This window comes from Stenella coeruleoalba (genome assembly GCF_951394435.1).
Source record: "Stenella coeruleoalba genome assembly, chromosome: 9".
Classification (NCBI taxonomy): domain Eukaryota; kingdom Metazoa; phylum Chordata; class Mammalia; order Artiodactyla; family Delphinidae; genus Stenella; species Stenella coeruleoalba.
Genome location: NC_137155.1, coordinates 102,666,151 through 102,810,329, shown reverse-complemented (window position 1 = coordinate 102,810,329; position 144,179 = coordinate 102,666,151). Strand labels below are relative to the sequence as shown.

The following is a 144,179-nucleotide window of genomic DNA, read 5'->3' as shown; positions in this document are numbered from 1 at the left end:
AAATCAGACTCTTTTTGTCTTTTGATTGCTGTCTTGAGCCCCAACTCCGATGTGTTCCGTTATCAGCGGCCAGCAGCCTGCCGTTCCAGCCCCCGTCTGGGTGGGGATCGGTGGCGAGTCCCCCGCAGCGGCGGCGGGCAAGGTTATATAGGAAGAGAAAGAGCGAGAGGCAGAGAGCGAGGGCGCCAGCAGGCAGCCGGAGCGAGCGAGGGAGGGAGAGCGCACGGGCACACACACTCGCACACCCGCACCCTCGCGCACTCAGACCTGCTCGGGCCAGCCTTGAGGTCCCCGGGCTCCATGGACGAGATGCTACTGCTGGCGAGATGTCTGCTGGTGGTGCTGGTCTCCTCACTGCTGATGTGCTCGGGGCTTGCGTGCGGACCCGGCCGGGGATTTGGGAAGAGGCGGAACCCAAAAAAACTGACCCCTTTAGCCTACAAGCAGTTCATCCCCAACGTGGCTGAGAAGACCCTAGGGGCCAGTGGAAGATATGAAGGGAAGATCACCAGAAACTCGGAGCGATTTAAGGAACTCACCCCCAATTACAACCCTGACATCATATTTAAGGATGAAGAAAACACTGGAGCGGACCGGCTGATGACTCAGGTAGAAACCCAGCACGGGGCGTGGAATGTGTTGCTTCCAAGGGGTTATGTGTAACCATGCCGTTCAGTCTGTTTGCTCTTCAGGCAGGTAGAAAGCCGATTTTGTCCTCTCCTTCCCCACCCACCTGCCGGCCTACCACCCCTTCCTCTTCCTGGAGGGGAATGGAGGCGAAGGGTCCAGCCGGAGAAGTTTAGGCTGGGGGGTGGGCATAAGGACGCTAGGAGATGTGGTCCTTGCATGGCCCTGATTTGATCTGTCCTGCTGGGATGGCCTTCCCATCCTGCCTCAGCTCTGGCTTGTAACTTGGGGAGACCTTCACTTTGGGGGCATCTGTCCTTTCCAAGTTGGGAGTGGGAATGGAGGGAGGGGGCAAGCATCCCCCCCATAAACATAGAGTGGCGTCCAGATCACTGTACAAGTGTAGCCTCGGCGCTTACACGTTTCCCTTCTCCTCTGTGTTTTTCTTTCCCACCACTGCTACCCCCCCCCCGCCGCCCCCCACCAAAGACCCTCAACTGGAAAAGCCAGGAGGCCGGGCTGACAAAAGGTCGGGGCTCCAGAGGCGGCTGGGCTAGTCCCTGACCGTATCACATAGCTCCACTGCGATTCCATCGCTGGCACTTGTGCCCATCAGAGTGTGAATGTATCGATATTTCTTTAAGGATGCCCTCTTATTCTCCCGAGCCCGCGGTACTTGAGGGGAGGGACTTAGAACTTACTGGCATTGCATCACGCTAGTTTTCAACCTGCTTGCATAGGAAATTAGGAGCGACTAGATATTAGCGGGAGGGGGGGCTGGAAAGAAGAACCAAAGCAAAGCACGCATTCCTCTCTCCCTCTCCGCCTCCGTTTGAGACTTCTGGCTGCCAATCTGCCCGTCAATGGCAGACTTTCTGCAACTCCAGGCACGTATAACTGAAGCTAGAAATGGCTTTCCTGGCAAATATAGGTCAACATCTTTTTTATTGCCCTATTAAAATATTCAAGTCCTACCTTTAGGGCCAGGAGCGCACCGCAGCTGACGGAGCGGCGCTGGCGGGGCGCAAGTGCAGGGGAGGCTGGGGGTGGGAGGGACCGAGGAGACACCTCCCGGCCGCTCCGCTCCCCAGCCCGATGCCCGGCCTTGCTGCGGAGCCGAGGAAGGCCAGGGGCATGCGGGGTAGCGGGCTCCAGCTGACGGACGGAGGCGGAGAGGGAGGGGAGGAGAGGGTCCTCGTCCCCGGCTCGCTCGCATCTGCTCCCGACCACCTTAAATCTGGACCGCGAGTGTGGACGCGCGCGCCTGTGCCCGAGAGCAGCGCGAGCCGCAATTAACTCTGCGCAGGCCGCGGGGTGCCCTGCGCGTGCGGCCGGCTGCGGGCGCTTCTCCAGCTCGTCTGGGGCTCCGACCCCCTGGTCACCCTCGGTCCCGGCGGGAGGGCAGGGGCCTTCCCGGGATCCCTCGGCACCGGGAAAAGGGGCGCGAGGCCAGAGAAAGCGGCGGGGGCGGGGACGCCGCAGGTCCCCGAGCCGGAGGGCTCAGCGGCCGCCGCGGTCCGCGCCGGGCCGACGCGGGAGGGAGCGGGTCCCGGCCCGCGCCCTGCCCGGGGCCCCGGGCCTCGCCGCCCCGCCTACAAGTGCGAGCGCGCGGAGCCGCGCACCCGGGCAGACGCATCTCGGCTCCACTTACTCCCGGGTTATCGATCTCGCGGCTCGGGTTTCAGTGCGCGCGGGGCTGGGCTGCGGCCGCCCGCCGGCCCCTCCACGCGCCCGAGCGCGGGCTCGGCCAGGGCTCCCGGCGGCGCTCCGACGGCCCGGCTGCCGAGGCGGCGCGGGCGGGCCCGGAGGGCCCGGGCGGGAGGGAGAAGCCGGTTCCAGGGCGGAGGCGCCTCGCGGGCCTGGGCGCCCGGCCCGAGCCCCCCGCCGGGTCCCTCGCCCCGCCGCCCCCGGCCGCCCCGCCGGGACCTACAGCCGCGCGGCCCGGCGCCCGGCCGCTCTGGCCGCAGCGTGCGCTGGCAGCATTTGAACTTCTGACCTTCTGTCAACTTCCCTCAGACGAACGAAACGAAAACAAATACTTTTTTCCCTGGGCAGTGGCTATTCCCGTTCCCAGCACAAAAGGAGGGGGGAGGGGCAGCCGACGTCGGAGTGGGGTGGGGAGAGCCAAGCCAGGCGTGTACCACGGGCCCCAAAAACGTGCCCTAAAAACCTGGAGGCTGGGGAGGGGGGGTGGCCTGAAAGGCGGCCCCTGCTTTACCCCTTCCCCGTCCTTCCTGCGTCCCCGGTCCTAAGAGTTAAAGTGGGGAAGGCGGGGGACCTGGGAGGTGAGGGCAGGGCCGGGGGAAGGGGAAGCGGCAACGCCTCCCGGGCTCCTGGGGCACCTGCTCCCCCCCCCGGCCCCCCACTTAAGATAACCACCTAGACTCTGCTCTCGGGTGCGTGTCCCTCCTCCCCCGTCTCTGCGTGTCTCTGTCTCCCTAATGTGACTGTCGCCCAAGTCCCTCAACCATGGCAAGATCGTCCCCAGTGGAACTTTCAGAGCAGTTCAGGAACGCATGAGCCCCTGGTTAATATTAACTCCGAGAGGGGGAAGCGCAGACAGACACGCTCTCCCCGCAGGCCGCGGTGCCGAGGGGCTCCGAGGGGGCAGGAGGCCGCGAGGGGCCGGCCTGCGGGCTGCGCGGGGGACCGGCCCGAGGCGCCACGTTGGGCAGATTTCCGGGTGCGTGGCGGCCCCGGGGAGCGGCGCTCAGGTGTGGGTTTGAAGGGAGGGGCCTGGTTTTCCGGAGGGGGGAGGAGGAGCGGCGAGAGGTGTGTGCGGGGACCCGAGGGGACCCTTCTGAAGTCGGGACACCCCCTCCCCCGCGCTGGGGAAGCCCGTGGGCGTCGGCGGTGACAGTCCCTGCTCGGCTCCCGGGCGCGGAGCGGCTGCGCAGACTGGGGAGGTGGCGCGGGAGCTCGGGCGTGGGGAACAACTTGGCCTCCGCCGACACAAAGCCGGGCCCGTCGGCCCCTCTGGGCTTCACGGTGGCTGCACAGAGGCGGGGTTGATTCGCGGCACACGACCCAGTGAATTGATAACCGGCCCGGGCTTCCCGGGTCTGCCCGCGACGATCCCGCCCGGCCGGGGCGCAGAGACTCTTGCAGCCGCGGGCCGAGGCCGCGTTGCGCCTGGCGGAGCCCGGGCCTGCCTCGGCCCTGGGTTCCTCGCCTGGGGTCTCCATCTCTTGTCCGAGTGGCGCAGCTCAGAACGCTGGGGGATGGTACACGTGCTCCCCTTCCTGCCCTCCCCCTCGCCAGCGGCCCCGGGGGAAGCCACTGAAAGCTTCATCTGCCCCCCGAAAGCAGGGAGCTGGGCTGCGATGGGGGCTCGGGAAGCGAGTGTCTGCGTGTGCGCGTCGGTGGTGTGCGCCTGCGCAGCCGGTTCCACATCCCGGCTCTAAACTGACCCTGGTTTACTGATTGATTTTCATGTAAAACGCATTCAATCCTCAAGATGACCTCACTCAAACTCTGTCCTTCTGACTTTTTTTTTTTTTAAGAAAACTGTTGGCGGGCCTAGAAACCTGCAAGCGCTGACCTGTTACCAGGACCGCCCCCTAGCCTTCTGCCCTCCCTCACTCCACCACGCGCGCGCGCGCGCGCACACACACACACACACACACACACACACTTGCTGTATGTCTAACTCTACAACCATATACTGGTTTTTACTGCTGCCAACTACACAGGTCTTTTCCTGTCGCGCAATCGGTCGCATCCCCTGAAAACGCGGCAGCGGCCTTGCCCAGCCCTCCGCCTCCCCCGCGCTCTGTAAGAAAGAGTTCCCCCAGGCTATAATAGGGTCCTTGCTGGGGCCGGCTGGTCATCTCGGTAACCGGGGTCCCCGCCCGGATATCAGCCCTACCCTCTGCAGAAGTCAACTTGGAATTGTCCCCTATCCCTCCTGAGTCTGCCTCTCTGGGGGACGCCCCCATCATGACTTTGTCACCACCTCCCCTTTTTCCAACCCCGCACCAGCCGCAGTATGAACGCCCAGCGAGTCACTGTGAACACAAACACGCACGTGATTCGACTCTTTCCTGCATCCTTGTCTGAATGGGACCCGAGAATTATATGGGAACTCCCACAGCTTTACCCTGGCTTGAGTCCCGCCTATTCACCGCTTCTTTGCTCCTACTGGCAGCTTCCTTGTGGGAGGTGGGGGGAACCCCAAGGGCGGTTTCCAGAAGAAGCCTCCCTAAGGCAAGAGCTCAGAGGCCCCAGGCCTTTCTGGCTCCCCTCCCCCTCCCCTCCCCTCCCCTCCCCTCCCCTCCTCCACCTCTTAAGTTGGCTCTTCAAACTTGCAGGACACCATTCTGCGCCGGCCAAGAAAACAAGAGGGGGGGAGGGGACAGGTTAAGGAAAACAAGGGACACAATCAGACCACAGAAAAGCCGGGAGAAAAGAGTTCCACGGGGAAAAGGAATGTGGCTGTCCAGATAAAGAATGTTTGTCATCCGGCCCTGGTCTTATTGAAAATTATAACTCACCTGGTTGCCTTTCACTTCTGGTTCCCCCACCCCTTCAGCTGCTATCAGGGTCCCACCACCCTCTCTACCTTTGGCTTAATTCTCACCTCAGATAGGCGCAGGGCAGAGATAAGGCAAGGCTTTTAACTCCGTAAGAAGTATACCGTGTATTTTTCTTTCTGCGGCTAAGTTGCACCCGGGGCCTCTCTCCCGCGTCCTGAGAGGGAGTTTGTCCCGGGAGTTGGGTGGAGCCTTGCACAGGTGCGGAGCGATGGGGCCACAGAAGAGGGCAGGGGCGTGGAGGGCATCGTGGAGGAGGACGCGGGCCATTGCCTAGGGTGCTCCTGGAGGCTGCTGCAGCCACTGTCCAAAACCACGCAGTTTACTTATTTCGAAGACAGACATTTCATCTGCCTCTCAGGCCGTGACGGGGGCTCTGCTATTTCAGGTGTGGAGAAAGGCGCTCAAGTCGCCTCCGAGAGGACGTGCCTCCTCCTACGATGCCACCCCCTCCTCCCTAGCCGAGCTCCCCCTCTCCGGAACAGGCCGGCCGGTTCCAGGCCTGGCCTTGTCTCCCTACCTCTGCGCACAGCCCGCATCCTGGGGGGCTGGGCAGAGCAGCCCAGGGGTAGGGTTGGGGCAGGCCCGGACGCTCACGGGCGCTGGGTGCCCCCTTCTCTCCACAGCGGTGCAAGGACAAGTTGAACGCCTTAGCCATCTCCGTGATGAACCAGTGGCCAGGAGTGAAGCTGCGGGTGACAGAGGGCTGGGATGAGGACGGCCACCACTCAGAGGAGTCGCTGCACTACGAGGGCCGTGCAGTGGACATCACCACCTCGGACCGCGACCGCAGCAAGTACGGCATGCTGGCACGCCTGGCTGTGGAGGCCGGCTTCGACTGGGTCTACTACGAGTCCAAAGCGCACATCCACTGCTCGGTGAAAGCAGGTGAGGGGGCGGGCCCACCCCACCCATGCCGACAGCACCCCCCAGCAGCTCCAGATCTGCGCCCCAAAGCCCGGCTCACGGGAAGGAGGAAAGTGGGGAGGAGGGGGGCAGACAGGGAGGGGACTGGGTGATGACTGGTGTTTCTGCGGCGGGAATAGACTCCGTGAGGCCTGTCCCGGTCCCCAGCCGGGAGCTGTCCCTACCTCTGAGGCCACAGAGGCCCACGTTCTCTGAGCCCAGATGCAGAGGGCATCTGGCTTCTTGAGCCTTCCCCCACCCCTGTTTCCGGAGTCCCCGCTGCAGGTGGCAGAGACAGGGAGGAAAGATGGTGGAGCGGGGGGGGGGGGGGGGGGGGGGGACTGTCCTGGTGAGAGACTGCAGCCCTGCCCAGTCGGCCAGCTCTGGCCCAGAGCCTCTGTCTCAATAGCGCTTAAGAATGAACTACTCACCACTGGCCACCGGCCCGTACCCGGCACAGGAGATTCTGCCCGGGGTGGAAGCCTGTGGATTCTGAACTAACTTAACTCACTCGGCCTTTGGGAAGAGGCCTGATGGGAGGTAATAAAGCCGGTAGTTACCACTTCCAACATCTGGAGGCCGCAAGCCCAGAAGCATCCGTCCTTACTAGGAAACAGCTGGGCTGCCCTGAGCCACAGGCAGGGCCAGGAAAGCCAAGCCTGCAGCTGGAGCCCCCGCCCTGCTCCGTGAGGCTGACTTCCCTGGGCCTGCAACGCCACACGCTGTTGCTGGCGAGGAACAGCTCCGGAAGGAAGGCGCGCGCGCGCACAGGCCCCAGCTCCACTGAAGCAGGTCTCTCCAACTCTCGGCAGAAGCCGGCGCGTTCAGCAAGACAGTTCACAGTGAATTTCGGAGGAACTGCGCCTCCCCCCGCCCCCAGTTTCGCCTGTTTGTCACCTAAACTGTATTTTAATAGCGTATGTTAGTAGAAAAACACTTTCAAGGTGTCGAGGCACACTTTGGAGGTAAGGAAAAGAGTGGCCTCCTGTAACAACAGAAAGAAAAGGTGTGGAAGCCTGGGGAGAAGGTCTGGGCTTAGAGCCCGGGAAAGGGTCTCAGACGCCAGCAGGGCGGGGAGGCGCGCCCCGACTTCGCGGGGCTCCTAAATGGCGGCGCGGCGCGGCGCGCCGCCGGCTCCGGGCCACCCCTGTCCGCGGGGTCCCCCTGGCGGGGGTCCCTCGAGGTCTCCTCGCAAAAGAGCAGCGGTCGTCCGGCCCGGGACCCCGCCGGGGGAGCCGGGCCCGGCGCGCAGAGCCGCTCATTGGCATTCCGCGCACACGGGCCGGGCGCGGGGCGGTGCGTGTCAAGCAGGGTCGTGCGACTCGACGCCTCGGGCTCGCCTGCGTCCCGGGCGCATTCCGGGCGGCTATGTCGGGCCTCCAAAGGCCGGCCCCGCACTTCATGCCGGAGAAAACGATGAGAAGATTAAAAGCCCTCAGTAATTCCAGCAGGAAGATTCTTTCTCGCGATCTCTATTTGCAAAAAGCAGGATCCCGGAGATTGGAATGCAAAGAAGACGGGGGCGTCCCCGCCCCTCCTCCACGGCCCCCTGCGCGCCGCCCGACTCCGATTATTGTCCTCGGGACAGTGAGCCTCAGAGAGCGACAGAGGCCGGAGAAAGCGGGTAGTCAAGGGGCCTTGAGAACCCGGCGCTTCCAGAGCTCGGAGCAGGCCCCGCCATTTAAAATTCAAATACACATCTCGAGTGCTTGGAAGAGAGGCCTGGCTGTGCAAATAGTGCTTGTGAGGCCCGGGCTTCTGGAGAGCCCGCGTGTGAATCGCCGGGGGTGCGGCGGGGGGGTTGCACCTGAGCAAATAGGGAGGGGGCGGCCCAGAGCTGGAGAGAGAGGGAGCCGGGAAGGGGTGGGGGGATGGAAGGAGCCCCTCTTCCGAGAGCGCCTCCCATTTGTTGCAGAAATTACAATGACAATGGCGAGCCCTTTATTGGATTTTAATTAGAAGATCCGCACAAGCCCCGATTTTCACACCTCGGCCAATTCTCTGGAATGTTTGTCCAGTTGCTACAACTACTACAGCTATTTTTCAGCCCCGCCCTCGCCCCCAACCGGCCGACACCAACCAGCCGACACCAAGGCTCCCCGCTGGGCGCTGGGGGCGGGCGGGTGGGGCGCGGGGAGCGGCCGAGGGTCCCCGCCGTGCAGCCCGGGTGCGGAGCGCACGAGGGGGCGCCGCGCCCCGCGCCGGAGGCGGGAGCAAAGGAGGGTGCGCCCCGGCGCCCGGGTGAGCTCAAGGAGGCTTCCTGAGGAATCCAAGTGGAGAACAAATACCCTCTGAATTCGTGGCGAGGTTGGGTGTGTGCTGAGCCAGCGGGGGAGGGGGAGGGGCGGGGGAGGGGGGAGGCGAAAGGGAAGGAGTGTAACCGGCCTCCCGCCGGAGACGCCAATCGACCTTTGTCACCGCCAGTCCAATCCTAAGAGAGTCGTTAAGGAATGCGTCTGCGTCTGAATTTGGTCACCGAGGCGGCGGGGATGGGGAGAGGGAGGTCCGCGCGGGACCAGCCCGGCACCTCTCCCCGGAGCCACGCGCTTCCTCGGTCTGGGCGCGCGGGACACCAAGCGTGCGCCCCCCTTCCCAGTCGCGTCTTCCTCTCGGGACTCACCGCCCTGTCTCCTCTTCTCTCCCTTCTCTCCCCCCGCAGAGAACTCGGTGGCGGCCAAATCGGGCGGCTGCTTCCCGGGCTCGGCCACGGTGCACCTGGAGCAGGGCGGCACCAAGCTGGTGAAGGACCTGCGCCCCGGAGACCGCGTGCTGGCTGCCGACGACGAGGGCCGGCTGCTCTACAGCGACTTCCTCACCTTCCTGGACCGCGACCACGGCGCCAAGAAGGTCTTCTACGCGATCGAGACCCGGGAGCCTCGCGAGCGTCTGCTGCTCACCGCCGCGCACCTGCTCTTTGTCGCGCCGCACAACGGCTCGGCCGGCCGGGAGCCCGAGGCGCTGTCGGGCGCCGGGCGGCCGCCTGGGGGCGCGCCGGAGCGCCGGGCGCTCTTCGCCAGCAGCGTGCGCCCTGGCCAGCACGTGTACGTGGTGGCCGAGCGCGGCGGGGATCGGCGGCTCCTGCCGGCCGCCGTGCACAGCGTGACGCTGCGCGAGGAGAGCACGGGCGCGTACGCGCCGCTGACGGCGCAGGGCACCATCCTCATCAACCGGGTGCTGGCGTCGTGCTACGCGGTCATAGAGGAGCACAACTGGGCGCACCGGGCCTTCGCGCCCTACCGCCTGGCGCACGCGCTCCTGGCCGCGCTGGCGCCCTCGCGCACGGACCGCGGCGGGGGCGGGGGCGGCGGCCGCGTGCCCCCGGCCGCGCCAGGTGCGCCGGCTGTGCCAGGTGCGACCGACGCGCCAGGCGCCTCGGGCATCCACTGGTACTCGCAGCTGCTCTACCAAATAGGCACCTGGCTGTTGGACAGCGAGGCCTTGCACCCGCTCGGCATGGCGGTCAAGTCCAGCTGAAGGCCAGGGGGCCGGGGAGGGCACCGGGAGGGGGCGGGGCGGGGCGGGCGGGGGGAGGGGCGAGATACCGCAAATGACACACGGAAAAAGCGCACGAAATGAGACTTTAATTATAATAATAATTAATAATAATAAAAAAGTAGGACAGTCCAAAGTAGACTATAAGGAATCAAAGACCCCGAGAAATTCTGTTGTTGTGTTTAGTTTATATATATATATTTTTGAATTTTTTGATTCCTGTTTAATTTTGGTTATTTTTTCACCTCTCCTGGCTATTTATTTGTTTGGTATGAATAGATGTTTTAAAATAATATGAACCGGACCTTCAAGAGCCTTAAATAGTTTGTTTCTTGGATAATTTATTATCATGTGAACTGTACTCACAGGGGGAAAGATTATTTTGTGAAGCCAAGCGACCCGCTCAGAGTCTATTTTTCTACATGTCCCTCGTCCTGACTTTCAGAAAGCAAAATTCTGTCCTCTCCATTCCTCGTTTGCAACGCTCCTGCTTTTCAGCAAGTGTAAACTAAAACATGCTTCATGGGGGTCCACAAATTATATTTTTATACACAGAATTGTAAATTAGATTTTTGAGAGATCAATACTTAACTGAATTACATTTCATTTTTGAAATAGTGTAAAATATGAAAATATATTATTTTAATTTAACTAGTTTCCAATGTAACAGCCATCTCCTGTTTTGTCTTCTGGGTTGAATATTTGCTTTGTCATCACCATTTTGGCCACATTCTTGGAAGTCAAGACTGTTACACACTCACACACACACATACACTTTTTTTTTTCTTGGACAAACTGGAAGAACTCTGTTATTTTTAACTTCAAAGAATTTATTAGAAAATAATATTTTTTAAAAGCGCACATAGTGATGATCCCACAAGGATGGAGCCTGTAGTTTGTACAGAGAAAAACAAAGGATGTTTTTGCATTAATAAATTGAGAAATAACTGCTGTAAATTTACTAAAATGTATTTTTGAATATTTTGTAATAGTTTTATAGAAATAAAATGTGCCACGCACAGCCTGGTTAGTATATAATAACTAAGAATTCCTGTTGCAGCCCTTTTTCTTTCCTTTTTTTGGCTTCTTTGTTTGGGAAACCTAGTGCTGACAGGAGTTCCCAGTATTATATTTAGATGTGTTGCTTATACTGTGAATTCAGATCCACTTACGTAGGTAACCGAATCGACTTGTTTGTTTTCGTCACTGGAGAAACCTCAGCTCTGTTTGTATTTATTGTGTGAAAGTCTCTCTACTCAAAGGATGGCGGTGCCGTGCTGGGTGCCCTTCTGCCCTCACCTCCCCCAGCTTAACCAGCACAGCCTCGGTGGCTGCCTGGAGGAGATGGCCTGGGGCAGTCACCCAGAACTTCCTCCCCAGGCCCCGCGTCACTGGTGGCCGACTTTGTTCCCTCCACTTGGTTGACCCAGGTTGGGGTGCACTGTCCCCCTGGCCTTGCAGGGAGGAGGTCCTAACTGCTTTCTGAAGTCCTGGGGTGCCCTTTTCAGAAGGGTCCCCAAGGAGAGGGCCAGGTGTTGACGGTCTGCAGGAGGATGTGTTCCCTGCCTGCTCTGTGCGGCCCGGCCTTCCCTCCTCTCCCGTCACACCCACTAGAGCCTCAGGGTGCCGGGGTCCTCGGGCCACGCTGCCGTCTCCAAGTTGTCTGTCTTGAGTGGTTGTCAGGTGAGGACGTTTGTCCCTAGGTCGTGGTCCTCCTTCTGCGGGCGCCCTGGGGCCAGTGCCCTGTGTTGGCAGGGCCGGGGAGACAGTCCTCCGTGCCTGTTGCTGTGTCATAGGCTCGGCCGCCCCGGGCGCTCACTCTGAGGGCTTTGGTTTAGTGAAGGCTGCTGTCCCGCTCTGCGCTCTGGGCCCACATGCCTCTGAGGCTGAGCTTTGGGAAGGTGGGCCGTGTGGCCTCAGGGCCTCCCAGAAGATTAAACAAGGCGGGCCTGGGTTTAGGGGAACCGAATGGAACTCGACGGCCTCGGGCCAGTCTCGGTCCCACCTGCTCAGGGTCTGGAGAAGCTGCTTCTGAGGCTAGGGCTCAGGTCCCTGGGGGGGGCTTCTGTGCTGAGGTCTGGTGAGATGTGGCCCTCCAGGAGGCCGGGGGCCCCGATGGGTGGCGCTGGGGCCAGAGCTCACCCTCCGGGCAGGAGTGGTCCCTGGTCCCCCTTGGTCTCCTAGGTGGTCCGCAGGGTTACGATCCCTGGTAAGGTTGGTGGTTTCTGTTCTGATGACTGTTCAGGTCTGAGTGTTAAGTCAAACCAGGAGCACGCAGCACACCAGCAGCTCTGGCCAGACTGAGCCCCCGGACTAGTTAGCGGTCAGAGAGGAAGGTCAGGTGTTGGCCTGCCGAAGGTCCCTGGCAGCGCCCCCTCCTGGCCGGGCGAGGTTGTGGCACCCTCGCCTGTTTCCCCGCCTCCCTCCCCACCTTTTAAGACCCTTCGCAGCTTTATAGTGAGAATTCTCTTTTTCACGTCCGCCGCATAGAGAAAGGAAGTGCAGGGCATCGGGCAGGTGCAGCACTGCTGCCGGACGAGGGCCCACTTCTCCATCTTCAGGGTTGACAGGACCAAGCGTTTGTGCCAAGCGTGTGTGTGGTGTTGCCGCCGGCCTCCCTCGTGACTAATTGCATATCTATTCCTGTCAAACACGCGTACCAGAATGTACTTGAAACTGTTATCTTTGTGCTCTGTTGTTTGAATAATTAAAGAAGTTACAGAGACTTTGTGCCGTGTCTGTTCTGTGGCAAAATTCCCGTCCCATCCTGTCATCGGCAACTCCCGTTTTCTTCCACCAGGTTGTCCCAAATATGTGAAAGAAGGAATGTCACTGAGAGTGCACACTTCGGATCCATCAGGGGTGGTGACGGGCTCTTGCGTGTGGGACAAAGCACGAGGCCCGTCCATCTGGGGAAGCTGCCGGCACGCGGTGGCGTGTGTGTGGGGGAGGGAGGCAGCCCCATCCTCTCCTGGTGGAGACCCTTTGCTGTCAGCATCACATCCACATGGGAAATACTGGGCTGACATGCAAAGAATGCCGGCTGGTTGCAAGATTTGGCAAGAAAGCAACCAAGTGCCTGCCTGGGAGCCAGCTCCAGGGCTGGGGGGCGGGGGGGAAGCATCTGGGTGCCCCAGTGACGCAGAAAAGTGGCCGGTCTATCCTTGTGAAAGAACCGTCCACTCAAGGGGGCTGAGACGTCCCGGGAAGCGACCTTCATAGTTTCTTATCGGCCAACCATGGCCCCAGGGACAAATCTGGACAGCAGCCCGTTTTTATACAGCCCACAAGCTGAGATCGGGTTTTACGTTTTAAATGGTTGAAAATAAAACAGCTAAAGAAGAATATTCCATATGTGAAAATTCTATAAAATCTGTAACTCAGCTTCCATCAGCAAGTTCCTCTTGGAATCTTACTCCCCCCACCCCACCCCCAGGCTGGCTCATTCCTCTGCCTGCTGTCCCGGGGGGGGGGGGGGGGGGGCCTTCAGGCTCCCACGGCTCCTGAGAAGCTGCATCAGGGACCACGCAGCCCACAGAGTCTGAAGTATGTACTAGCCGGGTCTTTACAGAGAACGTTCGCCAACCCCCACCTGGGATCTCATGGAAACCCAGCCCGCTGTGGTGGGGCCGGAACGTAGTGGGGTGAGGCCAGCACAGCTCACTCTCTATTGGAATTCAAAGGTGGCTCCCATCGCTACTTGCCGGGGTAACAGATCCAGCAAGACCTGGTGGTGTGACAGGTGAACCCTATGCTAGCCTGGAGGTAAACAGGAGACACCCACCTGTAAAGACCCACAAGCGAGCGGGGCCAGAAGCCATGCAGGCTTCACCCCAACCTGGTGCAAATCGCCCCCAGGGGGAAATAGGAAGCCCGTGTTTGGAGGGAACCTTCTTGGCTTTTCTTGGCCGAGCCTGATTTTCTCAAAGGAAGAAGAAACTGACAGTAATTCTCGGTTCTATAAACAAGCTCTGGGCCCACCAAGAAGACAGGGAAACTGCATGAGGCTGGCGTTTTCAATGGGTGTCTTTGGTTTTCAGGATGAGGGCAGCTATGCTTCCAGAAGGGGGAAACTGGTTGAAATAAGAAGCTCAAGAAATCTGAAATGATCAATTCGAAGAAATATTATGCTGAAAACCCAAGGATTTCCCCCGTACAACTGAACCGGTTCCTGGGTGGAAACTTCCACGTCCCAGGTGAGGGCCTGGGTGTTTGCTTCCAGGGGAAGGTGATGCCCTTTCAGCTGGACGCCAAGCCTCATCCCAGTCGGGAAATTCCCTTTCTCCAGACCCCCCCCCCCACCCCAGAAAGGCTCAAGGCTTCCCTTTCTGAGCCTCACAACCAAAAGGCAGCAAAACAAACCCGGTGTCTTTGGAAGGAGCTTTGGGCCCCGGGTCCCTGTGTCTGTCACCCTGCGGGTCCAAGTCATCAGAATCCCAGCCGAAACCCTCCAGCCAGACCCAACAGGCAGGCCACACATGGGCCAAGAAAGCAGGAGCCTGGGCAGAGACGTGGGCGTGGAAGGGGGGCTGTTTCAGAAAGAGCCCCAAAGCGTTGGCATCAGCACGGGACCGCCAGGTGGAGCTGGACCTGAGCGCTCCCCCTGCTGCTGGTGGTGTTACTCCGTGGCCTACGTGGGAGGGCACAGCCAACCTTCCCGAGCCCGGGGCTCTGCGGGTCAGTGCCCCACCGCTGCCAGCATCGGGCGGCCGCCGCCCCTTCCGCGGACGCGCTCCGGCTGGCCCGGCCGGCCCCGTCTCTTGCCTTCCCGGGACGGCGCCTGCCCTCCCGAGCCTGCAGCCGCTCCGCTTGTCGCTGGGACTTCCGGGCAGCCTCCTTCCCTTCGACGCTGCCCCGGGCAGCAGAAGCGCCAAGTGCAGGAGGTGGCTGGGAGCAGAGGGCTGGGCTGCGGACTTGCTGGCTCAGGGTGGCACCATGCCTCTGGTTCCGCCTGCTCGCCGAGAAAGTTTCCCGGGATCCAGCATCACGGAGAGGCAGCCGGGCTGGCAGGAGAAACTCCCCTGAGTGGAGTCAGAGCGCCCTCTGCTGGTCACGGTGGGAAAGTCGGGCCTCGCGCCCAGACAGGGGCCGTCAGCGCGGGCTGATCAACACAAAATATCAAAAGTACCTTCAAAAAGAGGCAATGGCGGCAGGGCAAACCCCCAGAGAGGGGTGACGTGTGGGGTCAGAGCCGACAGCACCGCCCTGTCCTGCATCCCCTCCCCACCAGTTGAAGCCCAGCCATCAAAGCTGCCCCTGCACCAGGCTGGATCAGTGCTCTAAAGCATCGCTCCTTTATTCCGGCCAGTAGTCAAAGAAGGAAGAAGTGAACGATGACTGTGCTGGGAAAACTGAAGCCTAGAAACGTGCGCTGAGTAGGGCGGCAGGGCACCCTCGAGACTTCCTCTCCCTTACCTGGGGCTCAGGGTCCCCGGGCTGGGAGGCCCCGCATCCGGGCCCAGCTGCAGCCCTTTCCGAGCTGAGGGGTGTGGCCAGGGGTTCGACTTGGCGACTCCTCCTCCCGAGGGTCGGGGTGGCAGCGTCCGGAGGTTCCTGGACCTGTGGACCGTCACTTGGCTTCCGTGGCCTGGAAACAACTTCCCACATCTTGGGGTGAGTGGATGGCCTGGGAGAGGCTCTTAGGAAGGACAGGGCCACACACGTGGACAGTATCATGGTGGCCTCTCCTTTACCAAGAGGGAACCGATGGGCTCCCCACTCCCCAGCCCTCTGACTGGGGGGGTTAACTCCGCCAGGCCTCCATTCCACCCCAGGGCAGATGAGACAGGGCACCCTGAGGTTCCTTTAAGCTCAGAAATACCCCTGATCTAAGGCTGGATCGCTCCTCTGCCCCGTACTCAGGCCTCACCTGGATTCAGATGAGACTCTGATGGAGTCTGTCTACACACACGGAAAAAGATGACCTTAGAGTCTTTGAAAATTCTAGATGAAGGCATCTGAGTCTCTGTGAACCGATGTTTGGGGTCGGCTACAGTGGAGCGCTGATGCCGACACCAGCTGTGTCCTGAGCAACAAAGCACGGTGGGGCGGGGGGGGCGTGGCTCTTCCCTCGAGAGGCCTTCACGGGGGACCCGTCCCTGTGCTGGACGCCATCCTCAGTGGGAAAGAACCCAGCATCTGCCCCGCCCCGGTGCCCTCTGCAGCAACACCTGGGGACCAGAGACACTGTAGGAGAAATGCCCCCTCCCTAAAAGCCAGGGCTGGCTGTGGCGGGAGCAGAGTTGTGCGTAGGGCGACTGGGGACGGGGAGAAGAGATCCCTCTCTGTCCTCATCCACTGTAGACCAGAAAGCACTTTCCTCCCAGCCCCTCCCAGACAGAGCCCAGGCCGCCCAGATGCAGACCCCAGCGCAGCCGCTGCTGTGGGGAAAGCGCCCCTTTCAGCTCTCTTCCTCTTTTTCAAGGAAGAAGTTGAAGAAAAAAGTAAAAACCTAATAGACCAACGTTGATCGAACGTCCAGAACCCCTTCCCTGTTGGAGCTCCTCTGCGATACGACCGGCCCGTCCATGGAGAGGAGCCGCATCTGCCCCAACTCTGGCCACGCGGCACCACAGCCATGCTGCCTGCCGCGCACGCTGCCTTCTCCGTCCCCCCCTCCCCGTTTATTCGCATCCAGGGGTCCACGACCTCGGGAGGCCTGCGGGAGAGGCTTTCAAGTGACTGCCCTGAACCCCAGGGCCGAGCCAAGAACCAGACAGAGCGTGCGGAGGGCACCCCCTGCAGACGGCACCAAGCTTGGGGTCCCATTGCAGCCCCAGACCCCCCACCTGCCCTCCTGGCCACCAGCCCACCCACGGAGGGCAGAGGAAGGGGAGCACCGGGGGTGAGAAGGAAAAGGGGAAACTGAGGCAGCCCGGGGGGTCTCAGCCGCCAGCCACCAGCCCCCATGGTCCAAGGTGCATCTGAGGAGCCTGACCACCCTCAGCAGAGAAGCCCCGACACCCCTGGTCGGCAAGGAGGCTGAGCCGGGAAGGGGCGGCCCGGGGGGACTCAGCCCAGCCACGCCCATCACAGTGGACCGTCACTTGGCTTCCGTGGCCTGGAAGCAACCTGTGAGGAGCTTCGTGGATGCGTATCGATTCGTTGCATTCTCTGTGTTTCCCTAGTTCCATGGAAGGAGCGCACTTTTGTCGTGGGGAGAGTGAAGTGATTTTTAAATGCCAGGAGCTCAGATCCCACCCGTGCGGTCAGGCCACCCTCTGCCCTGCAGCCCCTCGCTCCCCGGCCGCGTGGCACTCGGGGGCGGGGCAGGACGGTCTGTTTCATCCCTTCCCGGTTCCTTGACTTAAAGCGACCCCGGTGGCCCTCACGCGGGCCTCTATCTCGGGGTCCCCGGATGCCAGCGCCCTCCCCGCCGCTCCGAGCTATTTATAGGCAGTGCTCCGCGTCGGTCCTGAACACGAGGTGTTCAGTCCAAAAAGAACCTTTTTAGGTCAAGGAAATGAGTTTAAAAATACTTTGCCTGCGAGTGAGCCAGCTGGAGGGCGCAGCCTTCCCATCCTCAGGCTCCTCCAGGAGGACCCTCTGAGCGCACCGGGCGCCCTCCTGCCGTCCTGCCAGCTGTGACCTCCAGTCCCCAGGGAAGACGCCCCAGGGCAGACAGAACCCCCCCCCCCACCAAGTCCAACTCCAGGAGCGGCCGGGCCCCCGCTGCTTCCCCTTCCCACCCCGGAAGGTGCAGACAGGCAGGTGAGCACATGAGCTTCTGGATTAAGCGCTTGAGGGTGTGGCTGGGTGTGCAAGTGTACGTGAGTGTGCGGCGTGCGTGTACGCAAGTATACCGCGGGAGTTGTGAGGGTGCGCGCACACGCGTGTGCGTGAGCGGCGGAGTCGGGGAGGAGCGCGCAGGCGCCGGGCCGCAGAGCGAGGACCAGACTGGCTGAGTGTGAACGCGCCTTCTGAGTCCAAGGGCGCCCGGATGGTGAGCGCGAGCTAAAGGCGCCTGTCTTCCTGCCGAGAGAGGCGGCTCGGGCTAGAAATGCTAGGCCCCTGGGGAGGAAAGCCTTTCTGTCACTTCTTCAGTAGCGACTCCTCCTCTGAGGATGGGTCTTGAGAGGAACGGAACAGGCAGGTGACGGGGTCCTGGGACAGGCCACGCGGGGACCACGGGGCCGCCGGAGGGGCAGGCGAGGACGGAGCTGAGGGGCCGTAGAGGAGAGAGGAGGGGGGCCCCGGGGAAGCTGTGAGCTCCCTCTCCCCAGCCCCGCCCTCCCCTCCGCTCCCGAGCCCTCCGTTAATACGATTTCATACCCTCAACCAGGACAGGGGCGATTTCCCAAACTTGCGGCAGCAACATGCCAAGCCGTGTGGCCCTGGCCAAACCGGGCTGTAGTCGACGTCACCGTTCACAGCACACGGGGGCTGTTGTGCACTGGACAACACGTGTGTGTGTATCTGGGGTGCGTGTACGCTGTGTACTGTAAGCAACATAACGCACATCACACGGGCCCAGCACTTACACGCGTTCGGTAAGTGGCAGCCGTTACACCTTCTGTCCAATCGAAGCTGCCTAACTTACCAGTGGGCGGTACCAATGGAAGTTTTCACGCACCACGGTCCTTCCTCAATGGCCGTTTTCTGCAACATCAAGGCGCTGCAGCCGTCTGACGATGCCCTCGAGATGAACAACAAGACGTGTGCGACTGCATCTGGAGTGCCTCCTGGCTGATGGCGTCGGGCACACCCCGTCTCAGAGATGCCGAGGGTGAAAAAAAGTATCTTACAGTCAGCGTACCACGGTGCAGTGTAGACTTCTTCTCTAGAGAACTTTATATTTGTTGCGCAAAGAATAAGGGCCACAATGCCATATTTTATAAAAATCAATACGGATATTTACATACATATATTAAAAAATGTTTTTTCCCGAAGCCTGGGGCTTACAAGATGACGGGATCGTCACCATGAAATCCAGGAGGGGGATGTGGAAGGTGAGGACCAGAGGTCATTGATGTCCACGTGTGACCTGAGGGCCTTTCATCCTCCGAGATTCCCCACCAGGATTCCCAGGAAGCAGCCGCTTCCTACTGAAGGGCTGACAGCTTTGCTTGGTCTCTGGGCCTCATGCCACGTTGGTTTCTGGGCCCCAACCAGGGGAAGACGTCTTGCAGCTGAGGGTGGCAGGGACCCAGCTCAGGCTCCGTGCCTCCTGCCCAGGCCGTGCTCTCCCGTGGCCACGCGCCCCCCTCCAGGCCGTGTCCCAGGTGGTCACCGCGCCCCGCCAACTCCTGCACAGGTCATAACACCTGAATTCCAAGGAGCGCCTGCAGCCGGTCGCTCCCATTTGAAACGTTTACAGTTTCTCTTCAAACAGAAGGGTTTCCTCACTGCACACTCAGCCCCCGTCAGCAGACTGAACGAGAGAGGCTTTCCCAGTGTGCCGGGCAGCCAGGGATGGCGGGCCCCGCGGACGGGAGCACTGAATCTGCGGTCCTCGCGGCCCCCGTGGGAGCAGGTGCGGGGCAGGATCAGGGCCCAGATGGTCCTCCTCCAAGAGGAGCTCATGTGGTACCATCTGGGGACAAGTTCTACTCGTTCACTTATGAACTGAGCACCTTTTGAGTGACAAGCACAATTCTGGGCCCTCTGGATACAGCAGGGAAAGAAAAAAAAAACAGGAAATATTTCCTCCCTTTCTAGAATTTACTTACTTATAGAGTGAAGGGAGGCACGTGATCAACAAAACATACAAAATGTAGTAAGTTATTAGGTTATATTACCCAACAGGATAGGAGCTCTGCTTCCAACCAGGACAGAACGACCACAACCCAACTTGTTCTGCCCCTGTACCAGGCGTGAAATGGAGTGAAATGTACGCAGCATCTCTGCCAGGTGCTGGACCACAGGCACACAGGGCTGTCATCACACATCGCCGGCTTCTGCCTGGAGGAACCTTCCAGACCTCAGTGCAGGGCCGTGGACCCCGAGTGCAGCACACCAGTTCGGCTGAGCCGAGCAGACTGGAATTTGTGGTGCAGGGTCCTGGGGAGGACGAAGCAGAGGAGGAACTCCAGACACTTGCAGGGGGTCCCCGTGAGTCCTGGCTTTCTACTAAGCGGCACGTGTTCCGGGCATGACACCGTGGGGCTTGGCAGGAATCAGCCACGAACCGTGAGCTACGCAGACTGCAGAGGACTCAGTGCTGACAGAGGAGGTGCTCTGACCAGACATAGCGGAAACATCACTGAACATCCTGGGCAATCAATCTGCAACTCCAGCCCCAGGAGCCCTGAGCACGGGCCCCCCCAAGATGGACCAAACCAAGCTGAAACGACATCTCAAAGGCTCGTGCCAACCCTCCATGAGATTGGCTGCCTTCCAGAACAAAAATGAACATTCTTTAAATCAGGACAACAAATTCCAGATTCCCAAAATGATGTGTCCGAAACGTCCAATATACAATCCAAAATTACTGGACATTCTAAGAAGGAAGAGACCAGGGTGAAAACTCCCAGGAGAATTAAGTAGTATAAGGAGAGAGAAAATAATGGTAGCAAGGGAACGGGGAGATTATTTAGAGAGTGGTCGCTTTGACAGAGAGCAAAGGCCTCGGAGAGCATGCACGGAGAAGGCCAGGAAAACATCCAGGGGCAGACCATCCTAGGGCGAGGACACAGCCAGTGGAATCCCGCTTGGCTTATCAAGAAAGGGCAGGGCAGCGAGTGTCGCTTGGGCCGACTGAGCGGAAGGGTGTGAGATGAGCTAGTATGATGGGGGTCAGGGGACCCAAGGCCCGGAAGGCTGTTGTGGGGATTTTGATTTTAGCCCCAGTAAGACGAGAAATCACCGGAGCATTCCCAACAGAGGAGTGATGTCACCTGACTTACATCTTAAGTAAGATGCTTCCAGCTGATGTCTGGTAACAGACAGTAGAAGGTTAAGAGTGGATGCAGGGAAATCAGTCTCGAGACCCGGCCGGCCTTCCAGGTGACAGGTTGGTGGCTCTGACTGGGGTGGCAGCTGTGGAGCCAGAAGTGGTGAGATTCCAGAAACACTTGGAGGACAGGGCTTGCTGAGTGTGGGTGGTGCGTTAGGGAGGAAGGGGAGGCAAGGATGGCTCCAAAGTTTGGGGCCTGAGCATCCTTAAGAAAGGAGCTGCTGGGCTTCCCTGGTGGCGCAGTGGTTGAGAGCCCACCTGCCGATGCAGGGGACACGGGTTCGTGCCCCAGTCCGGGAAGATCCCACATGCCGTGGAGCGGCTGGGCCCGTGAGCCATGGCCGCTGGGCCTGCGCGTCTGGAGCCTGTGCTCCGCAACGGGAGAGGCCACAGCAGTGAGAGGCCCGTGTACCGCAAAAAAAAAAAAAAGAAAGAAAGGAGCTGCCATTTCCCGAGATGGGGAGAGAAGGGAAGAGATCAAGAGCTCAGCTGGATCAGGTGTGAGCTGCGTACTGAACATCTCAGGAGGAATGAAGGTTCGAGTCTGGGATTCAGGAGAAAGTCCACAGGAGGATGGGAAAGTCCATGGGACTCAGCGGCCTGCTGCTGCTCTAAAGGTACTGAATTGCCTGAGGTCATGTAGGGAGTGTGTGTGGACTGAGAAAGGGGGAGGTCCAAGGGCTCCGACCTTTAGCCGACAGCAAGTGAGGAGGACCCCACCTGGAGACCAAGAAGCAGGTTCCAGTGAGGCAGGATGAAAACGAAGAGAAGGCGGTGTCCTGGACACCAGGGGAAGTCAACTGCTTTACACACGCCGATGGACTGAGGAGTCCTGAGGCTTGATCCTTGAATTTGGTGACATGGGCACCAGGAACATTCTTAGCAAGAGAAGTTTTGGGGGAACGTTGGGTTCGAAAGCCAGACTGGTGTGGATTCAAGAGAGAATTTTTAAAAGAGAATATGGAGGCAGCAAGAAAAGATAACTCTTTCAGTGAGTTTTACCAAAAGGGGGAAAGAAGTACGCACTGGTCACCAAAAGCGGTTATGCGGTCAAGGGAGGATTGTTTTCTTAAATGGAGAATATTGTTGCATGTTTGTTGCTAACAGGAAAGGTCCAGCACAGAAGAAAAAATCCAGGGGTGAGAAGAGACACCTGCAGGTGCCGGGTCCTTCAGTGAGGGGGGCGGGAGGCAGTGCAGTCGGGATGCTGGCCTTGCACAGGAGCAAGGATGCTCGCCTACTGTAGCAGGGGCCGGTGGTTCACGCAGGGCACCCGAAGGCATGCTGGGGGTTTCGTGGTGAGGGGATGTGGGAGTTCTCTTCTGAGCGCTCCTGTTGTAGTAAGGAAATGGGAGCGGGGAAGAGGCTGCTGACACTGAAGAGAGGAGGAGATGTGAAAATGCTCCCGTGAGAGTGACTGACCTGGTCGGGAGATACAGTAGGGTTTCCCGGCTACACGTGGGGCTCACCTTTGAGGTCTGCAGCTGTGAATTCAGAGTAGGCCAGGCAGTGTGGCTGCCCGTTTTTCCAGCCGTGGTCACAGCTGGGGTGCGAGGCAAGTGTCCCGGAGGACTGGGGTCTTGCCCAGGGAGCATCAAAGCAGGAAGAGAACAAAAGCAAGGGAGTCGAAAGAACTCAAGGAGCTGGCTCCCAGCAGCAGCCAGAAAAAACCGACGTCAGGTGACAAGCAGTCAAAAGAGGCAGGGCGTGGGGATCCCGGCGGCGTGGGACTCGCTAGTCGGGGCGCCCGCGGATCTGGAGGGCAAGTCGTCCGAAGAGGCAGGGCTGAGGCGTGGGGATCCCGGCGGCGAGGAGACTCGCTAATCGGGGCGCCCGCGGATCTGGAGTCCAGGAGGTGTCCACACAGGCCACGGGGGATACTTTCTGGCCATGACCCGGTGGCCGACAAGGGGTGGGTGGGGGCAGCTGAGGGCGCAGAGGAAGGCAAGCGACCGAGTCTCCATCTAATATCGTGCTGTGGGAATGGCATTTCCTAAGAGGAACGACCAAAGAAATGGGGGAGAGAAACCGGGACAGCGTGACACTGGGGGGCGGGGGAGCGCGGGGGGGATGTGTGTGACCATGGGGGAGGGTGGTGACCCTAGGGAGATGGCATCCACAGTGGGCAGTGTGTGGCAGAGTCCCACCTCTGGTCCGTCCAAGGATTCAGGCCTTAGGCAAGTACCCCTGAGGAGAGAGGGGTTCCCAGTCACGCAGACCTGAGCACCCGACGTGCAGCCGCCTTTCCTGGCCCACCGGCTCAGGAGGGAAGGAGGGCTGGGACCTGCATTGCGGAGGACGCAGGACGCAGGCCGGGCGGGCGCAGGGCAGGGTGGGTCCCCGGGCGGTGCCGACCCGGCTGTGCCGCGACCTGCACCCTCGGGGCAGCTGCAGGGTGCTCCCTGGCCAGTGCTCAGCGCTCGCGGCTAGAAGCTGCAGGGGCAGGGCCTCCCCGTGGTCGCGTAGCCCTCAGAGCCCACCGCCCGGTCACCGCGAGCCACGTCCGCCCGAGGACACCTCCCGACCAGGCCGCCAGCGCAGGGGCCGCCATGGGGGCTCGGGCCCAGGGGGCGCTGTCCTCCGGCCAAACCTCTGCTCTTCTCCTCCCCACGCCCACCCTGGTCCCTAGGCCGGGCTCAGCCGTCTCACCTCAAGGCGGGGGGGATCCGTCCGCGAGGGTCCCTGACGCGTCCTGCCCCGCTCTATCACCCAGGCACAAGTGTGGACGCAGCTTAGGGAGAGGTACTTGGTGGGAGGCTCAGGGTTTATTTTCTGGTTTGGATCTAACTTAAACCTCTCTGCCTCTCACCCCGTCTATAGGCGACACCACAAGTGGAGCGAGGAGACGTTATTTGTGAGCATATGAAGCTGGAAAGCTGCTGTGCTCATCACTCCTTTCAATCTGGAAGCCACACCTCGAGCTGCAGACAGGTTACTTCCTGTGCTTCTCTTTCTTGGAGCCACAATTCCTAAGCGCTGTGCTCGCCTAGAGAACTCTTTCACGACCTATTTTTCTCTTCAGACTTATAATTTCCTTCAAAATACTGAAATACACTGTTGAGTGAAAGAGCCTGTCAGATGAGAGCTGGGTGAGAACTGTGGAGACAGCTGCAGCCTTTCAACAGGAGTCATGGGAGCGCACAGAGTACCTCCCCGCCTCCCGAGCCTGCAAGGAGGCTCCCACCCGCCGGAGACACACGCTCTCTCCTCCAGCCCTTGCAGGGATACTCGCCCAGACCTCTCCAGGCCGGGCGGGGGTGCAGAGGGCTGGCGACCTGAAAGCACCTTTCAAAGGAGCTCCATTCATAAGGAATCCCCCCAGTTGCGAGAAACCCACTTTCGACCTGACATCTCCAGGTGTTGAGTCCACCTTCCTGAGATCCCATCACTCAACGCAAAGGTCAGCCTTTTAGAAAAAGAAGGACTTATCCATGGAATATGGGTTAAAATAGAAGAAAAACGGCTTTGACTTTATTCACTAGGTATTTTCCGATTCTGACTGAGGTGTAAAAGTTCCACTAGATCAGATCTGAGAAGCTGATTAGATGCGCTGGCCTCTGACACATCACTCCCTTCTGTCTCCCCAAACCAGCTTTCCTGCTCACCTGCTCCCGTCCTTACCTGAGACCTGGGATCCTTCTCCTCAGCCTTCCCGTGGGGACAGCAGTGCTAAGCTACGGCTTACCTTGAAAAGTCAGCCTCATTTCTGTCAGTGAGGCGGTGGGTGTGTGTGGATGGAGCCCAGGTTCCTGGCCTGTACAGCATGGCGGGAGGTGGGAGGGGCGAACCTCTGGTTTTCTCCTCCTCAAGCTTTTCCTTTAACAATGTTTGGTTTGTGTGTGTGTGGGCGGGGGGGGGGGAACCTTTATTTTTTTTAATATTTTCCAAATAGACCGTGAATTATGAGCAATCTGTAGCGGCGTGAAAAGCTCTGAGGATGCCTGAAGTGGGAAGTGGACACAGCAGCGCCAGCGCACGCGGCTTCTCAGACAGGCCGTGTGCACGTGACAGAAACAGAAGGCGCCGGGCAATGGCGGTGGAAAGGCATGGGCGACGGATTTTCCCCACTTTCAGTGTCACGATTCGTGCTGGAGTACAGATCTCCTTTGAAAACCTGTACAGATTATTCGTGATGTTGTAAAAAATTAAAGAAGAGAATATAAGTCTCCCACTTCCAACAAACAAAACACACAAGGACGCTGTCTGCTTGGTCGGTTCAGACTCGTGAGACCGTGGACTGAGGAAGGCCGTCCCTGACCCTCCATGAATCAGACACGTTCAAGGCCAAGCGCTGACCAGAGGAGGCGGATCTGGGGGCCTGGGGACAACCCCCATCCTCTGAGGGACGGTCCCAGTGCCCTCTGTCCACATGGGTAAGTCGTGGAACGGACCGAACCCGAGCGCGAGAAAAAATGAAAGCTACAGAACAAAAGCAGAAACTGCAAAGCTATTTATTAACACATCTTCCAGATTACAACACAGTTCAAAACATATTTCTCAGCATGGAATCACACAAATGATACACACAAGAATACATTTTTTCCAACCATGTCACAACTGTTCTTCACATATATTCCTGATAAAGCTGTCACAGTGATTAGAGCAAAGTGAAAAATGGGGTAAAACAAGGCAACGTCATTTCCCGCAAATGTGTGTAGCGTTCGGTAGAAAACACGGAGTAGATCACCCAGAGGAAAGCAATTCGCTCAGCTCTTGATGTCTCAACTCCCACTGCGCGCCCCATAACCACAGCTTCAGACTCGACGCCGAGCTGGCCCAGACCAGCTCACAGCGATTAGCAACAAGGTTAGGAAGGGTCACAGTCAGCGAGAGCGGCAACAAAGCCAAACAAGCCGTCACCTCCCAGTGGAAGAAGAGGCACGCTACCACTAACACTGAACCCATGCAAAAGAGGTCCTGCAAAAGTGGATAAAAACAGAGAAGGGGTGATTAATGGCACGGCCGGCGCAGGCTGCAGGACGCTGGCTTCCGCGGGGCCCCAGCCCCTGAGTCGGACTGCAAAACAACAGAATCCAGATGTTACTCTCGCCAGCCAAAGACCTGGAGGGACAAACCGTGAGTAAAACCTGTCAAAGCAAAGGTTTAGATGTAATCGAGTTGTCGACACAGCACAAAGATATTCATGGCACTGAGAGTGGAATTCTAAACGTTAACACTTGGACAGAGCAGCCAGGAAGGAGCGCCGTCACCAGATGAAGAAGCCGTCACCAGGGGAGACGGCAGGAGAAGAGAATGGACACCCAGCAATGGCAAGTGAAAGAAGGGGCCGCGCCTGAGGACGGTGGATGGTGGGTTTGGCAGGGAGACCCCCGAAGGAAGGAAGGAGGGTGCACAGCAGGCCTGGCTGACGTGGCCCAGACACTCAGCAGCAGAAGCGAGACCAGACTGGGAGCCCAGCAAAGAGAACCAACTCAAAAATGGGGTGGGGGGGCGGGGAGAGGAAAAAAATCAGATTTCAGGCTGTGTTGTTGGTGAACCTGAAAATTAAACAGTGGAATTAAAGCCTTAGAGTTAAAATCCTCACAAAGGAAGAACAATTCTGGATCCCATGCCTGTGAAAAGCAAAGCTGAATTATAAGAACAAATGATTATCTGCTCTTCAGTCAACAGTATAAATGTGTGTTGCATGCATGCGTGTTGCTTCAAAAACATAAATTATATACTCCAAGACAGCACTGCAGACTGCACACAATTTAAATAGTCCTTTAAAAATCAGGTTCCATTACGTGCCCTTAAAATGAAAAATAGTTTAAAAGAAAATCCTGCTAGCAAGAGGTCTACTTTCTAGAGTATATAAATGACTACATACAGAATATATTAAAACAGCACAACTGTTTGTCCACTCTGTGGAAAATATTAAAGTTCAAAGACTACATCGTGTTCCTTTTTAAAAGGCCTATATTTTTCTACATACCTTTCAAAATAAGTAAAACAAAACAGCAACACGAGGCCTTTTTACATTTTCGTTGGTGAGAAGTAAAAGCAAAAAGCAGCTTCTCACTAAAAGTACCTGCTCTGCCTCTGCCCATCTTAGTGAAAAGACTCCTACCAAAACACGGCACAGAAAAGAGCGAGTTAAGATTTTCTGCACCTTCTCTAGAAAGGGCAGCTTACACGTGTAAAACCAATGATCCTTCCCAACCACACGCTACCAGAAGGTATACCTGGGATCCAATATGAATCAGTGAGTTTTGTTTGGTTCTAGGACACAAAACCATGGGCACTTTAAATGAGAAAAATTAAATAGGTTGTAAAAAACCTTACACAAAATCCTTAGGATTTAATAGAAGTCAAGGCTGACTGCCTTTGGAGAGATCATATTTACCAATGTCCAAAATAATGCATCATTCACAAGTTTTAAGAAGAGTTGAGAAGGTTAATTGATAAAATGCTCACTAAATACAATGGAGTATCTAAATTTTCCCTCTATCGATGTAACTCCTGTGGCTTCCTTCATGGGGGGTGGGGGCATCTCCTGGTCCTATTTCGCCTCACCCACCCCCCTTCCCTCTGTTGGTTAATTCCCTTTTAGAATTCTGTCACTTAAAACCCTGTAAAAAATCAAATACCTTTCAAGCACCCCACCCCCTCCCCCAACAAACAAAGAGAAAGGAGCTGGGCTGTGGGGGGACGGGGCAGGGCGGGGCCTCTAGCTGACTACAGGAAAGTGAAAGCAGCTCTACCGGGGTGTGAGGGAAGCCCAGAGACGCACCAGGAGAGCAAGGGCAGCGCGGGCCTGCGCCCGCCGGGGACACGCTTCTGGACAAGCGGCCCGCTGCCTCTCCAGGATCTAAGGGACAGAAGGGAGGACAGAAGCCCCCAAGAGCGGCTCTAGGTGCTCTGCACACAGACCTTGACCAAAACCTGACCGTCCCCAGGAGGGGACGACGAGCACATTGAGCTTACCTTCAATTAAACAACAAAGAAATTTAAAAAAATAAGAAAACAAAAGCCAAACAGAACAAAACAAAAACCAGAAGCCAAAAAAACACACAAAAGAACAAAAAAACAAAAAAAAAAAACAAAAAAAGAAAGTGACAGGTTCTCAAAACAACACGGCCTCAGTTCTCATCTACCCTCCAGGCAAGCCAGCCAGGCCTCCTCCTGTCCAAGAGCCCGGCGGTCCACCGAGCCCAAGGGGCTGGGCCTGGCGCGGACGCCCCTCCTCCAGCCCGGGCCGCCAGCGGACATCTACCGAGCCCACCGTGCCCGCCGCCCGCCCGCAGGCCTCCCCAGCAGACCGGCTGACTCCTGTGCAGAGCCAGCGTGTTAGAATAAAGCCTCTGATGGACCCTCGTTAGCACCCCTCCGTGCTACAACTCTCCTCGCCCCACTTCTAGGCTCCTTCTTCCCTCACCCTGGACACCTCCTCCCAGCCTCCTTCCAGCAACAAAGTCTGTTTGCATAATTAAGCCAAATGCCCTTTAAAAAAAAAGACCCCTTTGTGCAGGATCTAAGCTGTCACAATTCAGAAACGCTACAAAACCAAGCATAAACAATTGTTTATCCAGGACCTTTACAAATCATGAGAAGGAAGACCCCCAATTAGAAATAGTTATGATGACGCCCCCCCTCCCCTCCCCCCGTCCCCTCCCCCGCCCTCCCCGGTGGGGAGAGGGCACAGACACCTACTTAGCATGCTGCCTGTCCAGAAAGGGGGGAACCCGCAATATTTCTTTTGGAAAAAAGAGACGATATTTCTCCTTAAGAAGGATATCAGTATAAGAATTTAACAAATGTGGCCAGACCAACGGTAGTGCAAGGTTATGCTCAGATAAGTAGCTAAGTGAGCTTCTGTTACAGCATAAGATCAAAACAAGATATAATGCAAAAAGAAAAAGCACCTCAGGTCCACACAGTCACCTACTGTCTTCACCTTATGAGATATACTGATATTTACTGGCTTCTTGAATTTGTGAACAAATAATACACAGGTCAGGATAAATGTATTGACTTACTACCATCTTTATAAAAATCGAATATACACACAAACACATCAACAGTTATGGAACTGCAGCCATTAAACTTTGATAAGACAACACAAAGGAACTAACAAATAGCTAAGATGCTGCTGAATTGAAAGCATTTCCAATAACATTTAGTTTTAAGAGGTCCATATTTACATGGTTGTTAACTGCTCCTGCATACCCTTTAAATGCATGATAACGAAAGAACAAAGATAATGGTTGCAGCAGATCTTCCAAGAGGGTTCAGCTCACCGTGGTCTGATTTCACTGCGAGAAGTGCACCAAAAATGGAAATAACGTTCCTTTCTAATTCTGCTTCTTTCTTTCCTTTTCCAGTTTCCCTCAAGGAAAGCAAAGCCTTTGTTCCCAGGCCTGGCTGGCACTAACAGAGCCCGTGCCCAGGGGCCGTGTGCATCAGGAAGCGACCGCGGGAAGCCTTTCTAACCAGTCCTTTCCGGAAGGCCCGGCTCGACTAGGCCTTTCAAGAACTTTCTATCAAGAGAAAGCTTACTTCTCTGTGTGCGTAGACTGTTACAGACACACACCTGTTCCGGGGCACCCCTGTCAGACTCAGACAACACAAAAACAGACCTTAAAGTAGCCATGAGGTCTGCCTTGAACAAAGGTGCCCAAATAGGATTCGTTTCTTACCACTAACTAGAAGAAAGTACGCCTGAATGGCTACTTTTCAGAGACAACATGCAGATTTTTAGCTTCACAGCCACAACACACTCAGACTATTTCAAAAAGCGGTCAAATTTTGTATACTCAGCTCACTGCGTCATTAAGTCCTCGGTGATAAAATAAGTCCATTAACTGTAAGCCTTCCTGCTGCCCAGGGCGGGGAAGTGGTGTGGGTCCCTCCTATGTGGTGCCTGCATGCTACCCAACTCACCACTTCAGCGCGGCTCTCCGTGGACTGAGCTCCTAACCTGTGAACGCAACTGTATCTCTACCTGTGAGGACGGCGGCAGCGGCCACTGGCCATCTGGATGCTCCGCCGGAGCACCCGGGGCCAGGCTGGCACACACCACCACCTCCCAAGGGTTAGGCAGGGGCTTTCTGGAGCACGGGGGGCCAGGCACCTCAGCTCAGGGGGGCGAGGGGGTGTTCTAGCGTGTTCTGAGTGCCTATAGTTTCCCGGAACCGAAATCTTCTGAAGAGCAGTCATCAGCACCCACCTTCACATTCCAGACTCACTCCTAGCACACGGTACCACAGTGGAATCAATGCTACAGGAAGTCTCACAGGGTCTGAAATGCTCTTCTCTGGTTCTGGTAACTTAATTTGAAAAAGTAATACAAAATTTCAACTGTGAAAATAAGAAGATACAAGTTCACGTGACCTGTGTCTTAGCTCCCAAGAGAAGGCTGAGAAGGAGGGACGCCTTGCTGCAGGGGGGGCTGCCTGCTCACATCTGGTCCTCGCTGGGCTAACCAGACGCATTCACCGGTGGTAACAGGCTTCTATTTCCCTTAATTCCATTAATAAATCTCACAGGAAATCTTAGGTATAAAATATAGCTAAAAAGTCTGAGTATGCCCCGGTATCATTTGCTCAACTAGTTCAGGTCCACATTAGAATCAATCCAAAATAGTGAAACTCCTTCATGAGCAGAAATACAATAAGGCACTTTTTTCCACATTTGCCCAGAATGAATTTTACTACAGATGACTTTAAGGGGAGGAAGCGTCTCTCACCTGAAGGAGCCTACCCAGCATCCCAGAGACACACTGCGCCACACGCCACGGAGAACGACAAGCCAGCGCAAACATCCCCTCGCTCTCGGGTCCACTGAAGGACAGCGCAGCCCCTGCTCAAAAGGCCTTCAAAAAAGAAAATCTTAGTCACAGATTGCCCAAGAATGTTCTCTATGCGTCACAGAGCCGGTGACATGAATATGCCACTTGGGGCTGCACTTAAAAAGAGGAAAAAACCGAACAGGCCTGCGAAAGCTTCAGGCTGTCCTACCCTCCTCACCTGGCAGGTATGCTACGCTCGCCTAGCAGGGAGCCCAGCGAGCGCTGGAGGTGAGGGCATCCGGACACCTGCGCTCAGCCTGGGGGCGTGTGACGACGCCCAGCAGCACTTCCGCCGCATTCAGAACGAGTATAAAAGGGGGCGCTCCCTTTGGAACTAGGACTATACAGTTGGCGCTTTTGGAGTATTTACAAGAAGCAGAATCGGCCACACAATTGGCACCACTCCCAACCACCCTCATACCCTGCTTTCCAGGATATGCAACTGCCAATCATAAGCACCCGAATTTTAACCTACGTTTTTACAAGAGCCTTTTGAGGGCTTTCTGAGACGGTAAAACAAGTGAAGCTGGTTGAGAAAACGCTCATCTAGCCTGCACTGAAGATAAGTGCAACCATTATCAAATATTCTTTGCTGTGAAAACTACTGAGAATTTGTGACGTTAATGTCTTTACTCACTCTAAGTCGCTGTAATCGATCATACATAAGATCACGAAGAACGATGTCTACATGCATTGTAAGCACTTTGAAAACATGAGAAAGCGAAACCTGTAGTTCTTTGTGGTGACAAGAGAATGTGAAGCGATCTAACACCGAGTCGAGTCTGCCGCGTCCCGTAAGGTCAGCTCTTCTGGAATCAGTGCTGGGCCGCTGGGCGCTCCGGACGACAGCCACGCAGGGCTGCGGACGGAGAGACCTAAGCTCGCGGGGCTCTGCGCAGCAGCTCCCGGGAAGAAATTCCACAGCGCGTGTGCAGCGTTACGGTCAGGCTCTCCTGCCAGAAATCACTCAACAATCAGGGCCACATTTATGTGGGACAAATCTATCATATGCCTGTGGGGATTTAAAGAAACAGTGACCATTAGGCTACCTGTGCACATCAGCAGGCACGGGATCAAGCGGAAGAAACATGCAGACCGACAGAGAGGATCCACCACACCCGGGGTGACCACCCACGTCACAGGAGGCGGTGGCGCGTCTCCGCAGAGACAGACAGCAGGTGGCAGCACAGACTCCTCCCATCTCCCACCTGTCGCCAGGGGCTCCAAGGCTACCTGTGGAACTTCTGCTGAAACGCTAACGCATGGGCGGGTTCCTTGAACTTGGCTATGGCTTTCCGCTGCTGGGGAAGCATCTGTAAACTCTGAAGGAAGATGACAGAAACACTTTAGAATCCTGTTGTATGGGGTGTAATATACATATAACATACATACATACATTCATTCATTCATTCATTCATTTTTATACATCAGATTTAATGCAAAATTTGAGTCCAGGCTGACACTTAGATCACTAAAACAAACTAATTCTACCTCCCTGGCAATTTTTTGTAATCTATCCAGATAATCTATCCAGCAACAGTGCTTCGCTAAGTCACTGCCCTGAGCAGCAGTCGTTCGTGTCCTCACAGCTTGGTGTTAAGACCTTCCTTCCATCAGGGGGCTTCCCTGGTGGCACGGTGGTTAAGAATCCACCTGCCAATGCAGGGGACACACGTTCGAGCCCTGATCTGGGAAAAGCCCACATGCCGCGGAGCAACTAAGCCCACGAGCCACAGCTACTGAAGCCCGCGTGCCTAGAGCCTGTGCTCCACAACCAAGAGTAGCCCCTGCCCGCCGCAACTAGAGAAAGCCCGCGCGCAGCAACGAAGACCCAACGCAGCCAAAAATTATATATATATATATATATATATATATATATATATATATATATATACACACACACATATAGACCTTCCATCATTTGCCCTGTCAGCCACCCAATCTTCTCTCTAAACCTTCCTGGGGAGGCCCAGGACAGGTGTCCTTGGAGAGTTACTTTCTGCTTTCACATCTTCCTGTCAGGCGATTTTCCACGGGGCCCTCAGTAAGCTTTTTAAAAGCACAATACTCATCATACAGGAGGAACTGCTGTAAGGCAACGGGACCCCACGGTCGGAGTGGGTAGTTATCTCCTAATTATCACTGGGGTAAATTAAGGGTTTCATATATGTAGGTGGGCCACAGTGAGGGGCAGCTGTGTCTGTGGCAGCCATCAGCATAATTTGGTCACAGTCTGTGCTTTAAAAAGTCTGAGACAAGCGGCATCTTAAATTAAACCTTTAGGGGACTTCCCTGGCGGTCCAGTGGTTAAGCCTTCACCTTCCAATGCAGCGGGTGCGGGTTTGATCCTTGGTCGGGGAGCTAAGATCCCACATGCCTCGCAGCCAAAAAACCCAAAACATAGAAGCAATACTGTAAGAAATTCAATAAAGACTTTAAAAATGGTCCACATCAAAAAAAACCTTAAAAAGAAAATTAAATCTTTAGGATTTGAAACAACCATTCCTGAGGCTACTATTTGCAGTAAAAACCAAGTGAGTTCATGAAGAAGATGGATCCATCAAGTGAAGAGACTGGTGCAGGGACAGTGAACTTTCACCTGGTCCTCCCTCACACTTGCCCTGAGGACAAGGGGCAGCTCTGTGCTTCCCCGAGGCCTGGGGACGTAGGATCCTAGGATTCGGGAGGGATGCGCCGGAGGAGAATTCGGATTTCTCAGCCGGTCCCACTCTCCGGAGTCTGATCCTTCTCAAGCATTTTGGTGACTTGCCATGTGTGTCTGCGGCAATGAGCAAAGTGGCAGGGGGGCCTTGCTACCACGGGGACACAGCCTGAGGAAGTAGCAGAGGACTCAGTGGCGGGGAACCGTCTGCTGTGTCTGGGCTTCTGTCCAGTGACGTTTAACAGCCAGAAAAAATATCTAATGGTAAAACACAACCGTTTAGAAGTGTTTACACACGTGGCTGTTTCATTTTAAAGCATTTGTTCAAAGACCTACAACAAAAGCACATAGCCAAAATATCAGTTCCTTGAAATACGTTCAAACAAGGTAAACTGGGGGCTTCCCTGGTGGCGCAGTGGTTGAGAGTCCGCCTGCCGATGCAGGGGACGCGGGTTCGTGCCCCGGTCCGGGAAGATCCCACATGCCGTGGAGCGGCTGGGCCCGTGAGCCATGGCCGCTGAGCCTGTGCTCCGCAACGGGAGAGGCCACAGCAGTGAGAGGCCCGTGTACCGCAAAAAAAAAAAAAAAAAAAAGTATACTGTATATGAAATAAGCACTCTCCATTTTAGTAAACACAGAACTCCCATGAGTAAAACATGACCAGGAGAGCGCTAAAAAAATATTCTTTCCAAAAAGTTGCTTTTCAGTGCTTCACACAGAAATAAACAGTTTCAAGTCTCCATATTACATGGCACTAAGGTTTACACACAGGCTCCCCTCGGAGGAGCAGTCAGATAGTCTGGGGCACATCACCAACCAGACCCGGACCAGTGCAAGGACCAGGCCCGGAGGTGACAGAGGCAGCCACTAGGCTGCAGTGAGCTCCGTCTGCCTGGTTTTCTGAAGCCAGTTTAGTAGATACTAGAGTTTTCCTCTTCTTTCAGATATAAAAACCAGACGCAAAAGATTTTTCTTGATGATTTCACTTATCATTAAGTTAACTGGACAAGTAAAGCTCAGCAACCTGGTCTTTAATTAATGCCATCAATTAACTTCTCTTGGATACACTGTCAGCATGCGGCTTTTCTGGCCTCTCAAATTCGTTACTTGACAAAGACCTGTTTTCTCTGCCAGCCCCCGCTTTCGGCTCACGCCCACTCTGTGCCTTATCCTTGAACGATCTCCAGCTGCTGAAGCTCTTCTGGAACTGCTCCTGAAGAGAAAATGCAAGAGGAAATGCCGTGCTGTCCTGTCACCACCAGAGGAGGCCAGAGAAGAACGTGGGTAAGAGCCAGCTTCAAGCCCAGGTCCAACCCAAGCACTGCAGCAGAACCTCCCGCCAGGCCCTGCTTTCTGATTCCATCTCAGGCGCCTCAGGCACCCTTTTCCTCTTCCGGCCCCGTGGCCGCAGTGCTCGAGGGCGCTGGGGTGTAGGCACAGCTCCATTTCTTCATGAACTGCGGCCAGCACTGTGGCAGTTCTTACCACAAGACTTGGGAGAACTTAACCTAAACTTATTTTGTCCAAAACTACAAAAATCGCTCGATTAGGAACAGACAAGAAAAAACTAACTTGTTATGATACCACAAGTGATTATCCACACTCTACAATTCACAGATGGAATCTGGATTTTGAAAATACTATGCTCTTCTTTTGAGAAAAAGCATGTCAAGATGTCATTTCCTCTGGGTGATTTCACAATGTGGAACGAAGGCATGAAGCTTCCTCTTTACCATTTACCAATTTATAAGGTAAGAGGTAAGAAGATAGCTTATCTGTATCTAAGTGGTTTAAAGCTCAATTTGATTGAGAAGGTATCAATCAAGAGAGCATAAACTTTCAATGAAATTTTTTTTTAATATTTACTTATTTATTGGCTGCGTCAGGTCTTAGTTGCGGCATGCAGGATCAGTTCTCAATAGTCAACAAAAGTAATAACACTGTCTTAAAATTTGTTTTCTGTCTGTTCCCCTTTATTGACATTTCTGCACCCTTTTCCAAAAAACAAAACCTATTTTCAGATATAACACTGAATTGCTAAAACTGTCAATATTCAACCATTTCTGACCTACCAAAATGACAAGTATTGGCGATCACTTTATTGCGAAGAGAGGAAAAGACGCTGTCCACTAATAAGCTAAAAACTTATTATGACCACCAGCTTCTACTTTGAAAATATGTGCTTCTGCTAATCAGTAGCCCATTTCCAAATAATTAAACACTTCAATTCACCCAGAATGAACGAAGAGTTAAACTTTGTCTCCAGTCTACACACTCACTCTGACCCCGCCCCATCTCCCCCACAAATATGGTACTGGCCCTCGGAGAGACAGGCTAACTTGCCCACGCCCACCCTGATATACTTCTCATTTTTCAGAGACAAGACATCTGCAGAAAATTTGAGAATAACTGTGCTACTATAAGTAGCAAAATACCTGTTAAAATACTCCTTTAGTTGGCCGCTTCCTTTGTTTATATTCAGCCATCCCATTCAGGGCCATTTGACTGAACTGCCACAAGGCACTACATTAACAGTAGAAGAGCTGTGACAACCCACAATTTAAAGTCCAGAAAAATGTCCATGCTGTTCAGAACCTTGGCCGTTTTTTCCCTGATTAGGAAAAGTTCTTCCTCTTTCTAGAAAGAGCTTGTGTTCATGTCCATGTATACTAATAAATTATAATATTATGGGGATTCTTTCTTTTTTTTTAACATCTTTATTGGAGTATAATTGCTTTACATTGTTGTGTTACTTTCTGCTGTATAACAAAGTGAATCAGCTATACATATACTTATATCCCCATATGAATGTTAAGGGGATTCTGAAATGATTCTGCAGTCCTGAAAATCAATTAAACTATTCTCCCACTCTGGCCAACAGTTCCCAGCACCTTCAGGAATCAACCTAAAGCCAAAAATGATATTGATATTAGTTGTTTTAAACAAGTGAAGTTGCTCAAACAAGAGCCCCACTGATCAATCATTAGACATCTACTCTCTCGGGCTCCACCCCAGACCTGGTAAGACACCCTGGGTTGGGCCCAGCCTCCAGGGACAGCTTGGGAACCATCGAGGGACACGTACCAGGTCTTCCTTTCTCACGCGATGGCACCTGCACGTGGTGGTGGCAGCTGGCCTATGCCCATTAAATCTTTCCTTCTCCAGCCTCGCAGCCGGGCTCCTCGAGCCAGTCCTCGGGCAGCATGGCGCAGGATCCCTTCATTCCGGACCCTTTCTGCACGCAGCCCACCCGACCCTCTCGCTGGTGACGGGGCAGCGTCTCAGGCCCCTTCTCGCGGAAATCGACGACTCCTCCAGTGCCTGTTCATATTGAACTAATCATCGCAGCGTGTGTGGTCTTTTTTGATGCCGATTCTGTTTTTTCCTCGAGTCCTGTGTTGGGGCTTCTTGTGTCCACGGCGTAAGTGCTGTTCTTTCTGCTCTGATACAGTTTAAAGACATCCTGAGGCCCTCCTCTTCCACACTCACCTTCATCTTGTACAAACGTGTCCTGCAGGTAAGAGCCCGTGTCTTATCACATGGTCTGCCTGGAATCCTCTTTTTTCTTTTGGGATTATTTACAACAGTGTTTTCAGAACTTTGTGTGCGAGCCTCCAGTTAACAGTTTTTCCCATTACGGTTTCAGATCATGCGGCCATGCCTGTATTTTCTTTAAACCTCGTGATGTCGGTTTTCAGAAAGTCTACATTTGACTATGCCTGGTGTTTTCCTTCCCAAACGTCCTGAACTTCAAAATGACTGAACTGCTTTCACTGAGATCCCAGCTTTCTCCACATCACCCACCAGACATCCCTGGTCAGTCAGAACCAGACGCAAAGAAGGTAAGATGGTCTCATCCCAGAAGGCGATATGTTCTAACGTGACCCCAACTTACACGACTGCTCAAAAGGGCTCCCCCTCACTGGGCGGCCCAAGATACCCACCAGAATGAGGGCTTTCCAAGTGTCTGGTTCCCTGGAACTACCGCACTGGGAGCTTGGCAAACTTGGTGGGTCCCGGACAGCCTCTCCTCAGCAGCCTGAAGCGAACCCCCCAGAGGACTCTGCTCTGGGACAACAGGCCGCCTTTCGAGAGCACACGCTTTCCCCCTCAATGGCATGTGGAGGCCTCCATGTTTCTTCCATTCCCCCTTCCGGGTGACGCCAGGGAACAGTGAAAGAGGTAGGAGACAGCGTTTGCAAGCTTGTGTGGTTCGTGAGACTCACGTAGGTGAAGTACTTGGTTGGGAAGCTGCACACCAATAAACGGCAGACCTGGGACCAAAACCGAAGCCCTCTCTCAAAGCCCGACACTTGCTGCCGCACTGCCGCGTCCCGGAGGGCCCGGCAGCTTCGAGAATGAGCCGCCATGGCCACTCCGGTCACTCGGGCTCTCGGTTTAGCGACTACCTTCCAGGGTTGTTGGAGAAATCAGGAAAGAAGCCAGGGAAAAGTGAACAGCACAGTGCCAGGCACGTGTTGGCCTAATCTAAGCCTCAGCCGTTGTTACTGCCGTTGCTCATGGCCAGCGTCTGCCTTTTTATTTTAGGAAAATACTTTTATTTTTACACCGTGGAATTTCATTTCTCTATAGGATAACACAGTTTTCTTAACAGTTTTAGGTACAATCCCTCAAACAGGGAAAGAAGGATAACTAAGCAAAGGGGCTCAGAAGTTATAACTACCTTACTTCCTGACCCTAAGAGTTAATTCGACTTCAGTCTTCCGGAACGCAGCGGGAGGCCGCTCTGGGGGAACATGCGCCGGTCACCGGAGGGGCACCTGCGCGAGACTCACCTGTCTGTGGAGCCCCCATGCCCCGCACAAGTCAGCCTCCCGGAGCCCCACGTGCACCCAGCCGGCCCCTCCCTGCCCTAAGAGCAAGACCCCCCCCAGTGTCCGGGCAGAACCTTCTTTCTGATTCTTTCCCTATCACTGCTAGAGAGTACCAGGTGGGCTTATTCTCACTGCACCCTCTCACCTGAAACTCTCAAACACGCTGCGATGCTTCCTGTGTCATTTCTACCACTGGTCAGAACACTTCTACAAAATTCTATCATTTTTCCTTATTCTGTCAGGGAGACTACAGATAAATGTCTTTAAAAAGGACTCTTTAGAGAGGCTTATGAGAACAGGTTAAGGGGACAGCACACTAACCGGGGAGTGACGCCGCCACACAAAACAAGCAGAGCTCACGTGCTGTTACTGCCGTTCCCATAATTAAAGGCCCAAAGGAACCGGCCTTCCTGGTCCAGACACCACCTCTTGCTGTTACACTAAGTGAACGCCAGGTGGCACCACAGCCCAGCCCACCAGAGACTTGACACACGTTTCTTCCTCAGCCAGCGCGGCGGGCCGGGAGGCCTGGGTCCCCTAACCCTCCCTCTGAAGTGCACTTATACTTAAACCACAATGAAGTCTTGTTATAAACGCCTTTAAAAAATTTATACCTAGCAATATTATTCTTTAGCTATCTAATGCTGGCAGAAGCTCGCTATCGACAGATCAGTTTGTTTCCGGACGCGCAGGCTCAGCGGCCATGGCTCACAGGCCCAGCCGCTCCGCGGCATGTGGGATCCTCCCGGACCGGGGCATGAACCCGCGTCCCCTGCACTGGCAGGCGGACTCTCAACCACTGGGCCACCAGGGAAGTCCCCTTTCTGTGCACTTTTTACTCAGAAAGCTAACATTCACATCCACGTCCTACGATTTGCATCAAACATCCTTCCCAAGCGCTCCAGCCTCAGACATGGGTCCTGGCGCAGGATGGAGGGCTGTGCTGCTCGGGGGGGTGGGCGTAGGGGGGTTGCGGGGGCGGGCGGGAGGCGGGGAGCTGGCAGGAAAGGCCAGAGTTGGGGACTACAGACACGCTGCTCAAGGAAAAGCAGGTCTACCCACTGCGCTGGTTTGCCTCCAGGGCTCCAGAGGCTGGAGCCATCAGGGATTTCAGCGGCAACTTTTGTTTACAACACAACTGGAGACCCATCTGCAGCCAGCTCGGCAGAGACCTTCACGCATTTAGAATTAGCCAGTTTAAAACTTAAGAGACCAAAATATAGTCCACATTATTTCACATTTGTAAAGTCTAAAGCAAGTTCCACAGGTGTTAACATGTGAGGCTATTTCTGAAAATTAAGGTCAAAAGGCTAGATACTTTAAAATGTTAAAATTGTTACACACAAAACAAGTGTGTGACAGAGCAAAAAGGTTGTGTGTTTGGGCGCATATAAGAACTTTAGGATAATATGAGGGTTTCAAAGGACAATCTGTTCGGCTAGAATAACTATTTCATAAGGTTTCTGAGCACCTGATAATTTCCAAGTAATCCAAGCCTAAGGCAAAGTTCTGGCATCAAGTGTGCACAGCAGATAAAATACTTGTCCTTCTTCTCGAGAGTACTGTTTTACCATGAAGTAACCAACACAAAGGGATCTTAAATGAAGAAATAACCGAGTCTTGGGAAGGACAAAGGGCACAGACAGAACGGGCCCCAGGTGACCCACCTGAATGGGTCCTACTGACATCAGCAGGCTCTTCAGCTGGGCGTCAGTAGTGGAGGAAGAAAGCCCTTCAACAGACACGACGCAGGGCTGAGGCTTGCACTCCACCACCCGGAGATTCTGCTTGTTCGGCATCAGGCGGCCCCGGCCCATCGCACCTGCCATTCCCCGGCCTCTCCCGTGCATGATGACCTGGCAACAACAAAAGGAACTATTCAAGGTTGAAGCTTGGGGGTTTTTTCACAGCTACTAAGATACAAAAGTGAACAAATCAGAATCCATTAAAATACACCGTGAACGACAGGACCTTCTGTAGTTTTTATCCACTATCAGAAAAGGGTTTCATGTCTAAATAAGACCACAGTACCCAGCAAACTGGAGTAAAAGAAAAGGAAGGAAAAGGAAGCAGCGAAGTCTGCACCTATCTTGGTGCCAAGCATGGTACTAGGTAGGCACTTTCTGTGCTACCATCATCCTGTAGACGAAGCAGCAGGATCACAGGGGTTCAGAAACCTGCCGCGAGTAACACAAAGATCTGGGTCCAGTCCTTAACGGCCCCGGAGCCCAAATTTCTCCCACTGTACCACAGGCAAACCCAGCGGGGACCAGGGGACTGTGTATGGTGCTCCCCACAGCCGCCTCCCGGTCACTGCAAGCCACAACACTGCGTACCCTGGAGGGCAGATTCTGCAGCAGGAGTCTCCCACTGGCTGCACCACTGCACCTTACACTCCTCTGCAGGGCTTTCAAAACAAAACCAAAAACCCAAACTACAACGACTGAGTGCCCCTGTCCCCCACCGAAATTACAACAGCACTGGCCTAAGGTAGGACCCAGACCTTAGCATTTTTTAAAGCCGTCCAGGGCTCAAAACCACTGTTCTGGGATCTTTTAAACAAGAAGGAACCGCTGAGCTTTCCCGTCTTTTCTAATCCGGAAAGTGGATAAAGCGCCAGTGCCCCCAGACCAGGACAGCAGTGAAACGCAGACGCGGATGTGACTGGGCTCACTGCGCTTTCCAGACGTCCTGCCCAACTCTGCCCGAGAGTCGGGTAGAAAGAGCCAAAAATGACCTCCCGCCCCATCACAGAGAAGGGCACAGAGGAAGGCAGACAGAAATCAGAATGGAACCCTTAGTACATGAATGGGTGCCACATAAAGGGAAACTGAGAAAAGAACGCAACACTTCGGAACATTCCACAGGAGGCGACACAACTACTCCTGTGAAGTGAGTTCCCAGAGTGCAAAAGGGTATTTCAAGAGAAGTCACATGGGAAAACACCATCAAAAAGTGCAAGTTTCACTGCCTGGAAACCAGCAGTGTGTTCTATAACATTAATAACAACATTCTCTACTGAGTGGTGGCTCACATTCCAGGTATCTTCTTATAAAACCCTCGCAAGAGCCCAAATAAGCCAGGAAAGATTACTGTCCTCACTTTTATAGGAGAGTAACCTGAGGCTGAGGATGAAGAAACACGAGTGCTTTATCTGTGTGTCCAACAGACTATGGGGGGGAGGGGTGTTCTACGATCTTTCTCATAGCATACCCAGGGACAACACCTGACCAAAGAAAATTTAGACTGGAGCAATTTTTAGAGAGTATATCTGAAGATACGACTTAATGTGTCTGTGCCTGTGCCACCTGCAGCAAAAATGTCCCTACTCTGTTTGTCCCTGGATCATAAGGTATTTATGAGAAAATAAATCTGGAGTAACTGAATTACTTCAAAGAACGGTCTTCAGGCTAACACTACTCCTTAATATCACCTGCAAGGCAAGCAGAGAGGATGAACTGGCAGAGTTCAGAGCTTTCTAGAAGAAACTCAGAGCAAGTATTGTTGCTCCTCTTCCACCCTAAGGTCATCAGGCAAGGGGCATCTGGCTTCTGCGCCGAGAGGGGACCTTGCTGTCGGGCAGAGAGGGGGCCCTTGGGAAAGCTACAAAGACACCCTCACCAGAAGCTGGGGGGGTCCCCACCAGGACATGATGGGACAAGGGGGACGCTCCTCTCCTCGGGAAGGTTAAATTCACAAGGGGTACTGGATGCCCACACCTCGTCTCCCACACTGAGCTCGGAGAAGGAAAACACACCCTCGACCCCCAGAGCAAGGGAGGGAGGAGGGAAGAGCCGGGGGGAGAGGCACTTTCTCGGGCAAGGTACTTCACCCCCAAAGGCTTCCCATCTGCGAACTGGGGTGACGAGGAGGAAGCAGTCTCTGGAGGAGCAGCTGGCAGGGGAGGAAGGAGCGCTGGGCTGGGCTCTGTGCAGGGCTGTCCCCAGAGCACAGCTCAGAGCTGCCCGAAATACCCGCAGCCTGGGTTTAGGGTGATTTCCCAGCATCGTACCACTCAAAATGTCACAAGAGGAAAGCGCTTTTGTGAACACGTTAGCTTTCAAAGCCAGGGCGAAGGAAACTATGGTTGGTTCATCCACAATCTGAGCACTCCTGCTGCGCCAGGCACTCCCATCAGTGGGTTCACGGGCTCCGCTCCTGGGGCAGGGGCAGTAACAGGCAGTACCTTCTTGGCCGGGTGAATTCCTTGGATGCTCTTGATGCCTGGAGGGCCGGCTGAGTGCACGTGGGCCCCCACCGGAGGGTGCTGGGGCTGCTGAAGCGCCCCCTTGGTCAGCGTCACCTTGCGGGCAGGCTGCTGTCTCACTTCTGGGGGCTGAGGGAGCCGTTGAGGCTGGCCCTCCAGGTGAAAAAAGCCATCGCTCTCTCCTCCCTGCTGAAACCAAGGCAGCACGCTGGTCAGTCTCCGCACGAGCAGGCATCCCTCCCCAGCATCGGGGTCCACCTCGATCAGTGCTCAACCGAGAAGCACAACCATCAAGCCTGCCATTCACCAGGGCCACGAAGGAAATTTCTTACTTGACGGGGGTTTGGGTTTTAATAGTATTTTTCAAATTTAAAACTAAGATCTTTAATTACTGTACCCACTCAAGAGGTCTATAATTACTAAAGTAAGTGCTGTTGAGTTCAGTGAAATAGTGCTTGACTTTAAAAATACTTCATACTCGACATGCCTTTTCCATTTTCATGAGCATTCTTGTGAAAATCTGACAGTTTGTATAGGCAGTGGTTTTAAACTTTTAACTCCCACTCAAACCTAATGAAAGCGGGTCATGATCCTGACTCGCCCCGCTGTCCCCCGGCGCTGGTTGTGAATCCCAGGCGCGCCCCAGTGCCTTCCTCCCTGCAGATACAACCCTGAACACCTGGGCTCCCCAGAGCGCCCGCAGGCTGACCAGCACCCTGGTCGCCCCTCCTCCTCCGAGTCACAAGCACCCACACGTAGGCTGGCCTCCGGCCTCAGTCCTGTTTGGAACAAGAGCAGACCAGCCAGGAGTCTGAGAAACTGAATGAGGAAATTCTAGAAATGAAAGAGTTACTGGAGGCCCAGACAAGTCCTCCCCACATGGCGGACAGGGAACTGCAGGGGGACAGCAGGAAGAAGAGCTGAGGAGGGGTCTGAGGGGGCAACGCACTCACAGCTCGCCGGCCAAGGGCAGGGCGGGGTGCCGAGCACCACCGATCCCTGAGCGCTGGCTGAGCACTAAGCTGGGCAGCGACAGGGCTGCCTCCCAGGAGACCAGGTGAAGAAATGAAAAGCCCAGGCCCAAACGGATCCTCTGGTGAATTCTATCAACTGTTTAAGAAAGACAGACTCCCAATCTGGTTCAGAAAACAAAAGCAGAGGGACAACTTCCCCACTCATTCTCTCAGACTTGTATTACCCTTTTACAAAAGTCAGACAAAGACATCAAAAGAAACAAAAGCCACAAAAGAATATCCCTCATACATATACATGAAAAAGATTCTCACCAAAACACTAGCAAACTAAATTCAGCAACGCAGAAGAAGAATCATACACCATAACCAAGTAAGATTTACCCCAGGAATGCAAGGTTGGTTTAACTCAAAAATCAGTTATCAGACCACATCAGTAGAGGAAAAGACCACATGACCGACCACCTGCACTGATACAGGAAAAGCACTCATAATAAAAATTTTCAGTGAACTAGGAACAGAAGGGACAAATCAACCTGACAAAGGAAATCTACCAAAAATCGACAGCTCACAGCATGCTTAGTGTGAGACTAGTCACGGGTATTCGACCTGCACGTTAGTCACCCAGGGAGCTCTCGTGTGTTAGTGTTCCTGGACTCTGACCCAGAACCATCCAATTAGACCCTCTGGAGCTGGAACCCAGACATGAGTATTTTTTTGTTATTTTTTGGGGGGTTTTTTTTTGCAGTACGTGGGCCTCTCACTGTTGTGGCCTCTCCCGTTGCAGAGCACAGGCTCCGGACGCGCAGGCTCAGCGGCCATGGCTCATGGGCCCAGCCGCTCCGCGGCATGTGGGATCTTCCCGGACCGGGGCACGAACCCGTGTCCCCTGCATCGGCAGGCAGACTCTCAACCACTGCGCCACCAGGGAAGCCCCAGACATGAGCATATTTTAAACGCTCTTCCAGTGATGTTTTCCAGCCAGGGCTGAGGATGGCTGAACCAGGTGGTTGCCCCCATAATGTTCTGTGACTCTGTGACTCTATAATGTCGGCTATAATTGTCTGAAATGTGATCCTGCTGGGCGTTATTCCAACCTGATGGGAGACTGTTCCCCAAATGAAAACGGACGCACTATGGAAAGGCAGGCCGTTCTGCAGGACCAGGATCCACATGAAGTCAGACTGCTTCTTGTGCTTCTTGAAACTTCTCCATTACATCTTTCATCCAAAAGGTGTCAGCAGGTACCCCAGCCAGGCAGGGATGATGGCCTATTCTCAGCACACAATTTTTCAAAGTTCATATCTTGAAAAGCTATGTGAACACTCTCTAGTTTTGTATATGCTTGAAATTTTCTATACTAAAAAGTTGAAAATTTTAAGGGTATACACCACATATTCCTATCTTTAAAAGCCAGTAATCCATCACTTATTAATTTACTTAAAATCATATTCAAATTATGTTAGTATAAGATTCATAAATTCACTGTTCAAATGTTAAGTCTCACTGTTCTTAAACACGTCTCTTTACATGGGCTGACACCTCACACTAGCCCCCAGGTCCCACCAGAGGCTGTGCCACAGATGCGGGTGGCACTGGGTCACTGAATTCTCCACACAGCTCAGCTACCTAACAGTCTACTGACTGATTCTCCACCGTCCACCTTTTTCACTAATGTGGATAAATGAACTGGCTATTATGTATGGTTTAGAGAAACCAGTGGCTTAGACCTGGGTGAGTCTGTTTTTGTTTACCAAGCCAAAATTTCCTATGCATATAGATGGCAATGAGATATTTACTGAATAAAACAATCAATGGTAGATCAGGCTTCTAAGAACTACGTAGCTCTGAATGTGCTATTAAAAAAGAGATTACAGTATCAGAATACTAGGTTATAGCCACTGTCAATTAGTACACACGTATTTACTAAATGCCACTGTGATACTAAAGAGGCCAGCCTTCAGTTCAGCACTGATACTGGGTGCACCAGAAAACATACTGTCATGCTGTACAAATCGGTAATCAGCTGGTACATGTGGTCTGAAAGGAATGATGTCCATATATACGGTGGACAACATGGTGAATATCGTTGCAGATATTTTCTTTAGCAATCCAGAGCCAAAAACGTAGATGATCTTAAAATAGAAAACAAAAAAAGAAAAAGAGAAGAAAAAGGGAATTCCCTCGCCACCAGTGGTTAGGACTCTGTGCTTCCACGGCCGGGGGGGCCTGGGTTCAATCTCCAGTTGGGGAACTAATACCCCACAAGCCGCGAGGAGCGGCCAAAAAAAAAAGTAGATGATCTAGATAGTGAAGTTTTATTTAAAAAGAAGAGCTTGCACCAAAAATAGGATATTTGCCTATTTTTAAGGTATACACTGTGTGTATGTATTTGGGTGATAAATATGTAACGCTGTGGTGATCTGATGATTTTTAAACTGGGAATTAAGAACAGAAACATTTAGTCAATAAACACCCCAAACAAAAATTCTCTTTGCTGTTATTCTGAGTTAAGAGACTGGTGCTAATTTATGTCTGACAATATTAGGTCAGAGGAACACCCTGAAAAACAAAGTTCTAAACTTTTATTTTCCTTTCAAAACAAGTTTACGTTTTAAAGTAAGCTTGATTCCCATCTGCAGTTCAGAAATACAGGTAGAGTTATCACAAAAAGCCTCTCCATTTAAGACTTCCTAGGAGATGGCCTGAGAAGACACAGTAAAGGACGTCTGTGATCAGAGCGCCTGCAGGTCTGGACCTCGCCGCCTGGAGGTCTCCCCGCTCCGTCTGCATCTCACAAACTCACGGGCACGGTGAGCACCCCTACTCCTCCCCGCCCGGGGAGCCTCAGCAGCCGCCAGCCTGACCTGCTCACTCGAGGGGGCCCCCAGCATCTCTAACCCTAAGGTTTCCCAGGCCACGTAACTGCTTTATTCTTCTTCACAGCGTTAATCACCACTCACAGTCCTGTCACGCTCATGAGAACGGGAGCCCCGCGGGCAGCACTGGTCGCCACGCATCCTCGGCTCAGAGAAGAGGACCGAGCCCTGGGCAGGAAGACGACAAGCACTTGGTGAGTCAACGATGAACAAGAAAGAGGGATGCTTCAGGCAGGGATTATAACAAAGGCCCAACTTTTGGGAAAAACTGCTATCGTCAGCTTACTGACAAGTGACGGGAAGGTCTGGGTAAGCTCTGGAGTTACTTATATTCAGGACAATGTTTTACACCTTCTACAGCTACAAATGATGTAATAAACTTTATAACAGAAATTTCCAGGGCACTCTAGGCTCTCCATCACCATGCTGAATGGCACCATTCAACATGCTCCACTCATGGGAAGATGGATGGAGTTGTTTGCTGAATGTCTTCAACTTGACAAGTAGTACACTAGGGTCTGTACAGAGACTGTTTTCCTTCAATCCTCCCTCAAGGTAAATATTATTATTCTCACTTTCCAAATGAAAAGGATCCCGAGATCCTTGGTCACACAGTAAGTGCTTTTAGGACTTCCTGTCTCAGTGGTTCCAAAGCATGGACTCCACACAACCTCGTAGGCAAGGAGCTTATACTAACATAACTATTTTTAGCAGGGTTAGAAACAAAGGGACTAACCATCATTCAATTAAATCATTTTAAGGAAATGAAGGTTTACTATAATGCTCTGCTCTGACATTTTTCTGGAAACCATGCTGAGGACTCAAGGCTTAAATATAAGTAATGTTATTTCATTTTGTAAGAAAAGCAGTTTTTTTTTTCAATTGACAGAACAATTATTTTCTTTCAAATTAGCACAACGAAAAGCTAATTCTTAGGATAAATTTTAAATCCCAGAGTTATTCCGGTTAACACTAGGCAACATTCAACCTACTAACTTCTAGGCTGTGGCCAGAAACATATTTTTTACACCTACTCTCACATTCTCACAGACACAGAAAAAAGGTGAATGAGAACCAAGCCAAACTGAACCCGCCTATTTACTTAGAAGTCTTCTACAACTTGTGCATATAGTTAACAGCACTGAAGGAGATTCCAAAATTATTACTTATGTAAATTTTAAAATACTGTCGATTCAAATCAGGACTTTCAGAAACCTGAAAGTTTCATTAAAAGCTTATTAAGTTACATTATCATCTTAATGTAAGGAAATAACTAGTCATCTGTGGATGGCAGATTACATTCCATTCAAAGAAAGGAAATCCACTTTGAAAGTGCATTTCTCTAGGGTGGCACAGTTCCCTTTTAAATTCTTTGCACAGCAGTGTGTTTAGACATGATTTTAAATACCTTTTACTTCCTCCAAAACAGATGAAGAGAAGAGGAGTTCGACCTGTCTTAGGCCAACCTGGAAATATTTCCTTGCTTTCTTCTGCAGATAAATATCTTTTAATGAACACACCATAAAAATGTCTCTTGAGGGCAGTTTTTCTTAAATATAAAAGGCACTTCCTGAATTAAGTAAGCTTAGGGAACACTTTTTACCAGCTTAATCGTTAAAAAAAATGAGGTTTGTAGCCACCAACATTAGCATGACAAGTTTATTTATAACAAATTGTTTAAATGTATAGATAAAAATGCCCATTGATATTGTCAGGGTAGCCTGCAATTTGACAGATCAAATCTTATTTTCATTCTTAAACATCATGAAGAAGTGGTATCGCTGGCTCGCATTCACTAGTGAGCAAATTGATTAATCCCTCTCTATAGAAATCTCAACTCTTGATTACACCTATCAGACGTTAAGCAGCATTATTCTAGAGTGACAACACTTGACAAATTCCCCAACCATTTTTCTCAGCCTTTGTGGCCCTGCTAGCTTGTATTAACCCTGATGAAAAATTAATTTTCCTTATCTTCTTCTAAACCCCAAAATCCAAATCCGCCAAACTGGCAACTCTTTCTGTAAAGGTATTATGAAAACCTCTAAAAGATTAATTGCATGTCTTCAGGTGACATTAAATTAATTTCTGTACTCATGACAGACATTTGATACTCCGTACTGAGAGGACAGATAACATTGTCGGGACACAGAGAAGGACAGTGGTTAGGGTCCCAGGGCAGCCTCTTATGAATTCTCCTTTCGATAAGGCCTACTTCACTGTCATGGCAATGCTGCTGATCTGCCAGCCCACAGACCTCACAGAGCAGGTTTCTATTAACTACAACAATGCTGGGCCTGGCCCTGTGATCTTTAGAAAGCTCGCCCAGAATCTGGACAATAAATGATATGCATGCTCTACGAAGTTTCTAAACACAAATACATTTCATGCTCTAGTCTGTCTTTGAGACTACTACTTAAAGGAGAAAAGATAAAATAAACAGGCTAATAACATTCTTATCCAGGCTCCTGTGTCAATTCCCTAATTAAACTGCTGCAATATGATATGAGGTGAGGACACTTCACATGGGCAGTGTCCATCTATTCTACGCAATAAGCTATCCCTCCATACGGCAAGCATGCAGAACGTGTAAAAGCAGCAACTTAAATCTAAACTGCTTCCTATAAAATTCCAGCAACAGGTCTACACGGGCTGGACTGAAACAAAATCCTTAAGGTTAAAGGGATCTCACAAGTGCTTGCTTGGGCTTCCTGGAGAAAAAAAGGATTCAACCGGTAGGTGCACCAGGATTTCGCCTTATGGTGATAACACGGCACAGTTATTCAAGTGCTCTCTCTCTCTCTCTCTCTCTCTCTCTCTCTCTCTCTCTCAACATTCTACCTTTCTGAAACTAGTTAGGTTTGGGCAATCTTTTAAAAGCAAAATTAATTGGCCTTTGGAGAAATATACCAAAGCCCTGAGCCTGTGAGGGGATCTGATGCCCCAGGATTCTCCAATTTCTACAGCACAGACCTACCAATCTAAAAAAAGGAAAGGACTGCTAGAAGTGAGACTGCGGTTCACCCAGCAGCAGGGGCCCACGAACTCCGGCTTCTCCAGCAAGAGCGCCCCCGTACGGATGAAGCTCCAGACTCTGGAAAGCAGACGCTTCCAACCTGCCCCGGATGGGCAGCTGGGAAGGACCTACTTCAGAGCGCTAGGCGACTTCCCCGCGCAGGTGACGAGGCTCCTATTCTTGGTAGCCGTTCGAAGTGAGGAGAGGGAAGTTACCCAAGACGCTGGAGAAAGCAGATTCCTTTTCTGCTGGAGAAGGTGGGTTAGCAAATCCTGATTCCTAATTACAAGAGAATTATTTCTGATTTAACCACTTATTTCGCTCTGAAAGAAACACCATATGCCTAAAAACACCTATAAATTCACGTGTAGACATTCTAATTCATTAAAACTGATGCCTGTCCTCTAATGGACAGTAGTCTATTTTGCCCAAATTTAGAGGTCACATGTTTAAGAATGCTGAAAACGTCATACCTCTAGAAGTTATCAGTTCTTCGCACCAAAGTGTTTCAAAGCTCTTAAAAACAATTACTTATGCACAGTAGCTTCTCCTCCAAAAGAAGATTCTAGAATATACATCTTATCAAACAAGCGATTAATCAAAATTCGTGCCCCATTTTTCTTCCTCTCTTATTTGCCTTTCGGCCATCTGACTGCTCATCAGCTCCTCTAACAGGGAAGTGATCAGGCAACAAATGAGGCCCAACTACAGCCAGCCACGTGGCCACTCTCCCCACCAGAGAGGAGAGGGATGGCAGGACGAGAGGGAACCAGGGGTCAGCAAGGTGGGAGTCTGGGCTCTCACCTCCTTGGACAGTGGTGCCTTCACACCCACCCCCACTCCCCGTCCATCTGGGCAGGGCCTCTCCTGGCTCCCCTACCTGTGTCAAAGAAGCTTCTCTTACACTCAGCTTCCCAGAGGTGTTTCTCTATCACAAGCCCACTGCAGTTCTGTCCTTTACTACCCATTTCCAACTCACTTTCATCTGACTTGCTTTCTCCTGGTCCTCTAGCATGGCATCAGCTCTTGGGTACTGCCCAAAACCATGGCATCAAGTCAGCTTCCACCAGAAGCCAATGAGTCAGGACAGCTGAGTCCTCCAGCCGTGGCCAGGCAGCTTGGCGAGTCACAGAAGGACATACACAACGTGAGCCTTGTTCTGCCTTGGCCTGGGGCGTGGGTCTCCCCAAGAACGAGTCATCACCACAGACTCATCAAACAGCCAAATGTACAATACAATCGCATCTTGTAAACTGAATTAACAAGGATTAATGCTATTTCTGGTGTTATACTCTGCTTACTAGTGTCATCTAAATGTCTACAATATACAGCTGTTACTTTTATAATCAGAAGTACTGTGGGGCGGGGGGGGGGTGGGGGGGAAGGAAACGACAACAACACCACACTGTGTTAACTCCTCCTCCTTGGATATTTCCATAAAGAAACTGTAAAAAAAAAAAAAAAAAAAAAAAAGAAACTGTAAACAATACCTGTATTTTTAAAGGGAGAAGCTACTAATTTTCTCTATTATTTCAACAAATGTTTCTTAAATATTTATAATGTATTTGAGACAAAAAATGAACTGAAGTGGAAACCCAGCCTCAGTCAGGAGCAGTGACTAGGAGACAGCTCCAGCAGTGCGCAGAGAAGGGCAGGGCGCGGCGGGGGCGTGCAGGCGCCGAGAAAGGGCGCAGCGTGAGTGTGGACGGAGCGGGGAGACAGAACTACAAGGGCAAGGCGGCCAGACCACGGAAAAACAGGGCACGTCCGGAGAACGGGAGGCCGCGAGGGTGACCACTTGTACCCCCACCTGCGACTCCTTCTCAGACTAGAGTCCCCGAAGACTGACAGATGACTCCAAGACCAGCACTTCTGTTTCTAGTAAATCTGATACACAGTGTAAGAAACTCCTTATACTATTTTTGCAACTTCTCTTGAGATTACGTATATCAAAATTAAACGTCCTCCACTCCACAAAAAAAGATCAGGTATGCACACACCATCGCGCTAGAGAAAATCTGAGAATAACTTTTGAGGAAGAGAAGAAATCTACAAATGCACACCAACCCCCAAAAGCAAGCTCACACAAACAAATTGGGACCTTTTACGTGAAGCATTTTGACAGCCTTTTAAAAGTAAAATTCAAGAATATCATGACTGGACAGCTGGCTTTCCTGCTGAGGCATTCTGTGCTTCTCCCATTTCTCTGTGTGGCCAGCAGAACAAAGGGCTCTTTACTTAATTTGCTGCCAAATTCTTAAAATTTTCATGACCTCAATTAGAATAAAGCAGCTGAATTCAGAATTTGCTTTCATTTTCTTAAAGAACACTGTAAGAACACACTTTTTCTTCCTTTAACTAAAAGGAAAGGGTAGTAACATCTACTGAGCCAATGCCATGTGCCCAAGCACTGTGCCACTCATCTCACCCATGTCACGACAGTTAACCCTCACAGCCACCCTGGGAGAAGCTAGCCTCATTCTGAGGAGGACACAGGTTCATCTGGGCCAGGTAACCCGATGCAAACATCTCAAAGATTCCCCATTTCCCCTAACCTGGAAGACAGAGCTGCAGGCCTAATGAAACTCCTGAATAAACAAATTCTGCACGGCACTTACTCGTCCTAATTCTTTTTTCTGGGGTTTAATCACAGAACATGGCTGAGGATGATTATACTAAGTTTACACTAAGTAAACATTTTACATTTTTATATATGCTCTGTTATTAACCTGAAGAGGTTTTCTGGATTATGTATTGGTTATGAGAGAAATTATGATTGGGGGCAGGGGGGCACGGCACGCTGCACAGTTTGTGGGATCTTTGTTCCCCAACCAGGGACTGAACCCAGGCCCTCGTCAGTGAAAGCATGGAGTCCTAACCACTGGATCACCCGGGAATTTCAGAAATTATAATTTAACAAGATTGCTCTTTTGGTTTCTGAAAATTAAATACTTAAAAGTAGCTTTCTGAGAAATGAGCAAATGGAGACTATTCCTATGTTTTAAATAATAAAAAGAGAACCATTCCATCAACTACAGTTCTTTAAGTAGATTACTTATATAAATATTATTCAGGGAGGCACATGAAATTTTAGAAGCAGTATTTGCCAACATTTAACACTCTTTACAAGTAGCATTAATTTGTTCCTTTTTAAATCTCACCCAACAAATCAGACAATATAAATGTCTGATTTGGGAAAAATGGGAAAAAAATGGGAAAAAACTAAAAAAATGGGAAAAAAAAATGGGAAAAAACTAAAATTCACAAAGAGATTGATCAGCCTCATAACAAAAGGTCTCTTTAAATTTCAAATTCCCTTAATGATTTCAATTTTAAATATAAAATCGGATCTATTTTGATCTACATAGAAATGTTCAAAGACACATTTCTAGCACACAGCTATAGTCACAGCTACACTCAGCCAGGGTACGCCGTCCCTCGCTTTAATTCACCATACCAGGCTACTCCACACAGGTTCCAGCACAGGCGTGATGCAACCCCAGCCACTCCCCAGTCCAGACTCCCCAGTCAGGGCTCTGTGGCCCACCTCTAAACCCTCTCCACATACTCTGCAGCCAGTCAGTACCAACTGGGGTTGGCAAGCAAAATGAAACCTGATCAGCCCTCATGCTAGAAGCCGCCCCTAAAAACTCACTGGAAAGAGTACACTACTCTCCCTAATCTAGAACTAAGAAACCTAGGAGGAAAAGGAGCAGTAAAAATAGCTATTGTAAATAAGGGTAAAAAGCACAGGATTTAGAAGCCTCGCTCTGCCAGTCAGCAGCTGAGTGGCCTGGGCTACTCTCTGAGACTCAATTTACTTACCTGTGAAATGGCAGTAATAGGTCTAACTCATAAGGATGCTGTGAATACATGCTGAACACCTGATACACAGCAGCTACTACCTATTATGTGGCATAAGATCAGGGAATGTATTTCTAGAAGGGGCCTTAGGAGCATTCCAAAAAGAAAATGGACATTTATAAAGTACCTTCTACGTGTTAGAAGGGCCCCCAAGACAATAAATAGTAGACAAGCATCCAGCCACGGGTCTTCCTCAAACACAGCCACGTTGTTTTCACCTCATCACACCCTCCTGGTGACTGAGGGCCTCAACCTCCACGCCCCCCACACAGGAGCTTCGGATTGGCCAACAAAGAACACATGAGGCCAAGACGGCTCCCAAAGGAAGTCAGGTACGACTCTGCGAGCTACAAACCCAGACCTGGTCAGGGACTGTGTGAGAACCGACACCAAGAAATACTTTTCATTACGTCCTTTTGAAAATGCTTCCCATGTCCGTAATGCATTAGCTCTAACAAAGAGGAACAATAAAAAAAGACTAGAAATTCTCCTTCGATGATCAGTATGAATTAAAATCACTTTGAAGATAGTATAATTAATGAAAGGGCAGACTGAAAAACCTATAGTCTTAAGACACAGGCTCTTTCACCTTTCAAAAAACCCAATTTAATAAAATCCAAAGATAAATTATTGAATTACAGACAATGAAATATGGAAATGACAAAAGAGAAGACCTTATTGATTCACAATTGCCTCACAGGTAAAAGTTCACCTAAAGAAAACTAATTTAAGCTGTCATATATTTTCAATTTGTACATCAGAATAAGACTGATGTACAAGAAATTTCCGCTTCCCTAACAATCCTGTAGATACGTATTTTGACTGTGATCACCACCAGAGCACAATTTCTAGAACAGCACTATGTACTGCAATAGTCCTGTGTCCTGTCTGAAGACCAACTACTAGAACGAGGAGACCACTGAATGCAAAGAATAGTTTAGTTAATACATTCGATGCCAGTTTAGGTTAGAAAGAAGTCAAACTGACTCTCTGAAAAGTAAATTTCTCTAGAAAACCTTATAAATAGGATGTCTATTGTATTTCTGCACAAACAGAATGTGAAGAAGTCCTGGGCTCACAGCAAAATACAAGAATGTGAACTGACAATGAAATGCTTCTATTAAACAAGTAACTATAAACCTGAAATGCATACATAATATTCTGCACAGGTACGATATACAAGTCAATCCTCCCATATGCTAAGCCCCTGTCAGCCCCTCACCAGGGTGGCTGGTTCAGCTCCAAGCACACAACATAGCACAGCCCTGGGCATTAATGCCATGGTGCATGAAAGGAGAGAAGGACCAGCAGGGACAGAAATAAAAGGAAAAATGAGAGCGTACTTAGCACTTACAAGAACTGTCTCCTTTTTGCACAATGGGTATGTTACAAATAGTTCCTACCCACCAAAAAAACACACCAAAAAACCCAGGCCTTTAGGGAAACACTGTTTGTTCTGGTTCAGAGAGATACAAACAAACGAGAGACATTTATCCTCTGATAAGGTGAAAGTTGCCAACATGCTATTGGAGGAATTTTTGGAATAAATCCTAATATACAGAACATGTTGGTTAATTAACTTAATACTTAAGAATTAAAAAGGGAGCTAAAAAACCATTTCAAAGTTTGGCAGACAGCTATTTTCATGTAAAATTCCTCTGTTGTTTTCCTGTGTATTGTAAAATTATACAGCATGATTTTGGAATATGGTCTGATATAAAAACTATATTTTTTCCACAGGAGAAAAAAGCAAATTGAGGTAGATAAATTCTGCTGAAGTAGATAAATTCATTAGTTGAAGGCTGCCTGTGGACAGCAGAGCTGTGCCCTGCACCTCCTAGTCTGCCGGAGCCCAGAGTGCCCAGGCCCGCACCGCACCACTGTGGCTGCCCAGGGAAAAGGCCTATTCCCAAACCATCGCCCCATGGCCCACCCTCAGAAGTTTCTAACTCAAGTAAAAAAATGAGACACCAACAAAGTATGATTAAAATATGGTCAAAAGCAAAAGGCCACACAGACACCGGAAACTGATGAACACTTGGGTCTTCACCTAAAGATAATAAATTCATACAGTATTTAAGCAATCTGATATAATACAGGCCATCTACTTATCAACATTTTGAATCACCATGAACCGAGGTGAGAAACAACAGATTTGCTCTATCACAAATTTTCTTATGGCGTGTGAAAAACTTCACACCTTAGTCTACAAACCTAGAAACAAAAGCAATTAAAACTCGACTAATTAAGCAGCAACAAGGAGCCGCCCTTAATCCAGCACAGCAAACAGCTCCCGCCCGTTCCTAGTGGTGCTGCTGTCCCTGGGTGAACTGAGGATTAGAAGTCCCTTTCTTTTTTTCCTGTAAATATTTTGTGGTTTTAAAAGGAATCATCTGTAGCTGGTTTGCTCTAAGAGCCTGTGTCTTACGGTTCTCCCCCCTTCTTCCCCAGTTTGTAACACAAATTGCACACAATGGGGAGCTGCGACAGAGAGCACGACAGTTACTCGGACCAAAGAGTCTGTTGCAGAATTAATATAATTAAAGCAAGAGACGAGTGCTACCTTCTCTAATAAATAAAGACTATACGGCAGAATCAAGGAAGCAAGTATTCTACAGACGCTGACGGGAGAATCTCCTGCAATGGGAATCTATCTGCAGCAACTCTGTTTAGTTTAAGTACTGAATTTATCCAAACTGCAATTACTGTGCTTTACTGAAAAATGCTCTAAAATGGGCACTGTTATGAGGTGAAGAAAGAAATGAGGGGTGCCCCACTTCTGAAAGCACATGGTAGGATCACACATGATTTCACTTTAGAATACTGTCAATCCCTTTCTCCCTCAAGTGGGGGCGGGGTGGTGGGCAATTAGCTTCACCTGGAAGACGGGAAACAGTCTTTGAAACAACGCTGCTTAAAAGCAACACACACACTGCCCCCCCGCCCCCCGCTGCCATAGATGCTCCCTGAGTCTAAAGCTACACACAACGAATTATGTGTTCTGTGGTAAAGGAAATTTTATTTTTAAAACAAACTGATGATGCTAGCATAAATTATCTATAAAAAGAAGCTAAAACTGAGAAACGTCTAATTTAGGAACTGTCACACTGGTTTTTCACTAAGACTCAAGAGACAACTGAAACATGGGTCCCAATTGGAAGCAGGATTTAAACGACAATTCTTACACCAGCTTCAAGTGGGGAGAGGCTGGTCCACATGATTCTAAGACAGGCAACTTTACTTCCCTTCCTTCAAAAATCCTCTCTGGGAGTTAGGACATACTAAGTGAAACATAGATTCCAAGAGGCACTGGTGACCTCGTCAACTTACCCCGCCTGACAACTTAATCACCCTGACCTTGGAGCTGACGTGCGGCCCGTCTCCGCCACCGCTGTTGGCCCGGTGCATGACAGTCCTTTTCGCGCCAGGCTTGGCCTCCGGGGGCCGGCCCTGGAGGGACGCGGCTCGAGCAGTCTGCGAGGGGGGTGGCGGTCCCTCCCCGTCTGCAGGCTTTACCTGCAGGACCTTGTGCTGAGCTGGACACTGAGGTATGGTTCTGGCCTGTCTCAAATGTTTCAGTGGTTTCATCTGCTGTCCTTGATACTGCGTGTTAGCACCAGATGGCACAAAATTGGATGTTTTGGGTGGAACATTTGAAACAGTGGCATCTTGGTTTTTCACGAGAAGTCTGTTTTTCACATGCGGTCTGACCTGTGCCCCCGGGAAGGGTAACAGTGGGTTACCATTGGTGGGCGACGGTGCCGACAGCTGCTCTTCCTGCCCAGCCAGGGCCGGCGGGGGGCAGAGCTGCTGCTGCTGCTGCGCCAGCCTCTCGAGCAGCTCCTTCTTCCTCGCACCGGCCTGCTGCTGCCGCCGCAGCTCCTTCTGCTTCAGGATTTCTTCTCGGAGGCGCTTCTGTTCTTCTATCTTTAAGCGGTATAACCTCGTTTCTTCATCTTCATCAGGAAACTGAAGCAGAAAACACGCATGGTTTAGAGTGCAAGGCTAGGTGACAGTTCCAGTCTGTTTCAGCAAACTTAAGAAAAGGCACTTTCTAAAAACCCTTTAATTCAGGATTGAAAGAAGCCGTTCAAAATCTGCTTATAGACTTTAAGTATAACTCCTTCCCCTGGGGAGGGAAAAAAAAATTACACAGCTAAAGCTAATTTGGAAAATCTTATCAGAATATTAAAAATGAAATAATGTAAATTTCCACTCATTTACAACTTTGAAACCAATTAAACTATTCATTTAAGATATCAAAATATGTTTGAAATGGAAACTGCAACAGTAGGGAGGCCTCGCTGTCACACAGGTTTTATCTGGCTCTCCTCTGACGAACCAACAAAAGGTGGGGTGTAAATGACCTGAAAGGGTCTGATTAGAACTATTGATTTTTCGTACAGAATTTTCAGCCTGATCTCAAACTCATTTGTCACAGAATAATTGCTTATAATGAACAGCACAAATCAATCTCTCTGACCTTGAACTCATGCACTCTCCTCAGAATCAAAATGCTGCCAATTGCAGTATTGGAATATTAATGGTATATAAGGAATGCCTTTAATATGCCAGTCCCAAACCATTCTGAAAGTCTATCAGAAGAATCTTTGTAAAAAGTCCAATAATTTTCTTAAAAAAAGCATCCAGGGGCTTCCTTGGTGGCGCAGTGGTTGAGAGTCTGCCTGCCGATGCAGGGGACACGGGTTCGTGCCCCGGTCCGGGAAGATCCCACATGCCGCGGAGCGGCTGGGCCTGTGAGCCATGGCCGCTGAGCCTGCACATCCGGAGCCTGTGCTCCGCAATGCGAGAGGCCGCAACAGTGAGAGGCCCACGTACCGCAAAAAAAAAAAAAAAAAAAAAGCATCCAAAGAGGAAAGTTTAGCATTTGTTTAAAATTGTAATAATTTTCTTTAAAAAAAAAACATAGATATCATCACTCACAGATCCTTTGCAAAAGAATATAATAGGATTTACTCTACCTAGAATTCAGCTGTTAGCAAATAAACCTTAGAAGTTAGGAATTATAAGACCACAATGTAGCTGAAGAGTTGGCTGGTGCCCCCAGAGCCCGTGCACTTGACCTACAAGACACAGAGCCAAGCCCCCTCATTGGGGCTTGCTTGTCATTTTAGCAGCAATCCTGATCAACTCAGTCACCTAATTTCAAAGTCTAGGACAGACCTGAAACAGAAAATCTTAAGTTGGCTGAGGGCTACACAGAGCTAGAAGTGACATTAAGAGGAAGACAGAAAAACAGAAGTTCAAAAAGTACAGGGGCCAGGGCATTCTGGGGAAATAATAACAGGTCCAGAGGACCCACTGTTTCAAATGCAAGAATAATTAACATTCACTAGGATTTTTCCCCATGTAATCAAAAAAGAGTTAAAGTATGTTCAAGAATATAGGTAGGAATACTTCTAAATAGATTTGTCCTTCATTATATCATTACCAACTGGGTGCATATAAGAAGATAAACCACACTTACCTAAGCAAAACAAACAGAAGGTTTTAAAAATAAAAAAAAACACTTTACTCCTGGTCCCATTCTATGTGCACAGAAAATTAAAAGCAAACAAATTAAGACACGCACCACTTACACTATGGCCACCTGCAAGTTCCACTTCACGCACAAAGCATCCATTTTATCCTACAGAAGACTTCTTCAGAAGCCTGCTTATTAACTCAACTATTATGAAAGGGACAAACGTGGCTAGTGGTATGCCTAAAAAGTCACTTTTCTCTTTTTATTTAGCCACTGTTACTACAAAAGTAAATGTGACTTCATTTTTGAGCCAAATCCATTTACACACATGAGTCAGGAGCTAGCTCTATAAACTAAAAGCAGGATGAAATTTTTAGCAATGATTTCTTTTTATAAACTATCCCAATCCCGTCTGTAAATCTACATGATTTTTTCATATACTGATTTTAAAACCGAAATGTCACCCTTCTTCTAATAAGATGTTATTAAACGTTAACTCAGTATTTTCACTTTATACTTACATTTCTGACTTGGAAACATTACATTACAGCTGCTATAATAATTTATTAGAAGAAAATCTGACACACACACCCCCGCACTTTAATTGATTGAAAGGCAAAAAACAGTTAACGCTTGTTTTTATGATGATTAAGGGCTTATATTCTCATCTAAGGAAACTTTGTGCCATTATTTTATGAAGTTAATAGATATACTTACTTATTACATTATATATATTATTATTAACGTAACTTCCACGTACTGGTCTCTTGCCACGTCTCAGGCACATACACCCAATAGTTAAGGAAACTGAGGCTTGGAATAAGTGAAGGAACTGGCTCAGAGCCGCACTGCTAGCGACAGCGGACCATTCCAAGGGCGTGTTCTAACCTGTGCTACACTAGATGCCTATGCTTCATCAGAACCTACATTATACAGATACTGCCCAACTTTTGTATCTATAATTCCAGGGAACAGCCCGCAATGGAATCCTGACTTCAGGGAAGCATTAGACAAGCGCATTCACTTCTTTTACAGGAGACCAAGGGCCTCAAGGGGTTTGTCTCAGGCATAAATTTTACTGACGTAAAGAAATTTTTTTTAAAAATGTGAAAGTTTGTGACTAATACTGCATTAACACTGAACTGCCTCTAAGCAAAACATAATCAAGTGGCCAAAACTAAACAAAGGTACAAATAACATCTCAATTGGAAATCATGTAGAATACTGACTTGCATTTATTATTTATTCTTACAACATTTATACCTATTTAGAAATCAGCAATAATATACACAATTCAGAACAAAACACCCCTCCCCATCTTATTTAAAGGTCTAAACTGGTCCTACCTTCTAGAAGTTCACAGTGTAAAACCAGAAAAGCCACAGGAACATAAGAGTAAATGTAAGGGGTCAGCTAACTATGGCCCATGAGCCCATCCAGCCCAACGCTTGACTTTGTCATAAAGTGCTACCAGAACACAGCCATGCTCATCGATGTAAGACTGTCTATGTTTGCTTTTGTGATAAAACAGCAGAGTTGAGTAATTCTGAGAGACAATTTGGACTATAAAACCTAAAATATTTGTTATCTGGGCCCTTCAGAGAAACAGTTGGTTAAGATCCCTGATATACACAGATTCTGTAACACACAACTATAACTGTATAAATACATGAATACAATCTGATCTAGTACCAGTGAGAATGAAAGTGTATCTTATATGAATATGGCTGTTAGGTTAAAAGAAGGTGGGATGATTTTGTGAAGAACTCACTGGGTGAGAGTGAACTGAGATAAGAGGTACAGACCTTGATTATAAGGTCTCCCTGTTTGAAACCAAACATTATTTTTTAATTAGAAAAAGAAAAGTCCTACCTCTGGTTCTGTTTTTGCTTCCTCTTTAGGCCGGCCCACAGGGCTGACTGGCTTGACTTTCACATCAGCCTTCCCCTGCGCAGTCCTGGGCCCCACCCCGGGCCTCGTGGGCGGTGACGTGCTGATAATAGGCTTTACTTGAGCCCCGGCTGGTGCGGAGGAGCAGCGACTGTTACTCACTTCTATAACATGTGATGGTGCTATTGGTAATTCACGCAAATTACTGTTTCTTGGAGCAGTTGGCTGCATTTGCTGCATTGGTCGTTTGGTTACATTCTGAGAAGTTGTGTTCTATCATCACAAGAAGAAAGAAATTCTAATTACAACTGGAAACTTGGGAGAAGAAACAGAAAAAGGCACATTAGATTAAAATATTTTTAAAAATCATTCTAACTGAATACGTGACTTCTCCTTTGGGGGGCAGACACCTTCCTGTTGGTAAACATTTTTTCCCTGCATGAATGCTTTCTGCTCTACATAGTAACATACCCTTACTGATGAGGACTGGGGCTGGGAAAGGTACCATACCTGCCTACAGACAGGCTCCTCTTTATGGATATTACACCAGGTGACTTACAGGGTGGGGACAAACATTTTTAACAGAATCAGCAGTGCAACAAGGACTCCCGCACAAGGAGTCAGCTGGGTTAATGGCACCACCACTGTCAATGGGTCCCCTAAATTGAAGGTAGAACAAACAAAGAACGAAGCATTAAGTTAGTGCCCTAAGAAAAAGGAGGAAGATGCCCATCGCTCTCATCGGGGAGGAGACAGTCAGGTCATGTTCACCCTGAGGATCCTTAACAGAGACCCAGCGCCTAGAGGAGTGTGGAGATCTGTGAGATGGCTGAGGGAGGACTGCATTCCACGGCTGCTCAGCTCAAGACTGGGGGTGTCGTCTGCCCCTGTTCTTACAAAAGGAAGCCCAGGTTACAAAGCACCCTCTTTCCAGATCTAGAAATCCTTTCTCACTTCTTACATCATTTTAGTCTCAATGTTACTTTAAGAAACAAAGAGGCGGGTATGAAAAAACTGAGATTAAAAGCAGCTAAGTGACATGCTTGAAGCTCAAGGTCAAAAGGACCAGTATTAAAGGGAAAACCCAACTATCTCACCTTACAGCCTGGAACTCTAACCCTGAGCCTCTTTACGCGGTTAGTTATTTAATGGAGGGTAAGACAGTAACCGTGACTAGTCTTTGACTTTTAAAGCGACACACATCTCCCAGTCTCTTTCAATGCACGACAAGCCGCACATCTGCCGATGGTACTCGAGAGGTAACCTCACAGATCAATGCAGTCCATCCCCCACGATTAACTATAAGCTCCATGAAGGCAGGAAATGTGTCTCTCTCATTCACTGCTGTATTCCCAGGAACCACAGTACTGCCCAACAACAAAGGATGTTCAAGAAACTCCTCCTGAATTCATTTACTTGTGCATTCAGTGCCCACGGAGACAGACAGCCACTGGCAAAGGCAGAATGATTATCACCCAAAACTACTTTCTGAAGTTATGCATCAATTACTAAGGCCATCTCGCACTACAGGAGGATCTAGACACACAAGGCCCCACGACATAAAAGGTGCCCCCGGAAGACAGCTGAGGAACTGGACACTTACATGCCTTAGCCCCTGGCGCTGGGGGCACTGCGTCCGACTGCTGCTTGGCTGAGGCGGCCCCGTCTGCATGTGAGGCCTGAACTGGGGCTGAGCCGCGGGCATCAGGGGCGGGGGAGGAACAGAGAGGTGGTGGTGCTGGTGCGGGTGCGGGTGCGGCGGCGGCGGCGGAGGCGGCGGCTGGTGCTGCGAAGGTGGCTGGAGCGGGGGCGGGAGCGGGGGCTGCTGCTGGGGCTGCGGGGGAGGGGGCAGAGGAGGGTGCAGGGGCCCCTTCCAAGCCAACAAGAGAGAAGCAACAGTTTATCATGTACGTACTGCTCGTGTTCCAACTCAGCCATTTCCTTAAAAACCCCAACACCAGAAAGAAGCTTCAAGTGGCACTAAAATTTCATTTTAGATTTGTTGATGAAGCTGATGCTATCTTAAATGCAGTGATAAGCCAAAAGCTACTACCCTGCATTTTATATTTGCCCTAAATCCTTTAGATCTTGAAATTCCAGGAATTTATCCTAAGGAAATAACTAAGGATGCGAGCAAACACAACCTCAAGGATGTTTCCTGCAGCACTGTTTCCAATACCCAAGGACTGAAACCAATAAACATGGCCAGAAATAGTGACAGCCGTAAAATGTCAGCTTGTGCAGTGTTTTCAAATGCCGTGGTGCAAGAGAACTCATCACCATGAGAAGGTGGTAATAACAGGTTAACTGGGAAAAGAAAGCATCATGATGAGGATGCAAGCACTGAAGAGACTGAAAGACATGTGCACCCAAATGTTAGTGGTAACTGTCTCTAGATGGTGGGATGACTTCATTTCCTTTTCAAATTCCTATCTATACTTATTTCTGCAATGCAGTGATTATATATATTACATTATATTGTATTATGTATATATATTTATACACACACACACACACACACACACACACACATTTATATATATTTTGGTTGTGCAGAGCAGCTTGTGGGATCTTAGTTCCCCGACCAGGGGTTGAACCCGCACCCTCGGCAGTGAAATCACAGAGTCCCAATTACTGGACCTCCAGGAAATTCCCAAATTATACTTTTTTAATAAAAAGAAAAAAACATTTTGTCCTACTGTAACACCTTATATAATAACCATTTTCCTGTTCTTACTTTAGGTACATATTCCATGTGTTTCTAAATAATCGGTTCAAGCCCATCATCATTACATACCTTAACAGGAAACTTAAGACACAAGAAAAAACATACTGGGTAAGAGAGGTATCAGACTCAAGGCAGCTGATGAAACATAAAACACCAGCAGAGGGCACTCAAATCTCTCAAATAATGAGGGAGCAGCAACCCTTTTTTTCCCCCACTACATATTGCAGAAACATAATTTGACAAAGAACCTTATTTCCTGTTAACCTTTTAAGAATCTTGCAATGATAAGCAAAGGTATTATCAAAACATGCCCTAATTTCATTAGCAATGTATAGTATATCCTTTACAAAATCTTACTACTGAGTTTTTTCATTTCCCAAAAAATGACAATCACTTTCTCCATTTCTCCTACGATTAAGGAGATAAGCAATATTGTTAAGGAAGTTGTCTTTAATAAAGAGCACATTTAAGTTGAATACCCTCGTTCTTTAAATAATCTCCACATCTTGGCAGACTAGAATAAAAATGTGAAAGGTTTTAACTTGAATTCTGAAACACAAAACCAGCCCCTGACGCCTACCTGAAGGTTAGGCTGTGTGTGGGCGGGCAGGAAGGGCTGTCCAGGGCCAGGCAGGAAGGGCTGTCGAGGAGGGATGAACGGCCGTGCTGCTGCGGACCCCGGCTGGCTGAAGTGCAGAATCCCCACCGGCCCTGGCGGCTGGAGGGCTGGCCTCACGGGCCTCTCTCTGGGGAACACAGGCTGCTGTCCTTGCTGATTAAACGCTGGTCCAGGCTGGGTGAATGGTAAGGGGCTGGGAGTGGGCACAGGGTGACCACTGCTAAGAAGCGTGGGAGGAGGTGGCGGGGGAGGGGGACTTCGCTGTTCCAGAAAGAGATGGCTCGGGAACCTTGGTTCACCTGAAACGGAAGGGCGTTGCAACGTTACTGCCCTCTGGTCACACAGAACACACACTTCACAGAAATCAGTTTTATGTACTGCCTTACTATGGACGAAAATTACAAGAGGTTGGGTGTGAATGTCTGAAAAGAATTCTACATTTTGCCTCTTATTTCTAGACTGCTTCATTAGTCATTTTCTATAGATGATTTCCTCCTTTGTATGAAATTTTCACATTTCAGATACCAATAATGTCCAATTTTAGCATCTGAAATGACAGGCAGAAGGGCTATGGGACAAAAATCTGACACTCTTATTAACAAAATCTCCTATTGGGAGCTAAATACCGTTTAAAACATAAGCATGTTCAGGCACGTCGCCCCACGCGGCTTTGCTCTGTTACTCTGCGCCATCCTTTACCTCCTAAGAAGAAAGGGTCTCGCTCCTGGGGAGGCGGCGGGGCCCTCCACTGGTCCTGAAGAGGAAGCCGCGGGGGCTGGCTGAAGCTGTTGGGAACAGGTCCAGGTGTGTGCTGTGGGAACTCTGGAGGGCCCTGAAGCACAGCAGGAAAACAGGGTGGAAGGCAGGAAAATGAACGGTAGTTTTCAGAAAGGTGTACATGTTTTAAGTTTTCCTCTGCAAACGTCAAGGAACTTATCTCCTGAAGCCGCCACCCCTGTATATACACACACACACACATATATATATATAACCTCATGTTACAAAATAGGTGATTCTGCCATAGTGAAACAGTCAAATGTCAAAATGCAGCATCTAAAAATTAATTCAATGTTTTAACAGCACTACAAAACCAGAAGAATATTAGTTTTAAGCTTACTGAAATCCATGCAATTACTGAGCTTCCTGTCCACTAATCCAAGAGACTAAATGTCTACTTTCAGTGTTCCTGACACTCTTCTCAAACATGCTATTCTTTGCTACCTTTTTCACACAACCATAAGCCACAGCTATGAAGTTGCTTTATTTCAACAGAAGAAAAAGAAACTGAATGTGTACCATAACAAAAATCAGCAATCGCTGACGAAACAGGAAAATGTGAAATGTTTAAGAAACCACATTGCTACAAAAGAAATAATACAGTCAGATTCCATTGGCTAAAAATTCTGAACTCTTAAAACAGATTGCCGTTTTTCCATAACTGCAGGTTACCAGTAGAACTCTACAAAGACAAATTACTTCACTTTTTAGCCAATATTTTACAGTAACTTTAAATGGAGTATAATCTATAAAAATTTTGAATCACTACGTTGTACACCTGAAACTAATATTGTAAATCAACTATACCTCAATTTTGAAAAATTACTTCATTTTTCAGTTGGCCTTTCAAGCATTTATGGAGATTCTTTTAAAACACCACATTTACTTAAGAGAGCCTCACAACTTTTTTTCACTTCTTTATCCAGAAATTCATTGATTATACATACTGTATCATCAAAATAATATTCATTTAATAACACCCCATTCTTTGAAGTATTTCTCAACTTTCAAAAACCACACTTCTTTCTCATAAACTTAAAATTCTAATGACTTTTCTGTCATTTTATTACGAATTAGCTGTTCTTTCTAAATGTGACATCATATTATAACACTGAAAATGCTTCTGCAAATTACATTTGCCTTCCTTCTCTCTTTAAAGGTCTGCTCTATCCACAGTGTTGTAAGAATAATGCAAAATGAACACAATAAACACCACAAACCCATATGACCACTGGCTATATAACATTAACGAAATTAGATTTACACACAAATGTTACATCTTCATAAAAACACATGGTACTGAAACATATGGATCAGAAAGTTGCAAAGCTTAAATTCTTGTAGTCTGTGTCTACCAGTTTAGGTGAAATCAAGGGTATTCTCACCCCACCAGTGTTTGACATCTGACATTAGGGAACATCACTTCTCACTCTAGATAAAGGCATCAATTAAGATACAACTGAAGCAAACAACATCAGAGAAATGTTGGATTTATAACTGAGAATACATACTGTACACACTCACACTAAACCAAAAGCTTTTGACCCCTAACAAATGCATACATTTTATCGCGATGTTTATTTGAGACTTTACTAATATGATGCTTTGATATGGATATTCTTCAATATTTACTACTTTTTACTATGGTAATAATACGCTCGAAAAACACATTTCTAACAGCATCGGCTATCCGACATTGGTACTGATCACATCTGCACTAGGAGTTTCGATGGACTTGCCTTCTGTCTTTCACTGCCGCGTTCTTTCCTCGTTTTGAAACTACTCTTATTTTTATGTGAAGCCGATGAAACACGTGGTGTGCATTTGCATGGATATTTTGCCAGGTAACTTAAAAAGAACATTTATGAATGAAGTATTTCTTTATAAAATATAGCATTAGTATCCTGTGTATAGTTTTACAGGCCTTTTCCCTCATGTATACACATATTTCAAAACTTTCTGGATGATAACAAATTAGCAATCAAGGTTCAGTCATTTTTTTTGTTGTTGTTGGCTGTGCCACGTGGGATCTTAGTTCCCTGACCAGGGATCGAACCCGTGCCCCCTGCAGTGGAAGCATGGATTCTCAACCACTGGACTGCCGGAGAAGTCCCCAGTCTTTTTTTTTTTTTAATGTTTAAACCATTTTTCGTGGAGTGGTCCAGAAAATAAAATTGAAAATTGTCTGCCCTCTGGGTTGTGGCAAGCTTTGACTGGTCACGCTGCCTCCAATCCATGCAATCTGACTACATAAATTAGCAATGTTCACCTAAGTAAACCCGGTTTCAGCTATACGGCTTGTTTCCTTAAACTAATTTGATGTATACCTGACTGTCCCTCTTCTGGAGGGGGGAACACCAAGAAGGAGTTTCAAATAGATAAATACAGAAGGGACAGATAAGATTCATTAATATCACCACAGCCTAAAACAAGCTATGGGATGTAGAAGGTAAAAGAAATCACTGAAATTTAAAATCTTTTAAAAATGAAATATATGTATTTTTCATGAGGCTTTAGCTTACAAATAGTAAAATATTAACACCTACTTGAAGACAGAAAACATTTTCAGCCTTTAAAGTGTATTAAGAAACGATAGCTCTCTTCAAATACCTGAGCTGCGATCACTTACAAGCAGGTGTATGTTAGCCTGCATCAGGTCACTAGGGCAGGGTTTGCCTGGATACGGGTTTGGTGGGGTAGATCCCAGCCAGGGAGCGAACGGCACCACGAAGCCTCAGAAAAGCCCCTTGGGTATGGAACTGCCCCACAGCAGGGGGACTGCTGCACCAGGAAAGGACTTCAGGCCCGTCCGTGTTCTGAGAATCAGGCGGCAAGCTGAAAGACCGAGTTGTGAACCTGGGCCACCGCTGGAGCAACCAGCAACCTGCAGGTCCGTCTGCTGAGCTGGGCACGGGGTGGCATCAGGACGGCGCCAGGCAGGACAGGGAGACCTGGGGGATGATGGCTTGGTGAAATGCAGGGGCTGGGACTCAGTGGGTGCTTACTTGGTGTAGTCACCTGGATTCAGTGTCAATTCTCTTGCTTCTCTGGCTGGTCTGACAGCCCTGGGGGAGCTTGGTGAGAGACTCGGGACCCGCGTAAGAACCCAGGCCGAAGCCTGAACCAAGGCTCAGGTCTGGGCACCGTCAACCAGAGCGGGAGATGATCCTTTCTACTCACAAGGATTCTCAGCCTGTGTGTGTGCAAGCCCATGCTCCTGACACACTTCCACCGCACAGCGGATAACGACGGCAGCAACTGGCACGTAATTCACACAAGTAACCTTGTGAAGCCAGCGTGAGCATCTGCTTCACAGTAAGAAATAATGAGGACCCAGGCGTGACGGCAGCAGCTTCCCCCACCTGTGGCTCACGCACTGCCCGCCAGGCCCTGTGCAGAGCCCCTGACCACCTGAGCTCATGAACGCACAGCACAGTGACATCGGGGGTGGGGGTGGGGTGGGGGGCGGTGTCTTACTTCACAGCCAAGGAAATCGAAACTTAGGCCATTAAATAATGTGTCCAAGGTGACACCATTCTTTGTTTTTTAATCACAGATTTCAATACCCAAGAAAAACAAGTTAAAATGAGGTAGGGGAAATTTCATCCCATATGGTATAAACCTTGTCAAAATGACTAAATCTGGTTGGGCTTCCCTGGTGGTGCAGTGGTTGAGAGTCCGCCTGCCGATGCAGAGGACGCGGGTTCGTGCCCCAGTCCGGGAAGATCCCACATGCCGCGGAGCGGCTGGGCCCGTGAGCCATGGCCGCTGAGCCTGCGCATCCGGAGCCTGTGCTCCGCAACGGGAGAGGCCGCAACAGTGAGAGGCCCGCATACCGCAAAAAAAAAAAGACTAAATTTGGGGATTTTAAAAACCATACTTTCCCCTGACTTAGATATGAACATGATCGTCTAGAACGTGAATTCTGGAAACCATCACATCCCACACAAACTTCCATATACTACTGATTTCTTCAGGAAATGTTCACTCTATACTTCTGTTTCAGCCAAAACGTGAGCCCTCTCGTAAGCCCGCATTATACAAACTTCATTTTCTCCTGTCCCTCCTTCACTCTCTCACCGACCCGTCCGTCCTGCAGCCACACTGTTTCAGGAGACCCTGCATGCACGTGGGCCCCAGCGCCCCGCTTCTCTACGGGATGCTGAGTACTGCTGGGTGATACTCTCCGTATGCTGAATCAGACTCACTCTAAGTTTCTATTTACTCTTTTTTAAAAAATATTTATTTATTTATGTATTTATTTTTGGATGTGTTGGGTCTTCGTTGCTGCGCGCTGGCTTTCTCTGGGGGCTACGCTCTTCGTTGCGCTGCGCGGGCTTCTCCTTGCAGTGGCTTCTCCTGTTGCAGAGCAGAGGCTCTAGGCTCGCAGGCTTCAGCAGTTGTGGCGCACGGGCCCTAGAGCGCAGGCTCAGTAGTTGTGGCACACAGGCTTAGCTGCTCCGCGGCATGTGGGATCTTCCCAGACCAGGGCTCGAACCCGTGTCCCCTGTGTTGGCAGGCAGATTCTTAACCACTGCGCCACCAGGGAAGCCGAGTTTCTATTTACTCTTAATGGGCCCAGCAAGGTCCCTCACAGTTTCCCCTCCTCCTGGTCAGCCCTCCCACTGCCCAGGACATTCTCCCTTCTCTGAGCATCTTCTAGTCCCTCAGCCTCCTGACCTGCCCTCTCTCACCCTCCTACCAGGTAAGATGCTTCCTACCCACCCCCCCCCCGTCAGGAGCCCCCCTCCCCTCTCCCCCCGCCCCCCACCCCCGGGGCCAACAGTGCTCTCTGCGTTCTCGCTTCCTTTCTGTCCCCTCCACTTTCATTCAGCTACAACTACAGAGAATTTTCTGGCATGAATCATGTGTTTGTTGCTAATTTTTAGCAGCAGTCTATTTGTTAAAAATTTTAATTCTCATTCTATTACTGCATTTGGTCAGATTTTTCACTTAAAAGATAGGAACAGTATGCTGAATTATAACAGCAATTGAAATACACTACTAATTTGTTGACAAGCTTTCAATCTGAACTACAGTCAGCATACTTCAGGACTCATAAACTCATTAGCTGTATCAGTCACCACTATGCTAACAAGTTGACAAAAAAGGACAGACACGGGGAGAAAGGAAGACGGGAAGAGTAAAACGCATTTTCTGAGAAAGAGGGAAAGTCCTTTGGGGCTATTTCCACTTAGCCCTTCAGTACTGTGTTGTATGAATAGCTAGCAAGCAGCATCACTCATTGTGGGAACTTTTACTAACTTACGAACGTTTCGCCGATTCCCATAAGGGGTAAAGCAAAACTTAACCTTTGTTGTTCAGAACCACTGTGATCACAGGCCCCAGTCCAGCACTGCTCCTGCACCCCAGCTCGGCCCACTTCCACTTCCGTCCGGTGTGGGTCACTGCAGGACACATGGGGTTTTGCACAGTGTTGACATCGGCACTGCCAGTACCTAGAAGGCAGAACTCAGCCCCATAAGAATGACTCCAGAACTGCTCCTTCACTCAGCTTCATGGAAGCCAGGGAGTGACAGACTCTCTTTGTCTTACTTCCCTGATTCTGCTCACAATTGGAAGAAGCCTGGAAAAGCTTCCTGACTTTTCTGTCTTGACTAATAAACACAGCTTTCTTCATTATTTAACATGTGAAGCCCCGATATTTATTACCACTTTTCTTAGCAGGCTCGCATCATGCTGGGAAAGTACTCGGTTTCTTCTGAAATCTGTAGTTATTTGTAAATTCCATGAGTGCACTTTAGTGCCACAAGCCTCGCCCTCTGCTGATGAAGCTCTGACCGGCACTGGTCACGTGGCTGCTGCAACAGGGCTCTTTATAACCTTCTTTTCCTCCTTCCATTAGACAGTTAATTTCAAGTCCGCCCAAAGATAGGTTTTCTCATTACAGATAAGGCAAAATATAAGTGGAAAAGTAGACTGGCTTCCCTCCACTGTAAGTAGAAAGTCTGATAAATTTTGATTTTTACTTTGCCACAGGCTGAGATCAGGTAAAGTATTCGCCCCTTAGCCCCTTCATCCTTTTCTAAAAGGAAGTAGGGGGCTTCCCTGGTGGCACAGTGGTTAGGAATTCGCCTGCCAATGCAGGGGACACGGGTTCAAGCTCTGGTCCAGGAATATCCCACATGCTGCGGAGCAACTAAGCCCATGCGCCACAACTACTGGGCCTGCGCTCTAGAGCCTGCAAGCCACAACTACGGAGCCCACGAGCCACAACTACTGAGCTTGCACGCCTAGAACGCATGCTCCGCAACAAGAGAAGCCACCGCAACAAGAAGCCCGTGCACGGCAACGAAGAGTAGCTCCCGCTCGCTGCAACTAGAGAAAGCCCGTGCACAGCAACAAAGACCCAACATAGCCAAAAATAAATTAATTTTTTTTAAAAGTTAAAAAAAAAGAGTCACTGAGTTACAAGAATAAACTCAAAGAGAGACTGATAATTTCAAGCTGCCTGAGAACTAGGTACATTACTTCTTGGGTCTCTAAGCACTTTCAGATTTCCTGGGAGATTATATTGAATATTCCTAACTTCTAAAGACATTTTTTGGTATTAAACTGAAGATACATGGGGATCATAAATCTTGCCCCCTCTGGAATTTTAATATTACGATTTTCATCTCTTCCCCAAACCTTCTTCCCTTTTACTAATCATCCATGTGCTAACTGCATATACACAGGCATTCAAGTGTCAGCAATACTGAACAAAGCCCCGGAATTCTTTCTCCATCAGTAATATTTAACTAGAACTTTATTCCTACTTCCAAATGACCCTCTATTATATAATATATAGTATATTATATTGATATAATTATAATATAGTTACAATTAATAAATATATCAGCTTCTGACAATTAACGTGTCTCCTTGTAAGGTGAAAGACAGATCAGCACAGGTCTCCTTCCTGTGCTCTCATTCTGAGTTCAAACCGGAAAGCCTTCACAGAACAGGTATTACCAAGTCCTAGTAATTTTACCTCCTAAATCTCCCTCAAGTCCACCCCCGCCTCTCTCTACCCTTCACCCACAGAGCCATGAGGGCCGAGACCACGACTGCTTCATTCACCAGTGCACTTCCACGCTCGGCACACAGCTGGGCACAAAGACGCCCGTAACACGTAAGGCATGGATGAACTGCCGTACTCCAAGGTGAGGGGAGCCAGGCCCCACATCTAATGGAGAATGCCACAGCACGCCCAGCAACCGGCTGCCCAGGAAGCACACGGTCAGGCAGCGGCTGAAAGCCCCAGGAAGCAAGCAGAGGAGGGTGGACTGTGCTGCCCAGGGCACCAGCGACCAGCCCCAAGGCCACGAGCCGAGCGGACTCGGAGCACAGACAGGGCAGCAGCACCAGGGAGCAGGCAAGACCGACAGAGCCGGACTCTGCAACCTAATGACTGTAGGAGGGAATTTGCTGCAACTTGTCCTGTAATGACGTAATACAATTAGACAGGAAAGGTGACATGAACCTGGAGACTCTCATCCTCACCGTATGACCACGTCCCTAATTGTAGAGAAGAGGGCTGTTCCCTGAAGAATGAAACTGAAGTGGAGAGTGGGTAGGGTATACTTCCAGCACTGCTGTTAAGGAACACAGCCCAGGCCAGTGTCCCCACCTTGCCTGTAGATCCAACTGAAGAACAATGCACCTGTAACATGAATGAAGCCAATACGGCCTCATGACCAAGTTCCTGGCAGATGGCGTGTGAGCAGAAGTGATGTGGGCTGGTTCCAGGCCCGGTCACTGAAAGACAACCTCCCGTGAATAATCTTCCCTCTTTCCCCACCTGCCAGAGGGTGGAGCGAGAGGCCCCTGAGGGCCAGAGGAAGATGCCCAGAGGGTGATCTGAGCAAGAAATAGGCATCCCGGTGGCGCTGTGAAGTCAGTCCACTCTGGCTGACACTCCCACGCTGGACGCTCTGGGGCCATCGCCGAGTCTCCTTCACCGGGCCAGCACCACATGCCCCAGGTGCTGCAAACGCCGTCCTTCGCCAAGGACTGCCTGACATGGCCACGCACTCTGCCCTCTGCCCCAGGATGGACAACTTACGCCCCAAAGCCCTACCCTCTGGGGATCAGGCCAGGGCTGGGGACTTTCACCTGAAACCACACCTTACCCTGGGGGCTCCGCCTCCTTCCTGTCCTGCATCCCCTGCGCCCTTACCTAGTCCTGGGCACCCCAAATGCCCCTCCCGGGCCCTGCTGCTGCCCACCTAAGGCTCAACCCACACTGCTGCTGCTGCTGCCAATTCTGCAGAGAGCGCCTCTGCTATCTCCCTCAATCCTGCCAACAGCCCTACGAGGGAGCTATTGTGCTCACAGAAATCTTTTGAGCACTTAAATCACCTGCACAAAGCACAAGGTTAGAAAGCACAGGTCACCTATGGCCAGAGCAGGGAACTCGGACCCACCGTGCTATCTACTGCTTGCCGCGAACAGCAAACGGCAGGGACTTACTTTCACATCCCCTTATCTGTCTCAGTGTCTTACAATCACATATGTATATGTAAGTGCGTGAGAGTGTGTGTGCGCTTTAGAGTTAAGAAAACCAGTTAAATACTAAATCCAGTCAAGTCAGACAGCCATGGACGTTCCACTGGCCTGAATGGCTAATACAAATGAGCAGCTCTTATCTGATCAACCTGAGAGACTGATAAAGGAGGGAGGACCAGAGATGCTATCTACAGCTTAGAAAGAAATAGCTGACTCAAGCTGAGTAAACAAGGAAATTTCTGGCTTTGGAAGTTGGCTCAATAGAATAAGAATGGAAAAAGAGGGGTTTTGTGGGCTTAACCTTGAAACTAAGTGACACTAGCAAGGTGTGGGAACCTGGGACAGCCAGGTGGAAGGCAGCGGGTGCCAGCTAAGATCACGGCAGCTAACCCGCAGGCCCCCAAGAAGCTGAAAGCCACCCTGAGGTGTACAAATGAGGGAGGCCGACACTGGCAAAGAGACAGCTTTAATGATAAACGCAGCGTATCCAACGAGGAAGAAGCCCGTTTCCAAGAGGGCAAATGCCTACGTAAGAGGATTAGAAAGAAGAGGGCAGATAATACACGGTATTATTCCGAAAGAAAGACAATGGCTGATACATGAAATAAACCACAGTGACAACGGCTACTTCTCTGGCGATGTCAGACCATGCCGGACACTAGGGAGAAACCATCTGGGAAGATAAGCGGGCCCCTAGTTGCCTCCATTTGCCTCAATGGATAACAGAACTTGAGAGTCTGGAATATGTAAACAAACTGAAAAATTTTCCGCTTTAAGGTCCTAGAAGCCGCTTGCTGACTGCTGTCAGTATTGGCTTTATGAAGTAAACACTTAACAGATAGGAGGTATCATTAAGCTCACAGTACCATTTTTCCTCATTGTCTTCTGTTCTGTTTGAAACACAGATGTCACTTTCTTTTTCTCGATTTACACAACTTAAGTTCTGACCACAAGTTTTAGCCACATGGAAAAGACTTCCCATTGCTTATCTAGTATAAGTTCTCACTTCTTCCTTAGTAACGGAAGGACAACACTGTGCCCAGCTAGAAGACCACCGACCCCAGCCTGGGACAAGGCGAGCTGGCACAGCTGGACAGGGGCTCCGGGAAGGCTCACTAGGGGCTGCCTGACCCTCCTCCTCTTTCAGCCTGAAACTTGGGTAGGGGAAAAAAACGGATCTCTGGTAACAACACAGAACTGCTATACCCACCCAGAAGAACTTTATTTTTATGCAAAGAATATGACACTCAGTTTGTTAACTCCCTGTTAACTGAGTTTTGCGTTACCTGCAGCCTCATTCACATCCTGACTGATAAACCAAGTTTCCTTCATAAATACAGTGCAAGAATCAGGCAGAACCAGTAACCTTTCCTTTAAGGGATGAAGAAACTCAGGTTTACAGAGTTAAACAACTATCCAAAGTTACACTGACTTGTGGTCTATAAATGCTCTTTCTCCCCTCGCGCACTGCTTCCGCTGCGGCCAGCCTGTCCTCAGGTAATGCTGAATAAACGGCCGTTCCTGAGTCTGGCGTTCACTACCTAAATTCTCTTGATGCGATCATTCATGGAATAGCACCTGCCATTTCACAAGTAGAAAGGATAATAAATGACCAACTCGCTCTAGAAAATGAAGAACTATTTTAAGACTGTTAGTGAGCTGTAAATACCTCACTTAACAGAACTTTTAGGACTACCGTAATTCTGCCTTTTGAAAGAAAAAGCTAGCATAATCCTTTCAAATAACTGCTCTGTTTTGCTTTTTTTTGCTTTATCCCTTTAAAAGTCCAAGGTAAGAAATTATCATTCTCCCATATAATTCTTATACAAATTGTACTTTCTTTTTTGCATCTCTTGTTAATTATGTGATGTTATCTATGTTAATCCTATTCAGGAAGAACTGATAACTTCAATTACAGAAAAAGAAAGATGAAAACTTTGCATAAATTGCTTAGCACAAAGTTAATCGTATAATGCAAAGAATAAAGAGGCTCTAACAGCTATTATGTGACTTATCAGCTTCCCTGAAGGGTCAGTTGGTATATTTTAATGAGACTAATTGAACACCTTAACAATGTCATTGAAACTTCATGAATCTTTCAAGAGATTACAGCCTCCGCTACAACATGTTTTCGTTTATTAATCTCACTTAAAATGCGAAGAACTATATAAGAAACCAACAGACACTTGAGAATGCCTCTCAGTTAATTCTGATTAAATGATGGGTTAAGTGCAAAGAATCAAGACCACTAGTGACCCCCGACGTAATTAGAATTACAGCCCGTTGTCACAACGTTAATCCTCTTATTTCAGTATTTTCCATAGATTTTTTTCTTTCAGGTTATGCCTTGTTTAAATACCTACATTCATTTTCCTAGAAGGTACTTGTGTATTTGCAGACGCATTCTTAACATTCTGAAGCACCATATACCCAGCAGCAAGCGCTAGGTTTCACACTGGAGGTGGTGGGGGAGAGAGGAGGACACCACATGAACTTAAATACGCTAGGGTATTTAAGGTTACTGGTTCAAGCGGTGAAGCTAGAGCAGGCACTGCAAGTTATAACACTGTTACTTTAGTACAAAATACTGTTTCTGATGAACCTACTGAAGACTGTTTACACTTTTTCATAAATCAAACAACCTTTTATCCCTATACCTCGCCCCCCGCCACTCCCCTCCGGAAACAAGCTCACCCAACGTCAGGCCCTACCGTGGTAAACTTCTCCACCTCAGCACTCCTGACAGCCACAATCTTACAGTTATGATGCATCTTACCAGATCCAATTATTTTTACCCAGTTTACTGAGGTGCATTTTAATATTCAGAGAGAAAGGGAGAAGGTTCAGCACGATTAAGAGACTCAGGTCGCCTTGCTTCAAATCCTACCTCCTGCACCCAGCTATGTGAACTTGAGCGATTTCATCTTTCCAAGACTCAAAGTTTCCCTATCTGTAAAGTGGAGAAAATGGTACCTTCATGAGGTTGTTGAACACAAGCTTTGAGCAAAATCTGGAATATTGTAATCACTCAATAATGTTCTTCATTTCCCACTGGTCGTCAATAGTATATGCTCTAGGAAGATGGTATTTCCTCATTCAATGAAGGACTAAGAAAGCAAAGCAGCGGTATCAGCTCTATCGACTGAAAGCACAGTCTGTCTCAAAATTCTCATCTCAATATACCTACCGTATGACCCACAATCCCCACCTCCCAACTATTCACTGACAACTATGACCAGAAAAAATTCCAATGTCCAAATGGTGACTGGGCAGACAAACTGGGCTATATGTGCACAATGGAATAATGCTGGTCAATAAGAAAGGACAAACCACTGGCAAGGGCGACAAAAGGGATGGTCTAGCCTCAAATACACTGTGCTGGGAGCACGAGGCCAGGCTCGAAATGAAGCATGCCATGTGGTTCCATTCATGCGCCACAATTTGAGGAGCAGAAAGCAGATCACTGGTTGCCAGGGGCTGGGGTGGGGAAAGGGGCTGCCTACAAAGGGGCAGCACAAGGAAGTCTTCTGGGGAGACGGAACTGTTCTCTATGTTAATTGTAGTGATTACACAACCATATGTATTTGTTAAAAATCAGAGTGTACATCAAAAGGACAAAATTTTTAAAGTTTAAAAAAATTCACATCTTTTGGAAGAAGTGCTTTCAGGTGCTTTCAAATAAAATAGGGCCACTTTCAAAGTTTAAACAGAACTATGGATCTTCAAGGACTCCTGGAAAAATAAACATTAAAAATTGGTGTGCTTTGCAGGACAAATCAGTAAAAACAGGACAGAGATTTTCTTGGCATGGAAGGAGTTCTAAGACTTTGAAACTTTGTGTTATTGTCAACATTTCATTGGCTGAGTTATTAAATCACAGATGGGCAAGTCATACTCAAAGTTCAAGTCTACTATACAATGAATGGCACTATGTATCTGGGAGGATTTATGAAAGGTATTCAATTCAATGTAACAGTTTTACTTAGCCAAAAATGAAACAAAATAGTGCATCACACTTTTACAATGCAGTTTTTACACTGTGACTTAATGGCTGGACTTTATGATCTCAATGAGTATTCCCTGGCCTTCGAGTTATTGGTGTGGATGCCCACCACCCTCTCTCCACCCAACGCACACAACACTTGCTGACAGGACAGCAAGTCAACAGGGCACTGAATTTTATAACCACCATATTTAATAGCTGTTACCACAGTGCTTAGCTGCTCCTGTTACTGCTGCAGATGGGAATGCACTGATATGATTAAATCTGATGGTATGATAATGTATGGTAATCATGATTAATCAGAAACCCACTAGCAAATGGAGGATGTTGGGTATTATGTCACCTGCATTTTAAAACGCATTCTCTTGCTGCAAGCCTGACAATGTTTGACAGGGGGAAGGACCTCCTCCCACATTCACCTGCTACTACTCAGAGATCTGGTAAGAGAAAATGCCCAGCATTTCTTACCCATCTTAAGTGCTAATGATTACAAGGCATTGCAGGCAAGTTGTAAAAACAAGGGTTCAAAAGAAAGACTTCTTTTTCCTAGACGGAACAAAGTCTGGACTCACATCTGCAAGGGCTATAATCAGAGAGAAATGTAATTTGATGCAGCAGTCTCATCAAACATGATTTGCATGAAATGCCATATAAAATACATCCAAGAAGTGTCAATCACCACCACCTGATACCATGCATCCGCGTTACATGGAAACACAGTGCAGTCAGACCTACCTGTGAGGTGCTATAACTACACAGTAAACACAAATGGAAATCTCATTTATCGCGTCTACCTAATAAGGTAATCACTAAGGAGACTAATTTAAACTTAGTATGATAGTCTTTTTTAAACATAATATTTAGTTTTCATTTAAACAAAGATCACTAGGAAATTATTCAGTAGCCAAATTACTCGGTATTTAATTGGCTACCCTGAAATAGCAGCATTTACCAGAAACACCAATGCAAAATGAATGACTAAATAGGTTTTAAAATAGCCTAGGTCAAGAATCTTCACAATGTGAGTTACCTGAAATTCATATGTATGCTTACCTGACACTGAAAACACTTTAAAAATATTATTAATCAACACTTCAGAGTTGCTTTTTCAAGTGGACAAAGTTTAAAAACAACGAACATCTCTTTGAGGACAAATACGTAACTGGATAGCCATACTTATGGATAAGGAAAGGACTTAAAACTTTAATGACAAAAACATCAGGAACAGCCTTGTGGAAAGAGAGATCTATTAAACTAATATGTCAACAAAGAACATGGAACTGAAAACAGAATTCAGATAGACACAAAAACAGAAGCTGACTTGCAAAAAGGTAAACTAGTCTCCCCATCCTCGCTCCCTTGCAAAAACAAAAGAAAAAAGAGGGCTTCCCTGGTGGCACCGTGGTTAAGAATCCACCTGCCAATGCAGGGGACATGGGTTTGATCCCTGATCTGGGAAGATCCCATATGCCACGGAGCAGCTAAGCCCGTGCGCCACAACTACCGAGCCCACGTGCCACAACTACTGAAGCCCGTGCGCCTAAAGCCCGTGCTCCACAACAAGAGAAGCTGCCGCAATGAGAAGCCCGCGCGCCGCAACAAAGAGCAGCCCCCGCTTGCCGCAACTAGAGAAAGCCCGTGCAAAGCAACGAAGACCCAATGCAGCCAAAAATGAAGAAATAATTTATTTTAAAAAAAAACAAACACACACACACACACACACACACACGAGAAAACCACAAGTGTCCTGTGAAATCACACTAAAAGGTCGTGGCATGAAAAAAATGCTTCAGGAGTGGACTGCGGGAAAGTAGGTGGCTAGATGGCAGGATGGGGCAGAAGAGAAGGAGCTGAAATGGAGGAAGGACGAACAGTCACTCGATGGCCCCCGATCTCCTGAGGCACATGCTTCCTTCCTGTGCCAATCTGCTCTTGCAAGTAGTCGCTATTTCTAAGGTACATTTTACATTCAGCAGATTAATATTCTGATATGAAAGTAAGTATGAAAAAGATTCATTCTCTGATATGCTTGCTATCAACTGAGACATACTTACGATTCCAAAAAAGATTCATAACTCTGATATGAAAAATTAAAATAGTCCTGGGAATAAAAGCTTAAGTGAGAAGAAAGCACTAATGGCTATATCTGTAACTAAAATTAAATAAGTGAATCTAATTTTTAGAAACATAAATTACAAAGCACTTCACTAAATTCCATAAACAAAGGAAGAAGGGGGAAAAAAATCCCATCTGGATGCAAAGACTAACGTGACAAAAGAAGTGCTGGCAGTGAGCTTAAAAGCTTAAGCAGTATTTTCTAAAATGATCAAAAATAAGGAATCCTTTTCTTATGATATTTATTACTTTGACATTCAAACTTTTGTTTCAGAAACTGTTTATTCAATTCTGTAAATAAAATTCATTAACAGGAAATAAAAATATTAGTATTGCTATATTAAGCATAGCCTAGAATACCATATTTTGGTCTAAGATTGTGATTTTAAAAAATAACTGAATAATTCTGTAAAAAAATTGTGTTTCATATTAGGTTGTCTAGAGTCCTCTGTGATTGTTTAATTAAAAAACTGGATGTGTTATCACTTAGTACAATTTCTAGGCATACTAGTTCTCAAGTTTTCTTACTAGTTCTTACAATTTCTAGGCATATTAGTTCTCAAGTTTTCATACTAGTTCTCAAGTTTTCACAAAATTGCCAAACAAACTGGACCATTAACAAAGTAAAGTTTACCAGTGTTGGGGAAGAGAAGGAATATCTTAGCATTAATACCAACTGTATCCTAATCCCTTTAAAACTGGGAAATCTAGTGGTACTTCTGTCTACTGCCTGCCTTTTTCACTCTTTAGTCAACCGGGTAGAGCTGAATTCTTGTATAGTTAAATGTGGATAATGTAATTCTACTGTGCAAAATCATTTATGTATTCTTGAAAACAACAAAAAGTAAAAAATTAAAGTATACACCCCTTCTCTACACTATTAATTTTATGTAGGTTCCTAATAAATAGCAAGATAACTCAACATTAAATCCCTGTATACGCTTATTTAACAACTATTTATCTGGACTTCTGTGCACAAGGCCTGGAGTCAGGTCATCTCCACAAGACACAGGATGCCTGGGACTCTGTACAGACATGAATCGGGTCCTTAAATCAATACAAGTATGAAGCTGTCAACAAGAGCATGACCTACTCTAGAAGCAATGGGAATTCATAAAGGGGGCTTAGGCTGGGGAAAGACAAGATCAAAATCAACTTTGCTTTGCTCAATACATTTCTGTATAATTCAAATCTTTTTGTGTGCCAAGGAAGTACACTGATTCAAACAGACCCTATGATGAAACTGAAGTAAGGTTTCCTAACATGTTTTACCAACGTGTGTGTGTGTGCGTGCTCGCATGCACGTGTGTGTGTGTATAGTCATTTTACAAAGCAAAATTCAGTTTAACAAATAATGACTGAAGTCCCCTACGGAAAAGTACCAAGAAAGAGCCTGCAGGGCACACTGCCATCAGTAAGAAATTGCCAAGGGGCTTTGTTAAGCCACAACAGTACTGTTAGGCTTCAGTGACCTATGCTTATACGTTTTATAGTTTAAGGACTAGCTCTGTGCAGAGCATTCTGCATAGGAGAAACTCACTAAATGGTCACAAAACTATACCTACATTGATAAAAAATCCAAGTATAATCTATTAGCAGAAAAGGAAAAAAATAATTTTTTAACATCTTTATTGGGGTATAATTGCTTTACAATGGTATGTTAGTTTCTGCTTTGTAACAAAGTGAATCAGTTACACATATACATATGTTCCCATATCTCTTCCCTCCTGCATCTCCCTCCCTCCCACCCTCCCTATCCCACCCCTCCAGGCGGTCACAAAGCACCGAGCCGATATCCCTGTGCCATGCGGCTGCTTCCCACTAGCTATCTAACTTACATTTGTTAGTGTATATATGTCCATGCCTCTCTCTCGCCCTGTCACAGCTCACCCTTCCCCCTCCGCATATCCTCAAGTCCATTCTCCAGTAGGTCTGTGTCTTTATTCCTGTCTTACCCCTAGGTTCTTCATGACATTTTTTTTCTTAAATTCCATATATATGTGTTAGCATACGGTATTTGCCTTTCTCTTTCTGACTTACTTCACTCTGTATGACAGACTCTAGGTCTATCCACCTCATTACAAATAGCTCAATTTCATTTCTTTTTATGGCTGAGTAATATTCCAGGAAAAAAATAATTTTACTCAGAAAAGATATATGCACCCCAATGTTCACAGCAGCAGTATTTACAATTGCCAAGACGTGGAAGCAACCTAAGTGTCCATCAACAGATGAATGGGTAAAGAAGATGTGGTACGTATATACAATGGAATATTACTCAGCCGTAAAAAAAAGAAATTTTGCCATCTGCAGCAACATGGGTGGACTTGGAAAGCACTATGCTAAGTGAAATAAGTCAGACAAAGACAAATACTGTACGATAACACTTATATGTGTAATCTAAAAAATACAACAAACTAGTGAATATAACCAAAATGAAGCAGGACTCACAGATATGGAGACCAAGCCAGCAGCTAAGGGCGGGGGCGGGGGGGTGTATACAGGGGTGCGGAAATGGGAATTACAAACGACTGGGTGTAACATAGGCTCAGGGATGCACTGTACAACATGCTGAACGTAGCCAATATTTTGTAATAACTGTAAATGGAAAGAAACCTTTAAAATTACATAAAATTAAAAATTAATACTCATAAAGATATTTAAAAAAAATAATTTGGCATACGTAAAATGACAGGAGATGGCCTAGAGTTATTCTCCCTTCCCAACAATATTTTGATGGACTATTAAGAAACGTAACAGCTCTAATGTAATTTTTAAAAAACAGATTCCAAATCCGATTGTTCTCTCTAAGGGAGACTGATTGTAGAAGTAAGTAGAGCACTGCATTTTCAAGATCGCAAGTTTACTGTAACTTCAGCTTAAGAAACAGCATTTGGGGCTTAAAGATACATATTGGCGCAGTGGTTAAGAATCCGCCTGCAGGGGACACAGGTTTGAGCCCCGGTCCGGGAAGATCCCACATGCCGTGAAGCAACTAAGCCCGCGCGCCGCAACTACTGAGCCTGCACTCTAGAGCCCGCGAGCCACAACTACTGAGCCCGTGTGCCTAGAGCCCATGCTCCGCAGCAAGAGAAGCCACCGCAATGAGAAGCCCGCGCACCGCAACCAAGAGTAGCCCCCGCTCGCCGCAACTAGAGAAAGCCTGTGCACAGCAACGAAGACCCAACGCAGCCATAAATAAATAAGTAAATAAATAAAAGATACATAATAAACAGCAGTAAATATTTCTGAAATTATATCACACACATGACTAATTTCTAGGCCAACTCCTTCCCATCACCCCACACACATCCCACCTTAAAAACAGTAACAAAACATTACGCCTTGCAGAAACTTCCAAGAGCAGTTCAATAATACTTACTACCCTCAGAGTACAATATAACTTAAAAATAAGTTCAATTTCTCACAAAGAAATTCTGTTTTATTATCCTCTTGTAAAATCTCAAGTATTATGAGGTTTGCTTCTTCCAGTATCAGATACAATTATATCTGCACAATCAAAAATTTTAAGTAGATAAAAACTGCAAATGATTATTCTAATTTTATATTTACATACAACATTGCCTTATGATTTAAGCTACAATTGCTTTTTCACATCAAGTTTTATCGCTATATTGCAAATAAAACACAAACACAAGTCCAATGAGGATTCTAACGCAGAAGCTCACAACCCTGAAAATAGCAAAAAGTACAGTTTTTTAAATGTCAGTGCTTTACAATAACTAGCAGTTAAACTACTTCACCAAAAGAAATATATCTAATGACTAAAATCATACACGCTTATCCTTGAGTAATACAATTAATAAATCTTAGCTATTTAGACAAGTGCTTCAAATACAGAATTGTACTCAATAAACATCACCTAATTTTTAAAAATAACTAGTTTTTAGAACTTGATAAGTAATTTTTAAAAATTAGCTAATACAGGGTATGAAAGCAGTAAGAAGCAGTTTCAGAAATCATAATTCATAAATAATAATTACAAATCAAGGAATTTTCTTAAAAACACTCTGAAACTTAAATCCAATACTGATTTTTTGAATAATCATCTGATTACACATCTACATATCCTTCATTAAAACCTTTTTGCTAAATGCCCCACATAACTATGGTATCTACTGTAGCATCAAAGCTAGAGTCAAATAGGTCATTTAGGCCTTTCCTGGATATCAGATTGTTTAGCCTCAACAAAACTACACCTGTTTTACATACAAACTACATTAAAAAGTTATGGTCTGGTCCTTTTTTCCTCAAAATTGTTCTTAGAGAGAACACGTTCTCACTGATTTCACAAAACCATGAACTAACTACACATCAAACCTAAAACTCAAGTAAAACGAAATATAACTATTTAATGGACATTTTTCTTCTACTTAAAACATGTTACAAGAATGGATAAAGTTATGGGAACTACAGGAAAGTGTGGGGAGGAGTGTTTTCTCTTAAAGATATTTTAAAAAGAAAACCTCCATTTTAAAATATAAAACCAATGGCTCATGAAGACTTCTGAGGGTTTTTGTAAAAACAAGTAGACATCTCATCATTATTCCCTAAAATTGCACACACATACCCGTACTTACCCAAATGCACATGTTCCCCCCACACACACGATAATAAAGGCCCTTTTTCATAACATAAAGCAACATAAGGCAACAATAAAATCAAAATTCATATTCTTTAAGACGAAAGCCATTCTACTGATGATCCTGATTCAACAATTTTACAGTTAAACAAAATTAATTCCATTCTCAAAAATCCACTGACCTTAAGCTTTTAACAAACATTTTCCACTGCAAAACTTATTGTCAATATTTACAAATCCTTCAACTTATACTTAGCTGGAACCACTTATATTTGCTATAGTAATATTTCCTAATAAAGGCATGCTCATCCCTATCAGAGCAGAAGGGGCAGCTGCTACTCACCGGGAATCTCTGGGGTCCCACAGCAGGTCTCGGCTGGCTCGGGACTGGCAGCAAGGGCACTGCAAGAAAAACACCTTTCATTACAAACACATCCAAACCCACCAGAAAAGGAGTACAATGTATTAAGCTTAATGAAAAATATATACTATGTGTATAATACATATAATAAGTTTACACTTAAGCTAAGTGCTGAATATTTTCACAATTCCATAAAGGGAAAGGGGAGAGAACTTCTGCCTTCAGTATACAATAGCACGAGCAGAAGCTTAAATTTCAACAGTGAATTCTTATTTAGAATTAAAATATTTTGCAACAAAAGGAGATATTATTCCTCTACAATAAAAAACCTACTTTATTTTTGACATCCATACCCAGGTTATCCAGGCTATCTAATCCGAGTTATGTTTTCTGACTCCAATCAAATACGAATTTAAACCCAAATCCTCTAGGATCATGAAAGAGAGAGGAGGAGGGAAGGAGGAAGTGAAGCAGGCAGAGAAAGGAAAACACACACACCCAGGATATTGTGACAAAGAATGACCTACACAAAAACCTGCTATGCCAAGACTACCAGCTTGTCTTAGTTTTGTGTTTAAACAGGCTGAACTCTCATCAACTTACCAGAAGAACAAGGAGCCAAATAATTTTAAAACAGACATTTTATCATAGGGAAGAAGCCAGATGCTAGTTTCACACCATGGGGCTAAATCAGATATGTTTAAGCTATTTAAAACATATGCCTTATAGTGATTTTGATTTTGGGGGTGAAAAAAAATGCCCACTCGAGTGGTGACTGCTACATGGTAGCCTGCTATATCTTCCATTAAAACGTCCTGCCAGGGCTTCCCTAGTGGCACATTGGTTGAGAGTCCGCCTGCTGATGCAGGGGACACGGGTTCATGCCCCGGTCCGGGAAGATCCCACATGCCACCGAGCGGCTGGGCCCGTGAGCCATGGCCGCTGAGCCTGCACGTCCAGAGCCACGGGAGAGGCCACAACAGTGAGAGGCCCGCGTACCACAAAAAAAAAAAAAAAAATAGAGTGCTAAGGATGAATTTTTTTTTTAGTTATTATGATTACTCAAAGAATTCCGTAACTCAGCTTCTAATTAACATCACACTTCCACAGGTCCAACTGAAAGTGATACAGTGTAAGGGCCTGTGTCAATTGCCTGACCAAAGCCAAAAAGTGAGACCAAGAGAAACTTCCTTTGATAAAATGTAAAAATGGGAGAAGTCCGTCCCTCTTGACAATCTAATCTAATGAGTCAAAATTTCAAAGTAACAGTGGGTCACTGTGCAAGACAATATAAAATTTTATACAGCTAGCTAACAGGCACTGGGGTACATGGATTATATACCTGAAGCAAAATATTAGACTGTGAAATGGAGAAAGAAAGTATCTCTGACCTCAGAAGATTATCATGAAAGTGAGGAAGAAAAAAAACTACATAGTAAACAATACAAAGACAGTGTTTTTAAAATTAACTACCAAATAGAAAATACACAGATCTCCAAGAATATGTACCACTTATTTATAAACTTGGTATTTAAACAACAATTCCTATCAAATAATTCCAACACAATGAAAGGGTAAGTATTTTAAGTCTCTCTAAGTTCGGGGGGAGGGGGGATGGATGAGAGCAAGAAATCCCATCATAATTAATAGATTTCTTACACAGAAGCCTTCTGATGAGGTGGCAATTTTTTTTTAATCAACTGTAAAAAGCAAGGAAAGAGAAAGAAGAGAAAAAGAACAAAAGATGACAGAAGAGAGCATCTGAGCACAGGTGTGATAGAAGCAGATCAGAAATCTAGCCAAACCCAGGGGGGCCGTGGTCAGACTGCCAACGTGTTTGCAAAGCATCTTTGCAGAAGTCTCGTAGCCCACGACCTGGTTTGCAAGCAGAACACTTCTACTTATCTGCCTCCTTCTTCACTGTGAACAGGAGAGAATTTAAAACCTGTAATGCTAGGGCCTCCCTGGTGGTACAGTGGATAAGAATCTGCCTGCCAACACAGGGAACATGGGTTCGAGCCCTGGTCCTGGAAGATCCCACATGCCACAGAGCAACTAAGCCCATGCCCCACAACTACTGAGCCTAAGCTCTAGAGCCTGTGAGCCGCAACTACTGAGCCCACGTGCCACAACTACTGAGCCCACATGCCACAACTATTGAGCCCACGTGCCACAACTACTGAAGCCCAGGCGCCTAGAGCCCATGCTCCACAACAAGATAAGCCACCGCAATGAGAAGTCCGCACACCACAACGAAGAGTAGCCCCCACTGGCTGCAACTTGTTGCATGCAGCAACAAGGACCCAACGTAGCCATGACTGAATGAATAAATAAATAAATTTTAAAAATAAATAAAATAAAACCTGTAATGCTAACAGATCATTCTAGTTGAACCCTGAACTCTTTATATTTGATATTTAATATCTATTTCCCATATTATCCCACGAATTAATGAACTAAATTGATTAATGTTTCAATTCATTACCACAGTTCTAATACTGAAAATCTGGAAAACAAGTTAAATTTCCACCAAAACTCGTTAATTACAATATGATAGAACACTCTTCATCCTTGAAAAGAAAATATGTGCTATCAGGCAATGGTGTGCATACATTTTTAAATTTTTTAAAAACAGTTGTTTTTTTTGTTGTTGTTGCGGCATGCGGGCCTCTCACTGTTGTGGCCTCTCCCATTGCGGAGCACAGGCTCCAGACGCGCAGGCCCAGAAGCCATGGCTCATGGGCCCAGCCGCTCCGGGCATGTGGGATCTTCCCGGACCAGGGGCACGAACCCGTGTCCCCTGCATTGGCAGGCGGACTCTCTACCACTGTGCCACCAGGGAAGCCCTAAAAACAGTTTTTTAAAATATCTTTTAATTGCCTGAGGCTCTGAGAATCACGGGTTAATCTCTCTCTCATGTACAAGAGACCACTAGACATTCAGCCTCTCTCAAGAATAACGTCGGCTTTCTATTTCATTAAGCTCGTTCATTTAATATCGAATAAACAACTGCTTCGACAGTGTTCTGAGTGTATACCCTGCAAAGGCAATTTCTCTCTCTCCCTGTGTCAGGGTTCTCAAGATCAAAGGTACGTTAAAGAGAAGGAACGTGGGTGGGGCACTGAGTCGCCTGGCTTCATGAGGAGAACACATTTAGCTGGTTCTAAGAGTTTAAAAACTCTTGTCAGAAAGCTGATCTTGTATCTACTGAATCAGGCACAAGCACTGGGATGCAAGGCCTGCATTCTGTACCCATCTGGCAACTGACTCTGGCAAGGCACACTATTTTCATGCCTAGAGGACAGCTTGGGGTTTCCTTATAGCTTTCCCACTGTGTAGTTCCAACACTTTATTTTCATTAAGCTAAAGAAAATCTGTGCACCTTACCAACTGCCAGTTTTCCATTCAATTTTAGAAAGAAATACACAGTAACAGATGCTGACATCAGTAAAATTATTTCGACAAATTAGATTTACTGCAGTTGCATGTCTTGGGAAGCCGCTGTGGAACAGGCTTCCCCAATGAGTCATCCTCCCCCTTCACGCAGCGTGTGCTGGTTCCTTCATCCCACAGCTGCTGAAGGAGACCCAGGCCACCGGTGCACTAGCTGCAGGGACTACAAAGGTTAAGTGCAGCAGCCATACTGCCTGCCCCTGGGAGCTAAGAGCCCTGGGAGGGGGTGAGGCCAACGAGTGACTCCAGCACAGCATGGGGACAAGGGAAGGGGCCAGGGCAGGAGGCTCAGGGACCCACAGGTACCAACCCGACTCTGACCCTCCTGGGTGTGTAAAACAAGAGCAACTCCTAGAGCCACACACGGACACTGACACCCACGGCCAGCCAGCTGCCCTCACAGCCCTCTGCTCCAAGGCCACAGCAGTTTCATGGTGACGCCAGGCCCTGGCTTTCTCCCATACTCCAAGTCCTATCTCAGGCCTCTCTCCAACTTCTGGAACTTCCTGACCCTTTCGAATTCCAAGTTCACCATCAGCAGAAGCTGTGATGGCCTCAGCTCTTCCCCTTCTTGGTCTAATGGAAATCTAACTCTCCCAAAGGATGAGGCTGTTTGTCTCCCTCAGCCTTCTTCCCGCTGGCTCTGGAGCGGGGGTGGGGGTGGGGGATCCTTCTCGGTCCTCACTGCTGTTTCAGACCCCAGATTTGGATCTCATGTTATCGGACAACACGGCCCAGGAACCCCCACTGCTGCCCACGTACTGGTCACACCACTGCTCTTTCCTTCCTGTGTCTCAGAGTCCAGCTCCTAGCTCACCGTCTTCAACACCAGCCCTGCCTCAGGCCTCGGCAGCGATGCTCAGGCTCCAGCACCCTGCCACCAGGCGCCCGGCCGCCAGCCTCTGTCCCAGCTCCACCACACTTGAGACCTGGGCATTATCCACGACCGTACGCAATCTCTACGAGTCCCCCTTCTTGCCGCACTACCTTCTACCTTTCCACTCCTCTTCCTCCAGGACCCCAGCTCCTCCAACTGTTGGACCCTCAAAGATCTCCTGGCCCCTTGTCACCATACCCGCCACAGCCCTTCATTATGAGCAAAGCGCCTTCTCTACTGCTTTGCCAACACCTGGACTCCAGCAAGTCCAGCTCTGTCTAGGCTGCACCTGACACAGAAAGGTGAGTGTGGCTGGAGAAGAGCGTGCAAGCACGCGGCCGGGTCTCCGGTCAGGACCCACAGCTCGAGTGGGCGCCAATGCTGCCCAGCACCTCCACTCCCCAGCTTCTGTCTCAACAGGACACCTTTGACAACTGTCAGTACAACCATCTCCCATTTCTGTGCGCCCGTTCCCTCTCAAACCCACCTCAGTGAGGCATGTACTGCCACCACTTCACCAAAACCACTCTGTCAAAACCCCAAAGACCCCTCTACCGCCACGTGCAGCACGCGGCCTGAAGCCCGTCCCCAACGACCTGGCAGCAGTGGGTCCCCTGCTGCCCCCATCCTCTACACTCCTTGGGTTTCCGACTCCCTGCGGGCCCCCGCCTATCACGTCGAGGGCCCCAGGTTCCAGGCCTCAGTCTCCCCGACACGATGACGCCTGGGTCTCCCACTGGGTGCAGACTCTAGGTCCACCTCTGTGCCAACAAACCCCCACCTCTGCTTTGCGCCCAGACCCCTCGTCTCAACTCTTCCTAGTAACTTCATACGTGACACTTCCACCTGCACGTCTAGGTGGCATCTCCAGCACAGAACTTTTGCTGTGCTGCTCCTCAAAACCTGCTCTCCCCCAAGGGCTCTCAGGTGACGGCAACTCCACCCCTCAAATGCTCAGGCCCCCTCAGCATCATTCCGCCTCTTCTCCCCTCTCATGCTCATCCGGCCCAACGGCTCCATCTTGAATTACATCCAGCATCTGACCCCTAACCACCACCACCACCCTGACCTGAGCCATGTCATTTGTTACCTGGATTACCGTGGTCACCTCCTAGCTGAATGCCTGGTCTCCACCCCTGCCACCCTAACAAGCCCACTCTCAACACGGCAGCAAGAATAACCCTTTTAAAACATACACCAGATCACGTTATTCCTCTGCTCGAATTGCTCTAATCACAGCCCACATCGTTCAGAACAAAAGCCAAAGCTCTCAGGATGGTTCCCAGGTCCTACCTGACCCAGGTTCCGCACTTCTTTCCACCTTTATCACTCTTTTAATGTTACATGGTCTCTTTTTAGTTACTTGAACACAAAAAGCATAGTCTCACCAGAAGTAAGAGCCCCTGTACTTGCCGACCCCTCTGCACGTCACTAGCTCCTGGACCTTCAACTCTTCCCTTCTTAATGAAGCCGGCCCTCACCACCCCATGGAAAGCTGAAGCCCACCCCGATGCCCCCAACCCTGCGCATGTGTGTCACCGTATGCTTGTCCTCTAACACGCCACCCAGCGTTCTTATTTTATGACGTTTACTGCTCTGCTCACTGCCTCTACTAGAAAGCCAGGTCACAACTGCAGAAAGCACTGTCTGTTTTGTTCACCAATATATCTCCAATGCCAGGGAGAGCAGGATCTCAATCAACACTGTGTTGAACAGATGCATGAAGATATGCTCCATATCAACTGCTCAAAACTAGTTTCCCAGCTTCGGGAACATGCATCTGTAATCATAACAGAAGAGGTTATTCACTTAGAATTAATAACTAAAAGATGGGTTTGTACCTCTGGAACTCAAAGCAAGCACACCGAGTAGAACCTGAAGGGCACATTCACTTTGCAAACACCCCCACCTGGGAATTTATGAAGAACACCAATCAGGCACTTCCACAATTACCTCTGATGCCCTTTACATTTACTGTGCCTTCTCAGTACCCGCCACTGAATGATACAACAAGAGACGCACGTGTTGCAGCAGACAAGCGTGGCCTGGCCAGGCAGCACGCATCTGAGTGGTGGGGGAAGAGTCAGGGAATCCACATGGTCCTTACAGATCTGCACGTGAGAATGATCTGCCAGAAGAACCTGGAACTTTACAACAGCAACGGAGACACGTACCTTGAACGGGCGTCACCACTGCCCCCTTGAAGTGGGGATTTATGTGTATGTTCTTGGGCTGCTGTGGAGTCACAGGAGGAGGGGTCATCATCGCCCTCGGGGCCTCAATCTGGGGCGGCAGGTGCATCCCTTGAGGAGGGGAGGGATGGTGGGGATGCTGCAGGGGAAGCAGAGGCTGGAGCTGCTGCTGCTGGAACAGACTTCTGATCGGCTGCTGCTGAGGCGGTGGTGGTGGCGGCGGAGGGGGAGGCTGAGGCTGTGGAGGAGGAATTAACCTCGGAGAGTGCGCCTGAAGAGTACCGGAAAAGAGACACATTCACAGAGATCAACGCTCAGAAGAAAAAAAGCCAGTGCCTTACAGATTTCACATCGACTGAACTGTGAAGTTACGACTTAGAAATAAGTTTACAGGAGCAGCTTGTGTAAAACAGCAGGATAAATAAGCTGCTCGCCTGCTCACAGTAAGGGCCACTGCCGGACAACACGAGTCGACCTCAGGGCCAGGAGGGAAAACCGCAGCCCCAGAATAACACGCATGGATTCCAAAAGCAAAAAAAGTGCAGTTCCACCATCAAAACTGCCCACCGCGAGCCAAGCGCTGCGCTGGGGACGGAACACAACCTGCCCTGGGCTGTCCCTGCACAGCCAGCCCTGCCCCCCTTTGAGAAAGCCTAGGGAGCCAGGCGAGAACATGCACAAACAACCCTGCTAGAAACCAGGCTGCAGAAAAGGACAAAGGGCTCCCTGAAAGGAGTGGGGGGAAGCTCCTGAGAAGACGGCATCCGAACCAGGAAGGAGGGGAAGGAGACGTACCATGGCAGGAGGGGAACAGAATCACCAGAGAGCAGCAGAGGCAGAAACACATGCCTGCTGGGTACACGAGGGGGAGACCAGTGTGGCTACAGCCACATCTGAAGACCGGAGGATGCGAAGGTGGGAAAATACACCCTCAAGGTGGTCAAGGATCTCGGGCTGTTTCATGGAAGACTCGCTGGAGAGCAGGAAACCACCACCCACAGCAACAGCTGCAGAGCACCGGGCTCTTGTGTTTTAAGCACCTACTCAGAGGTCAGTATGTGGAGTAACTGACTCACTCCCAACCACCCTATGCAGTGGGCCCCCGTTAGGACTCTCCTTTTACAAGATCAAGTGGCTGGTAAGCAGAAGAGCAGAGAATCTGATTCCACAAGTCCTGCTTGTAGCCACTAACCAAACTGGCCACACGCAGCAGTAGAGGCAGCAGGCTACTACCGACCAAAGTGTCTCGTATAATGAGCTGTTTTCCCCGGGATGACGCCAAATTACGGAGGCTTCTCAGCTGTCACAGCATGCATGACGCCGATGACTAACAGTGTGTGAGATGGACGAGAGGAAAGAGGATGGAACAAGACAGACCATTTAACAGGCTACGGTGGGAGCTGAATGGAAGAAACGGCCGCGGTCTGAACAAGAGCAGCAGGAAGAAGACATTTCAACGGAACAATGAGAATTTTGAAACCAAAGTGTACATGACCCTGTCTAACCTATCCTTCCTCAGGGAGGACTTCTCTAAAGATTCTGGAAACGGCTTAAATCCGTGGATACATACATATGCTCCCAGAAACCAGTCTGTTCCCTCCTCTGACTCATGACATCTGTAATGTGCACATTTGCACATGGTGCGGGAGTCTTTTCTATCTCATTCACCACTGAATCCACACGGAAAGCACGCTGACAGAGGGACAGCTAAGCTAAATCTGAACAGAACTGGGAATGAGCACAGTGCAGGGCCATTCACTCAAGAGCATGAAGGATTTTTAAGGAAATCGTGTGTTTTAAACAAGGGGAATTTAGGGCCTGGGCGACACCCATGCAGAGAGGCCCAGGGCAGCTAGGAAATGAAGAAACTGAGCTGGCAAGAGGCTAGGGCTACAGACCCAGACTCGTGTGGAGACAGCAGATGGCAGGAAGGTCAATGCTGCTGACTGAGAGCTCTGACTAAAAAGAGGCCTGAGAACAACGCAGCCAGAGGAACAGGAGAGACAGAAGGGGCCCTGCTGGAAGAGAAGAGAGTACACCCCAAGCTCAGACACTCAAAATAAGAAAGGCTCAAGAAAGAGGAGCTCGTGGGTGATGCCCAAGGTCCCAGAGTGCAGTCCAACAGGACGGACTGCAAACGTCAGGTGGCGATTCTGGAAGCACATCCGGGAGAGGGAAAGGCACGAAGTCCAGGCAGCAAGGGACGGACCGAGAAAATGGACACAAGCAAAGACGGTGAGCAAAGGTTATTCTTTCCAGAACTCTGAGGGTGAAGAGTCAAAGAGACAGCTCTGGGGTGGGGAGTGGCCAGGATCAAGGAGGGACCCAAGTGTGAGCGAGGTTAAGGCCATTTCAGACAGTTGTGACCGTTTCAGTAAACTGCAGCTTTAAAACACCACTGACTAGCGAAGATGAGCATAGAGCATATATGCCAAAGCTCCAGGAGTGGGTTCAGTCCCAGCTCACTGGGAGCCCTATAGCATCTACAGAATTCCACAGATACGGCATCACTGTCGGGAGGGACTCAGGTCAACTGACACTTGGGCAACGTTTTTAAAGCACTCACAGATCTCGCAGTTGAGCCTCTCTGAAGGAGGCACGTATGGGTGCATACTTCCTCTATGTAGATAAGAAAACAGGGAGTTCTGTTACTTTTCCAGGATCATGGAGACACAATTATGCAAAAACTGGTCTCCTGTGTGGCTGGTTCCCCTCCAGGAGGCCAAAATAACGGAGTTGGCTGTTTAGTACACGGCAAGTGGAGGTTGGGGGCGAGGAGACGGGATGGAGAAGAAAAAGAAAAAACTGAAGGGCCAGTCTTCTCGCTATCAGAGAAGCTTAAGAACAGTTGTATGAGCAGACAGCAGTTATTAATATCATCAACCTCTTTATGCTGTAATCAACCCACCTACCTCTCTTCCCTGTAGATCAAAATTAGAATTCTCCTGCTAAAACAGTTAAGTCATCCTTAGAGGACAAATGTCTGGATACCAAGGGGGAAAGGAGTGGGGTGGGAGGGACTGGGAGACTGGGACTGACACATTTACATTATTGATACTATGTATAAAATAGACAACTGACGGGAACGCACCGTACAGCACAGGGAACTCTACCTGATGCACTGTGGTAACCTAAATGGGAGGGAAGTCCAAAAGGGAGGGGATATCTGTATGTGTACGGCTGAGTCATTCTGCTGTGCAGTGGAGGCTAACACAACACTGCAAAGCAACCATACTCCAATAAAAATTCATTAAAAATAATAATAATAAAACAAAACAAAAAACAGTAAGTCATCTTTTCTACTTTGTTATTTCACAAATGAATGCCTCCTGAAACATAACATTTGTACACGGAGGCAAAGTGTGGTTTTCCCCTAAACTCAGGTAATAATGTAGGAGGGTAGACAGTGTGGACACATATTTATATTAAATGAATCTGTCCGTGAAGACTGACTTCTGAAGGAAAAAGCTGTAAGATCCTGACGCTAACTGAAGGAACAACAACAACAACAAATCACTACGATTCCTGTCTTTATTCCTGAGATGCCTCATCTTTGAAATACAGAGGAAATTCAAATGAAGCTGAAATTACAAGTACTTGATTTCTTCCTAAATTATGAAAACTTTTTATGGATATGACAATCTCCATTTTTATGGACAGGATATGATAGTTACTTGTAAGAGAAACTGCTACATTTAAGGAAAAACCTACGGTAAGCGGTGTATAAGAAAAAATATTTTATAAAATACGCCATTACTGCCAGATTCTAGATGTAAGACGTCCAGTATTTTCAGAATGGTGCTCGCAGGAGCAGCACGTCTCCACAAGCAGAAGGTAAAAGCAAGGCTCCCGTGTGGTTCGGCCACGGGGGGACACCAGGTCTCCTTATCGCCTCTCTCTTTATCAGTAATGTGCAGAGAATTAGTTTGCACTACCTGAATACTAGAGGACTGAATGTGTGTGACCATACACGAAATCATACTACAGATTACAAAGAAACTTGAGCCATTATGCCTTTTACTCAATTTTAATTTCAGACTAAGATAAATGCAAAATATGATACCCACACAAAAGCGTATTTTCATCTGAAATTGCAAAAGCTCCCACAATGAAACTACACAACTTACCACCACAGGTGGCTGTGTGGGCAGCAGGGCGGGCCTGTGATCCTTGGCTCTTCCCCTCTCAGTGTTCTCTCTCCTCTGGTCTCCCACTCCACGACACATGGACGAACCTCCTCTCCTTCCTCCCCGCCTCGAGCCGTAGCGGCCCTGCTTATGCTGCCGCTCCCTTTCTTCGAATTCAAGCAGCGCAGCTTTGGCCTCTGCTGAAAGCTCTATTTGAAAAGATGCACATGTGTTAGATACCTTCGAATAGCCTAAGTCAGACTTATAGGGAAAAACAGGAAAGAACTACATGACGATGAAACTTAGGAACAGCGAGTGCTTCACCCACTACGAACAACTCAACTAGCAGCATCAAGTAGGATACAATCACAGAGACACTCAGGCCCCATGAGTGAGACCAGTTAAATGGAAGACATGCCTTTCCCTTGTAATAAAATACAAGGATCGCCTGTAAATTTTAAAGTGTTTTCATTTGTGCTGAGGGAAGCTAAAAAGGAGGAGCTGAAGTTCAACCCAACCACCGCCCTTAATCTGCTAGGCATCTTGCAGTGATGGCGGATGACGCTGGTCAAGACCTGGCTCCCCCAGTCTTAAACAAGGACACTCTTCTAAAGCGGAACCAGGACAAGTATTAGTTAATACACAGTGACACAGAGACTCAAAAATGACAAATTCCTGATTGTTCTGCTTTAAAAGCAGAACTAATAAAATCACTCTCGAGTCAAATACTTAAGTTAATTTCATAAAAAATGGAAACTTATTTAATACTGTCATTTCAGATTTTCAGATTCATGTTTTTTTAAATAACAACTTTACTCTGTGAAGAAAGGCTTATATCCATGCAGTCTGATAGGGAAGCTACAGCAAATGAGAGCAAAGCCAGAAAAGAAAAAAACTCATTAATGCAGATATTTCTGGGACACCCAGTAGGGGCTGCTCACCTCTCTGACCAGTGCTTTAGGGATACAAGAAACATATAGGCTCTGGCCCTAAGAAACTTCAGTTGGCACATTATTCTGAATTCCTAGAAGAAAAATGCTAACTTATTCAAATATGGTTCCTTTATTTTAAAATATTATCTAAGTTATGATAATATATCTTCCATTAATAAATGAATACCTTCTAAAGATTTCACTGAATTCTACTAAGAAGGATTGTTATGCCCTCTTCCACAGTGAAGGGTAAATTTTAAATATTACCAGTTTATCTCCTACCTTGGATTCCATAATCATCTCCAAACTCTTCCAAAACCTCTAAGCCACATTTCATTTTCTTGAAATTGTTTCTATGGTATTCCCCTCCCTTTCAAATGAATCTTTGACTCCATACAAAAGAAAATTTAATCTCTTCTTAACAAGCACACACTTTTATTCTCATCTTGACTACATGATTGGTTCACATACACATTTTATGCAGTGAATCAGCAATTATTTTGCTAGTGGTTCTAAGTGTCAAGATTAATTTCACTATCCCCAGTAATAAAATGGTTTCAAATGACATCTTTAATCAGCAAGTAAAAATGCTTTCCTCCAATTGAGACAAGCTGTCACAAAAGGTCACCAAAATATGACAGGATGAAAATTACATTTGTAACTTCAACTGAAATGTTAATTTCCCTTTAAGTGTTTTCTGAACTATGTCCATATTACAAAGTAAAGAGATATAGCTCAATGTAACGAGGTTTTACAGTGTTGTCCCTTTCTAAAATGTGCTTAAGAAAAACATATTTACATATAAATAATTTCATAATAGTTGAATACATAATGAGTATCTATAAAACAGTTTACTTGGCAAAATAAAAACAAATGACAGTCTGAGTTTTTTTCTTTTTTAAACAGGTAACTGAATCAAGAAATTTGTGAAAATCTGGCAAATACAAGGACCATCGTGTAAACTGAAGGCAGTATCCTTTTGCTGGTACTAGGTGACCTTAAACTGTTCATTACTAGATGAAAATATTTTTCCCAAAGATCCTTTGCCTTAAGCAAAATTAGCCGAGGACATTACTTCAAGAGGACTTTACGTGGGCATAACAACAACGGTCTTCAGGTTAAAGCAGTAAAACATGGTTTAACATATTACATGTGCCAGTGAAACTGAGGACACGGAAAAATCTAGGTGCCTCCTCATACAGAAAGAACTGTCAAAGCCTAACTAAAATAAACATAGTTTTTCATTTATTGCTTGTACTGCTTCCAAAGAGAATCTGAGGTCCACCTCCTAGGGCAAAAGAACTGGCAGCTCTGAACTGCTGTGCTGACACTTCAGGGTAACTGGTCAATGACACCCACGTCTTAGAGATGGCTTTTGACATTTCCATTCAAAATAAATCTTTCCCTTACACATGCATGTGCTAGAAACCCTTCCCAACTGCATTCTGTGAGAGAATTAAGCCCTTTTACCCAATGGGGTCCTTTTTATGTAATGAATGAATGTATTTCCTAAGTACGTAGTTTTGTACCATCCTTGGGAAAACTGAGAAACAGTCACATTTTCTCTAAGGTATTTAATTCCCAGAATCCTGGTTGAGGATAAAAGCTCACTACTTAAGATCGTAACTCAGGTAAAAGCCCAAAATTCCATATCTAATCCAATCTGTAATTCAAAATACAGATCAACGACTGTGAATCGGGTTCTACAATGGTCAAGACTGTCACAAATATGAGTTAGTGTTCTTCATATTTAAGGATGACATCATATATTTGAATGTAAAGAAGACTGAAAGTGACCAAATGCCCTTCCAGATTTTGAAAAGAACTCACTAGTCCACATGCAGATGGAAGGGTCAGAAATGGGGGATGCCAGACCATCATTTCATTCTTTTTAGAGTGGAGTGTTCTTAACATTAATCAATGATATCACAAAATGATTGTTTTTATTTGTATTCAGAATGTTAAAAGACACCATTTGTCAAGAAACACATATCATATGAGACGACATATATATTCCGGTAGCAAGGTATTTCAATTCCATTACAAAGAGTAGGTAAGCAGCTTTATACAATCAGATAAGTGCAAGCATCTGTATACAGAACCTGAAACTGGTATTTCTATCACCAGGAGTATACAAAGTGATGAGTACAAATTTATGTGAATTTCTAGTATACCAAATACTGTAGTAGCTTCTCTTTCTCACTGAATATTCTTCTTCTATATAAAATTAACCTTTTGTTGGGGGGAGGGGTCTTAAGGAAATAAGGGAGCTCACTGCTTTAGGAAACCAATCTCTAAAATGAACAGAAAAATCGTTTTTGTACTGGGAATAATCCTAACTTTTCAGTTACTAGAAAACTCATGTTTTCAAACACTAAGCTTTCTTAAGTTAGGGCTTACAAATAGGGAACAGAGAAAGATACTTTTAAGTACCATTTTTACTTGCCCTATTATCTAGCCAAAGAATCACATTCTGCACAAATACATTTAAAGCCTTTTTTCTTAACGTTTAAAAAAATGGTAAATGGTCAAACTGTTTATGCTTCAGATACTCTGCCTCTAAGAACCCCAGGCCCTCTCTGCCCGTATGTAAAGGGCCAACCTGCCCATCACTACCCACCTTCCACCCTCCTGTCTCAGGATGACATGACTATAGCAACTGAGAAATGCCCTAAAAAGGAAAAAAAAAAAAGATTCAACACAAATTCTTTTCAGTTAAGGAAGTACAAATGACCCTGAAAAGAATGAAATGAGGCAAAGATCCTGAAAAGAAAGAGATGCAGGAATGAAACAAGTACAAATTATGAACACAGGCAAGCAGGACATTTCAGAACACGTCAGTGCTTGGGTCAAGGTAAAGTGAAAAGAGATGAGAAGACCATAGCTGAGGACCAGGGAACGGGAGAAGCAAGGGCGCTGAGGATGAGGGGAGGGTGATCCATGAAATGCACCAGGGCCCATAGGAGCTGGCTGCAGAGAGGGAAGGCCACCATTCCTGACGGTGTCTGTGAAGTGATTTCACATCCTTAGAACGTGTAGCTATCCCAATTATGAAGATTTGACACATATGTTCCCCAACTTATGTAACAAAGCCACAGGCCAGCTACACAGAAGCAGAAAAGGGATGATTCACCACCACCACCCGCCCCACATGCCACCCTCCTTCCCTAATAAGCCGCTGCCCATTGCCCTCTGGTGTTCAGCCAGGGGCGCCATCTTTCCTTTGTTCATCTTATCCCAGCCCAAGATTGAGATGTCTATCTATTCCAATAAGCTTGTTCTGTAATGTTACCAATTACTTCTGCTGACGGATACTTTTAGTCTTTTCATCCCCGTTTTAAGACCTTTGATTCACCTCCTTTTACCCAAGCCCAACTTCTCAGCTCTGCTTTCTTAGAAACCTGTGGTGTACTGGTTCAGACTAACCGGCAACTTTATACCATAACTTAAGAACAGTCTAGGGAAATCCTGGGCCAAAAGGTAGGAGGAGGAAACTGGAGGGAGAAGAAATGGAGAACACTAAGTCTCTAGGTCAACCTTTCCACAAACCTTACTCAGTAAAGGAACATGGTAAGACTGGCTCACTACTGTTAACTTTGGCATCTTGTGAGCTTAGTGCCCTGTGACAGAGAATTCCTATCTGCCACTTAAAGACACACGCTCAGGGTTTCGACTGAAAACGGTTACAAATAACACTTTTATGAAGTAATAAAGGTAGTAACTAATGGTTAGTTTCTTGACTTTTACTTTGACCAAGACCAGAGAACAAGAACAACAACCCTCTGTCCTTCCATCCTTCCACCCTCCTACCCTCCTCCTTGGAGTACGGGACAATATCCCAGTGGCTCTCAAAGTATGGGTCCCAGAGCAGCAGGAATGGCATTACCCGGGAACGCACCAGAAACGCAACTTCCCTGGGCCCCACCCTAAAGCTACCGAATCAGAACAGCTGAGAGTGCATCCAGAAATATGTGTTTTAACACGTCTTCTGGGTGATTCTGCCGCTCAAATGTGAGAACCACTGCTTTATTCTTTGCAATGGGCACTAGACAGAGCCACAGACAAGAGGGGGCGGGGGGTCAATACTGGAAAAGGCTCTGCTGATTAGCAACAGCCTGCAGTAGGTCTGTAACAGGAATGATGTTCAACTGACTGTGCTACAAACAAGTCATCTTGTCTCATGGTTATAATAAAAGAGCAGCAAAAAGAGATGGTTATAATAACACTAAAAGGTACAAAATAAAAACAGTCTGGCCCAGAATTAGCCCTGGCAACCTGGACAGTCTCGGGAAGGGTAAAATGACCCCGTACCACCCCACACCACCTTCCCAGAGCCAGCCAGGAACCGCACAGTATGCACGAGAGCAGCCACAGACTCCAAAAGAAAAACTATTAAAAAAAACAATCAAATATTTTATTCAAACATGTTTTAATCCAGAAGACAAGTCACGTTTATAGACTGACCTGTACAGCACCGTAACTCAGCTCTCACCTCACAACGACCATCCACCCTGTAAATGCCATGCATAATACTCTATAAACGCAACTTTTTTTTAATCTGTTTCGTTAATCATAACAGTACTACGGAGGAAGTTGAAATGGGAGTGAAGGATGGGAGACAGGCAAAAAACGTTACCCAAAGTTTCTGGAATGTTCCTTCTCTCTCTAGTTACATCTGAGAGCCTAATAATTGTTCCTTCTTTCCTTTCAGTTTTGAAACGTAATCGTCCAGATTCTTCATCATCATCCTCTTCTTCATCAGACTCCTCTTTCATGTCCTTCTGCAGCTCCAAAGTTTCCATGCCTCCCTACATTGCAGACATACAAAAAACAAGAGGAGGGAAAGTGAGTTCATATTCTTTTGAATTAAATATTGAATAATGGTATGTATACACATATGTGTATGCACACATAAAAGCTCTTTATATTCAAGATGTAAAAATACTGCAAAATGTCCTATTTGTAAAGCCATGTGAAACATTAAACTGATCCCAGGAGAAAAAATCTCAAACATTAAAAATTAACAATGCTAGAAAAAATTCAAATTCCTACTCCTGGTTAATAAACAAAGTCTTACACATTGTTACTACTTATACTTCTAAGAGAGCAAACATGAATTCCAAAAATCCCTGCTGGCCTGGAGTCTAATTCAGAGCTAAACAAAGTTCAATATATTAATTAAATTAACACTAGTGTTCCATGAGCTTATTAGCATATAACCCACCCTGTAACTCACATTAGATGACAGCACACTCCTTCCCATTAAACAGGCTCCACATTTCCTGTAATTCCTGACCCCATCTACTTTGACTTTCAATGCCAGGCAAGCGCTCCAAATCTGCTGTTGGGTTGATCTGGTTTTTTTCAGCCTCCATAATCTTTCCTGTAACATTTCTCACCCCTTTCTACTTCGTTCCACTGCCTAGTGTTTGCTCATTACCACCTCTGGCTCAGATTATTAACCATAAAACTATTTTTTTCTTCATTCACATCACACTAAAACCAGTTTTTATCTTATATTTCATTACATCAGGATTCCTATAAAAATTCTGCCCAATCTGGTCCCAAACTAAAAGTAATTTCTTCATCAATTCTTTCTGCATAACTCATGTTCCTTTTGACACGAATCACTTTCACCTCATGTTACATCTTAGTGACCTACTGTTAGGTAATAAGGTAGGTACCTTCTGACCGTTAGGTTCACTTAGATTTTTGGTAAACTTGAAAAAAAAAAAAAAAAAGACCCAGAAACTACTCCTTTAGTCTCATCATTCATAATTCTTACAGGTCCTTTACTCTTAAAAGAAAGAAATATAAACTACTTCATTAGAAAGTGTGCAAGAAAAAAAAGATACAATCATTTTGGATTCTTTCCCCAACATTTTCTGTGTAAAAAATGCACACACTCATTGCTATAAACCCTAAAGTAGAGAAACAAATGCCTGAAAATAAAATAATGAATGTAAACTGTAACTTTTAGCCTAATGATTGCAAAACCACTTTTCAGTATTCTGATACTCAGCATACTATAGAATTTTTTGTTTTTAATTTTAGTCCATTTCTTTTTTTTTTAATTTATTTTACTTATTTATTTTTGGCTGTGTTGGGTCTTTGTTGCTGCGCACAGGCTTTCTCTAGTTGCGGCGGGCGGGGGCTACTCTTGGTTGCGGTGCGCAGGCTTCTCATTGCGGTGGCCTCTCTTGTTGTGAAGCACGGGCTCTAGGCGTGGGGGCTTCAGTAGCTGTGGCTTGCGGGCTCTAGAACACAGTTGTGGCGCACAGACTTAGTTGCTCTGCGGCACGTGGGATCTTCCTGGACCAGGGATCGAACCTGTGTCCCCTGCATGGGCAGGCAGATTCTTAACCACTGCATCACCAGGGAAGTCCATTATAGAATTTTTTTCATTAATTAATTAATTTATTTTTGGCTGCGCTGGGTCTTCGTTGCTGTGTGCAGGCTTTCTCTAGTTGCAGCAAGTGGGGGCTACTCTCTTTGTTGCAGTGCGCGGGCTTCTCATTGCAGTGGCTTCTCTTGTTGCCAAGCACAGGCTGTAGGCGCGTGGGCTTCAGTAGTTGCGGCACACGAGCTCAGTAGTTGTGGCACACGGGCTTAGTTGCTCTGCAGCATGTGGGATCTTCCCGGACCAGGGCTCAAACCCGTGTCCCCTGCAATGGCAGGCAGATTCTTAACCACTGCACCACCAGGGAAGCCCCTCCACTATAGAATTTTAAAGTACCAAAATGTTGGCATTTTGTTGGTTTAATACAATTACTTCTGTCTTACTCAATATCTGAAACCAAGAATGAGTGACGTGCGAGATGGACCCAGCTATGTTTGTGCTGCACTACGTTCAAACTGAGCAAACGTCAACTCACTTACAAAATACTCTTCTCCACCGCCATTAATGCTCCAGAGCAGTGCTTCTCAAATTTAAGGTTTATACCGATCACTGGGAATCCTGCTAAGATGCAGATTCTGATTCCGCAGGTCCAGGGTGGGGTCTGACATTCTGTATTTCCAAGAAGCTCCCAAGTGAAGCCAACGTGCAGGTCCACAGAACACACTTTAAGTAGCAAGGCCACAGAGGAGGAAAGGAAATCACTACCAATAAAGCAAAGATTCTATTACAATAGTCATTTCATGTAAAAACCTACAGGAAAATGTTTACAGTTCTCTTTTGGATCACCGAAAACAGAAACAGTAGTGAATGGATATACGAACTATGGTGCATCCAAACCATGGAATGCTCTTTCGGCCATAAAAAGGAATGAACTACTGATACAACAACTGGGGTGCAATCACAAAGGCATCATGCTGATTGAGAGAAGTCAAAAGGTTTATCACTCAAAAGGTGATACTCTGCGACAATTCCACATACATGACACTCTCCAAGAAACAAAACTGCACTGGTTACCAGTGATTAGGAATGGAGGGAGGGCCTGACTACAAAAAGGATGGCACAAGGTAGCTTTTTGAGAGATGGAATGTCCTAGAATGCAAACTTCTGGTCCAAGTCGCAGGGTCCACTTCAGCTTTGAACTACATCAAGGATTATACAAGCCCTGAGCTAAAACTGAAACACTGCCTGGTCTCAGTTGCCTCAAGTGCAGGCCACCTGGCAACATTCACTAAGCTAGACTCGCTTCTTCAGCCACTGGTCACTACCTCTTACTCTAAATACTGGGCATCTCCTTTGCCTATGTGCTTATAGAATTAACTAACTAACCTACCTGCCAAAATGCTGACTTTCTCTGCAGAGAGATACTTATGAATGGAATATTCATACATATTCACAATATTCCATTCACAACTAAAATTCCACTGAAGGGTGGTGCTGGATAACAATATAATAATTTAATTAGCCTAAGATTGTATTTTGTAAGAATTTAAATACGTATGTAAATCTCTGATTTCATTATAGACACTGCCAGAAATATTTGGAGGTTTGATCTTTAGCTATTTAATTATCCTGAAACAGAGGGTGCATATGAAACAGAGGGTGCATATGAAAACCATCATGAAAGTTCTTTAAAAATAGCCAAGTCCACTAAAGTCTTATCATATATACTGGGTGGGCCAAAAAGTTCGTTTGGTTTTTCCTGTAAGGTGGCTCCAGGAGCACGTAGTTGTCTCTAACTTCATTCAAAACAATTTTGTTAGACTGTATTGTGACAGCTGTCATATCAGCATGCATAAAAAAAAAAAGTATCAAAACTGTTGAATTTTTGTGTAGCCATTTTAATACTGAAGATGGAAGACAAAAAGCAACATTTTTGGCATATTATGCTTTATTATTTCAAGAAAGGCAAAAACGCAACTGAAATGCAAAACATGATTTGTGCAGTTGTGCAGTGTATGGAGAAGGTGCTGTGACTGACTGAACGTGTCAAAAGTGGTTTGCAAAGTTTCGTGCTGGAGATTTCTCCGTTGACCACGCTCCAGGGTCGGGTAGCCCAGATGAAGTTGACAGCGATCAAATCAAGACATTAATTGAGAACAATCAACGTTATACCAAGTGGGAGACAGCCGACATACACAAAATATCCAAACGAGTGCTGAAAATCATTTGCACCAGCTTGGTTAAGTTAAGCAAAAACACCTTCCTGACCTATTTCTGCATGCAATTCTCTACTTAACTGCAATGAAAACGTTCCATTTTAAAACAAATTGTGACGGGCGACGAATAGTGGATACTGTACAATAATGTGGAATGGAAGAAATCGTGGGGCAAGCGAAATGAACCACCACCAACCACGCCAAGGCCAGTCTTCATCCAGAGAAGGTGACGTTGTGTATATGGTGGGATTGGAATGGAGTCCTCCATTATGAGTTCCTTCCGGAAAACCGAACAATTAATTCCAACAAGTACTGCTCCCAATTAGACCAACTGAAAGCAGCACTCGACGAAAAGCATCCGGAATTAGTCAACAGAAAACACATAATCTTCCATCAGGGTAACACAAGACGGCATGTTTCTTTGATGACCAGGCAAAAACTGTTAACAGCTTGGCTGGGAAGTTCTAATTCATCTGTCGTATTCACCAGACATTGCATCTTCGGATTTCCACTTACAAACTTCTCTTAATGGAAAACATTTCAATTCCCTGGAAGACTGTAAAGGGCACCTGGTACAGTTATTTGCAGTTCTTGGCAGAAGGTAGTAGAACAAAAGGGTGAATGTGTTGTTCAATAAAGTTCTTGATGAACATGAAAAATGTGTCTTTTATTTTTATTTTAAAAACTGAAGGAACTTTTTGGCCAACCCAATAGAAAACTATAGAGAACACTGCTTTAAAAAACTTCCCAAAAGTTTTTAGTGCTTACAAAATATTTGACAGAGGATACTTCTTTACTATATCATGATATACAAAAAGTATCTATTTCTACCAACAGTTAAAATTTACAAGCTGGAAAGACTGAGCAATTAAATTGTGCAAACATTACAAGAGAAGAAAATTACAGACCAACCTCCTTCGTGAATACAGACACAAAAGTCCTTAAGAAAATAAAAGCACATGGAATCCAGCAAAAAATAAAAGGAAAATTCGTCACGACCAAGTGAGGTTTAGCCGGAAGCATAAGGTTGATTTAACATTCAAAAATCAATTTAACAAATCTTACTTCGAGAAGAATTCCAAATATATGTACATACTCTCCCCTCCCCCAGGAGTGGACCTTAAGTCCCTCCTCTCCCTCGCCTTGGGTGCAGACTAGACTTAGTTACTTGCTTCCAAAGAAGAGAGCAGAGAAAGTAAAAGATAGTAACTTTACAGAATTACTATCTTTAACTGGCAAAGGCCACCTCACCACATAATCAAGGCTGACATTGCCAGGGAGGTCCTGTACCCAGTGGTATGATGGAATGAGGACACCTAACCTCCATGGTATTCTTTCCAAAAACCCATAACCCCAGTATAATCATGAGAAAAACATCAGACGAGCCCAGGTTGGGAGACATTCCACAGGACACCTGGCCAGTACTTCTTTAGACTGTCATGGTCGTGAAACTCAGGAAAGACCAACAAACTATTACAGACCAGAGGAGACAAGACAACAATGTGGTGCCCTGGACTGGATCCCAGAATAGAAAGAGGACATTAATGGAAAGAGGACATTAATGGAAAAACCTGCAAAATGGAAATTAATTTGGGAATATAGTTAATAGCTTTTAAAGCCAATTTAATTCACATTAATAAAACGGGGGATAAAAGTCACAAGATTATCTCAACAGATGCAGAAAAAGCATTGACAAAATTCAACACTCACTTCTGATTTAAAAAAAAAATATCTCAGTAAACTAGACATAGAAAAGAACTTCAATTTGACTGAAAAACCTCCAAGTAGCTTATATTACTTACTTGATGAAATATTGAATATTTTACACCTACTATGAACAACAGTGCCCTCAATGTTTCTATTCTACATAGCACTGGAGATCGCAGCAAAAGAAAGAAATAAAAAAACTAGTAGGAAGAATTAAACTGTTTATCAACAGGCAACATGGTTATTACGATGTTAGTTTTCCCCGAATATGATCTAAAGATACAATGTAATTTTCATAAAAATCCCAAACAGATTTTTAATAGATACTGACAAGTGAATTACAGAATTTATATGCAAAATTCAAAGGACTGAGAATAGCCAAAACAATCTTGAAAAGGGAACAAAACTGGTGAATTACACTTCCTGATTTCATGCCACAGTAATCAAGATAGTGTAGTATTGGCAATAGAACAAAAAAGAGATTCCAGAAAGAGACCTAAACTTAAGTGGGCAATTGATTCTTAACATAAGCACCAAGGCAACTCAATGGGAAAGCCTTTACAACAAATAATGGTACAAAAACTAGATAAACTAATGGGAGAACTGAGACTCTCACACATGACTGGTGGGAGTATAAACGGTACAAACACTTTGGAAAACCATTCAGCTGTTTCTTATAGCATTAAACACACTGCTACCCTGTCTCAGTAATTCCACTCCTAGTTAATGCCAAGGGAAACGAAAAATTACATTCACAAAACGATGTGTAAGATAAGCTTTGAGTTATTCATAATAACAAAAACAAAACTGGAAACAACCCAAATATCTATTATCAGAACACAAATAAGGTATATCCATAAAATGGAATGAACTGTTGACTACTGACATACACAACCACTTGGATGAAACTCAGAAACATTACGGTGAGCAAAAGAAGCTAGGCACACAGCATTACATCATCACAAACTGATTGTATAAATGTATGCAAAGGAAAGACAAGGAAAGACTAATTTAAGTCAACAGAACTAAGAACACGGCTTGCCTCTGAGAGGAGTCAGGACAGACTAGAAAGAAACAAGGGGGAATTTTCTGGGGTGACGAACTGTTTCTCACCAACAGAAGGATAGTAACTTGGATGTATCAAAACACTGAACGTATACCTCAGATCTATGCCTATCACTGAATGTAAATGTTATCACAATTTTAAAAGTTTCAAATTTAACTAGTGCAAAGATATTTTTAAACTTCTCACTTGTTCCTCTATACAAGCCCAAACCTTTTTAACCATGTTTGAAGACAAAAGCATCACTGACACTGAAGTGGCTGTATAATTAGAAAGGCTTGAGAGTTAGTCTTCATAATTAGGTCTTTCTAATTTGTTTCGAGTACAGTGATTCCTTTGTATTAACCAAGGAAGAACATTAGTTAAATAAAAGGAGCCACTGAAAATAGACCTTTCAACTGAAATTACTTTTTAGTTCCATAATTCAGATTCTAATGTGTACTTAAACATAACTCCTAGAAAGAAGTCATCTGAAAAACTGCAATGTGCCTTCCACCTCCGTCTTAAGCAACCCAGAGCCATGAGCACTGCAACGCAAGGTGGAGTGCAAAGGTTTGGTTCATCAACACGCTGCAGACAGTTAATTTAAGAAAATGGGTCAAAAAACTAGGAAGACACCAAAACACAGGTGTATGCGGCAAAATAAAACTGCTGCTCTTCCCTGAGGACTATATAATTTATTTATACTACTAAAAAGGATGGGAGGACAGCCCTCCAAAAGCAAAGACTACCAAAAGGTACTGAAATAATACCTCCCAGCACCCACAACAGTACCGTGCATACAAGTTCTCAATAATGATCTCTTTGACTGACATTCAGCGATTCCACTATGAGGAAGAAAACAAGCCCAAAACATCTGTTGCCAGGAGAAAAGACCAGCACAACACCTGCCTCCAAGAAGGACTATTAAGTCCTGAGAGCAAAGAGCAATACAAAGAATTTTCAGTCAGTACAAAAACAAGCAACAAAAACAAGGCAATAAACAAACCAACAATCAAGGACAGAGGATAAGGAAAATGTGTGAGTGACTTTTTAAAAATATTTTTAAATACTAGATATAAAATTAAATTATGGAACATACAGCTTAAAAGAAAAAGCAGATAATATACCTCTTAACAGATGGTATAAACTATGTAATCTGGATGAGAGTTTACTTTCTTCTCTATAAAAAGAGTCACATAGAAAACAAACATTAAGATGTTTCAAGTGAGTTAGCAGCAACTGGAAATCACAGGAGTTAAACAAACGCATTCTACTTCTTTCCCCTCCAAATCACCAAGGGTCAAATTTTAACCTCTCTGTATTTCCCTGTTCACAAAAGTTATTTTATTCGTGGCAAAAACATTTTAAAATATTTGACACAGAAAGTATAAAATAATCCCACCATCCAGAGGTGATCACTATCACCATTTGTCTTTATCCATCCAGACATGTGTTTGAGAGTCACACACACACATTTAAACGTGCAAAGCTATGGAGGAACCTAAGGGGAGGAAATCTGTTAGCTTGCTCTTTTCACTTAACGCATCACGAGCCTCTTTCCATGTCCAAGAGAGCAAGGGCATCCTTTGGCAACCTGCAGTCCCCTGACCATCATTTATTCAACCTTTTAGAAAAATCTGTTTACATTGGTTCCACTTATTTTCAACGCTGCAAACAAATACCCACTGCATGTGTCCGTGAACAGCACATCTTCGATTAACTCTTGGATAACTTCATCAAAGTGGAATTATTGAGCCAAAGGACTTTCAGGCTTTTGATACTGTCACGAACAGTGTAGGGTCTGCAATTTTACTCTTCTTGCAAGTTAATAACGTAGCCTGCCACTGTTTCATGGAGGCTGTGAGAAGGCACGAGGCTCTCAGCCACAGACTAGGACAATTTAATACTCTTAACAATAGCAGTAGCATTTGGGTCCAGCTCCCTAAGCCCCAATTCCCATTGGGCCATCTGACGAAGAGGGCCAGGTGACCCTGTGCAAAGGTAGCTGTATTACAGGAGGGGCACTGAGTTTAGGGAACTGTTATAATGAGCAGAAGGCATGGCTGCCCCCTACTCCAGAGAAAGATACATCTTTCCTAGATGCTGCTACAAAAACATCCTTGAAAAGACTGTCGGGAACAAAGGAGGTGCTTTGCTCCCCCGAACATGCAGAGACATGACAGAATTGTGGAAAATTCTTCTGGCAGTCAATATTTCCAAAATAATCCCCCCAACAGAATAAAAAATACCTGACCAATAATTTTGATTTTTCCCAATATTAAGACAGGTTAGAATTCTCAACTGTTATAATTTTTATTTTATTGAATATATTTTATATACTTAGTGATCATTTGCTTATGTTATTTTTGGATTACTTTCTCACATTATTTGCCCTTCTTTCTACAGGAGTGCTCATCTGTATATACGGAACATACTGAATATATTAACTCTTCCATACCGAACATATTAACTTTACTACATATACTAATTCTTAGGCTCATGTGTAAATATTTCCTCATACTGTCTAAACTTGTTTATAGTGTTTTGGGGTATTTCTCTATGACTTTCTAAACTTGTTTATGGTGTTTTGGGGTATTTCTGTATGATCAAATCATTCTTTTCCTTTACGGCTTAAAAAGGCCCAATACCAAGAGTAGCAGAGTAGTGAAACCAAGACAACTTGGTACTCATTTTTACTCATTCTCTATCATGTCCTTAATCATGAAAATCTCAGCTTTAACTGAATATGCTGTCACCTAATAAAACACTATATTCACCAGTCTCCTTTGCTGTGAGGTACAGCCACGTAACTAAGACGTAACTCATGCGATGTTTACACACTGTTGTTTGAGAACTCTGGGACATGTCTTCAAAGGGTGGGCATGGTCTCATTCAGTCTTCCTGCAATCCACTGCTTGGATGTGGACCATGGTAAGACCAGCAGCCCTGGAGTTGTACCATGGAAATCTGGAAGAAGCCTGGGTACCTGATTACCTTGTGAGGCTAATACCAGATCTGAAATGCCTTCTGGAATTTTTTGACATCATGAGAAATAAACTTGCACTATTTGGTGAGTTTTCTGTTTTGCAGGTAAGCCTAAGGCTAACACACCATTATTAAAACATTAAAACATTTTCTTCTAATACATGTAAAGTTTGGTGTGAATTAATCTGAGATCAATATTGGCATAAGGTACAAGAAAGGTATCTAACTTTTCCCCCGATGACTAAGGCTTCCTAAGTATGTCTGAGATATTGTTATATTAACTCATACATGTTATGAGTTCATTTACTTGAGGGCTGGGTCTGATCATTCATGCTCCTCCAAAGATAACTCTCTCCCTCAATCTGTCTATTCAGAAGACACTGAAAATGGAAGGTAAGATTACCATTTTTTTAAATAATAATCCACTTTTGCTTCAATATTTTAATGAATACAGTTCAGGAACCAAAGTCGGAAACATCTAGATCTACAAGTCATACCTTATCAGTTCCCGAAGGCACCCAAGCAACAGCATAACACCTACCAGCATTCTTATTCTTTAACTGCTTTACAATAAAATAGTTTATATCTCCAGAGATCATTTCAAGCTTAAAATCTACAAAACCTTTTCTCACTCTAAAATATGCTACAAACACAATACATTATCCGAGTAAGGAGAAGTATTACCTAAAATGCTGAAAGAATAAATTACTGGGCGGAAAAAAAACACAATGGAATTAATTTTCCAACTACAAAATACTACAAACTAATGAAGACGAAATGAACTAATTAATGGGCGCTGGATTCCCAGGTTTCCCTTTCAACTACTCACCCCGAGAATGACCTCCACAGCCACTTCCGTCTGTCCCCCCCAACGCCTTAACAGCTTCTTAGATTTCTCTCTCAGAGATCTTTTGCCAAAACACCCTTTCACAGGTCTGACCTAATCTAGGCTCGTACTGGCTTTGCACTGGGCGGAACGTGGTGCTAAACACGACCCACTTAAATCTGGTCTCCCTGAACCTCGGTTCGGTGGCTCATCACTCAGAACAGAGCAGTCACCAGTAGGAGAACCATTTCTTACTTAACATCTTCTTTAGCTTTGTCTTGGTTCCTTGGGCTGAATATATTTGCCTACAATTGAAGAATCTGGGAAAAGGGAGCGTTCTACTATTCTACCTTTTCTCTAAGTTTCAAATTATTTCAAATAGCAAGAGAGACAGAGAGAAAGCACAAAAAGAGAAGTCAAATTTAGCTCGTTGGGGAAAAGCAAGGGTGTCCCAGAAAGTGTCTGTACGTGATCATATACTCTGTCGTAGCATTATATTAGGGAAAAGATAAGGGTAAATGTTTTGTATACTGAGTTTCTAAAGCACTGGTGTAAGACCTAAAGGAAATGACCTAAGCCAGAGAAATACCACTTTTCATGATCTCTTGGGAAAAAGAGGGAAAAAAGTATTAAGGAAAATAACTGAGAAAAAACATTATTAAGGAAAAAAAAAATTTTAACCCACAAGTTCTAAGACTATAGAATGATTTTGTGGCTCACACGCTTGACCCATGGGACAAGTTCCAAGGTTGGAAAACAGAATCTATAAGCCTCCATCTCAGAGCACACCTCTATTCATCCAATGACATCTATTTTTCCAGACCTACTTCACAGGCTGCCTCCTCCATAAAGCCTCAACACATCCCACCCCGGTTCCCCAATCCATCCTCAAGACACACACCCGACCAGAGAGGCCCGCTGTGTGACCCGCTAAAGCATGTGCCTGAGCCTCTTCCAGGAGGTTTACTTCTATGTTTCCATCACTGGGATTTGCCCACGTCTTCTCTCCCTTTTATGAGGCTGCAATTACCTTGAGCACAAGAACCAAGCTTCTCAATCATCCTTATTTCTTCAATACCTAACACAGCACCTAAATCCAGGGAACTCTGCAGTATTTTTTGAATAATGGTCAAAATTAACTAACGTTAACTAATTTGAAATAATTACAGCACTCCTTTCAAAGCACTAACATATACTGCGCATTTCAAAACATTTCTACCCACACTCCCATAAAACATTTAAAACATTCTTAGGGGCCTCCCTGGTGGCGCATTGGCTGAGAGTCCGCCTGCCGTTGCAGGGGACGCGGGTTCGTGCCCCTGTCCGGGAGGATCCCACATGCCGCGGAGCGGCTGGGCCCGTGAGCCATGGCCGCTGAGCCTGTGCGTCCGGAGCCTGTGCTCCGCAGCGGGAGAAGCCACAGCAGTGAGAGGCCCGCGTACCGCAAAAAAAAAAAACAAAAAAAACATTCTTAACACTCAAAGGGCAAACAGCTATCTGGAAGCCACAGCTAACCAGAACTCACTGTCCAAAGATTCTAGAGAGCTCAGGGTTTTGTTTTTGTTCTTTTTTTTTTAACTACACTCATACTTCAAAGAAGAGATGTATCAACTTTTTGCTAATATTAAAAAGATGCTCATTTTAAATCTGGAAGAAAAAAAAAACTCCAGCAAACTTTTGGACTCTTTTGAAAAGATGAACAAATACCTCTTCAGTTTCAGGAGCAACCTGGGAATCAGTAATCTCATCTAATTCCTCTTCAGCAACACAGTCTTCCTGCTCTTTCATCCCTTGTTGCCCACAAGCCTGCAAGTATTCTTCATCCTAACAGCCATTAAAGAGAAAGTAAGTTTTTCTCATATAGCTTTGGGGTTTTTAAGCACTTTTCACCTTCATGACTCATGCTTAGTTATGTTAGCAAATTTTACTATGGCAATTATCAGACTGAGCAGAAAAGCACTAAGCACAAAACCAGAATGGGGCCTCCCCTGAGTGTTCATGGGCGCAAGAGAGCAGTATGCCAACCCAATCGCTGCAGGGAGTGATACGGACCCTGCTTCAACCTCCAAGGGCCCTGACAAGTAGCTCTTCTTCAAATCCAACACTAAGGAAATGTAATCTTAAAAAGAAAGTGTGTATGTGCTTGCACAGAGCAGCTCAGCAGCAGTACGGGGGCTGGAATCATGCCCAATTTGAACCGTTTTTATAGCAACAGAAGACAACAAAAGTATGGGCAATTCAATTCAACTCAGGAGCTGTATTAAAATTACATGTTAGAATTAGTTTCTCCATCAGCCGCTCCCTTGAATCAGAAGGATGATTCCAGGTTTGCATGAAATGTAAGGGCATGGCAGCAGGCAGGCATCTCTTGAGGGCATAGGGAAGGAAGCAGGCAAGCTGGCTAGAAACAACAATTGCAAGGAAAGAAGGGCTCCTGCAGGTATCACTACAAGTAACAAGATCTGACCCCTCCAGGGGAGCTGAACTCCCCAGTGCCCCTGGCCACCAGCTCAAGTGAACAATAGGCAGGAAGGAAGAGCGGACCAGCTGCGGGACCTGCACAGCCCTACTGCACAGAATCCAACAGTCTCTCTACAAAGAACAGCAGGTGTACCCAAGGTGACAGACCACCTTAGTCCCCACAACCGTCTCGCAAGACTGTCCAAACACACTGCATTTTACTTCCCCAAAGAAACTGTTACCATCCTACCTAAAAGAGCAACTATCACTACCCATGATTCACTGAGAGCAGAACTGTCGGATTTCAAATAAGGCCATACGATGCTAATCAAAATTGTCAGCCAACATACAATGGAGAATAGTCTACACCACTGAACTCTCACTGGGAAACAAAAATCTGCTATCCATTACATAAATTACCAATCTGAAATTGTTCTTACAGAACAATGTCTTATGAAATCTCAATCTATGTTAACTTTACAGGCACTAAGTAAATCTGGTTGTGCTCAAAAGTATAAATCATCTGACAGTGTTCTCATATTCTGTTGAATAATAAATAATATACATCTCTTCCTAATACAAGAACACAAGTTTTTACATCAAATCCCAATTCACTCTCAAGATTAGGACAGCAAAATTCAAAAAAAATTTTTTTGAGTATGAAAGGAAAGAACACCACAATTTACTACCAACTTTTTATGGGAAAATGCAGTTTCTTCATATGTAAGATTGTCCCTTCCAATTGTAAAATTCTGCGATTTTATGATTCCACTCCCAGTTATACACAAAATTCCTCCCTGTGACGTTACGTGTGAGCTCAAATAGACAGAACATACTCGTGATGAGTACAGAGTTAATTCTAGCTTTAGAGTATGAGTTAACAAGTCCTAAGTAGGACATGAACCACAGTTAAATAAACCATTTAATAAACTAAAATACCACTGGGATACACAGGACTGCAATCTACTCATATGTTCGTTACTCTAATAATGAATAATTAATTAATCTGTGCACCAGTGACAGCCTAAGACAGTAAGAGGCCCGCACTGCAGAGCTGGAGAAAAGTATTTCACAGCTTAAGTCCATTTTTCTCTTCCCATGCAAAGAAGAGGCAGTGCCAGATTCTACCACTGTGATGTCTATAAAGAAACCAATAATCTTAAAGAAACCAGAAAGAAAGGAAAGAATGAGTGTGGCTGTAAAGCCGGATATACTGAGGTGAGCTGACACTGCTCACAGACAGACATTTAACTTCGCCTTGTACCTTTAAACTTTACAAGTCTCTGTGAAAATATTTGGACACGTTCAGTTAAGTAAATTTATTTAAGATTTTTTTAATTCTGAAAAAATTTATTTTAATGCAGAGAAGTACTGTGAGTATAATGAATTTGCATTTTTGTCTTTTCAATACGTGAATCTTAGGCACAAGATGCTGGATAGTTAAGTTGGATTTTATACAACAAGGGGCCTAAATGTAACCTCAAGTTTGGAAAATAAGAGAGGGAAAGTCCTCACTTACTAAAAATTCTCTTTACAACAAACTCTGCAAGAACACCAAAGTGAGAGATACCTCTTATGTGACCATGTATAAGTGCTATCAAGCACTTTCCACACTGTGATTTGTTCCACTAAAGTCTAAGTTCACAGAAGGCAGGGGCCACGCTTTATGCTTCATATTTCAGCAATACTTACGTCCCCACTGCTTGGACACTGGTAAAGATCTGTTGAGCTTTTGAATTTACAAGGGATGTGACTGACTGACCATCTTATTTTAGGGATGAGCAGTAGAAATACTAAAACGCTCTAACCAGGGAATAACGGGGCACATTTTTTAAAGACCTTGGCTTAATTTTTAAGAATCATTTTAATTTACAGTGTCTCACTTTAACATAGTATATGGACACACCAGTAAACCAGAGAGCACCTGTCCACACTACTGAAGGATTTATTACCAAAAGAAACCATTACAGAGTTATCGGAAAAACAAGGACCCATGATGCCTTTTACAGGATTCTGTTTACCAAACCTAGAAATATTTTTTCATTACTATATCTACTAAAGAGAAAGCATTCAAAAAGAATAAATCTTAAAAATAACACTGCGATATATAAACGCAACTGTGTTTGGAACTAAATATTCTAAGGCTCCACATAAACGATTAGTGTCTTTCAAAACTACACACACACAAATTTTTTATCAAATGAAAAATTACCTACTCTGAATAGAAACATTAAGAGATAAAGGCAGAACTCTAGCCCTAATGCTGCATGCCTCCACCCCATTCCAGCAGCCCCACTCACACTGCACCTTGGGGGAGACCAGCACCCTGAAAACCCTAAGATTCTACTGCACCTATGGAGGTCATGCCCTTCCAACATAAATTTCTTTTAATGCTTATTTCAAAAACAAATCTTTTTTAATGATAACATGAAGACAGATGAGCAATCTTTCACTAATACCTTTTTCTTTCTTGACAGTTCAACCTAAAAAAAAAAAAGCTACCAACCAAAACCACCTTTCTGAAATAAAAATCAGTGCAATCTTTGCTTCCTGATTACAGATAACAAATTATGGGTGACATTTCCTAAACTAACCTCCAATCTCTTTATTCATGTTTAGACAGTTCTCAGTTACAAAAAAGGATGAATGAACAGGACATCAATCACTCTGGAATATTAGCACCTTAAAGATGTCTTTAGCAGGTCAATAATCTTTTCACCTTAGAAGGACTTTATCAGATCTTGTCTAAAGCCTGGATAAAAGCCCTGCATTAAGTACTTCTAACAATTGGCAGTGTATCTCCACCACACAAAGCTGTTTTCTTCCTCAAGGTCACGATTCTGTGCAGCCTTCCAGGATGACAAAGGAGCATTACCTCCGGCCAAACAAGCTGTCAACACAAACTTTGTCAGAGCACAGATAAAGAAACTGGCAGACAGTGATAATAAGGTCTAATTTCCCGCCCTCCCAGGGGAGGGAAACAGATTTCAAATCAGTCTAGAAACCTGTACCCAGGCAGCCATGCTCTCTTCGGCCATACAAAGGAGAAAGACTCACTGTGAACTCATCTAAAGGCTCGTTGATCTCGATGTCTAACACCTCGTCGCTGTACAGCGGCTCCTCCTCCGGCTCCCCCGCGTACTCGATGTGGTCTTCTGCCAGCTCAGCACCGTGGCCTTCATACTGTCCTTCTTCCTGGTACTCAGGAGCATATAGTTCAGATCCATCAGACTTGTGATAAACGAGTTCATCCTCTCCTTGTTCATACTCGGATTCCTGTTCTCCAGACTGGTCATTAGTGTTGTCAGACAGTTCAAACGATGTGACCATGCCAGATGTGGTATTCAGACTAATTGTGACACCCTGAGAACTAGAGGGGACAAAAATACAAAGAAAGGCAGGCAACTGGAGTGAAGCTCAAAACTAAATCACTGCATAAGTTAACTGTTAGAAAGACCAGTGAAAAGTTACTCCAGTGGCTGCTCAATGCACACTGACAACAACGACTGCAAGCAAAACTCAATGTGCTCCCTACTAAGCCAGCACTACAAACCCTCCTGCACACCGCAGAGCTCAGTGCACTACACTGAGCCAGGGCCAGCACCAGACTCCTACTGCATAAGGCGCCCCCTCTATCATCGGCTGCAGCTTATGTGACCAGGAGAACAGAGCAACCATGAGAAACAGGTCTACCTGGCAAAAGTCCAGGACTGAAAGCAAATAGACTATGTTTCATTCTAACTTCCAGAATGAAATGGATGGTATCTATTTTCTAAAACATCCAGGTAAAACTAGGAGTATTACTCTATAAACAGAAAATCATAGATGGAATTTTAAGAACAACTTGTTTTCTTTTTTAAATCTATGACGCAAACTATAAACTCCTATTTAAGAAATCAAAATATTAAAAATCTGCATGAAAATACATTTCAATGTTCAACTAAAGTTTATACTAGCCACAAATTTTTTTTTAAAAAGTTAATTTCTGGGCTTCCCTGGTGGCGCAGTGGTTGAGAGTCCGCCTGCCGATGCAGGGGACGAGGGTTCGTGCCACGGCCCGAGAGGATCCCACATGCCGTGGAGCAGCTGGGCCCGTGAGCCATGGCCGCCGGGCTTGCGCGTCCGGAGCCCGTGCTCTGCGGCGGGAGGGGCCACAGCGATGAGAGGCCCGCGTACCGCAAATAAAAAAATAAAAAGTAAAACTCTTTAAAAAAAAAAAAAAAGTTAATTTCTGAGTAAAATAAACGAGGGCAGTTTTAAAACTGCAAAAAAAGAAATCACATTCCACCTGTTAAATCACAACAGATAAATGTCAAACAATTAAAAATGCATAATAACACTTAAAACACAAGGTTTTGTAGCTAAATCTAAGTTTACACTTATTAAGTATCCAATCCTAACAAAAAATTGAACATGCCACATACACTTGAAGACATATGGCTAAAAACATTCCAAAGGTTTATTTCAAGGGCAATTTAACTAACTCAAAAGATCAAAATATAATAATGATGTCACGGAATGGAACTGGGAAACAAATAACTGACAAAATAAATTAATTTAAAACTTGTTACCCATTATGTTAGAAAAACTATTACAAATCTATAGCTCAACAATGAATGGAATATATTTGTTAACTACATCTATAAGCAAGAAGCGTCTCTATATTTTCACAATAAATGTTTCCTCATAAAACTGAAAAAATTGTTCCACCGAACAGAGTATACTAAATGCCTCTTCCTCTTCTAATTGCGTTACTATGTCGGCAACAGAAAGATGTTCTTTATTGCCATGCACTGAGTATTTGTGCCCCCCCCCTCCAAATTCATGTGTTGAATCCTAAAACCCAATGTGATGGTGTCTGGAGGTGAAGCCTTTGGGAGATGCCTAGGTCATGAGGGTGGAACCTCTGAATACGATCAGTGCCCTTATAAAAGGGACCCGAGAGAGCTCCCTCACACCTTCCAACCATGTGAGTACACAGTGAGAGGGCTGGGGGTCCTCACTAGAACCCAACCAGGCCAGCACCTCAACCTAGGACTTCCCGGCTCCCAGAACCGTGAGAAATAAATTTCTGTTCTTTGTAAGCTACCCTTTTATGAAATTTTGTTATGGCAGCCCAAACAGACGAAAACAACTATATTCAGATAGTCAACTAGAGGTGAAGTACAGTCCAAAGGAGTTTTCAAAATGGCAATTCAGTTACTAGATATGTATAGATAAAAACTGTCTAAAATGAAAACAAAAGCAGTAACATCAAACTGTGACCAACAGTATTAAGAGTGGGGGGCCACTGCCCCCCGTCCAAATAAAAGAATTCTTTAAAAGAGCGGTGCATATACCTGTACTGAACTTTTATAACCAGCACTCAACAGAGCTCTCAGAGGTCATTAAATGCAAGACCAACACTGATTTTAAACAGTTGATCTATTTATAGAAAAATATATATGGCTTCCACATCAAAGAGTTATATTAATATCCTGTTTACAATATAATCATGTTAAAGATACAGTGCTACATTATCATTTATATCTCACTATAATTATAAATTAGTCACTAGAAATTTAGTTACATAAAGAACATTTTTAATGAGCTAATGTTGAGTACCTGAAGTTTTCTTCGTCTTCGTTATCACTCTGCAAAAGATCATCATTTAGCTCCTCATCTGACAAATCCGACTGATTCTAATTAAAGTAAGAAATCTAATTAATGCATGTTACTTCCACAAAAAAAGACTTGTTACAAAAGTGCAAAATTACGCTGACTGGATTGTTTCTAACCTTGTTATTGAAACATCTACCATTCAGAAAGTTTTCTCAGTTTGATATAACCATTTGCCAGTCGAGATTCTACATATGGCATACTGGCTAGCTACCCCAGACTAATTTTTATTTATTTATTTTTAATTAATTTATTTATTTATGGCTGTGTTGGGTCTTCATTGCTGTGCGTAGGTTTCTCTAGCTGCAGCGAGCAGGGGCTATTCTTCGTTGCAGTGCGCGGGCTTCCCACCGCAGTGGCTTCTCTTGTTGTGGAGCACGGGCTCTAGGGCGTGTGGGCTTCAGCAGTTGTGGAGCGCGGACTTAGTCGCTCCGCAGCACGTGGGATCTTCCCAGACCAGGGCTCGAACCTGTGTCCCCTGTATTGACAGGCGAATTCCCAACCACTGTGCCACCAGGGAAACCCCGAACTAATTTTTAGATGCCCAGTCACATAAGTATAGAAGCAGCAAGCATAATGATCATATTTACTATAACTCTTAATGAAAGAAAAAAAGGAACGAGTCCTTTGGCAGTATCCTATAGACAAGTAATTTTTTCTTACCACAAAAAAAAAAAATGGGGCTTCCCTGGTGGTGCAGTGGTTGAGAGTCCGCCTGCCGATGCAGGGGACGCAGGTTTGAGCCCTGGTCCGGGAAGATCCCACATGCTGCAGAGCAACTAAGCTCGTGCACCACGACTACTGAAGCCCGCGCACCTAGGGCCTGTGCTCCACAACAAGAGAAGCCACCACAATGAGAAGCCCGCGCACCACAACGAAGAGCAGCCCCTGCCCGCCACAACTAGAGAAAGCCCACGCGCAGCAACGAAGACCCAACGCAGCCAAAAAAAAAAATATATATATATATATATGTAGAGTTATGTATATACATATACACACGATATATAAATAGATATACACATCAACGATAACTGCTTTCAAGTTTCTACTTGATCAAGAGTTTAGGAAAACCTACATCAGGTTTTAGACTTTTATTCTTGTTTATCTGAAAATGTATCATATTTATGTTTATTTTTATGCTTATCTCTGAATATTCCCAAAAAGTAAATCCCAGCTCCAATATGCAAATACTAACCACTGAATGTTAAGGAAGGAGCTGCCGCTTCCTTTGGGCAAGTGGCAGCTTTGCTGCCGCCTTCAGAGATTCAGTGCCTGCTAGAGTGCCTTGTCGTAGCAGGAGCTAAAGTACTTGCTTCAAAGGGTTTAGGGCTTGAATTCTAAGTTATCAAAGAACTTACTAACAAATTAAACACTCAACTCTTTGTGCATTTAAAAAGTAATTCGATTCACAAAATTTTAATCTATACCCAACTTTCCAGTAACACATCCCATGCATAAGATGTATTCCTATATTTTAAATGCAATTAAATAACTATCATTTAGTTTCAGGAAGACCTGTATTTCTTACCTTTTTGCCAGAGAGCAAATCTTCTCCCAGTAAGTCATCTTCAAGTTCACTGTGGAAAAAAGAGACATGACAATGTATTATTCCTATTACACACTGCGAAGTTTGTCGACCACTGGGAAATTTATCCAGGACTTTAGGGTTTGGGTACTTTCACATTAAGTTTGCTACATTTTCCTTTATTAATAATGAAAACGTATTTTCAAATACATAGGGAACATCTGGTCCTTTAAGTATGGGAAGCTTTGCTATAACTAGCGGCTCTCACTAGACTTCTAATCTTAGTTTTTTCACCTCAATATGAGATCTTAATTTCTCTGGACTTGTTCATTAATGAGCAAGAAGAAACTATAATACAATATCTATGCTTTCTCTTACCTACGATGAAATAGGAAAAGATAGATGCTCAACATCATTAACTAGGAAAATTAAAAACCAAAATCATTGAAAGACCATTTAACACTCAAACTGCGAAAACTGAGGAAGTTTAAAAATGAAAAATAAATGCTGATGAGGACATTCAAGTAAATCATAACTAAGAGAATTATCTTTATAACATGGGAGTCATGTCAGCTGTCCGCAATTTTTTGTCAGCATGTTTATGCTTTGAAGCAATCAGAAGGAGTTTTTCTCATAATTAAAATACAAACCCTTACCAGATGAAAAACCTGAAGACATTTCCCACTGTATGTTTCTCTAACTGATGAAGATGGCTACCACTAAATTACATCTTTTAAAAGCAGATGACTAAGGACCAACAACTAGAAAGGAGGAAACGCAATGAGGCTATGATTCTAGGTACAAATGCCAATGGAGATTTAACTGCACCAATGTTCTTACTATGATTTGCTACTTTTTCAATAAGGGCTCTGGTTACAAATATCTGTAAGTTCTATAGGTTTTGAGTGCTATTTTACCCAAAACCCATGTTTACTTCTAGTGTGCTACTGTGCAGAATGCCAGAATATCCTGGAATGCACATAGGAAGTTACAACAGAAATTCTATATACTACTTTTTAGAACCAGAAACAACTCAACAAGTCATTTCATTCATGCACTGAATACCTCTTTCATTATTTTATGTTACCCTACATAAATCGTATACCATCATTTTATAGATAAAGGAAATAAGGACAAGGTTAAATGATTTGCCCAAGGTCACACAGCAGAGACAGACTCAGGATGAGAACTTAGCTCATGGAAAAAAAATCTTTCATGGACCTGTATAAGTAAAACAGTTATTAGAGACTAATGTATAACTTCTTCCAACATTTTCAATCCACAAATCACCTAATCATCTTTCAGATACAATTTTTGTGTCTTCAGTGTTACAATCATTTTCCATGGACGAGGAAAAAGTGCTTTCTAGTCACAATATTTACAATAAGCGGATTTGAGAATCTGATTCCAGATAACCCCCCAAAAATACAAGCACCCCTTTGAGGACAAGCACCCCCTGAAGCATCCCTCCAAATAACTGAAAAGGGGAGGTAATCCCATTTGCCCCAGGGAAACTAACTGAGGAGAACTCTTAAAACCATAATATGAACAGGTACTGGTAATCATATAAGCAAAAATCTAGAAAGTATTTGTTGCTGACAAATATATGGAAATAAGAAATCAGTCTTGCACTACCACCTATTTTTTCTAAACAAAAGCATTTTTTAAAAGAAGATAAATGAAAACTTTACCAGTTGTAAATGAGTGGAGTGTACAGAGGTGGAGAACAGTTGTTTCCATGACTAACAAAGGCAATAATAGCATGAAATAAGAAAGCAAGACGGGAGACAGAAGGATTAAGTGCACGCGACTACAATATGCATAAATTATAGCTCAAGAAATCACTAACGCCCATTCAGTGTGCTACATGCCAAGAACCACTCCACGCGTTTCACACATACTCGCTCTTTTGTTGACATAACACAACCCCAGCAACCAGACACCTACATCATTCTCCATTTTTTTCAACGTGAAAACAAAGACGCCAAGATGTTAAAGAACTGGCCCAAGGTCACCCTGCTTCCAAGTCAGAAACCAGTAGATGAGTTGAGACAGTCTGGCTCCAGAGTCCAAATACTAACTACTATGCACACACCCCACAAAAGTTAAATGTAGTTAGTTCTCTATTGTTATCATAAAGTTGGATCCTTACAAAGAGGTACACAAAAGGGAAGAAACTTGTAAACTACGAAACACTACCAAAATTACACCAAGGGTCACCAAAAGCAACAATGAACCAATGGGACTGAATGGTCCAAATCGAGTCCTTTCAAAGGGGTGAGCAGTTATGCTCGTGGACAATAACGATAACTGTTCGGAAGCGAAAGGAGTACCAAAAGCACGAGGAGGCTTCCTGCATTCACCTGCAGAGCTCCCACAAGATTTCACCAGTAAACACTACTGGAGGAAGAACAACCTCTTTGGCAGGTATTTCTTATCAAAGATGAGAGACAACGATCTCTTAGGGAGCAAGTACATTTTTACTAACAAACAGAATTATACTAAAAGACTTTTTCAGGAAACAGGTATTTTGCAGGCAGTCACCTGGCTGCAGCCTTTCAAAATGAGAAATCTAAGTGACAACAAAGACTGCACGTGAGCTCATCGTCTCTGTGCCTGCCTACTCCAGGCCACCCTCGTCTGGTCCCTGCCGGCTCCAGGCCCTGGATGGGGTCTCCAGGAATGGCTCCCACAGGCTCTCCGTTCCCCCGGTCTTTCTTCTGGATGGGCTCGGCCATGGGAGGTCCCAACGGAATGTCACAAAGTGAGAGGAGAGACTGCCCCCCCCCACCTGCTCAGCTCCAGTTCCACCCCACACAAGCGCAGCCCTGGCTGGGCCCTCAGACAGCCCTCCCCCGCAGGCCTGCGGCTGCTCCCCCAGTGTCACACCTGCTTCTTTAGCCCTGCCCCTAAACATCCCCGTCATCAAATGACCTTCAGTGGAGACCTTCTCAACATGCTCTTACCTACCGGGACGTACACTGGTGTTTTCTGACTCACTCTTCTAAACTTTCAAACTTCTCCTCTACCATCCAGCACATGGAAGAGGCTATTTTATGCTTTAAAAATATCAAATAAAGAAATACATATGATACAGAATCTTCATATGCAAACATGCACTGAAGATGAGTGAAGAGAGGGCACTGGGACAAATGCTAGTCACACTGGAAAGAACAAGAAAAACTAGAGCCCTGTCTCACTGCAAACAAAACCCAATTCCTTCATAGCAGAAGACCAACTAATGTCATGACAACCAAAATAAATTCCCACTGAACAAATACTGGGACAATTCAAACATTAATAAGAATAATAACTACAATGGATTAAAAAAACACATGCAGTATTTAAATCTATGAATTTGAAATGACTCAAAAATAGAACTCACCTCTGGAGGATGCTAAGGAACTGAGCCATTCTTTTGAAAACTGGTAAATAAAAGTAAAGAATCAAGCACTTATTCCGTACCTCAGAGGAACCAAGTAGTTTACAGAATTACCACAACTAACAGAAAAAGAAGGAATGACAGAATGAGAATATCACCACTTGGATCGTCTAATGGCTGGTTACACCACAAAAAGTTAACAAGATATTGTGAAGCTCCTGATGGAGGAACATACCACCAACTAAGACACTGCAGAGCCCCTACTCCTGCCCAAATTCAAACCTGAATCTGATCAACCTCCAGATCTAACTATGAATTTACAGAAAATGCAAGATGAAGGAACATACTAAAAACACTCCAAGAGATGCAATCACCAAAAGTAGAAATTCTCCAAGATAAACCCCTTGTTTCTTCAACAAAAACTGCAGGGAACTAACAAAAACTGTGGAGAGAACTTACAGATGAAACAATACTTAAAAGACCTACAAATAAATTATGATATATGGATCTTATTTGGATTCCAAGTCAAACTATAAAAGGACACACATCCACATTATATGTACGTGTATTTGTATACACTTATATATGCATGAGACGATCGGGGAGATGTGGACATTAATAAGACAGTCCTATTGAGGGGCTGCGTTTTAGCTATAACTCTATTATGGCTATATTTATAGAGCCTTCATTTTTTAGAGAAATACAATCTGATATATTTTCAGATGAAATTATGTCTGTGATGTGAGGAGGGTTACAGAGATCACATATAAAACAAGAGTGCTTCCCACTGACACTGTTGAAGCTGAAGGATGGTATATTGCCTGCACTGTACTATTCTCATATACACTTGAAATTCTCAATAAGTATTAAAAAAAAAAAAAATTTAATCAATTTCAGGAGGAAGGACAGAACGGAGGAAGAAAAGGAAGGAAGGAAGGAGGGAGGGAGGGAGGGAGGGAGGGATGGAGACCAAAAAACACTTTAAAACTTTCATAGGAACATACAGAATACAGGGTAGGGAAGAATTTCTTGAGGACAAAAGGCAGAAAGCAGCTTGGCTGACATCACATGTCTCCTGAAGAGGTGGCCTCAGGAAGGCCACAGTGTCACCAAAGAGCGCACCTTACTTACCAAATGCACAACCTGAATCTAGGCTTGAGGAGACACTAGCAAAACCACACTTGAGGGCTGCTACAAGATAAACAGCGTGTCCTCTTCAAAAATGTCACGTCGTTAAAGACAAAGCCTTTATAGAAGCCTTTACAGAAGTCTTTAAAGACAGAATTCTTCCAGATGAACAAACAAAGAGGAGGAAAAGAAACTCATTTTTGGCTAGAAAGCACATTACTGGGACAACTGACAAACCTTGGATAACCAATGTAGATTCAGAAGAAAATGGCATGATACAAACTACTGCAAACTACTGTCAAAAGGTGCAGGAAAGAAAAATGTTCTATGTGTGTGTATGTGAGCATGTAAAGAGGGAGAGAATAACAGGAATATGACAAAAAGCAACTGCGAGTCTGAAAGAAGGGCTTATAAGAATTCCTGGGTTTTTCTTGCAACTTTCCCATAAGTCTGAAAATGATTTCCAAATACATTTTTCATATTTTAATTTAAAAAATAAACAAAAACCATACAGGAAAAGATTATAATGATATTATTTATAAAAACCTACTTGAAGACTATTAAGTTTAAGACAATACATGCCACAGACTGGAAGGAGATATCTCTAAGTGCAAAAAAACAAATTTCAAAAAGTATAAAGAATCCCTAAAATCAATAAGGAAAAGACAAACAACCCAAAAGAAAAAGACAAATACTACCAGATGACTAACAGAACAGAAAGTCCAAATGATGAGTAAATTATGAAAATACACAAGATTTGACTCAGCTCCCCATCACAGTCTTTTAAATAAAACTAGTTATCAGTACTTCCCAATAGGACCACTGCTTATATAGAAAACTTTGCTCTAAGCTCTCACTTTTTTATGGACTACCTTAAGAGTCATTGAGGGTAATCAACTTTATGTAGACTATAAGAATTACACAGTTTTTAATGTAGATTTTTCAGTAAAACTTCTGGGACATCACAGTTTTCAAACAGCAACCAGGTATTCTTTTCACAGCAGTATATCATTGTTGTTCCTTATTCAGGTCTATTGACCTTCATTATCAAACTTTCTGACTGCAACTCCAAGGTAATGTTCACATTTTCGACACAGTATTTAAGATAGTAAGAAATATGTAACGAATAGTCATCATTTGAGAACTCCTCCAACTCAAATGAAGGCCTCTGTGCACTTCTCCAGTGCACATCCCTCTAACCCCTACTAGAGCGCCTTCCCAGAAGTAATCACTCCATGGAACTGACATCTATCATAACTGTCGACATTTTTAAGAGTGTGTGTGTGTGTATGTGTGTGTGTATGTGTATGTGTGTGTGTGTGTGTATTCCTAAAGAGAGATTTCCATCTTCACTAGTTATCAGAGAAATCCAAATTTAAACTATGAGATACCATTTTACACAAATTAAAATAGCAAAAATGTTAACGTCTAGCCAAATATTATGTAGGATGTGGAGGAATTCTGTTGCTATTGTTGTTGCAGGCATACAATTACTCCAATAATAGCTCTGGGTGCCCACCAACTCAATACCGTCACTGTATAAAAACAGAGAGATAAGACCCCCCGTGCTCCGCTGGCAGCCCTGAGACAGCACAGGCCTGGGGTAGAAGCCCACTACAAAGCCTTCCACCTGGAGTGCTCACCCCTGCCCTACTTTAGCCCAGTAAGGACCAGCCTACCCAGGAAAGAGCATCACTAGCTAACACACTGCTCAGTAAAGATCTCTGTGTGGCCTAGCGACAGGAGATAAATCAGCATGGATCCTGCACGTAACCAGGGGTTTCCGCACCTGTCCCAGTCCTCGTCTGCAGCTCTTCTCCTCCAGGACCGCTCTGCACCAGGCTTATCAAACTGGTCAAAGTCATCATCTGTGAGCGAGAGGCCACGAAAGTCAGTCTTACTAAATTAAAACAGACACACATTCAAATACTGAAACAACTTGTTTCATTTAAGGATTCCTGACACGACATTTTAAAATACTAAAATTTCATATACAACAATTATAAATGCTTTAGCCATTTTTAATAACTAAAAAATTTTAAAGCACATATCTGCCTAAAGAACATCAACTTACTAAACACTATTAGGCATGAAAACTGACAGAATAGTTTTTTAAAATCATAAATTTAAGTAAAACTGTTTTCTTTATAAAACAATGGTTTTTGAGTACATATTTTTTACTACAACTATATAAAAGGGGAAAATTGCCGCCTTGCAAAAATTAAAGAGACTTTTCTAATACTTTTTGAAATTTTTACATTTTTCCAAATTAATCATGGAAAACAAAGACCCTATTTAAGGGCAGTAGAGATAATGTAGAGAATTAACAAACAATAGAAATACAATACAAGCTACATACACAATTTTAAATTTTACTACTGTTCACATTTTAAAAAGTGAAAAGAAAAAGACACAGAAAACAAACTTATGATTACCAAAGGGGACAGCGACGGAGGGAGGGAGGGACAAATTAAGAGTACACAAACTACCATACATAAGCAAAAAGGATTTACTGTACAGCACAGGGAACTATATTCAATACCTTATAATAATCTATAATGGAATATAACCTGAAAAAAAATAACTGAATCACTTTGCTGTACACCTGAAACTAACATAATATTGTAAATCAACTATACTTCAATTTTTAGAAAAAGAATTAAAAAAATTTTTAAATAAAGACGAAATTTAAACAGGTTAAATGTTAACAACATTTTAACCTAGCGTATCAAAAACATCATTATAACATGTACTCGATACAGAAAAGATTAAGATATTTTACATTTTTTCCCACACTGAGTGTATATTTCACATATACACCACATCTCCTACCTCATTTTCAAATTTACTTTTATTATTAGGAAAATCAAAAAACTGGAATTTAAGTTTTTCATCTTAGAACACATGCAAGCAAAGAGGCTTGAGAAGCAGCATCATGTCTCCCCAGAGAGCCTACCTAGGGGAGCGAGATGACATAAACATAAAACCCCAGGAATTTTTTCAGCCTGGGGCTAGAAATTAACCAATAAAGTTCTAGCAAGGTAATACATCAATTCCTACCATACACTACCAAACAGAATAGGTGCTTTAAAAAGAAGAAGAATGAGAGATATTAAAGAATTAGCATCCTTGGGGAATTCTGCTTCCAGTATAACATCAGGAGGAGCTCCACGAACCCACTCTCTGTGAAACTGGTGAAAATTATTTTTGATGAAATGACTAATGTCTCTGGAATTGATTCTAAATGCATACATTAAATGGAAAACACTCATTCAAGAAATCTACTCAAATTTGGTAAGAACGGCTACAGGATTCTGTGGGTTTTGAACCAGGACCCACTCACTCCTCCCCCTCGCAGCTCAGTGAGGCATCAACTCCATCCCCTCTAGACCAGTGCAGCCAAGAACACACACCTCCGCATTCCTCCCCCTACGCAACCTGCCTGGCACTGAGGCTAACTCCCGGGCGTGAGAAGGAGGCAGGGGTTCCCTTCTTTCACCCAGGCCCCAAGTGTGGTACAGACGCCTCTGGCGCCCAGATCACCCCTGCCCCAGCTCAAGGGGTGGCGGTTTCATACCGAGAGGTAAGCAAGCAGATCCAGGGCTACTGCCAGCACCCGCCCCCCACCCTGCTGCCACCCAGGCACTCGGCTCCTAGAGCAAGGGTGTCACCCAAGAGACAAGTACATCACTGTCCCCACCCACAGCACAAGAGTTGGGGCTCAGAGTGAGCCCAAGGGGCAAAGCAAACCTTGTAGCAACAGAGCTCCAAAACTCTCTAAGAGGAACTAACTTCGTTATGAACAGAGTACAGAAAAAGTCCTAAGCAAAAGGCGCTCTCAAAAACAGTGAAGGTTTTGGAGAGAGATTATTAAAAAGGTAAGAGTCACTGGAGATAAGGACTGAACTGCAGGATGCCTAGTGGACCAGAGAAATGAGGAGACAGGGGCCAGTGCCCTCACTTGCTTAGAACAGATCTCAATCACTGACCTCAGACACTATCCAATCAAAGGAGTCTGAATTTGACTGGTCAGTCTGTAAAGGAAATTATGGCCCAGGGCACTGTGGAAGGTGTGGTCAGAGAAAAAGACAGAAGGAGCCCAGCCAAAGCACCACCATCCCAGGGTGCCTGTGGGCATGCCCAAGGCTGTGGCCCCCTTGAGGAGTGACATCAGAAGCTTCACACTGCCCAGAGTGGGGTGTGGGGTGGGAACAGACTTCACTTAAAACCTAGCTGGTCACCAAAAAGGTAAGCAAGCAAGTAAAAACAGGGCCAGGGTGGAGAGGTGGGAGACCAGCACTCAGACATGACACAATATATTATCTAAAATGATTTCCAACAAGAAATTACAAGACATGCAAAGAAGCAGGAAAGTACAACCCACAACCCATCAGAAAAAAGGGAGGCAACAGAAACTGCCTGTGAGGGACTTCCCAGGCAGTCCAGTGGTCAAGAATCTGCACTTCCAATGCAGGGGGCATGGGTCTGATCCCTGGTCAGGGAACTAAGATCCCACACGCCACGAACGTCAGCTTTAACAGACAAATTGGCCATTATAAGTATGCTCAAATAACTAAATGAAACCATGATTAAAGAACTAAAGGAAGGTAAGATGACAATGTTGCACTAAATAAACAGTATGAATAAACAGTAACTATAAAAAAGAAGCAAAAAGAAATTCTATAATTGAAAAATAACTGAAATGAAAAATTCACTAGAGGGGCTCAACAACAGATTTGAACTGGCAAAAAAGAAAGAACTGGTAAACTTGAAAACAGATCAACAGAGATTATCCAATCCAAAGAACAGAAAGAAAAAAATGAAGAAAAATGAACATAACTTCAAAGAAACGTGAGATACCATTAAGCACACAAATATATGTGTAATAGGAGAAAAAGAGAAATAGAAGCAGGGAGAAATATCTGAAGAAGTAATAGCTGAAAACTTCTCGAATTTATTTGTAAATATTAATCTACACATTCAAAAAGTTCAACAAACTCAAAGTAAAATAAACACAGAGATCTACAAATACACACATCATAGTCAAAATGTTTCAGAGACAAAGAGAAAACCTCAGCAGCAGCAAGAGAAAAACAACTCATCACTTAACAAATGCGATAAAATTAACAGCTAATTCTCATCAGAAACAATGGAGGTCAGAGGCATACACCAAGTGCTCAAAGAATTCTATATCCAGCAAAACTATCAAAATAAAGGTGAAAAAAAGACATTCACAGCTAAACAAAAACAGAAGAAATCTGTTGCTAACTGACTCTGTAGTTGATTGAACTGTGTGCCCCAAAATGACACATTTAAGTCCTACCTCCCCATTCCCCCACCTGTGAATGTGACCTTATTTAGAAACATGGTCTCTGCAGACATAATCAAGATGAGAGTATTTGGAAGTTAAATAGAAATTTAAGACTTTGCAAAGCTCGTTTTAAAAATAAATGGTACAGTACTATCGTTGCTTTAAAAAGATGAAATTATACTGGATATTAGACCTAACAGGACACTCAACTCAGCAGCAGAATATACATTCTTCTCAGGTGTACACGGAACATTCTCTGGGATATATGTTAGGCCATAAAACAATTCTTAATTAATAGTTTCAAAAGGTCAAAATCATACAAAGCATACAAACCTGACTAAAGAATGGTTGACCCTTGAACAACACCGGATTGAACTGCATAGGTTTCACTTATGTGTGTATTTTTTGCCAATAAATATGTACTACAGTACTACACAATCCGTGATTGGTTGAATCCACAGATGCAGAACCATGGATATGGAAAGCCAGTTGCAAAGTTATGCGTGGATTTTCAACTGCATAGAGGGTTGCAGCTGACCCCTATATTGTTCAAGGGTCAACTGTATAATAAAACTAGAAACAAACAGAAGAAGGAAAACTGAAATATTCACAAATACATGGAAATTAACCAGTACACTTCATCAACCCATAGGTCAAAGAAGAGATAAGAAACAGGGAAATAAGAATGTACTTTGAGAAAAATGAACACAAAAATACAACATACCAAAGTTTATGGGATGCAGCAAAAGCAGTACTTGGAGGAAAATTTATGGCTATAATTGCCTACATTAACAAAGAAGAAAAATCTCAAATCAACAACCTTAATTTAAATCTTGAGGAACTGGAGAAAGAAAAGGAAATTAAACCAAAAGATAGCAAAAGGAAGTAAATGATAAAGATTAGAGCAGAGGGACTTCCCTGTGATCCAGTGGGTAAGACTTCATGCTCCCAATGCAGGAAGCCTGGGTTTGATCCCTGGTCTGGGGACCAGATCCCACATGCATGCCACACCTAAGAGTCCACATGCCACAACTAAAAAGTCCGAGTGTGGCAACTAAGAAGCCCGCATGTGGACTTCCCTGGTGGCACGGTGGTTAAGAATCCACCTGCCCGGGCTTCCCTGGTGGCGCAGTGGTTGAGAGTCCGCCTGCCGATGCAGGGGACACGGGTTCATGCCCCGGTCCGGGAAGATCCCACGTGCCACGGAGTGGCTGGGCCTGTGAGCCATGGCCGGAGCCTGTGCTCCGCAACGGGAGAGGCCACAACAGTGAGAGGCCCGCATACCACAAAAAAAAAAAAAAAAAGAATCTGCCTGCCAATGCAGGGGACATGGGTTCAAGATCTGGTCCAGAAAGATCCCACATTCCATCCACAGAGCAACTAAGCCTGCGCACCACAACTAATGAGCCCACGAGCCACAACTACTGAGCCCGCGTGCCGCAACTACTGAAGCCCCTGCACCTAGAGCCCATGCTCCGCACCAAGAGAAGCCACCGCAATGAGGAGACCCGCAATGAGAAGCCCACGGGCCACAATGAAGAGTAGGCCACACTCACTGCAGCCAGAGAAAGCCCACGCACAGCAACGAAGACCCAACACAGCAATCAATCAATCAATCAACCAATTTATTTATTAAAAAAAAAGAGGCCCGCATGCCACAACTAAGAGCTGGTGCAGCAAAAATAAACAAATAAAAAATAAGTATTTAAAAGAGAAAACTGTGTCCATAAAATAAAGATTACAGCAGAGATACATGAAACAGACTAGTAAAACACTTTCAAATTCATTCCTGAGGCCACTATAAAACTAAACAAAGATATTAAAAAAAAAATTTGACCATTATTCCTCATGACCATACATGCAAAAATTATTTTTAAAAAATTAGCATATAGGACTCAATAATACATTAAAAGGATAATACACATCATGACCACATGGGTTTATCCCAGGAATGAACGGTTCGTTTAACATCCAAAAATCAATACTTTTTAAAAATCAATGTAATGTGTCATAATAACAAACTAAAAGTAGAAAACCCAATTATCATCTCAATATAAGGAGAAAAAGCATTAATCAAAACCCAGTATCTGGGATTTCCCTGGTGGCACAGTGGTTAAGAATCCGTCTGCCAATGCAGGGGACACGGGTTCAAGACCTGGTCCGGGAAAATCCCACATGCCACAGAGCAACTAAGCCCGTGCGCCACAACTACTGAGCCTGCGCTCTAGAGACCACGTGTCACAATTACTGAAGCCTGCGCGCCTAGAGCCTGCGCTCTACAACAAGAGAAGCCACCGCAATGAGAAGCCCGCACACCACAACCAGAGAAAGCCCGTGTGCAGCAACAAAGACCCAACGCAGCCAAAAATAAATACATACATAAATACATAAATAAATTTATTTTTTTAAAAAACCCAATATCCACATTCCTTATACAAACTCTCATCAAATTTAAGTATAGAATGGTATTTCCCTAACCTGATCAAAGGGCATCTGTAAGAAAAACCTATAGCAAACATCACAGGTAAAGGCAAAGACTCGGTGCTTTCAGCTGGAATCAGGAACAAGACTGGGATTGGGCTTCCATTACACTGCAATTCGGCACTGTAATGGAAGTTCTACCTAGTGCAACCAGACAAGAAAAAGAAATAAAAGGAATTCAGATAGAAAAGGAAGAAGTAAAACTGTCATCATTCACAGCAAACACGATCAACTATGGAGAAAATCATATGGAATCTATGAAAAAAAGGTACTGAAACTATTCAGTGAATGAAATAAGGTCACAGAATATAAGAACAATATTTAAAAAATCAAGTTTTTCTACATACAAGGAATGAGCAGTTGGAAATTTAAAAAATCCTTGCACTAGCTTAAAAATATGAAATACATACTAGGGATAATCATAATAAAATTTGTGAAAGACCTATAAATTAAGAACTATGAAACACTGCCGAGAGAAACTAAATACCTAAAGGAAGCGGAAAATAACTAGAATTCCCAAAAGGAGACACAAAAGGTTGTAAATGTGGGTAACCTTGTGCTTGGACAAAACCACATTAAGCAAAGGAAAAACCACACCTGATAAAGCAGAAAACAAAAACATACTTTCTTTCCACCTGGAATATGGAATGTAAAAATGGATATGAAAAGAACTCTAACTCAAAATCCTAAGAAACAAACTAAGACAAGAACTCTGTATGCCTATTTTTATTCTTCTTACATTTTCTGCATCACTTCCCTTCTGTTCTCCCTTTAGAATATAAACAAATCCTTTTTTTTTTAAAGTTCTAGTTTATATCTGTCATACTGAGCAGAACCAAGAGAACAAAACATGTCCACACTAATCCAGAGTTTTAAAGGAAGAACAGCGCATCCCTGAAGACCAAGGGGAAGATTAACTCGGCAGGACAAGAGTGGTCAAGGCCTTTACCTAGAAACTCTCCTTCTAAGGCTAAACATTATACCAGACATGCTATGTTATTAAGGGAATCAACTTTCCTCATCTGCAAGACTTAAAAACAGCTACTGGAATTTTTACAATCTTCAATTACACAGCAATTAGATATCTATAACGAACACAACTCTTTTACTTATCATTCTTATTTCCTCATCCTTTCCAGGAACCTGGAGCTTAGATTAGAAATTTTATAGAATATTAGCTTGGAACAGGATTCTAGCAACTGTCTAGTCCAAGGGTCAGCAAACTACAGTCCACAGGCCACGTAGGGTCTGCCACCTCTTTTTGTCCAAATTTGGCTACTGCCTGACTTATGTAAATAAGCTTTTATTGGAACACTGTATGCTAATTCAGTTACATATTCTCTATAGGTCTTTCAAGCTACAAGGCACAGCAGAGGATTGCAAGAGAAGCCCTGTGATCTGCAGAGCCTAAAATATTTACCATTTGGCCCTTTACGAAGTTTGCCAATCTTTGCTCTAGTCCAAAGGTTCTAACCTTCTTTCTTTCGCCTCAACACCATTCTCATGTATACATGCTCATATTCTGAATCACTAACTGAGTCAAAATTCCATATTTTATAAGTGAGGAAATCCAGACCCTTTATTTAAACAGCAACTAGAGGAAGGAATTGGACTAATATTTAAGAACATTCAAAGTGAGCATCTTTGCCCTATAGTATAACTACCAAATTTTGAGTAACCAAGCAAAATTTTCAGAAAGCACCCCTACAACATGTACTTGAAAAATTATTTGTAGTCTTGTTCTAAAACTCTCTTACTTTCATGGGACCCTGGAGAGGTTTCCCTAAAGTGAACTTTGTATTTCGCTTATGAAGTGCAGTGCACACTGACAATTTGTTTTGCGGGTCTTACAACTGAATTTCCTCTTCCTGTGTTGGAAATTAATCACAGTATGAGTCCTGAAGGAAGACAGAGCAGGGCTCTGCCTCCCAATTACGGAAGCCATAAAAGCTAGACCCTTGAGTTCTCTACTGGCCCGGGCAGGCTGGGAGAGGACAAGAAGTCAGAGCTCAGCCAACTGAATGTTCCCATCATGACTTAGAATCTAGAGAAAATGACACCCCATTTCTTTTCCCAAGAATCCACACCTTCTTTTTAAAAAGTGAAACCTTCTCAATTGCTAAAGATTAGTTGCTAAATTGGTGAAGTGTAAGGGAAGAAATGTCAAAGAAAGGGACAATTTCCTTCTACCCATCTGTCTTTCCTTCCACAGACAGAAGTAACAGCTCTGCTGAGACTGTGGTCCCCACCGCTCTATGCAATGGTGCAGAGAATGGGAGGAGTAGACTTCCCGGAGCCTCCTTCCCTGTGTGGTTCTGAGTTGGAGTATGCAAGGTAAGGCAGTCACAGGAGCTCTGAGTCACAATTATCATCAGTTACTCTGATGAGGCAGAGGCAGGACAGATGACGGACGGACACACACACTGCAGATAGGAGGTTCTCAGAGGTCAGAATGTGCTCTTGAAAACCATGTGTGGCATCCGGGCTTGTAGGTGCTGTGATGGTCAGTGGGAGCTTCTTGAGACTCGATACCATCAGAAGTCAACACCTCCAGTACTGCAGACTTGAGACAGTCCACTGGAGCCTCCGCAATAGTCTTCAGTTACAAGGGCTTCCGGGCAAGCTCCCAACCATCAGTATCAGATAACCAGACTAAGTTTTCCTGACCATCACACCCCCAGCCTTTCCAAGGATTGTACAAGCCTCTAATTCCTGTGTTAAAACCCTTCATACTTGGAATGCAAGGCATGGCCTCTGTCCTAACTAAAACAAGACTGACAAAGCTCAAATAAGCCTAGCACTACTGAAGGGCTGAAGAGAGGCTTCATTTTACTTCAACAAGCTAGCATTTTTATATTTGTTTTCTCATTTAATCCATCCCCCAAATTCTCCTTTTACAGATGTGAAAAGTAAGACTAATCAAAGTTAGTTAACAGCAAAATCAGATTTAAACTCTGGTCTACCAAACACGAAGTACAACGCTCTTGAACTTATTCAGGAAGCAACTGCAGTAACAAACCCTGATTTCCTATGTAAAAATATTAAAGGGTAACCATAACTTCCTGAATGTTTAGGTAGGAAGACCACTAATTCATGGAACCTACAAAATCATGAAGGCAGAATCACTCTAAAGCACAGGATGCAATCTGCTGGCCTAGAAGACACACACTCTCTTTGAATTATGTTGTCTTTTTTTAATCAACTTGGTTGCCAATATTTTAAAAATATAATTATATATAAGTACCGGAGTTACAGCTTCTTCCAAAAAAATAAAAATATCAAAAGATCTAGAACAGTGGACCCACATTTTGCTGTAGCTAAATCAGCTAAAGGTGAACAGCACCTGGCCAAACAGGAACAAAATCCCTGTGTCTATAAGAAGAGTAAGTGACGAGGAAGTGGCAGCCACAGAGCCTAGCTGGAGAAGCCCCATCAGCAGCTGCAAGCCCGCCCAAGGCCCACACCGCCCTGACTTCCGTTGTTCTGCAGTCTTAGTTGTCCAACTCCTTTATGTGACTCTATGAACTACCAAAATATCTATCCTTCCAAAAGAATCTTAATGAACTGTCTCATCATGCTTATCTTTTGTATACAAATGAAGTAGCAAAATCCAATAATAAGAATTTCAGAAAGTGAGAACAGAGGAATTGAAAGGAGAAAAACAGTACCGTGAGAAAATTTCCCAGAACTGAAGGATGCGTATTTCCAGACTAAGGTATCCACCAAATGCAGCACAAGAAATATAAAAAGACCTATGCTAATGAATCTTATAACAATAAGGAGGAACTGTTAAAACCTTCCAGGATAAAGGGTCACATACAAATGACAGGGAATCAGAATGTCATCAGACTTCTCAAGAGCAGAACTGGAAGCCAGAAAACAACACAGCAGTACTACCAAAAATCTAAGGAAAATGAATCTAAGTCAAATCTAGAGTTCGAGACCCTACCAAATCATCAATCAAGCATGAAAATAAAGTAAGAATTTACTCAGACATGCATGGGTCTCAAAAATTTACCTACCTTCAACACACCCACTCTTAGGAAACTGAAGCCTGTAACTCCATATTTGTTCATTTGAAAATATAAACATAAAGAATAATTTTCCCAGAAAAATTTATCAAAATTGACCCATGGATTTAAAAAAGCTAAATAGACCAATAATATCAGAAGAAACTGAAAAATAAACAGGCAACAGATCCAAATGGCTTTGCAGACAACAGCTCTTCTGACATTTAATAAAAAGATTTTTACAATGTCCAGAAAATCTCACAACTCATTCTAGGAAGTCAGCCTATCTTACAAAAAACAGGATAGCACCATGTGCACACACAAATACAAAACTATAAGCCTATCTCTCTTATGATCACAGATAAACCCTAAAATGAAAAGCAACAGAACAATGAAAAGGACTTACAGAACCAGAAGGTTCTGAACACAAGATTGCATGATTGATTCAGCATTGGAAATCTATCAATACATCACAGTAAGATATTAAAGAAGGGGCCTCATGATCACCTCAATGATGCAGAAAAGGCTTTGATAAAATTAAAACCCCAACTCAAAAAATAAACTTTCTGAGCTAAACAAACAGTAACTACCAGAAAACTACAGCAAACACTATACTCACTGGTAAAACATTAAAAGAACGCTCATTAAACTCATGACAGGATGACAAGACAAAGATGCCTGTCATCACCCCTACTACCCAACATTATATTGGAGGACTTGACAAGGAATGGTTCTAGAACGAGAAGTACAAGAAAAAGAAATGAGACATAAATACTGAAATAGAAGAGACTGCAGATATGACAGTCTGACTAGAAAATCTAAAGCACCAAACTCTTAAAAAAAGATTCCAATAAGCCAGTTATACACAATAACCAAAAAAAAAAGTTTTTCTATAGTAGATCAGCAACAAATTTCAGAATATAATAGGATGAAAAACTATACCATCCACAACAAATACAAGATATCTAGGAATAAAACTAACAAGAAATGTATGAAAACTATATAAAGAAAATTTTACTAAGGTTAAGTTCCATAGAAGACAGAGATCCCTTCTCCTATGGAACTTAAGTAAAATTTTCTTCGTATCTGCAATCTCTTCTATTCCAATATTTATGTATCCCAACCTCTTAGATCAGTGCCCAGCACAGAGCAGGTACTCAGAAATGTGGTAGATAACTGACGGGCAAAAAAGAGCTTGACAGCAAGACATTCTTGTTGCCGAATGAAAGAACCCATATTGTAAAAGTAACCATCATCCCAAAGTTATATTAATAAACTCAATGCAATCCCAGTAAGAATTTCAGCAGAATTCTTTATAGAATGTGATGATTCTGAAGTTTATCTTTTTTTTAAATGCAGAGCTCATTGAAATTTCTGAAAAACATGCTATAATATATATAGACACACACCATGGAGCAGTAATCTTTTAAAACTATGAATGAGAATTTAATATGTTCTAAAGTTGGAAAAGATAGAGAATTCAATAAATCATATTAGAACTGTTAGAAGCCCCAAATTCACACCACACCCAAAATAAAATTCCATATGCAATAAAAGCTAAACATAAAAAAGTACAGAAGCATAAGGTATTAAAAGCACAGGGGAACTCTTGGCATGGAGACACCATTACGAAAAAAATTTATGAAAACAAATGACAAAAAAAAAAAATCTGAAAAAGAAAATATATATATGTGTAATTATATATAAACGAATCACTCTGCTGTACACTTGAAACTAACACAACTTTGTAAATCAACTACACTTCAATAAAAAAAAAAAATTGGGTGGGAGCGGTAGTTCCCTGGTGGCCTAGTGGTTAGGATTCCGGGCTTTCACTGGTGTGGACCCGGGTTCAATCCCTGATCAGTTCAATCCCTAATCGGGGAACTAAGATCCCACGTGCCGAGAGGCAAGGCTGAAAAACAAAAAAACACACACACACAAAAAGTTTTTAATATATGTAGCCTACAACACCGTATTTCCACTTCTAGAGTTATCAATCCTCCAGAAATATTTGCTTAAGCACACCAAGATGTGCCTGTAGACGTGTAGTGCAGAATTTTCCACAGCAGTGGAAAAGGACATATAACTGAAATGTCCATCAATACAAAAATGGTTAATCAATAAATGGTGGATCCATGTAACTCTCACCTACTAACACAGGAGAGATCATCAAGACCTACTACTAAGTGAACAAAGCAAACTGGGGCGCACTACGGGATTCCATTCATACCATAAAAAGCCACACAGCTGTAAATGTGCAACTTACGTGTGCACAGAAAAGGGTGCAAAGGGATTCATGAAGAAAATACTTTATTCTTTAATCACTAATTTGTCAAGTGTTTGTTGAACATACACTACATGCCAGGAACTTGGAATAAACGGCAGGTAAAACAGGCAGCATTCCTGTCCTCAAGGGGCTTACAGGCTCCTGGGGAAGGGAGATTTTAAAAAAGTAAATAAATAACCAAATAAAATCACAGACTCAGATAAATGCTCTGAAGAAAGAAGGGTGCCACAGAATTTAGGTGAGGGAGGCACACAAGCATGAGATGGACATATCTGAGACAGAAGAAAGAACGCTCAAGGAAGGCCTCCCAAGGAGCCTGAGGCCTGGGGGATGAAGAGCCAGAGGGAGGGCAGGGGCGGTCCTCCTGGAGGGAAGCAGGCTGACCCAAGAGCTTGGGGAGGCTGGGGGACCGAGTCACGCAGAACTCACAAGTCTTGGTAAGGAGTTTGCCTTTAGTCTAAAAGCAATGGGAAACCAGGCACCTGTGACAAAATGGAAGGAAAAACTCCAAATCATCAAGGACAAAACCTACTTAATCCTCTAAAATAGCCATTCTCAAAAACTTTCTGGACTCAAATGTATTGAAGACACCAAAAAGCTTTTGTTTATGTGAATTACACTCACTGACATTTGCTTATTTTTGAAATTAAAAATGAGAAACTCAAAACGCTATGCAAGCACACATTCCATTGGCCACCTGTACAACGATGCCTTCACGTGTCACGCAGCCTTTGGAAAACTCCACTATGCTCCAGTGAAAGAGCGAAACATGCAAGTGACACTAGTACTATTAACGGAAACACTTCTGACCCAGGAGTTCCCAGACTACACTTTGAAAATGATACAGAACCATGATTTTGAACCCCAGAAAGTAACCAAGTAAGGAAGGTAAGCCAAGTATTTTCAAAATTTAACTAGAAAGCCTCAGGAAAAAAATCACGTGACAGAAAAATGGCACACACCAAATCATACTGCCAGAAGTGACATTTCTTGCATTTAGTGTCTGTGGGTTTTTCCATTGCACCATATGAGCGCTTCAATACTTAGACCAAAATACTTAGACCTAGACAGGATTATTGCAATGTACTCATAAATAAGCATTCCTAAAGAACACGCAGTAGGATGGTTTCAATAATGACAACCAAGTCCAAACACTGCTGTTGTTCATACTTTACCAGTTAAGAGTCTCCTTTATCAAAGTTTTCGAACTATCGTAAAAGTCACTTTCAAGTGTTTTTCTCACGTTAAAAAAAAAAAACCTCAATCAACAAAATGTGATTTCAACCAGAAAGTGATTTGACCTGAAATCTGTTTTGACTTAGGTCCCCTATCGAACTCATCTACGCTAGGAAAACAAGACAAACTACCCAGAGGAACTGCATCAGTACCTGACCCTTTTCGGCCCCGTTTCTATCTCCTAGGACGCTGATCACGAAGCCCTAATGGGTCGGTATCAGACCACTAAGGAGTTCATGGAAAACGAGACCAGCTCGGGGAGGTTATTTTTTTCAGACTCCTTGCCCTCCGAAACTCCGCACAAACACATCCCCTCACGTAGATGAGTCTAATGCAGGGCTGTCAACCACCCGGAGCCCAACAGGACAACACCTCCTGGGCCGCGACCCTCCCGCAAAGGGCCCGGGGGCGGGCGCTGTCACCCCGCCCCCCGCGCAGGCCGCCCGCCGCCTCCGGTGAGCCTGAGCCCTCACCGCCGTGAAGGCAGGGACACGAGAGCACAAAGACGGCCAGGAGCGGCCCGCTGCCCCCCCGCCGCCGCCTCCCTCGCGGGGCCGCTCACTTACCTCCAGCGCCGGTTCCTCCGCCCGCTCCCAGGGCGGCCGCCATAGTGCTCGCTGGGCCCGGCCTTCAGCCTCGCCCCACCAAGCCAGCTGTGGGGGCCGCCGGGCCAGCCGGGGCCTGGAGACGCACGGCGGGGGACGAGACACGGGGGGCAGCGGGCCGGGCCTGGGGGTGGGTGGCTGCGCGGCCGGCGGGTTGCTGGCCCTACGGCCTGCTCCTCTTCAGGAAGAAAACAACAAACTATCGCAACATGGCGGCCGGCTCGGCCCGCCGCCGCGGTGCACGCCGGGATGATGGCGGCCGGGAGGCGCGGGCGCGGGCCCTCCCCTCCTGGCCGCGGCGGCTCCGAGCCACCTCCGGGGAACGCAGGCCGAGCGCGGAAATCAAACACGCGAGCGGCCGCCTTCCTCGGCTCCTGATAGCCTACTGTTTAACGTGGGGGCGGTTACCGGCTGTAGTTCGGCCCCGGGCTCTGTCGCAAGGCGCTTTGCAGCAGTTGGCGCCGAGCTTTACGGCCGGCGGAAGTCTCGTTGGAAAGGGGAGGGAGCGGACCCGCGCCCCGCAGTGGGACCTGAGCCTGGTTTCTGTGTTCAGACAGTGCGGCGCGCGGTGGGGGCGGAGTAACTGAGCGGTGGACCGACGCGGGGAGCGAGCGCGCCTGGGGCGGGCCGGGAGGTGCGGGGCATGCGCACTGCCGACTGCGGGCAGAGGCGGGTGCGCTGAGCCGGTACGGCCCTAAGACAGACGTCGCGGAACGAGTGCGGGAGAATTTGCGTTTGAGCAGCGACAAAGGTGGAGAGCAAGATGCTAATGAGTAACAGAAAGGGGACCAGACAGTAATGCTGAGAAGAGTGAGGGCTTCTCAGGATAAGGCGTCCGAAGACGACTTATGACTTGTTGGCCTTTGGGGGGAGGGGGGGTGAATGTAATTAGGCCTTTACGTACCCACAAGCTACAGACGTTGGTTCCAAAACAACGAGTGTGGGGATTATGGGGAGAGAAAAGGGTCGTTTTAGGTAGAAAGAGAAGGCTGAGCAAAGGCGCAGAGGTGTCCAATGACTTCATATGATTCCAGATCTGCAAGCAGTATACGTGGGCGCTGGCGTATTAGTAGAAAAGAATAATTTCTCGTGGAAGAGCCTACAAAACTCCACCTAAACTGATGATAGTAAACATTTTCAGTAATGGGATAAATCAAAATTGTGTGCCACCTGAAAAGATGCAATAGGGAGAAACAGCATCACTTATGTGCTGATCCTGTCACAGATACCTAACTGAACCTAATCCTGAAGAAGTAAGGACAAAAAAAGTGAGGGACATACTACAAAACAATTGTCCTTTAGTCTTCAAAAGTGTTAAAGTTATGAAAGTCAAGGAAAGACTGAGGAACTGTTTCAGACTGAAGAAAAAAAACGACATGACAGCTGAATGCAATGCATGATTCTGAACTGGATCATTTCACTGTAATGAATATTATTGGAACAAGTTGCAAAAATTGATGAAGTCTGAAGATAAGATGGGAGTTATATAGCAGAATTAACTTCCTTATTTTGATGATTGTAGGTGATATGCAGGAAGAAAGTCTTTGTAGAAAATACTAAGTGTTACGGAATCCAAGTTCATACTGCTCACTGCAGGACAGGCCAATAAATTGAGAGATGAGGTGTTGAGACAAGGAATAGTGAATTTACTCAGAAAGCCAGATGACCAAGAAGATGATGGACTAGCGTCCCAAAGAGCCATCTTACCTGAGTTAGAATTCAGGCTTCTTTTATATTAAAGGGGTGGGGGTGTGGTTGATTACTGCAACCTTCTTGGGCCAGAATCCTTTTTTCTTGCAGCTGTCCACAGAGGTCTGGTCACAATGTCCTTATAAACCTCCAACAAGACAAGTGTTATTCTCTCTTCTGCAACTTTTTATCTCGTTTTCATTCTACATGAATGGAAAATTGTTATACCTTTAAAGGTCAGAGCCCTGAGAATGGGTTACCCTGTATAGTTCAGGCTATAGGCAACATTCTTAATGTGTAGCAAAAGCAATAGAATACAAAGGTTAAAGTAAAAGAAACAGATCCAATATGGAGTCAGATTTGTTATTCCCTCTTACAAAGGTACTTGGGGGTGATGGGGCTTCAAGTCAGGAACTTATTCTCAAATGGATCGTAATAAAAGGGTTTTAATTTTACTCTATATTAAATTTTTCTATAAAATCAAATATTGTTTTCTACTGCTTCACAACAAAAAAGAACCAAAGAGAACATTGTTTAAAAGTGCAACTTTAGGGCTTCCCTGGTGGCACAGTGGTTAAGAATCCGCCTGCCAATGCAGGGGACACGGGTTTGAGCCCTGGTCCAGGAAGATCCCACATGCTGTGGAGCAACTAAGCCCGTGTGCCACAACTACTGAGCCTGCGAGCCACAACTACTGAAGCCCGTGCACCTAGAGCCCGTGGTCCGCAACGAGAAGCCACCGCAATGGGAAGCCTGCGCACCACAACGAAGAGTAGCCTCTGCTCACTGCAACCAGAGAAGGCCCACGTGCAGCAATGAAGACCAAACGCAGCCAAAAATAAATAAATTAAATAAATAATTTTTTTAAATGCCACTTTAATTGTGGCATCACTGGTATATACCCATATCCAAACACATCAAATTGTGTACATTGAATATGTGCAGTTTTTTGTACATCAATTATGCCTCAATAAAACTAAAAAAATTCATTGTTGAAGTAAAATGCAAAAGAAAAGTTAAACAGATAAGAGACAGTTGAGAGAATTTTAGAATTACGGGCAGATAGGAAAAGATTTCCCAAAATATGCCACAAAAGTGGGGGAGCAGAGGGACAATATGACTGAGAGATTTCAAAATTGGGAGGTTGGAATGAGAATGTCAAATTGGAGTTCCAAAAAGTAGGTAAAAAAGAGGATGGAAAAGAGACAATGTTTGAAAAGATAATTCCTGAGAACTTCTAAGAACTGGTGAAAGATATAAACCCACAAATACAGGAGGCATAACAAATATCAAGCAAGAAAAATAAGTTCACACCTATACATATGTGGTGAAACTGAACCGCATCCACAAAGGAGATCTTAAAACAACCATAAAGAAACTGCCACCTCTGGTCATGATGAAGATGCTGGGACAGACTGCCCTTATATCGTAACTTGAAAAGTAGACAAATTTGAGAAAACAAAACTGCTTTCCAATGTTGGGCCACAGGCAGTACAGGCCTGTGGTCACTGAGAGAAAGGAAACCAATGAAGCGGGCCTCAACAATCATCCAGCTTTCTGCCTGGGAACACTTTCTGGATCATGAGGCAGGAGGGGAAACACACATGAAACGCAGTTGTCTTAAAGACTTGAGGAGACAGACCAGAATTTAGAGGGCCTAACATGGGGCATTGTGGGGAGGTGGTAGTGGAAATGATGGAGCTATGCTGAAGAAGAGCTCCAGAAATCCACACAGGGACACCTTGAATGTGCTGCTGCAGGGCAGAATCCCATGAGGATAAACAGAGGACCAGAACAACCAGAAAGCTGTAAGTGGAACCATTCCCGGAGCTCACACAGAGCCTGGGAGATGTTTGACCTTCAACCACCCAGAGTGGATGATCCTGGCTGACCACCCAGGACATTCAGGAGAGACCCAAGAAGGGCCAATGCATTAG

The 144,179-nt window shown here is 45.9% G+C and overlaps 2 protein-coding genes across 6 annotated transcripts; one reads left to right on the top strand and one right to left on the bottom strand.

The window, feature by feature from the left end:
• Nucleotides 1–228: 228 nt before the first annotated feature.
• Nucleotides 229–9,539, top strand: SHH (sonic hedgehog signaling molecule; the record flags this gene model as incomplete). The annotated part of the gene is made up of 3 exons (XM_079931978.1): nt 229–609; nt 5,786–6,047; nt 8,725–9,539. Exons 1-3 carry the CDS (start codon nt 301–303, stop codon nt 9,537–9,539), a joined length of 1,386 nt encoding a protein of 461 aa, XP_079788104.1. The 5' UTR covers nt 229–300.
• Nucleotides 9,540–28,087: 18,548 nt separating this feature from the next.
• RBM33 (RNA binding motif protein 33) lies at nt 28,088–141,030 on the bottom strand. 5 transcript variants are annotated; one of them, XM_079931416.1, is made up of 18 exons: nt 140,515–141,030; nt 126,410–126,488; nt 120,114–120,162; nt 118,532–118,608; nt 115,985–116,297; nt 99,985–100,156; nt 94,417–94,625; nt 90,272–90,560; nt 83,750–83,808; nt 64,097–64,229; nt 63,359–63,696; nt 61,654–61,920; nt 60,033–60,323; nt 56,006–56,644; nt 41,925–42,134; nt 39,406–39,594; nt 31,475–31,563; nt 28,088–31,253 (listed from the first exon to the last, which is right to left on the bottom strand). In XM_079931416.1, the coding sequence occupies exons 1-18, from the start codon at nt 140,555–140,557 to the stop codon at nt 31,205–31,207; spliced, it is 3,495 nt and encodes a 1,164-aa protein (XP_079787542.1). In that variant the 5' UTR covers nt 140,558–141,030; the 3' UTR covers nt 28,088–31,204. The 5 variants fall into 5 exon arrangements, with proteins under 5 accessions (XP_079787542.1, XP_079787543.1, XP_079787544.1 ...); XM_079931417.1 differs by having other exon boundaries at nt 41,925–42,131; XM_079931418.1 differs by lacking the exon at nt 126,410–126,488.
• Nucleotides 141,031–144,179: the final 3,149 nt, after the last annotated feature.

Bases quoted from the DNA above. Each gene is read 5' to 3' on its own strand.
- RBM33 (XM_079931416.1), bottom strand. From the start codon at position 140,557: ATGGCGGCCGCCCTGGGAGCGGGCGGAGGAACCGGCGCTGGAG. The intron at 94,626-99,984 runs GTAACGTTTTTT...CTTTTCAAATAG, and splicing joins GAACATTCCAGAAACTTTGG to AGCTTTCAGCAGAGGCCAAA. The intron at 61,921-63,358 runs GTAGGCGTCAGG...TTGGCTTGGAAG, and splicing joins ACACACAGCCTAACCTTCAG to GGGCCCCTGCACCCTCCTCT.